This window comes from Pseudorca crassidens, unplaced genomic scaffold, assembly GCF_039906515.1.
Source record: "Pseudorca crassidens isolate mPseCra1 unplaced genomic scaffold, mPseCra1.hap1 Scaffold_48, whole genome shotgun sequence".
Classification (NCBI taxonomy): Eukaryota; Metazoa; Chordata; class Mammalia; order Artiodactyla; family Delphinidae; genus Pseudorca; species Pseudorca crassidens.
In genome coordinates, this window is record NW_027136300.1 from 7117558 (window position 1) to 7261736 (window position 144179).

Genomic DNA, 144179 nt, shown 5'->3' on the forward strand with positions numbered 1-144179 from the left:
GGAAACCGATTTCAGGAGGTAGACTGGAATTGCATTGAAAGCATAGGAAAAGAGGCAGAACGTCCACAATGATGCACTTGGCCAAAAAGGGCGTATGCGTTTTTTCCTGAATATATTCAGGAAAAAACTCATACGCCCTTTTTGGCCAACCAAGCAAGCTTGCAAAGGAAATCTGCACTACAATGAAGTCTCACTTCCCCCCGGTCAAAAGGGCCATCTGAAAAAAGTGTAAAATCCAGAAAGGCAGGACAGGCCATGGAGAACTGGGAGCCTTGTTATGCTGATGGGCGGGATGTAAATTGCCAACAGACACTCGGGAGAAGTGTATGGTGTTTCCTGAAACATCTAAAAAACAAAGCAACAGAGCCTAGGGCACTTCCACTTATGGTCCTATAGCTTAGGGAAATTAAAATCAAAAAGACACAGCCACCCCAAAGTTTGGGACACCTCTGTTTACAAGAACCTCGTTTACAGTACAAGTTCAACATCGCAGAAAGTGAAAAATGGATAAAGAAGTTGTGGTATTTACTTACAAAGCAATATCACTCAGCAATGAAATCTATGTCATCAGGCCCTTAGCAGCACAATGAGTGGATTCAGGTATGATGATTCTAACTGAAATAAGTCACACAGAAAAAGAAACATCATAAGATATCAGTAATACACGGAATGTAAACTTGGCTACACAGGAACTGAATTCCAAAACAGAACAGGGTCTCAAATTTAGAAAACCAACTTATGCTTGCTTAAGGGTAAAGGTGAGTTGGGGTGCTGCATAAAACCAGAGATTGAAATGAGCACAGATAAAGTTCCTTAAGCCAAATATGGAATAGACAAGAGCTACTCCTTGCTCAACGAAATGGACTCAACACTGCATATTAAAAGCCTAAGAATGTACCTGACTAGTAAGTATCTTAAAACCTATGGATTGCTATGTCTCCGAAAGAGAATCAAGCATGTGTACAGGGGCATAAACGCAGCAGTGATAGGATTGGAGAGGTTCGGTGAGCAAATGAAGACCCTTTGAAGTCATATTGCATGGTACCCATTCCACGGGTTTCAACTACCCAGGTTTAAGGTATTCTTCCTTCAGCTAAAACATGCATGTGGAACCTAGAGTATGATCAACCATGTGATCGGGAGACGTGTTCAAATATGTCTCAGTTTTCGTACCCTGGTACTCGGGTGCAACATTCCAGACGCTTTACTAACACCCTCCCGACTTGGAGAGTCAGTCCCTTTAACCTCCTGTTTGGCCCAGTTTGCAATTTCTGCGGAAGATGAACAGGAATAGCGAGAACCAATGAGAGACTAGCTGGAGGTGTCTGGACGGGAAAATTTTACTCTCATTTCCCACCAGGAAGAGGAATTAACCAAAGGCTCAGCGTGCCGTGCCGGAACAAGATTAGGGCCTGAAGCCATCCTGCAGTGTTGCGGCCAGCTCAAAAGAAAGCGAGTTGAAGAAAGGAGCTCAGGGGCACTGTAATTCACAAACCTGCAGAGTTATAAATGACAGCTATCGTCCAAAAATATACTGAAGTAAGGCTGCCAAGAGGACTTGAAAGCGGGGCAGAATTGCAGGAAACCGATTTCAGGAGGTAGACTGGAATTGCATTGAAAGCATAGGAAAAGAGGCAGAACGTCCACAATGATGCACTTGGCCAAAAAAGGCGTATGCGTTTTTTCCTGAATATATTCAGGAAAAAACGCATACGCCCTTTTTGGCCAACCAAGCAAGCTTGCAAAGGAAATCTGCACTACAATGAAGTCTCACTTCCCCCCGGTCAAAAGGGCCATCTGAAAAAAGTGTAAAATCCAGAAAGGCAGGACAGGCCATGGAGAACTGGGAGCCTTGTTATGCTGATGGGCGGGATGTAAATTGCCAACAGACACTTGGGAGAAGGGTATGGTGTTTCCTGAAACATCTAAAAAACAAAGCAACAGAGCCTAGGGCACTTCCACTTATGGTCCTATAGCTTAGGGAAATTAAAATCAAAAAGACACAGCCACCCCAAAGTTTGGGACGCCTCTGTTTACAAGAAGCTCGTTTACAGTACAAGTTCAACATTGCAGAAAGTGAAAAATGGATAAAGTAGTTGTGGTATTTACTTACAAAGCAATATCACTCAGCAATGAAATCTGTGTCATCAGGCCCTTAGCAGCACAATGAGTGGATTCAGGTATGATGATTCTAACTGAAATAAGGCACACAGAAAAAGAAACATCATAAGATATCAGTAATACACGGAATGTAAACTTGGCTACACAGGAACTGAATTACAGAACAGAACAGGGTCTCAAATTTAGAAAAGCAACTTATGCTTGCTTAAGGGTAAAGGTGAGTTGGGGTGCTGCATAAAACCAGAGATTGAAATGAGCACAGATAAAGTTCCTTAAGCCAAATATGGAATAGACAAGAGCTACTCCTTGCTCAACGAAATGGACTCAACACCCCATATTAAGCGCCTAAGAATGTACCTGACTAGTAAGTATCTTAAAACCTATGGATTGCTATGTCTCCGAAAGAGAATCAAGCATGTGTACAGGGGCATAAACGCAGCAGTGATAGGATTGGAGAGGTTCGGTGAGCAAATGAAGACCCTTTGAAGTCATATTGCATGGTACCCATTCCACGGGTTTCAACTACCCAGGTTTAAGGTATTCTTCCTTCAGCTAAAACATGCATGTGGAACCTAGAGTATGATCAACCATGTGATCGGTAAACGTGTTCAAATATGTCTCAGTTTTCGTACCCTGGTACTCGGGTGCAACATTCCAGACGCTTTACTAACACCCTCCCGACTTGGAGAGTCAGTCCCTTTAACCTCCTGTTTGGCCCAGTTTGCAATTTCTGCGGAAGATGAACAGGAATAGCGAGAACCAATGAGAGACTAGCTGGAGGTGTCTGGACGGGCAAATTTAACTCTCATTTCCCACCAGGAAGAGGAATTAACCAAAGGCTCAGCGTGCCGTGACGGAACCAGATTAGGGCCTGAAGCCATCCTGCGGTGTTGCGGCCAGCTCAAAAGAAAGCGAGTTGAAGAAAGGAGCTCAGGGGCACTGTAATTCACAAACTTGCAGAGTTATAAATGACAGCAATCGTCCAAAAATATACTGAAGTAAGGCTGCCAAGAGGACTTGAAAGCGGGGCAGAATTGCAGGAAACCGATTTCAGGAGGTAGACTGGAATTGCATTGAAAGCATAGGAAAAGAGGCAGAACGTCCACAATGATGCACTTGGCCAAAAAGGGCGTATGCGTTTTTTCCTGAATATATTCAGGAAAAAACGCATACGCCCTTTTTGGCCAACCAAGCAAGCTTGCAAAGGAAATCTGCACTACAATGAAGTCTCACTTCCCCCCGGTCAAAAGGGCCATCTGAAAAAAGTGTAAAATCCAGAAAGGCAGGACAGGCCATGGAGAACTGGGAGCCTTGTTATGCTGATGGGCGGGATGTAAATTGCCAACAGACACTCAGGAGAAGTGTATGGTGTTTCCTGAAACATCTAAAAAACAAAGCAACAGAGCCTAGGGCACTTCCACTTATGGTCCTATAGCTTAGGGAAATTAAAATCAAAAACACAGCCACCCCAAAGTTTGGAACGCCTCTGTTTACAAGAACCTCGTTTACAGTACAAGTTCAACATCGCAGAAAGTGAAAAATGGATAAAGAAGTTGTGGTATTTAATTACAAAGCAATATCACTCAGCAATGAAATCTATGTCATCAGGCCCTTAGCAGCACAAAGAGTGGATTCAGGTATGATGATTCTAACTGAAATATGTCACACAGAAAAAGAAACATCATAAGATATCAGTAATACACGGAATGTAAACTTGGCTACACAGGAACTGAATTACAGAACAGAACAGGGTCTCAAATTTAGAAAACCAACTTATGCTTGCTTAACGGTAAAGGTGAGTTGGGGTGCTGCATAAAACCAGAGATTGAAATGAGCACAGATAAAGTTCCTTAAGCCAAATATGGAATAGACAAGAGCTACTCCTTGCTCAACGAAATGGACTCAACACCCCATATTAAGCGCCTAAGAATGTACCTGACTAGTAAGTATCTTAAAACCTATGGATTGCTATGTCTCCGAAAGAGAATCAAGCATGTGTACAGGGGCATAAACGCAGCAGTGATAGGATTGGAGAGGTTCGGTGAGCAAATGAAGACCCTTTGAAGTCATATTGCATGGTACCCATTCCACGGGTTTCAACTACCCAGGTTTAAGGTATTCTTCCTTCAGCTAAAACATGCATGTGGAACCTAGAGTATGATCAACCATGTGATCGGGAGACGTGTTCAAATATGTCTCAGTTTTCGTACCCTGGTACTCGGGTGCAACATTCCAGACGCTTTACTAACACCCTCCCGACTTGGAGAGTCAGTCCCTTTAACCTCCTGTTTGGCCCAGTTTGCAATTTCTGCGGAAGATGAACAGGAATAGCGAGAACCAATGAGAGACTAGCTGGAGGTGTCTGGACGGGCAAATTTAACTCTCATTTCCCACGAGGAAGAGGAATTAACCAAAGGCTCAGCGTGCCGTGACGGAACCAGATTAGGGCCTGAAGCCATCCTGCGGTGTTGCGGCCAGCTCAAAAGAAAGCGAGTTGAAGAAAGGAGCTCAGGGGCACTGTAATTCACAAACCTGCAGAGTTATAAATGACAGCAATCGTCCAAAAATATACTGAAGTAAGGCTGCCAAGAGGACTTGAAAGCGGGGCAGAATTGCAGGAAACCGATTTCAGGAGGTAGACTGGAATTGCATTGAAAGCATAGGAAAAGAGGCAGAACGTCCACAATGATGCACTTGGCCAAAAAGGGCGTATGCGTTTTTTCCTGAATATATTCAGGAAAAAACGCATACGCCCTTTTTGGCCAACCAAGCAAGCTTGCAAAGGAAATCTGCACTACAATGAAGTCTCACTTCCCCCCGGTCAAAAGGGCCATCTGAAAAAAGTGTAAAATCCAGAAAGGCAGGACAGGCCATGGAGAACTGGGAGCCTTGTTATGCTGATGGGCGGGATGTAAATTGCCAAACAGACACTCGGGAGAAGGGTATGGTGTTTCCTGAAACATCTAAAAAACAAAGCAACAGAGCCTAGGGCACTTCCACTTATGGTCCTATAGCTTAGGGAAATTAAAATCAAAAAGACACAGCCACCCCAAAGTTTGGAACGCCTCTGTTTACAAGAACCTCGTTTACAGTACAAGTTCAACATCGCAGAAAGTGAAAAATGGATAAAGAAGTTGTGGTATTTACTTACAAAGCAATATCACTCAGCAATGAAATCTATGTCATCAGGCCCTTAGCAGAACAATGAGTGGATTCAGGTATGATGATTCTAACTGAAATAAGTCACACAGAAAAAGAAACATCATAAGATATCAGTAATACACGGAATGTAAACTTGGCTACACAGGAACTGAATTACAGAACAGAACAGGGTCTCAAATTTAGAAAACCAACTTATGCTTGCTTAAGGGTAAAGGTGAGTTGGGGTGCTGCATAAAACCAGAGATTGAAATGAGCACAGATAAAGTTCCTTAAGCCAAATATGGAATAGACAAGAGCTACTCCTTGCTCAACGAAATGGACTCAACACCGCATATTAAATGCCTAAGAATGTACCTGACTAGTAAGTATCTTAAAACCTATGGATTGCTATGTCTCCGAAAGAGAATCAAGCATGTGTACAGGGGCATAAACGCAGCAGTGATAGGATTGGAGAGGTTCGGTGAGCAAATGAAGACCCTTTGAAGTCATATTGCATGGTACCCATTCCACGGGTTTCAACTACCCAGGTTTAAGGTATTCTTCCTTCAGCTAAAACATGCATGTGGAACCTAGAGTATGATCAACCATGTGATCGGGAGACGTGTTCAAATATGTCTCAGTTTTCGTACCCTGGTACTCGGGTGCAACATTCCAGACGCTTTACTAACACTCTCCCGACTTGGAGAGTCAGTCCCTTTAACCTCCTGTTTGGCCCAGTTTGCAATTTCTGCGGAAGATGAACAGGAATAGCGAGAACCAATGAGAGACTAGCTGGAGGTGTCTGGACGGGCAAATTTAACTCTCATTTCCCACCAGGAAGAGGAATTAACCAAAGGCTCAGCTTACAGTGCCGGAACCAGATTAGGGCCTGAAGCCATACTGCAGTGTTGCGGACAGGTCACAAGAAAGCGAGTTGAAGAAAGGAGCTCAGGGGCACTGTAATTCACAAACCTGCAGAGTTATAAATGACAGCTATCGTCCAAAAATATACTGAAGTAAGGCTGCCAAGAGGACTTGAAAGCGGGGCAGAATTGCAGGAAACCGATTTCAGGAGGTAGACTGGAATTGCATTGAAAGCATAGGAAAAGAGGCAGAACGTCCACAATGATGCACTTGGCCAAAAAGGGCGTATGCGTTTTTTCCTGAATATATTCAGGAAAAAACGCATACGCCCTTTTTGGCCAACCAAGCAAGCTTGCAAAGGAAATCTGCACTACAATGAAGTCTCACTTCCCCCCGGTCAAAAGGGCCATCTGAAAAAAGTGTAAAATCCAGAAAGGCAGGACAGGCCATGGAGAACTGGGAGCCTTGTTATGCTGATGGGCGGGATGTAAATTGCCAACAGACACTCGGGAGAAGTGTATGGTGTTTCCTGAAACAACTAAAAAACTAAGCAACAGAGCCTAGGGCACTTCCACTTATGGTCCTATAGCTTAGGGAAATTAAAATCAAAAAGACACAGCCACCCCAAAGTTTGGGACGCCTCTGTTTACAAGAACCTCGTTTACCGTACAAGTTCAATATCACAGAAAGTGAAAAATTGATACAGAACTTGTGGTACTTACGTACAATGCAATATCACTCAGCAATTAAATCTATGTCATCAGGCCCATAGCAGCATAATGAGTGGATTCAGGTACGATGATTGTAACTGAAATAAGTCACACAGAAAAAGAAACATCATAAGATATCACTAATACACGGAATGTAAACTTGGCTACACAGGAACTGAATTACAGAACAGAACAGGGTCTCAAATTTAGAAAACCAACTTATGCTTGCTTAAGGGTAAAGGTGAGTTGGGGTGCTGCATAAAACCAGACATTGAAATGAGCACAGATAAAGTTCCTTAAGCCAAATATGGAATAGACAAGAGCTACTCCTTGCTCAACGAAATGGACTCAACACCCAATATTAAACGCCTAAGAATGTACCTGACTAGTAAGTATCTTAAAACCTATGGATTGCTATGTCTCCAAAAGAGAATCAAGCGTGTGTACAGGGGCATAAACGCAGCAGTGATAGGATTGGAGAGGTTCGGTGAGCAAATGAAGACCCTTTGAAGTCATATTGCATGGTACCCATTACACGGGTCTCAACTCTCCAGGTTTAAGGTATTCTTCCTTCAGCTAAAACATGCATGTGGAACCCAGAGTATGATCAACCGTGTGAACGGGAGACGTGTTCAAATATGTCTCAGTTTTCCTCCTCTGGTACTCGGGTGCAACATTCCAGATGCTTTACTAACACTCGCCCGACTTGGGGAGTCAATCCCTTTAACCTCCTGTTTGGCCCAGTTTGCAATTTCTGCGGAAGATGAACAGGAATAGCGAGAACCAATGAGAGACTAGCTGGAGGTGTCTGGACGGGCAAATTTAACTCTCATTTCCCACCAGGAAGAGGAAATAACCAAAGGCTCAGCGTGCCGTGCCGGAACCAGATTAGGGCCTGAAGCCATCCTGCGGTGTTGCGGCCAGCTCAAAAGAAAGCGAGTTGAAGAAAGGAGCTCAGGGGCACTGTAATTCACAAACCTGCAGACTTATAAATGACAGCTATCGTCCAAAAATATACTGAAGTAAGGCTGCCAAGAGGACTTGAAAGCGGGGCAGAATTGCAGGAAACCGATTTCAGGAGGTAGACTGGAATTGCATTGAAAGGATAGGAAAAGAGGCAGAACGTCCACAATGATGCACTTGGCCAAAAAGGGCGTAGGCGTTTTTTCCTGAACATATTCAGGAAAAAACGCATACGCCCTTTTTGGCCAACCAAGCAAGCTTGCAAAGGAAATCTGCACTACAATGAAGTCTCACTTCCCCCCGGTCAAAAGGGCCATCTGAAAAAAGTGTAAAATCCAGAAAGGCAGGACAGGCCATGGAGAACTGGGAGCCTTGTTATGCTGATGGGCGGGATGTAAATTGCCAACAGCCACTCGGGAGAAGTGTATGGTGTTTCCTGAAACATCTAAAAAACAAAGCAACAGAGCCTAGGGCACTTCCACTTATGGTCCTATAGCTTAGGGAAATTAAAATCAAAAAGACACAGCCACCCCAAAGTTTGGGACGCCTCTGTTTACAAGAACCTCGTTTAGCGTACAAGTTCAACATCGCAGAAAGTGAAAAATGGATAAAGAAGTTGTGGTACTTACGTACAATGCAATATCACTCAGCAATTAAATCTCTTTCTTCAGACACGTAGAAGCATAATGAGTGGATTCAGGTATGATGATTTTATCTGAAATAAGTCACACAGAAAAAGAAACATCATAAGATATCAGTAATACATGGAATGTAAACTTGGCTACACAGGAACTGAATTCCAAAACAGAACAGGGTCTCAAATTTAGAAAACCAACTTATGCTTGCTTAAGGGGAAAGGTGAGTTGGGGTGCTGCATAAAACCAGAGATTGAAATGAGCACAGATAAAGTTCCTTAATCAAATATGTAATAGACAAGAGCTACTCCTTGCTCAACGAAATGGACTCAACACCCCATATTAAACGCCTAAGAATGTACCTGACTAGCAAGTATCTTAAAATCTATGGATTGCTATGTCTCTGAAAGGGAATCAAGTGTGTGTAGAGGGGCATAAACGCAGCAGTGATAGGATTGGAGAGGTTCGGTGAGCAAATGAAGACCCTTTGAAGTCACATTGCATGGTACCCATTCCACGGGTCTCAACTCTCCAGGTTTAAGGGATTCTTCCTTCAGCTAAAACATGCATGTGGAACCCAGAGTATGATCAACTATGTGATCGGGAGACGTGTTCAAATATGTCTCAGTTTTCGTACCCTGGTACTCGGGTGCAACATTCCACACGCTTTACTAACACTCTCCCGACTTGGAGAGTCAGTATCTTTATTCTCCTGTTTGGCCCAGTTTGCAATTTCTGTGGAAGATGAACAGGAATAGGGAGAACCAATGAGAGACAAGCTGGAGGTTTCTGGACGGGCAAATTTAACTCTCATTTCCCACCAAGGACAGGAATTAACCAAAGGCTCAGCGTGCCGTGCTGGAACCAGATTAGGGCCTGAAGCAATCCTGCGGTGTTGCGGCCAGCTCACAAGAAAGCGAGATGAAGAACGGAGCTCAGGGGCACAGGAATTCACAAACCTGCAGAGTTATAAATGACAGCTATCGTCCAAAAATATACTGAAGGAAGGCTGCCAAGAGGACTTGAAAGCGGGGCAGAATTGCAGGAAACCGATTTCAGGAGGTAGACTGGAATTGCATTTTAAGCATAGGAAAAGAGGCAGAACGTCCACAATGATGCACTTGGCCAAAAAGTGCGTATGCGTTTTTTCCTGAATCAGGAAAAAACTCATACGCACTTTTTGGCCAACCAAGCAAGCTTGCAAAGGAAATCTGCACTACAATGAAGTCTCACTTCCCCCCGGTCAAAAGGGCCATCTGAGAAAAGTGTAAAATCCAGAAAGGCAGGACAGGCCATGGAGAACTGGGAGCCTTGTTATGCTGATGGGCGGGATGTAAATTGCCAACAGCCACTCGGGAGAAGTGTATGGTGTTTCCTGAAACATCTAAAAAACAAAGCAACAGAGCCTAGGGCACTTCCACTTATGGTCCTATAGCTTAGGGAAATTAAAATCAAAAAGACACAGCCACCCCACAGTTTGGGACAGCTCTGTTTACAAGAACCTCGTTTACGGTACAAGTTCAATATCGCAGAAAGTGAAAAATGGATAAAGAAGTTGTGGTACTTATGTACAATGCAAACTCACTCAGCCATGAAATCTATGTCATCAGGCCCGTAGCAGCATACTGAGTGGATTCAGGTATGATGATTCTAACTGAAATATGTCACACAGAAAAAGAAACATCATAAGATATCACTAATACACGGAATGTGAACTTGGCTACACATGAACTGAATTACAAAACAGAACAGGGTCTCAAGTTTAGAAAACCAACTTATGCTTCCTTAAGGGGGAAAGTGAGTTGGGGTGCTGCATAAAACCAGAGTTTGAAATTAGCACAGATACCATTCAATAAGCCAAATATGTAATAGACAAGACCTACCCCTTGCTCAACAAAATGGACTCAACAATGAGGTATCACCTCACACCTGATAGAATGGGCATCATGAGAAAATCTACAAACAAAAATGCTGGAAAGGGTGTGGAGAAAAGGAACCCTCTTCCACTATTGTTGGGAATATAAATTGATACAGTCACTACGGAGAACAATATGGAGTTTCTTAAGAAACTAACAATAGAATTACCATATGATACAGCAATCCCAGTACTGGACATATACCCAGACAAAACCATAAATCAAAACGAGACATTCACCGCAATGTTCATTGCATCACTATTTACAATATCGAGGTAATGGAAGCAACCTAAATGCCCACAGACAGACGAATGCATAAAGCTGTGGTACATATATAAAATGGAATATTACTAAGCCATGAAAAGGAATGAAATTGGGTCATTTGTAGAGACGTCGATGGATCTAGAGACTGTCATACAGAGTGAAGTAAGTCAGAAAGAGAAAAACAAATCTTGTATATTCATGCATATATGTGGAACCTAGAAAAACTGTACAGATTAACCATTTTGCAAGGCATAAATAGAGCAACAGATGTAGACAACAAATGTATGGACAACAAGGGGGGAAAGCTGTTGGGGGGGTGGTGGTGGGAGGAGTTGAGAGACTGGGATTGGCATGTATACATTTATATGTATAAAATAGATAACCAATAAGAACCTGCTGTATAAAAATATAAAATAAAATTCAAAATTAAAAAGAAATAAAATTTAAAAAATAAAACAGAAAAAACAATTATTCCCTTCACATACATGTATTTATATGAATAAATTATTTCCATGCTTATATCTGTAAATACAAAAAAGAGGAATAAAATCTACCTTGAACCAAAAACGAAAAAGAGAAAAAAAAAACACAGAACCCACCAGTTCCACAGAGGAAAACCGTATCAGGGCACTTGCTCCAGTTGTAAACAATTCTGAAGTTGGCCAGTGGTGGGGAATCGTCTCCCATTCAGCCAGCAGCCCCCACGCAACAAGCGTCCTCATTGCAAAGCTGGGGCACCGTGCCGAGGCATCTGTGAGTAAACGGGAGGTGAGCCCCAGGCCAGTTGCTGCTGAACTATTCCCACCCGTCCCAGGTAAAACACCTGAATATATACAAGGACTTGAAAGCCTAGAGGAAGGGCCATAGAGCCACACGAGTGACAGCATGCCGGCCGACTTGGTGCCTGCAGGCCAGCCAGGATGGTCCTGGCCCTGGGTGCTCTTCTGGAAGATTTCCATTTCCCTGACTGAGATACCCGTCCTGTCCCTGCCCCCACTGCTTTTTTCCTTCCTCACCTCTGCCCAGGGAGAAATTCCAGCAGCAGGTATGGGTGACACATCCTCTTCTTTAGCAGGTGGCAGCCTGGCAACTGCTGCAGAAAGTCCAGCAGAGCCCCACTCACACTGGGCCACCCACAAAGCCGTGGCCTCTCACTCCCTCCCACCAGCCCAGCCCCGAGACTGCTGACAGGGCAGAGAAAATGGCGTCAGGCACGGCTGCAGGGGCTCTTGCTGCCTGGAGTGGTATTTATATTGATCTCAACCCAGGCACACCTGGGGAGGGCTGGCCCGCACGGTAAGGCTGCCCAGGTCAGCCAATCATCACCCCTCAGGGGCTCACAGTTGCAGAAAATGGAACTTGCTGAACCGGCCAGGTCCAAGGAACAGGTGTGGGCTCCTGAGAGTCAGGATAGACAAGGGGCTGCAGCTTTGGCTTGTTTTCTAATCATTTTATCTGGCCCATGAGTGGGAGACAACTTCAAGAAAACCCTCTCCTTATGAGAGGAACCCAGGAGTCAGGGAGAGGAGGGGTGGGTGGTGGTTGGAGACAGAGGCCTGGTGCCCCGGGTGCAGTGGAAGTCTCTGGAAGACCAGGTGGAGGGAGGCCGCACAGAGTGACGCCCAGGGTCACAGACCTGTCGCAGCTGCTGTTTGTTAGTTCAAGTCCTGCTCTGAGGTGCTCTGTGCCAGCTCTGAGCGACAGGTGAGCTGGGGGTGCTCTGCAATGAGGGCTATGTGCACGGTTCCTGTGTGCCCAGCCCTGCCATGGTACCTGCAAGGGTAGCTCTGTATCCTGGGAAGGGCCTGACCACGAGAGCCCCGTGGGCTGGGGTGGGGGTGGGGTACCTGCCCAGGTGAGCTCCATATTCTGGGATTGGTCTGACCACGAGAGCCCCATGGGCTGCTGGGGACCTGGTAAAGGATGTCAGGACAGTCAGTGAAGCCACCGAGGATATACCTCCAGTTGCTCCTAATTCCTACACCCTGCTGGTCATTCTACCAACCACCAGGACATGGTATTCTGTATTAGTCTTCAATGATGCCTTCTTTTGTATTCCATTAGTCCCAGAGTCACAAGAAATTTTGGCTTGTGAGTGGCAGGACTCAACATACAACTAAAACAATACTTCCGGGCCGTCTTGCCCCAAGGGTGCAAAAATTCCCACACCATCTTTGGGGAAAGCTTAGCTAAAGACCTAAAAGTTCTACCTCTGGAAAAGGAAACCCTCCTTCAGTACGCAGACGACATTCTGATCGCCAGCCCTACTAAGGAGGCCTCTGAACTACCAAGCCAATAAAGGATAGAAGTTGTCCAAGAAAAAGCTCAAATATCACAGACTGCGGTGACCTGCCTGGGCTTCATTCTCACAGAAGGTCGGAGAAGCCCATCCCAGGAAAGGGAAGAAACCATTTGCAGCCTTACCCCTTTCTAAAACTAGAAGACAGCTTAGGGGTTCCTGGGGAGGCCAGGGTTTGCTGCTTCTGGATCCCTAACTACAGTCTACTAGCTGGGCCTCTATATGAAACACTGAAAGGAAAAGATGATGATCCTTTTGAATAGAATCCAGAAGTGGCCTTTCAAGAATGGAAAGAGCAGTCAATTCAGACCCTTGCCCTGGAACTCCCTAATTTAGCTAAACCCTTTGACCTTTACATTCCCGGTGAAAGGTGAATCGCCATTGGAGAATTAGTGCAAAAACTGGGACCACTTGAAATGGAACAATGCAAGAATGCCATCCAGGTAGGATAAACTACGGTCACCAAGGGGCTTGGCCCACTGCTGCATCTGGCCAAGATACTGGCGGTATCTAAAAACCTGGAAATCAGCAGCCCAAAAGGCCACCTCCTTCCTAAGGGAAAAGGACCCCACGTGGTGATCCTAACCACCAACGATGCCCTGAAGTTGCAGGGTTCGCTCCGTGGGCACACCGACCTCGAGTGAGGAGGCCCTCCAACTCCAACATCCAGAGAGATAACCGGGGGCAACAGGGCACCATGACGACTCGTGTGAACATCACTTGACCTGGAGTTTCTCTCATAAAACAATAAGAGTGTGTCCCAAAAGAGTAGACTACTGCTTGCAGGACTTACTGCACCCAGAGGGGAGCTAATAATCTTGGCGGGGGAACCGTATATCACACTGTCACCATAGAAAAGCCTACAGACACCGTGATGATGGTGGCCAATAAGACCGGCTGGACTCCTGTTTACTTCAAAAGGCTGTTGACTCAGTGGTCATCATGGTCCTTGATCACCACTGACCCTGGACTGTCTGGGAGTTGAGCGGGCAGGGCTCTGACACGTGGTGCTGTTTGTACGTTAATTCAGGGGCCTAATTGAAGAAAGCGCAGACTACTGGTCAGAGCATCTAGGCTGGCAGAAATGGTCAGCCTAAGGTGGCCGAACAAATGTGGGGCGGGGTGAAACCGGCCCCCACAGCGTCTCTGCACATCTCTTTCCTGGACCCTTAAAGGTCATTAGAATCTATAACACTTCCAATGCTGGTGCTCAGGTGGACGAGCAGGGAGGCAGGGGACCTGGGGACAATCAACGTCACCTGGAGGCTGCTGGGGAGAAGCTCTGACCCTCGCCCCCGGGTATTAGGGCTCCCAACTCAGCACTCAGCAGTTACAGAAGAAGTGTCTGCACCCTCAGCACTCCAAGAATGAGGAACGGGACAAAAGGCAGAGGAGGGGTTTGTCCCCAGCAAAGCCCATTAAAAATCCCTGGGAGATAAAAATAGAATCTGGGCAATAAAGTCAAGTCTAACCTTTTTTATCCTTTGTGCTTTGTCTAATTTCACGTGCTCCTAGGGTCCCGCATGCAGAGGTTCCACACCCGGCACTTCAGACCAGATTTCCTAGTGCAGAATGGCTGGGTCGACACCTCAGCTCCTGGGGCCCAGTGCAGACTCCGCGATATAGAGCCTGAGCTGCAGCCAACCTGGCCCTCGAGAGCTCCGCCCCCTCCCTCCCACTGACTCTGACAGGATCTCTACACAGCAGCCCAGCCCACAGCCCACGGGGTAGTGTATGCTCTCACCTCTCCATTCTCTGATCAAAATATAAAGTTTCCTTTGCTTGTGAACCAAACTCAGTCTCGATCTGTTGGCCCCAATGACACTGGGCAGGGGGACACTTGTTGGGGTCCACTCTGGAGGATCAGTAACAGAAATTGAGACTATTGTAACCTCAATGAACAGATGTGTGAGCCAAACTGTAGTTAACATAGAACAGTGTATAAGGCTCGGGTAAAATAAGATGTTTCTAACACTTCCATTTGATATTTCCATCACTTTATTATAAGCAAGTTCAGTGAAAAGGTTTGTCTTATTTGTCAGGTCAATATTAGAGAAACGAAGTGATTTCTTTCCAAGGATGTACATCTAATAATCTTGGTTAAAGCTTCAATCTTGTTTTAAATGCTTTTCCATTGAAAATGATACCTCTCTTTCAGCTCCCCCATTTCTGAGAAGTATAAAATCTTATAATTTATTATTACCAAAGGGGAAAGGTGGGAGGAGGGATAAATTAACAGTTTGGGATTAACACATACACACTGCTATGTATAAAATAGATCATCAACAAGGAACTACTGTATAGCACAGGGAACTACACTCAACATTTTGCAATAACCTATAAGGGGAAATAATCTGAAAAAGAATAGATATTTTTATTGACATCATCTATCAATGACAGTTAAAGTGTAACCTAAGGGAAGCTGGTGGTGAGTGCTTCTGACCCTGAAGACTTCAATCATCTAAAGTTTGGACTCTGCCTACTTCCCAAGGCCCTTAATGAACATATGTGTAGCCGTAGCTTAAAAAATTCCCCAGTTTGGGTTTCGGGGAGACACTGATTTTGAAAAAGCCCTGGTGTTCTCCTTACATGAATGGGACTCTTCCTACTGCTAAAACATGTCTGTCACACCCAGAGGATGGTATACCGTCTGATCGGGAAGAGTTTGGAAAAGGCATCTCATCTCCTCATCTCCTGGTGCTCGGGTTCACCCCTCCAGCGTCTTTACTAACAGTCTCCCCACTTGGAGATGTCAGCACTGTCAACATCCTGTTGCGTACAGTTTGGAATTTGTCCAGAGGATGAAGCGGAAGGATGAGGAACAATGAGAGACAAGTCCTAGGTGTTCAGACAGGCACATGTCACTCTAATTTCCAATCAGGAAGACGAATTGACCAAAGGCTAGGGTTGCCCATGGAAACAGTATAGGGCTTGAGGAAATCTCGCTGCTTTGTGGCCAGTTCCCATAAACACAAGTTGAACAATGGAACTCAGGGGCAGTAAAATTCACGAAACTGCAGAGTTGAAAATATCCATCACTGAAAAATGTCTTGAGGAAAGTCAGAGAAAAGGACTTGTAAGCAAGGGAGAATGGCAGGAAAGGGATTTGAGGAGGTAGAAAGGACTCGCCATTAAGCACAAGAAAAGGAGCTGAACATTGCCAACATTGCAGTTGGCCAAAAAGGGTGTATGCGTTTTTTTCTGTATATATTCAAGAAAAGGGCATACACTTTTTTAGCCAACCAAACAGGTGGGCACTGGAAGTCAATACTACAAAAGATATCACTTCGCATCAGTCAGAAGAGCCATCCTCATAAAGCGTAAACAACAGAAATGCAGGACAGGGCAAGGAGAAGAGGGAGCCCTGTGAGACTTATAGTGGAAATGTATATTGCCAACGGCCATTCTGGAGAAGTGTATTGTGTTTACTAAAGCATCTAAAAAATGAGCTACAGAGCATAGGGCACTTGCACTCATGGGCGTATATCTTGAGAAAAACAAAAATCGAGAGGACACAGGCACCCCAATGTTTACCCCCTCTCTGTTTAAAAGATCCTCAACTAGGATATAACTTAAATGTCTCTGGAGGGAAAAAATGGGTAGAGATGTGGTACTTAGGTAGAGTGTAATATTATTCAGCCTGGAAATCAATGAAATATGGCCAGTTGTAACAACTCCGGAGGAGTTACGTATGATCTTTCTAAGTGACAGAATTCAAAAAGAAAAGGACACATATCATAAGATATCACTTAAAGGTGGAATCCAAAATGGCTACACATGAAATAAATTACAAAACAAAAACATAGTCAAATATGTAGAAAACACGCATAAGGCTGCTAAACGGGAAAGGTGGGGAGGGGTGAGGCATCACCCAGGAGGTTGAAATTAGCAAAGATACCATTCCAAATACCAAACTGATAATCAACAAGGCCTACACGGTAGCTAAAAGAACTGCACTCAGCACACTCAAGTCACCGGAAAAGAATATATACAACTGGTAAGAATCTGAAAAAGAATTTACTGATGTCTCTCTGTACGTGAATCAAGTGGATGTACAGCAGCAAGAAACAGAGCTTTGAAAATCAGCTGTAACCAATATAGTAATAAATTGAAAAAAATAAACGACAGAGAGACAGAGAAAACCTCTTACAACTTTTCCTCAGGGCCGGTGATGCAACATGGATTGAACACATCTAGACCCACAGCAGGATGAGACATAAGGCTGGAAACTGTTTGCGCTAAGAGAAATGTGAGGTTGGGTGAGGAAATGCACACCCTTTAAAGTAATACTACCTGGTACCCATTCAATGGGTCCCAAATATGCAGGTTCAAGGGATCTTCCTACAGCTAAAACATGCATGGAAAACCCAGAGGACTGTACACCATGTGATCGGGAGATGTGTCTAAAATGCAGCTCATTTATCCTCTCCTGGTGCTCCTGTTCACCATTCCAGCCACGTTACTTAGAATCTCCCCACTTGGAGAATCAGCACATTTCAACTTCTGTTTCACACATTTTGCAAATTGTGAGGAGGATGAACGGGGAACCAATGAGAGAATAGTTGTAGGGGTTTGGACGGGCACATATCACTCTAATTTCCCATTAAGAATAAGAATTGAAAAAAGGCTCAGCCCGCCTCGCCCGAGCCAAAATAGGGCCTGAAGCAATCCTGCGGGTTTGAGGCCAGCTCACAAAAGAGCAACTTAAAAAATGGAGCTCAGGGTCACTGCAATTCACAAACCTGCAGAGTTATAAATGAAAACTAACGTCCAAAAATATGTTGAGGTAAGGCAAAGAAGAGGATCTGAATGCAAGACAGAATTGCAAGAAACAGATTTCAAGAGATAGATTGGACTCGTCTTTAAAGCACATGAAAAGCGGCAGAATTTCGACAATGATGCAGTTGGCCCAAAAGGGCGTATGCGTTTTTTCCTGATTATATCCAGGAAAAAACGCATACGCACTTTATGGGCAACGAAGCAAGCAAGCAATGCAAATGTGCACAACAAAGAAGTCTCATTTCCCACTGGTCAAAAGGGCCATCCTAAAAAATTGTAAAAACCAGAAATGCAGGACAGGCCATGGAGAACAGGGAGCCTTTATACGCTGATGGGCAGTGTGTGAACTGCCGAGAGCCACTCTGGAGAAGTGTATGGTGGTTCCTAAATCATCTAAAAAACAGAGCTACAGAGCATAGGACACTTCCAATCATGGGAGTATATCTAGGGAAATCTAAAAATTAACAAGACACAAGCACACCACAGTTTAGGGCTACTCTGTTTACAAGAACCTCAACTTCAGTATACCTTAAATATCCCAGGAAAGAGAACAATGGATAAAGAAGATGTGGTACTTATGTACAATGGAATATCTCTTCACCATGAAATCAATGTAATAAGGCTAGTAGAAGGATAAAGAGTGGATTTAGGTCCGATAATACTACTTGAAATAAGTCAAACAGAAAAAGAAACATATCATAAGATATCACTTATAGAGGGAGGGTAAATATGGCTGCACAAGAAATGAATTACAGAACAGAACAGTGTCTCACATTTAGAAAACACACTTATTTCAGCTTAAGGGGAAAGGAGAGGTGGGGTGATGCATAAAACCAGAGTTTGAAATTAGCACAGATACCGTTCAATAAACCAAATAGATATTAGACAAGATCTACACCTTGCTCAATGAACTGGCCTCAACACACCCTATACACCGCAGAGAAATATATCTGAGTAATAAGAATCTTAAAACCCATGTATTGATATATCTCCATAAGGGAATCAAGTGTGTGCAGAGTGGCACAAACACAGCAGTGAAAATGAGCTAAACCCCATTATAGAAATAAATTTTAAAAACAAAACGCAGAAACAATGAAAGAGAGAAAAATTCTTACAAAATTCGCTCAGGGGCTGTGATGCAACCTGGATTGACCACATATAAACCCACAGCTGGATAAGACATAAGGCTGGACACTTGGGGCTGAGAGGATTGATGAGCTTTGGTGAGCAACTGCCAAAAGTTTAATGCAATACTTCATGCTACTCATTCCAAGGGTCCCAACACTCCAGGTTGAAGGGAATCTTCCTACAGCTAAACCATGCTTGGGAAACCCAGCGACTGGTATACCATATGATCGGGAAAGGTTTCTAAAACGCACCTCATTTTTCCTCTCCTGGGGCTCCGGATCGACATTCCAGCCGCTTTACCAAAAATATCCCCACATGGAGAGTCAATGCCTTTAAGTTCTGGTATCGCACAGTCTGCAGTTAGTGCGGAGGATGAATGGGAATAGGGGGAACCAGTGAGAATCTAGCTGTAGCGGATTCAATGGGCACATGTCACTCTAAATTCACATCAGTAAGAAGAATAAACCAAAGGCACAGCAAGGTGCCCCAGAAGAAGAATAGGGCCTGAAGGAATCCTGTGGTTATGAGGCAAGATCACAAAAATAAGAGCTGAAAAATGGAGCTAAGGGCCACTGCAATTCAAAAACCTGCAGAGTTATAAAGGGCAACTATTTTCAAAAAATATATTGAGGTAAGGCTATGAAGAGGCATTGAAAGCAAGGCAGAATTGCAGGAAAACGATTTCAGGAGGTAGACTGGAATTGCATTTAAAGCATAGGAAAAGAGGCAGAACGTCCACAATGATTCACTTGGCCAAAAAGGGCGTATGCCTTTTTTCCTGAATTTATTCAGGAAAAAAGGCATACGCCCTTTTTGGCCAACCAAGCAAGCTTGCAAAGGAAATCTGCACTACAATGAAGTCTCACTTCCCCCCGGTCAAAAGGGCCATCTGAAAAAAGTGTAAAATCCAGAAAGGCAGGACAGGACATGGAGAACTGGGAGCCTTGTTATGCTGATGGGCGGGATGTGTATGGTGTTTCCTGAAACATCTAAAAAACAAAGCAACAGAGCCTAGGGCACTTCCACTTATGGTCCTATAGCTTAGGGAAATTAAAATCAAAAAGACACAGCCACCCCAAAATTTGGGACGCCTCTGTTTACAAGAACCTCATTAACCGTACAAGTTCAATATCACAGAAAGTGAAAAATGGATAAAGAACTTGTGGTACTTACGTACAATGCAGTATCACTCAGCAATGAAATCTATGTCATCAGGCCCGTAGCAGCATAATGAGTGGATTCAGGTACGATGATTCTAACTGAAATAAGACACACAGAAAAAGAAACATCATAAGATATCACTAATACACGGAATGTAAACTTGGCTACACAGGAACTGAATTACAGAACAGAACAGGGTCTCAAATTTAGAAAACCAACTTATGCTTGCTTAAGGGGAAAGGTGAGTTGGGGTGCTGCATAAAACCAGAGATTGAAATGAACACAGATAAAGTTCCTTAAGCCAAATATGGAATAGACAAGAGCTACTCCTTGCTCAACGAAATGGACTCAACACCCCATATTAAACGCCTAAGAATGTACCTGACTAGTAAGTATCTTAAAACCTATGGATTGCTATGTCTCCAAAAGAGAATCAAGCATGTGTACAGGGGCATAAACGCAGCAGTGATAGGATTGGAGAGGTTCAGTGAGCAAATGAAGACCCTTTGAAGTCATATTGCATGGTACCAATTCCACAGGCCTCAACTCTCCAGGTTTAAGGAATTCTTCCTTCAGCTAAAACATGCATGTGGAACCCAGAGTATGATCAACCGTGTGAACGGGAGACATGTTCAAATATGTCTCAGTTTTCCTCTCCTGGTACTCGGGTGCAACATTCCAGACGCTTTACTAACACTCTCCCCACTTGGAGAGTCAGCGCCTTTAACCTCCTGTTTGGCCCAGTTTGCAATTTCTGCGGAAGATGAACAGAAATAGGGAGAACCAATGAGAGACTAGCTGGAGGTGTCTGGACGGGCAAATTTAACTCTCATTTCCCACCAGGAAGAGGAAATAACCAAAGGCTCAGCATGCCGGGCCGGAACCAGATTAGGGCCTGAAGCCATCCTGCGGTGTTGCGGCCAGCTCACAAGAAAGCGAGTTGAAGAAAGGAGCTCAGGGGCACTGTAATTCACAAACCTGCAGAGTTATAAATGACAGCTATCGTCCAAAAATATACTGAAGTAAGGCTGCCAAGAGGACTTGAAAGCGGGGCAGAATTGCAGGAAACCGATTTCAGGAGGTAGACTGGAATTGCATTGAAAGCATAGGAAAAGAGGCAGAACGTCCACAATGATGCACTTGGCCAAAAAGGGCGTATGCGCTTTTTCCTGAATATATTCAGAAAAAACGCATACGCCCTTTTTGGCCAACCAAGCAAGCTTGCAAAGGAAATCTGCACTACAATGAAGTCTCACTTCCCCCCGGTCAAAAGGGCCATCTGAAAAAAGTGTAAAATCCAGAAAGGCAGGACAGGCCATGGAGAACTGGGAGCCTTGTTATGCTGATGGGCGGGATGTAAATTGCCAACAGACACTCGGGAGAAGTGTATGGTGTTTCCTGAAACATCTAAAAAACAAAGCAACAGAGCCTAGGGCACTTCCACTTATGGTCCTATAGCTTAGGGAAATTAAAATCAAAAAGACACAGCCACCCCAAAGTTTGGGACGCCTCTGTTTACAAGAACCTCGTTTACCGTACAAGTTCAACATCGCAGAAAGTGAAAAATGGATAAAGAAGTTGTGGTATTTACTTACAAAGCAATATCACTCAGCAATGAAATCTATGTCATCAGGCCCTTAGCAGCACAATGAGTGGATTCAGGTATGATGATTCTAACTGAAATAAGTCACACAGAAAAAGAAACATCATAAGATATCACTAATACACGGAATGTAAACTTGGCTACACAGGAACTGAATTACAAAACAGAACAGGGTCTCAAATTTAGAAAACCAACTTATGCTTGCTTAATGGGAAAGGTGAGTTGGGGTGCTGCATAAAACCAGAGATTGAAATGAGCACAGATAAAGTTGCTTAAGCCAAATATGGAATAGACAAGAGCTACTCCTAGCTCAACGAAATGGACTCAACACCCCATATTAAATGCCTAAGAATGTACCTGACTAGTAATTATCTTAAAACCTATGGATTGCTATGTCTCCGAAAGGGAATCAAGCGTGTGTACAGGGGCATAAATGCAGCAGTGATAGGATTGGAGAGGTTTGGTGAGCAAATGAAGACCCTTTGAAATCATATTGCATGGTACTCATTCCACGGGTCTCAACTCTCCAGGTTTCAGGGATTCTTCCTTCAGCTAAAACATGCATGTGGAACCCAGAGTATGATCAACCATGTGAATGGGAGACGTGTTCAAATATGTCTCAGTTTTCGTCCCCTGGTACTCGGGTGCAACATTCCAGACGCTTTACTAACACTCTCCCGACTTGGAGAGTCAGTGCCTTTAACCTCCTGTTTGGCCCTGTTTTCAATTTCAGTGGAAGATGAACAGGAATAGGGAGAACCAATGAGAGACAAGCTGGAGGTTTCTGGACGGGCAAATTTAACTCTCATTTCCCACCAAGGACAGGAATTAACCAAAGGCTCAGCGTGCCGTGCTGGAACCAGATTAGGGCCTGAAGCAATCCTGCGGTGTTGCGGCCAGCTCACAAGAAAGCGAGATGAAGAACGGAGCTCAGGGGCACAGGAATTCACAAACCTGCAGAGTTATAAATGACAGCAATCGTCCAAAAATATACTGAAGTAAGGCTGCCAAGAGGACTTGAAAGCGGGGCAGAATTGCAGGAAACCGATTTCAGGAGGTAGACTGGAATTGCATTTTAAGCATAGGAAAAGAGGCAGAACGTCCACAATGATGCACTTGGCCAAAAAGGGCGTATGCGTTTTTTCCTGAATCAGGAAAAAACGCATACGCACTTTTTGGCCAACCAAGCAAGCTTGCAAAGGAAATCTGCACTACAATGAAGTCTCACTTCCCCCCGGTCAGAAGGGCCATCTGAGAAAAGTGTAAAATCCAGAAAGGCAGGACAGGCCATGGAGAACTGGGAGCCTTGTTATGCTGATGGGCGGGATGTAAATTGCCAACAGCCACTCGGGAGAAGTGTATGGTGTTTCCTGAAACATCTAAAATACAAAGCAACAGAGCCTAGGGCACTTCCACTTATGGTCCTATAGCTTAGGGAAATTAAAATCAAAAAGACACAGCCACCCCACAGTTTGGGACAGCTCTGTTTACAAGAACCTCGTTTACGGTACAAGTTCAATATCGCAGAAAGTGAAAAATGGATAAAGAAGTTGTGGTACTTATGTACAATGCAAAATCACTCAGCCATGAAATCTATGTCATCAGGCCCGTAGCAGCATAATGAGTGGATTCAGGTATGATGATTCTAACTGAAATATGTCACACAGAAAAAGAAACATCATAAGATATCACTAATACATGGAATGTGAACTTGGCTACACATGAACTGAATTACAAAACAGAACAGGGTCTCAAGTTTAGAAAACCAACTTATGCTTCCTTAAGGGGGAAAGTGAGTTGGGGTGCTGCATAAAACCAGAGTTTGAAATTAGCACAGATACCATTCAATAAGCCAAATATGTAATAGACAAGACCTACCCCTTGCTCAACAAAATGGACTCAACAATGAGGTATCACCTCACACCTGATAGAATGGGCATCATGAGAAAATCTACAAACAAAAATGCTGGAAAGGGTGTGGAGAAAAGGAACCCCCTTCCACTATTGTTGGGAATATAAATTGATACAGTCACTACGGAGAACAATATGGAGTTTCTTAAGAAACTAACAATAGAATTACCATATGATACAGCAATCCCAGTACTGGACATATACCCAGACAAAACCATAAATCAAAACGAGACATTCACCGCAATGTTCATTGCATCACTATTTACAATATCGAGGTAATGGAAGCAACCTAAATGCCCACAGACAGACGAATGCATAAAGCTGTGGTACATATATAAAATGGAATATTACTAAGCCATGAAAAGGAATGAAATTGGGTCATTTGTAGAGACGTCGATGGATCTAGAGACTGTCATACAGAGTGAAGTAAGTCAGAAAGAGAAAAACAAATCTTGTATATTCATGCATATATGTGGAACCTAGAAAAACTGTACAGATTAACCATTTTGCAAGGCATAAATAGAGCAACAGATGTAGACAACAAATGTATGGACAACAAGGGGGGAAAGCTGTTGGGGGGGTGGTGGTGGGAGGAGTTGAGAGACTGGGATTGGCATGTATACATTTATATGTATAAAATAGATAACCAATAAGAACCTGCTGTATAAAAATATAAAATAAAATTCAAAATTAAAAAGAAATAAAATTTAAAAAATAAAACAGAAAAAACAATTATTCCCTTCACATACATGTATTTATATGAATAAATTATTTCCATGCTTATATCTGTAAATACAAAAAAGAGGAATAAAATCTACCTTGAACCAAAAACGAAAAAGAGAAAAAAAACACAGAACCCACCAGTTCCACAGAGGAAAACCGTATCAGGGCACTTGCTCCAGTTGTAAACAATTCTGAAGTTGGCCAGTGGTGGGGAATCGTCTCCCATTCAGCCAGCAGCCCCCACGCAACAAGCGTCCTCATTGCAAAGCTGGGGCACCGTGCCGAGGCATCTGTGAGTAAACGTGAGCTGAGCCCCAGGCCAGTTGCTGCTGAACTATTCCCACCCGTCCCAGGTAAAACACCTGAATATATACAAGGACTTGAAAGCCTAGAGGAAGGGCCATAGAGCCACACGAGTGACAGCATGCCGGCCGACTTGGTGCCTGCAGGCCAGCCAGGATGGTCCTGGCCCTGGGTGCTCTTCTGGAAGATTTCCATTTCCCTGACTGAGATACCCGTCCTGTCCCTGCCCCCACTGCTTTTTTCCTTCCTCACCTCTGCCCAGGGAGAAATTCCAGCAGCAGGTATGGGTGACACATCCTCTTCTTTAGCAGGTGGCAGCCTGGCAACTGCTGCAGAAAGTCCAGCAGAGCCCCACTCACACTGGGCCACCCACAAAGCCGTGGCCTCTCACTCCCTCCCACCAGCCCAGCCCCGAGACTGCTGACAGGGCAGAGAAAATGGCGTCAGGCACGGCTGCAGGGGCTCTTGCTGCCTGGAGTGGTATTTATATTGATCTCAACCCAGGCACACCTGGGGAGGGCTGGCCCGCACGGTAAGGCTGCCCAGGTCAGCCAATCATCACCCCTCAGGGGCTCACAGTTGCAGAAAATGGAACTTGCTGAACCGGCCAGGTCCAAGGAACAGGTGTGGGCTCCTGAGAGTCAGGATAGACAAGGGGCTGCAGCTTTGGCTTGTTTTCTAATCATTTTATCTGGCCCATGAGTGGGAGACAACTTCAAGAAAACCCTCTCCTTATGAGAGGAACCCAGGAGTCAGGGAGAGGAGGGGTGGGTGGTGGTTGGAGACAGAGGCCTGGTGCCCCGGGTGCAGTGGAAGTCTCTGGAAGACCAGGTGGAGGGAGGCCGCACAGAGTGACGCCCAGGGTCACAGACCTGTCGCAGCTGCTGTTTGTTAGTTCAAGTCCTGCTCTGAGGTGCTCTGTGCCAGCTCTGAGCGACAGGTGAGCTGGGGGTGCTCTGCAATGAGGGCTATGTGCACGGTTCCTGTGTGCCCAGCCCTGCCATGGTACCTGCAAGGGTAGCTCTGTATCCTGGGAAGGGCCTGACCACGAGAGCCCCGTGGGCTGGGGTGGGGGTGGGGTACCTGCCCAGGTGAGCTCCATATTCTGGGATTGGTCTGACCACGAGAGCCCCATGGGCTGCTGGGGACCTGGTAAAGGATGTCAGGACAGTCAGTGAAGCCACCGAGGATATACCTCCAGTTGCTCCTAATTCCTACACCCTGCTGGTCATTCTACCAACCACCAGGACATGGTATTCTGTATTAGTCTTCAATGATGCCTTCTTTTGTATTCCATTAGTCCCAGAGTCACAAGAAATTTTGGCTTGTGAGTGGCAGGACTCAACATACAACTAAAACAATACTTCCGGGCCGTCTTGCCCCAAGGGTGCAAAAATTCCCACACCATCTTTGGGGAAAGCTTAGCTAAAGACCTAAAAGTTCTACCTCTGGAAAAGGAAACCCTCCTTCAGTACGCAGACGACATTCTGATCGCCAGCCCTACTAAGGAGGCCTCTGAACTACCAAGCCAATAAAGGATAGAAGTTGTCCAAGAAAAAGCTCAAATATCACAGACTGCGGTGACCTGCCTGGGCTTCATTCTCACAGAAGGTCGGAGAAGCCCATCCCAGGAAAGGGAAGAAACCATTTGCAGCCTTACCCCTTTCTAAAACTAGAAGACAGCTTAGGGGTTCCTGGGGAGGCCAGGGTTTGCTGCTTCTGGATCCCTAACTACAGTCTACTAGCTGGGCCTCTATATGAAACACTGAAAGGAAAAGATGATGATCCTTTTGAATAGAATCCAGAAGTGGCCTTTCAAGAATGGAAAGAGCAGTCAATTCAGACCCTTGCCCTGGAACTCCCTAATTTAGCTAAACCCTTTGACCTTTACATTCCCGGTGAAAGGTGAATCGCCATTGGAGAATTAGTGCAAAAACTGGGACCACTTGAAATGGAACAATGCAAGAATGCCATCCAGGTAGGATAAACTACGGTCACCAAGGGGCTTGGCCCACTGCCGCATCTGGCCAAGATACTGGCGGTATCTAAAAACCTGGAAATCAGCAGCCCAAAAGGCCACCTCCTTCCTAAGGGAAAAGGACCCCACGTGGTGATCCTAACCACCAACGATGCCCTGAAGTTGCAGGGTTCGCTCCGTGGGCACACCGACCTCGAGTGAGGAGGCCCTCCAACTCCAACATCCAGAGAGATAACCGGGGGCAACAGGGCACCATGACGACTCGTGTGAACATCACTTGACCTGGAGTTTCTCTCATAAAACAATAAGAGTGTGTCCCAAAAGAGTAGACTACTGCTTGCAGGACTTACTGCACCCAGAGGGGAGCTAATAATCTTGGCGGGGGAACCGTATATCACACTGTCACCATAGAAAAGCCTACAGACACCGTGATGATGGTGGCCAATAAGACCGGCTGGACTCCTGTTTACTTCAAAAGGCTGTTGACTCAGTGGTCATCATGGTCCTTGATCACCACTGACCCTGGACTGTCTGGGAGTTGAGCGGGCAGGGCTCTGACACCTGGTGCTGTTTGTACGTTAATTCAGGGGCCTAATTGAAGAAAGCGCAGACTACTGGTCAGAGCATCTAGGCTGGCAGAAACGGTCAGCCTAAGGTGGCCGAACAAATGTGGGGCGGGGTGAAACCGGCCCCCACAGCGTCTCTGCACATCTCTTTCCTGGACCCTTAAAGGTCATTAGAATCTATAACACTTCCAATGCTGGTGCTCAGGTGGACGAGCAGGGAGGCAGGGGGCCTGGGGACAATCAACGTCACCTGGAGGTTGCTGGGGAGAAGCTCTGACCCTCGCCCCCGGGTATTAGGGCTCCCAACTCAGCACTCAGCAGTTACAGAAGAAGTGTCTGCACCCTCAGCACTCCAAGAATGAGGAACGGGACAAAAGACAGAGGAGGGGTTTGTCCCCAGCAAAGCCCATTAAAAATCCCTGGGAGATAAAAATAGAATCTGGGCAATAAAGTCAAGTCTAACCTTTTTTATCCTTTGTGCTTTGTCTAATTTCACGTGCTCCTAGGGTCCCGCATGCAGAGGTTCCACACCCGGCACTTCAGACCAGATTTCCTAGTGCAGAATGGCTGGGTCGACACCTCAGCTCCTGGGGCCCAGTGCAGACTCCGCGATATAGAGCCTGAGCTGCAGCCAACCTGGCCCTCGAGAGCTCCGCCCCCTCCCTCCCACTGACTCTGACAGGATCTCTACACAGCAGCCCAGCCCACAGCCCACGGGGTAGTGCATGCTCTCACCTCTCCATTCTCTGATCAAAATATAAAGTTTCCTTTGCTTGTGAACCAAACTCAGTCTCGATCTGTTGGCCCCAATGACACTGGGCAGGGGGACACTTGTTGGGGTCCACTCTGGAGGATCAGTAACAGAAATTGAGACTATTGTAACCTCAATGAACAGATGTGTGAGCCAAACTGTAGTTAACATAGAACAGTGTATAAGGCTCGGGTAAAATAAGATGTTTCTAACACTTCCATTTGATATTTCCATCACTTTATTATAAGCAAGTTCAGTGAAAAGGTTTGTCTTATTTGTCAGGTCAATATTAGAGAAACGAAGTGATTTCTTTCCAAGGATGTACATCTAATAATCTTGGTTAAAGCTTCAATCTTGTTTTAAATGCTTTTCCATTGAAAATGATACCTCTCTTTCAGCTCCCCCATTTCTGAGAAGTATAAAATCTTATAATTTATTATTACCAAAGGGGAAAGGTGGGAGGAGGGATAAATTAACAGTTTGGGATTAACACATACACACTGCTATGTATAAAATAGATCATCAACAAGGAACTACTGTATAGCACAGGGAACTACACTCAACATTTTGCAATAACCTATAAGGGGAAATAATCTGAAAAAGAATAGATATTTTTATTGACATCATCTATCAATGACAGTTAAAGTGTAACCTAAGGGAAGCTGGTGGTGAGTGCTTCTGACCCTGAAGACTTCAATCATCTAAAGTTTGGACTCTGCCTACTTCCCAAGGCCCTTAATGAACATATGTGTAGCCGTAGCTTAAAAAATTCCCCAGTTTGGGTTTCGGGGAGACACTGATTTTGAAAAAGCCCTGGTGTTCTCCTTACATGAATGGGACTCTTCCTACTGCTAAAACATGTCTGTCACACCCAGAGGATGGTATACCGTCTGATCGGGAAGAGTTTGGAAAAGGCATCTCCTCTCCTCATCTCCTGGTGCTCGGGTTCACCCCTCCAGCGTCTTTACTAACAGTCTCCCCACTTGGAGATGTCAGCACTGTCAACATCCTGTTGCGTACAGTTTGGAATTTGTCCAGAGGATGAAGCGGAAGGATGAGGAACAATGAGAGACAAGTCCTAGGTGTTCAGACAGGCACATGTCACTCTAATTTCCAATCAGGAAGACGAATTGACCAAAGGCTAGGGTTGCCCATGGAAACAGTATAGGGCTTGAGGAAATCCCGCTGCTTTGTGGCCAGTTCCCATAAACACAAGTTGAACAATGGAACTCAGGGGCAGTAAAATTCACAAAACTGCAGAGTTGAAAATATCCATCACTGAAAAATGTCTTGAGGAAAGTCAGAGAAAAGGACTTGTAAGCAAGGGAGAATGGCAGGAAAGGGATTTGAGGAGGTAGAAAGGACTCGCCATTAAGCACAAGAAAAGGAGCTGAACATTGCCAACATTGCAGTTGGCCAAAAAGGGTGTATGCGTTTTTTTCTGTATATATTCAAGAAAAGGGCATACACTTTTTTAGCCAACCAAACAGGTGGGCACTGGAAGTCAATACTACAAAAGATATCACTTCGCATCAGTCAGAAGAGCCATCCTCATAAAGCGTAAACAACAGAAATGCAGGACAGGGCAAGGAGAAGAGGGAGCCCTGTGAGACTTATAGTGGAAATGTATATTGCCAACGGCCATTCTGGAGAAGTGTATTGTGTTTACTAAAGCATCTAAAAAATGAGCTACAGAGCATAGGGCACTTGCACTCATGGGCGTATATCTTGAGAAAAACAAAAATCGAGAGGACACAGGCACCCCAATGTTTACCCCCTCTCTGTTTAAAAGATCCTCAACTAGGATATAACTTAAGTGTCCCTGGAGGGAAAAAATGGGTAGAGATGTGGTACTTAGGTAGAGTGGAATATTATTCAGCCTGGAAATCAATGAAATATGGCCAGTTGTAACAACTCCGGAGGAGTTACGTATGATCTTTCTAAGTGACAGAATTCAAAAAGAAAAGGACACATATCATAAGATATCACTTAAAGGTGGAATCCAAAATGGCTACACATGAAATAAATTACAAAACAAAAACATAGTCAAATATGTAGAAAACACGCATAAGGCTGCTAAACGGGAAAGGTGGGGAGGGGTGAGGCATCACCCAGGAGGTTGAAATTAGCAAAGATACCATTCCAAATACCAAACTGATAATCAACAAGGCCTACACGGTAGCTAAAAGAACTGCACTCAGCACACTCAAGTCACCAGAAAAGAATATATACGACTGGTAAGAATCTGAAAAAGAATTTACTGATGTCTCTCTGTACGTGAATCAAGTGGATGTACAGCAGCAAGAAACAGAGCTTTGAAAATCAGCTGTAACCAATATAGTAATAAATTGAAAAAAATAAACGACAGAGAGACAGAGAAAACCTCTTACAACTTTTCCTCAGGGCCGGTGATGCAACATGGATTGAACACATCTAGACCCACAGCAGGATGAGACATAAGGCTGGAAACTGTTTGCGCTAAGAGAAATGTGAGGTTGGGTGAGGAAATGCACACCCTTTAAAGTAATACTACCTGGTACCCATTCAATGGGTCCCAAATATGCAGGTTCAAGGGATCTTCCTACAGCTAAAACATGCATGGAAAACCCAGAGGACTGTACACCATGTGATCGGGAGATGTGTCTAAAATGCAGCTCATTTATCCTCTCCTGGTGCTCCTGTTCACCATTCCAGCCACGTTACTTAGAATCTCCCCACTTGGAGAATCAGCACATTTCAACTTCTGTTTCACACATTTTGCAAATTGTGAGGAGGATGAACGGGGAACCAATGAGAGAATAGTTGTAGGGGTTTGGACGGGCACATATCACTCTAATTTCCCATTAAGAATAAGAATTGAAAAAAGGCTCAGCCCGCCTCGCCCGAGCCAAAATAGGGCCTGAAGCAATCCTGCGGGTTTGAGGCCAGCTCACAAAAGAGCAACTTAAAAAATGGAGCTCAGGGTCACTGCAATTCACAAACCTGCAGAGTTATAAATGAAAACTAACGTCGAAAAATATGTTGAGGTAAGGCAAAGAAGAGGATCTGAATGCAAGACAGAATTGCAAGAAACAGATTTCAAGAGATAGATTGGACTCGTCTTTAAAGCACATGAAAAGCGGCAGAATTTCGACAATGATGCAGTTGGCCCAAAAGGGCGTATGCGTTTTTTCCTGATTATATCCAGGAAAAAACGCATACGCACTTTATGGGCAACGAAGCAAGCAAGCAATGCAAATGTGCACAACAAAGAAGTCTCATTTCCCACTGGTCAAAAGGGCCATCCTAAAAAATTGTAAAAACCAGAAATGCAGGACAGGCCATGGAGAACTGGGAGCCTTGTTATGCTGATGGGCGGGATGTAAATTGCCAACAGACACTCGGGAGAAGTGTATGGTGTTTCCTGAAACATCTAAAAAACAAAGCAACAGAGCCTAGGGCACTTCCACTTATGGTCCTATAGCTTAGGGAAATTAAAATCAAAAAGACACAGCCACCCCAAAGTTTGGGACGCCTCTGTTTACAAGAACCTCGTTTACAGTACAAGTTCAACATCGCAGAAAGTGAAAAATGGATAGAGAAGTTGTGGTATTTACTTACAAAGCAATATCACTCAGCAATGAAATCTATGTCATCAGGCCCTTAGCAGCACAATGAGTGGATTCAGGTATGATGATTCTAACTGAAATAAGTCACACAGAAGAAGAAACATCATAAGATATCAGTAATACACGGAATGTAAACTTGGCTACACAGGAACTGAATTACAGAACAGAACAGGGTCTCAAATTTAGAAAACCAACTTATGCTTGCTTAAGGGGAAAGGGGAGTTGGGGTGCTGCATAAAACCAGAGATTGAAATGAGCACAGATAAAGTTCCTTAAGCCAAATATGGAATAGACAAGAGCTACTCCTTGCTCAACGAAATGGACTCAACACCGCATATTAAACGCCTAAGAATGTACCTGACTAGTAAGTATCTTAAAACCTATGGATTGCTATGTCTCCGAAAGAGAATCAAGCGTGTGTACAGGGGCATAAACGCAGCAGTGATAGGATTGGAGAGGTTCGGTGAGCAAATGAAGACCCTTTGAAGTCATATTGCATGGTACCCATTCCACGGGTTTCAACTACCCAGGTTTAAGGTATTCTTCCTTCAGCTAAAACATGCATGTGGAACCTAGAGTATGATCAACCATGTGATCGGGAGACGTGTTCAAATATGTCTCAGTTTTCGTACCCTGGTACTCGGGTGCAACATTCCAGACGCTTTACTAACACCCTCCCGACTTGGAGAGTCAGTCCCTTTAACCTCCTGTTTGGCCCAGTTTGCAATTTCTGCGGAAGATGAACAGGAATAGCGAGAACCAATGAGAGACTAGCTGGAGGTGTCTGGACGGGCAAATTTAACTCTCATTTCCCACCAGGAAGAGGAATTAACCAAAGGCTCAGCGTGCCGTGCCGGAACCAGATTAGGGCCTGAAGCCATCCTGCGGTGTTGCGGCCAGCTCAAAAGAAAGCGAGTTGAAGAAAGGAGCTCAGGGGCACTGTAATTCACAAACCTGCAGAGTTATAAATGACAGCTATCGTCCAAAAATATACTGAAGTAAGGCTGCCAAGAGGACTTGAAAGCGGGGCAGAATTGCAGGAAACCGATTTCAGGAGGTAGACTGGAATTGCAGTGAAAGCATAGGAAAAGAGGCAGAACGTCCACAATGATGCACTTGGCCAAAAAGGGCGTATGCGTTTTTTCCTGAATATATTCAGGAAAAAACGCATACGCCCTTTTTGGCCAACCAAGCAAGCTTGCAAAGGAAATCTGCACTACAATGAAGTCTCACTTCCCCCCGGTCAAAAGGGCCATCTGAAAAAAGTGTAAAATCCAGAAAGGCAGGACAGGCCATGGAGAACTGGGAGCCTTGTTATGCTGATGGGCGGGATGTAAATTGCCAACAGACACTCGGGAGAAGTGTATGGTGTTTCCTGAAACATCTAAAAAACAAAGCAACAGAGCCTAGGGCACTTCCACTTATGGTCCTATAGCTTAGGGAAATTAAAATCAAAAAGACACAGCCACCCCAAAGTTTGGGATGCCTCTGTTTACAAGAACCTCGTTTAGCGTACAAGTTCAACATCGCAGAAAGTGAAAAATGGATAAAGAAGTTGTGGTATTTACTTACAAAGCAATATCACTCAGCAATGAAATCTATGTCATCAGGCCCTTAGCAGCACAATGAGTGGATTCAGGTATGATGATTCTAACTGAAATAAGTCACACAGAAAAAGAAACATCATAAGATATCAGTAATACACGGAATGTAAACTTGGCTACACAGGAACTGAATTACAGAACAGAACAGGGTCTCAAATTTAGAAAACCAACTTATGCTTGCTTAAGGGGAAAGGGGAGTTGGGGTGCTGCATAAAACCAGAGATTGAAATGAGCACAGATAAAGTTCCTTAAGCCAAATATGGAATAGACAAGAGCTACTCCTTGCTCAACGAAATGGACTCAACACCGCATATTAAACGCCTAAGAATGTACCTGACTAGTAAGTATCTTAAAACCTATGGATTGCTATGTCTCCGAAAGAGAATCAAGCATGTGTACAGGGGCATAAACGCAGCAGTGATAGGATTGGAGAGGTTCGGTGAGCAAATGAAGACCCTTTGAAGTCATATTGCATGGTACCCATTCCACGGGTTTCAACTACCCAGGTTTAAGGTATTCTTCCTTCAGCTAAAACATGCATGTGGAACCTAGAGTATGATCAACCATGTGATCGGGAGACGTGTTCAAATATGTCTCAGTTTTCGTACCCTGGTACTCGGGTGCAACATTCCAGACGCTTTACTAACACCCTCCCGACTTGGAGAGTCAGTCCCTTTAACCTCCTGTTTGGCCCAGTTTGCAATTTCTGCGGAAGATGAACAGGAATAGCGAGAACCAATGAGAGACTAGCTGGAGGTGTCTGGACGGGCAAATTTAACTCTCATTTCCCACCAGGAAGAGGAATTAACCAAAGGCTCAGCGTGCCGTGCCGGAACCAGATTAGGGCCTGAAGCCATCCTGCGGTGTTGCGGCCAGCTCAAAAGAAAGCGAGTTGAAGAAAGGAGCTCAGGGGCACTGTAATTCACAAACCTGCAGAGTTATAAATGACAGCTATCGTCCAAAAATATACTGAAGTAAGGCTGCCAAGAGGACTTGAAAGCGGGGCAGAATTGCAGGAAACCGATTTCAGGAGGCAGACTGGAATTGCATTGAAAGCATAGGAAAAGAGGCAGAACGTCCACAATGATGCACTTGGCCAAAAAGGGCGTATGCGTTTTTTCCTGAATATATTCAGGAAAAAACGCATACGCCCTTTTTGGCCAACCAAGCAAGCTTGCAAAGGAAATCTGCACTACAATGAAGTCTCACTTCCCCCCGGTCAAAAGGGCCATCTGAAAAAAGTGTAAAATCCAGAAAGGCAGGACAGGCCATGGAGAACTGGGAGCCTTGTTATGCTGATGGGCGGGATGTAAATTGCCAACAGACACTCGGGAGAAGTGTATGGTGTTTCCTGAAACATCTAAAAAACAAAGCAACAGAGCCTAGGGCACTTCCACTTATGGTCCTATAGCTTAGGGAAATTAAAATCAAAAAGACACAGCCACCCCAAAGTTTGGGACGCCTCTGTTTACAAGAACCTCGTTTAGCGTACAAGTTCAACATCGCAGAAAGTGAAAAATGGATAAAGAAGTTGTGGTATTTACTTACAAAGCAATATCACTCAGCAATGAAATCTATGTCATCAGGCCCTTAGCAGCACAATGAGTGGATTCAGGTATGATGATTCTAACTGAAATAAGTCACACAGAAAAAGAAACATCATAAGATATCAGTAATACACGGAATGTAAACTTGGCTACACAGGAACTGAATTACAGAACAGAACAGGGTCTCAAATTTAGAAAACCAACTTATGCTTGCTTAAGGGGAAAGGTGAGTTGGGGTGCTGCATAAAACCAGAGATTGAAATGAGCACAGATAAAGTTCCTTAAGCCAAATATGGAATAGACAAGAGCTACTCCTTGCTCAACGAGATGGACTCAACACCGCATATTAAACGCCTAAGAATGTACCTGACTAGTAAGTATCTTAAAACCTATGGATTGCTATGTCTCCGAAAGAGAATCAAGCATGTGTACAGGGGCATAAACGCAGCAGTGATAGGATTGGAGAGGTTCGGTGAGCAAATGAAGACCCTTTGAAGTCATATTGCATGGTACCCATTCCACGGGTTTCAACTACCCAGGTTTAAGGTATTCTTCCTTCAGCTAAAACATGCATGTGGAACCTAGAGTATGATCAACCATGTGATCGGGAGACGTGTTCAAATATGTCTCAGTTTTCGTACCCTGGTACTCGGGTGCAACATTCCAGACGCTTTACTAACACCCTCCCGACTTGGAGAGTCAGTCCCTTTAACCTCCTGTTTGGCCCAGTTTGCAATTTCTGCGGAAGATGAACAGGAATAGCGAGAACCAATGAGAGACTAGCTGGAGGTGTCTGGACGGGCAAATTTAACTCTCATTTCCCACCAGGAAGAGGAATTAACCAAAGGCTCAGCGTGCCGTGCCGGAACCAGATTAGGGCCTGAAGCCATCCTGCGGTGTTGCGGCCAGCTCAAAAGAAAGCGAGTTGAAGAAAGGAGCTCAGGGGCACTGTAATTCACAAACCTGCAGAGTTATAAATGACAGCTATCGTCCAAAAATATACTGAAGTAAGGCTGCCAAGAGGACTTGAAAGCGGGGCAGAATTGCAGGAAACCGATTTCAGGAGGTAGACTGGAATTGCATTGAAAGCATAGGAAAAGAGGCAGAACGTCCACAATGATGCACTTGGCCAAAAAGGGCGTATGCGTTTTTTCCTGAATATATTCAGGAAAAAACGCATACGCCCTTTTTGGCCAACCAAGCAAGCTTGCAAAGGAAATCTGCACTACAATGAAGTCTCACTTCCCCCCGGTCAAAAGGGCCATCTGAAAAAAGTGTAAAATCCAGAAAGGCAGGACAGGCCATGGAGAACTGGGAGCCTTGTTATGCTGATGGGCGGGATGTAAATTGCCAACAGACACTCGGGAGAAGTGTATGGTGTTTCCTGAAACATCTAAAAAACAAAGCAACAGAGCCTAGGGCACTTCCACTTATGGTCCTATAGCTTAGGGAAATTAAAATCAAAAAGACACAGCCACCCCAAAGTTTGGGACACCTCTGTTTACAAGAACCTCGTTTACAGTACAAGTTCAACATCGCAGAAAGTGAAAAATGGATAAAGAAGTTGTGGTATTTACTTACAAAGCAATATCACTCAGCAATGAAATCTATGTCATCAGGCCCTTAGCAGCACAATGAGTGGATTCAGGTATGATGATTCTAACTGAAATAAGTCACACAGAAAAAGAAACATCATAAGATATCAGTAATACACGGAATGTAAACTTGGCTACACAGGAACTGAATTACAGAACAGAACAGGGTCTCAAATTTAGAAAACCAACTTATGCTTGCTTAAGGGTAAAGGTGAGTTGGGGTCCTGCATAAAACCAGAGATTGAAATGAACACAGATAAAGTTCCTTAAGCCAAATATGGAATAGACAAGAGCTACTCCTTGCTCAACGAAATGGACTCAACACCGCATATTAAACGCCTAAGAATGTACCTGACTAGTAAGTATCTTAAAACCTATGGATTGCTATGTCTCCGAAAGAGAATCAAGCATGTGTACAGGGGCATAAACGCAGCAGTGATAGGATTGGAGAGGTTCGGTGAGCAAATGAAGACCCTTTGAAGTCATATTGCATGGTACCCATTCCACGGGTTTCAACTACCCAGGTTTAAGGTATTCTTCCTTCAGCTAAATCATGCATGTGGAACCTAGAGTATGATCAACCATGTGATCGGGAGACGTGTTCAAATATGTCTCAGTTTTCGTACCCTGGTACTCGGGTGCAACATTCCAGACGCTTTACTAACACCCTCCCGACTTGGAGAGTCAGTCCCTTTAACCTCCTGTTTGGCCCAGTTTGCAATTTCTGCGGAAGATGAACAGGAATAGCGAGAACCAATGAGAGACTAGCTGGAGGTGTCTGGACGGGCAAATTTAACTCTCATTTCCCACCAGGAAGAGGAATTAACCAAAGGCTCAGCGTGCCGTGCCGGAACCAGATTAGGGCCTGAAGCCATCCTGCGGTGTTGCGGCCAGCTCAAAAGAAAGCGAGTTGAAGAAAGGAGCTCAGGGGCACTGTAATTCACAAACCTGCAGAGTTATAAATGACAGCTATCGTCCAAAAATATACTGAAGTAAGGCTGCCAAGAGGACTTGAAAGCGGGGCAGAATTGCAGGAAACCGATTTCAGGAGGTAGACTGGAATTGCAGTGAAAGCATAGGAAAAGAGGCAGAACGTCCACAATGATGCACTTGGCCAAAAAGGGCGTATGCGTTTTTTCCTGAATATATTCAGGAAAAAACGCATACGCCCTTTTTGGCCAACCAAGCAAGCTTGCAAAGGAAATCTGCACTACAATGAAGTCTCACTTCCCCCCGGTCAAAAGGGCCATCTGAAAAAAGTGTAAAATCCAGAAAGGCAGGACAGGCCATGGAGAACTGGGAGCCTTGTTATGCTGATGGGCGGGATGTAAATTGCCAACAGACACTCGGGAGAAGTGTATGGTGTTTCCTGAAACATCTAAAAAACAAAGCAACAGAGCCTAGGGCACTTCCACTTATGGTCCTATAGCTTAGGGAAATTAAAATCAAAAAGACACAGCCACCCCAAAGTTTGGGATGCCTCTGTTTACAAGAACCTCGTTTAGCGTACAAGTTCAACATCGCAGAAAGTGAAAAATGGATAAAGAAGTTGTGGTATTTACTTACAAAGCAATATCACTCAGCAATGAAATCTATGTCATCAGGCCCTTAGCAGCACAATGAGTGGATTCAGGTATGATGATTCTAACTGAAATAAGTCACACAGAAAAAGAAACATCATAAGATATCAGTAATACACGGAATGTAAACTTGGCTACACAGGAACTGAATTACAGAACAGAACAGGGTCTCAAATTTAGAAAACCAACTTATGCTTGCTTAAGGGGAAAGGGGAGTTGGGGTGCTGCATAAAACCAGAGATTGAAATGAGCACAGATAAAGTTCCTTAAGCCAAATATGGAATAGACAAGAGCTACTCCTTGCTCAACGAAATGGACTCAACACCGCATATTAAACGCCTAAGAATGTACCTGACTAGTAAGTATCTTAAAACCTATGGATTGCTATGTCTCCGAAAGAGAATCAAGCATGTGTACAGGGGCATAAACGCAGCAGTGATAGGATTGGAGAGGTTCGGTGAGCAAATGAAGACCCTTTGAAGTCATATTGCATGGTACCCATTCCACGGGTTTCAACTACCCAGGTTTAAGGTATTCTTCCTTCAGCTAAAACATGCATGTGGAACCTAGAGTATGATCAACCATGTGATCGGGAGACGTGTTCAAATATGTCTCAGTTTTCGTACCCTGGTACTCGGGTGCAACATTCCAGACGCTTTACTAACACCCTCCCGACTTGGAGAGTCAGTCCCTTTAACCTCCTGTTTGGCCCAGTTTGCAATTTCTGCGGAAGATGAACAGGAATAGCGAGAACCAATGAGAGACTAGCTGGAGGTGTCTGGACGGGCAAATTTAACTCTCATTTCCCACCAGGAAGAGGAATTAACCAAAGGCTCAGCGTGCCGTGCCGGAACCAGATTAGGGCCTGAAGCCATCCTGCGGTGTTGCGGCCAGCTCAAAAGAAAGCGAGTTGAAGAAAGGAGCTCAGGGGCACTGTAATTCACAAACCTGCAGAGTTATAAATGACAGCTATCGTCCAAAAATATACTGAAGTAAGGCTGCCAAGAGGACTTGAAAGCGGGGCAGAATTGCAGGAAACCGATTTCAGGAGGCAGACTGGAATTGCATTGAAAGCATAGGAAAAGAGGCAGAACGTCCACAATGATGCACTTGGCCAAAAAGGGCGTATGCGTTTTTTCCTGAATATATTCAGGAAAAAACGCATACGCCCTTTTTGGCCAACCAAGCAAGCTTGCAAAGGAAATCTGCACTACAATGAAGTCTCACTTCCCCCCGGTCAAAAGGGCCATCTGAAAAAAGTGTAAAATCCAGAAAGGCAGGACAGGCCATGGAGAACTGGGAGCCTTGTTATGCTGATGGGCGGGATGTAAATTGCCAACAGACACTCGGGAGAAGTGTATGGTGTTTCCTGAAACATCTAAAAAACAAAGCAACAGAGCCTAGGGCACTTCCACTTATGGTCCTATAGCTTAGGGAAATTAAAATCAAAAAGACACAGCCACCCCAAAGTTTGGGACGCCTCTGTTTACAAGAACCTCGTTTAGCGTACAAGTTCAACATCGCAGAAAGTGAAAAATGGATAAAGAAGTTGTGGTATTTACTTACAAAGCAATATCACTCAGCAATGAAATCTATGTCATCAGGCCCTTAGCAGCACAATGAGTGGATTCAGGTATGATGATTCTAACTGAAATAAGTCACACAGAAAAAGAAACATCATAAGATATCAGTAATACACGGAATGTAAACTTGGCTACACAGGAACTGAATTACAGAACAGAACAGGGTCTCAAATTTAGAAAACCAACTTATGCTTGCTTAAGGGGAAAGGTGAGTTGGGGTGCTGCATAAAACCAGAGATTGAAATGAGCACAGATAAAGTTCCTTAAGCCAAATATGGAATAGACAAGAGCTACTCCTTGCTCAACGAGATGGACTCAACACCGCATATTAAACGCCTAAGAATGTACCTGACTAGTAAGTATCTTAAAACCTATGGATTGCTATGTCTCCGAAAGAGAATCAAGCATGTGTACAGGGGCATAAACGCAGCAGTGATAGGATTGGAGAGGTTCGGTGAGCAAATGAAGACCCTTTGAAGTCATATTGCATGGTACCCATTCCACGGGTTTCAACTACCCAGGTTTAAGGTATTCTTCCTTCAGCTAAAACATGCATGTGGAACCTAGAGTATGATCAACCATGTGATCGGGAGACGTGTTCAAATATGTCTCAGTTTTCGTACCCTGGTACTCGGGTGCAACATTCCAGACGCTTTACTAACACCCTCCCGACTTGGAGAGTCAGTCCCTTTAACCTCCTGTTTGGCCCAGTTTGCAATTTCTGCGGAAGATGAACAGGAATAGCGAGAACCAATGAGAGACTAGCTGGAGGTGTCTGGACGGGCAAATTTAACTCTCATTTCCCACCAGGAAGAGGAATTAACCAAAGGCTCAGCGTGCCGTGCCGGAACCAGATTAGGGCCTGAAGCCATCCTGCGGTGTTGCGGCCAGCTCAAAAGAAAGCGAGTTGAAGAAAGGAGCTCAGGGGCACTGTAATTCACAAACCTGCAGAGTTATAAATGACAGCTATCGTCCAAAAATATACTGAAGTAAGGCTGCCAAGAGGACTTGAAAGCGGGGCAGAATTGCAGGAAACCGATTTCAGGAGGTAGACTGGAATTGCATTGAAAGCATAGGAAAAGAGGCAGAACGTCCACAATGATGCACTTGGCCAAAAAGGGCGTATGCGTTTTTTCCTGAATATATTCAGGAAAAAACGCATACGCCCTTTTTGGCCAACCAAGCAAGCTTGCAAAGGAAATCTGCACTACAATGAAGTCTCACTTCCCCCCGGTCAAAAGGGCCATCTGAAAAAAGTGTAAAATCCAGAAAGGCAGGACAGGCCATGGAGAACTGGGAGCCTTGTTATGCTGATGGGCGGGATGTAAATTGCCAACAGACACTCGGGAGAAGTGTATGGTGTTTCCTGAAACATCTAAAAAACAAAGCAACAGAGCCTAGGGCACTTCCACTTATGGTCCTATAGCTTAGGGAAATTAAAATCAAAAAGACACAGCCACCCCAAAGTTTGGGACACCTCTGTTTACAAGAACCTCGTTTACAGTACAAGTTCAACATCGCAGAAAGTGAAAAATGGATAAAGAAGTTGTGGTATTTACTTACAAAGCAATATCACTCAGCAATGAAATCTATGTCATCAGGCCCTTAGCAGCACAATGAGTGGATTCAGGTATGATGATTCTAACTGAAATAAGTCACACAGAAAAAGAAACATCATAAGATATCAGTAATACACGGAATGTAAACTTGGCTACACAGGAACTGAATTACAGAACAGAACAGGGTCTCAAATTTAGAAAACCAACTTATGCTTGCTTAAGGGTAAAGGTGAGTTGGGGTCCTGCATAAAACCAGAGATTGAAATGAACACAGATAAAGTTCCTTAAGCCAAATATGGAATAGACAAGAGCTACTCCTTGCTCAACGAAATGGACTCAACACCGCATATTAAACGCCTAAGAATGTACCTGACTAGTAAGTATCTTAAAACCTATGGATTGCTATGTCTCCGAAAGAGAATCAAGCATGTGTACAGGGGCATAAACGCAGCAGTGATAGGATTGGAGAGGTTCGGTGAGCAAATGAAGACCCTTTGAAGTCATATTGCATGGTACCCATTCCACGGGTTTCAACTACCCAGGTTTAAGGTATTCTTCCTTCAGCTAAATCATGCATGTGGAACCTAGAGTATGATCAACCATGTGATCGGGAGACGTGTTCAAATATGTCTCAGTTTTCGTACCCTGGTACTCGGGTGCAACATTCCAGACGCTTTACTAACACCCTCCCGACTTGGAGAGTCAGTCCCTTTAACCTCCTGTTTGGCCCAGTTTGCAATTTCTGCGGAAGATGAACAGGAATAGCGAGAACCAATGAGAGACTAGCTGGAGGTGTCTGGACGGGCAAATTTAACTCTCATTTCCCACCAGGAAGAGGAATTAACCAAAGGCTCAGCGTGCCGTGCCGGAACCAGATTAGGGCCTGAAGCCATCCTGCGGTGTTGCGGCCAGCTCAAAAGAAAGCGAGTTGAAGAAAGGAGCTCAGGGGCACTGTAATTCACAAACCTGCAGAGTTATAAATGACAGCTATCGTCCAAAAATATACTGAAGTAAGGCTGCCAAGAGGACTTGAAAGCGGGGCAGAATTGCAGGAAACCGATTTCAGGAGGCAGACTGGAATTGCATTGAAAGCATAGGAAAAGAGGCAGAACGTCCACAATGATGCACTTGGCCAAAAAGGGCGTATGCGTTTTTTCCTGAATATATTCAGGAAAAAACGCATACGCCCTTTTTGGCCAACCAAGCAAGCTTGCAAAGGAAATCTGCACTACAATGAAGTCTCACTTCCCCCCGGTCAAAAGGGCCATCTGAAAAAAGTGTAAAATCCAGAAAGGCAGGACAGGCCATGGAGAACTGGGAGCCTTGTTATGCTGATGGGCGGGATGTAAATTGCCAACAGACACTCGGGAGAAGTGTATGGTGTTTCCTGAAACATCTAAAAAACAAAGCAACAGAGCCTAGGGCACTTCCACTTATGGTCCTATAGCTTAGGGAAATTAAAATCAAAAAGACACAGCCACCCCAAAGTTTGGGACGCCTCTGTTTACAAGAACCTCGTTTAGCGTACAAGTTCAACATCGCAGAAAGTGAAAAATGGATAAAGAAGTTGTGGTATTTACTTACAAAGCAATATCACTCAGCAATGAAATCTATGTCATCAGGCCCTTAGCAGCACAATGAGTGGATTCAGGTATGATGATTCTAACTGAAATAAGTCACACAGAAAAAGAAACATCATAAGATATCAGTAATACACGGAATGTAAACTTGGCTACACAGGAACTGAATTACAGAACAGAACAGGGTCTCAAATTTAGAAAACCAACTTATGCTTGCTTAAGGGGAAAGGTGAGTTGGGGTGCTGCATAAAACCAGAGATTGAAATGAGCACAGATAAAGTTCCTTAAGCCAAATATGGAATAGACAAGAGCTACTCCTTGCTCAACGAAATGGACTCAACACCGCATATTAAACGCCTAAGAATGTACCTGACTAGTAAGTATCTTAAAACCTATGGATTGCTATGTCTCCGAAAGAGAATCAAGCATGTGTACAGGGGCATAAACGCAGCAGTGATAGGATTGGAGAGGTTCGGTGAGCAAATGAAGACCCTTTGAAGTCATATTGCATGGTACCCATTCCACGGGTTTCAACTACCCAGGTTTAAGGTATTCTTCCTTCAGCTAAAACATGCATGTGGAACCTAGAGTATGATCAACCATGTGATCGGGAGACGTGTTCAAATATGTCTCAGTTTTCGTACCCTGGTACTCGGGTGCAACATTCCAGACGCTTTACTAACACCCTCCCGACTTGGAGAGTCAGTCCCTTTAACCTCCTGTTTGGCCCAGTTTGCAATTTCTGCGGAAGATGAACAGGAATAGCGAGAACCAATGAGAGACTAGCTGGAGGTGTCTGGACGGGCAAATTTAACTCTCATTTCCCACCAGGAAGAGGAATTAACCAAAGGCTCAGCGTGCCGTGCCGGAACCAGATTAGGGCCTGAAGCCATCCTGCGGTGTTGCGGCCAGCTCAAAAGAAAGCGAGTTGAAGAAAGGAGCTCAGGGGCACTGTAATTCACAAACCTGCAGAGTTATAAATGACAGCTATCGTCCAAAAATATACTGAAGTAAGGCTGCCAAGAGGACTTGAAAGCGGGGCAGAATTGCAGGAAACCGATTTCAGGAGGTAGACTGGAATTGCATTGAAAGCATAGGAAAAGAGGCAGAACGTCCACAATGATGCACTTGGCCAAAAAGGGCGTATGCGTTTTTTCCTGAATATATTCAGGAAAAAACGCATACGCCCTTTTTGGCCAACCAAGCAAGCTTGCAAAGGAAATCTGCACTACAATGAAGTCTCACTTCCCCCCGGTCAAAAGGGCCATCTGAAAAAAGTGTAAAATCCAGAAAGGCAGGACAGGCCATGGAGAACTGGGAGCCTTGTTATGCTGATGGGCGGGATGTAAATTGCCAACAGACACTCGGGAGAAGTGTATGGTGTTTCCTGAAACATCTAAAAAACAAAGCAACAGAGCCTAGGGCAATTCCACTTATGGTCCTATAGCTTAGGGAAATTAAAATCAAAAAGACACAGCCACCCCAAAGTTTGGGACACCTCTGTTTACAAGAACCTCGTTTACAGTACAAGTTCAACATCGCAGAAAGTGAAAAATGGATAAAGAAGTTGTGGTATTTACTTACAAAGCAATATCACTCAGCAATGAAATCTATGTCATCAGGCCCTTAGCAGCACAATGAGTGGATTCAGGTATGATGATTCTAACTGAAATAAGTCACACAGAAAAAGAAACATCATAAGATATCAGTAATACACGGAATGTAAACTTGGCTACACAGGAACTGAATTACAGAACAGAACAGGGTCTCAAATTTAGAAAACCAACTTATGCTTGCTTAAGGGTAAAGGTGAGTTGGGGTCCTGCATAAAACCAGAGATTGAAATGAACACAGATAAAGTTCCTTAAGCCAAATATGGAATAGACAAGAGCTACTCCTTGCTCAACAAAATGGACTCAACACCGCATATTAAATGCCTAAGAATGTACCTGACTAGTAAGTATCTTAAAACCTATGGATTGCTATGTCTCCGAAAGTGAATCAAGCATGTGTACAGGGGCATAAACGCAGCAGTGATAGGATTGGAGAGGTTCGGTGAGCAAATGAAGACCCTTTGAAGTCATATTGCATGGTACCCATTCCACGGGTTTCAACTACCCAGGTTTAAGGTATTCTTCCTTCAGCTAAAACATGCATGTGGAACCTAGAGTATGATCAACCATGTGATCGGGAGACGTGTTCAAATATGTCTCAGTTTTCGTACCCTGGTACTCGGTTGCAACATTCCAGACGCTTTACTAACACCCTCCCGACTTGGAGAGTCAGTCCCTTTAACCTCCTGTTTGGCCCAGTTTGCAATTTCTGCGGAAGATGAACAGGAATAGCGAGAACCAATGAGAGACTAGCTGGAGGTGTCTGGACGGGCAAATTTAACTCTCATTTCCCACCAGGAAGAGGAATTAACCAAAGGCTCAGCGTGCCGTGCCGGAACCAGATTAGGGCCTGAAGCCATCCTGCGGTGTTGCGGCCAGCTCAAAAGAAAGCGAGTTGAAGAAAGGAGCTCAGGGGCACTGTAATTCACAAACCTGCAGAGTTATAAATGACAGCTATCGTCCAAAAATATACTGAAGTAAGGCTGCCAAGAGGACTTGAAAGCGGGGCAGAATTGCAGGAAACCGATTTCAGGAGGCAGACTGGAATTGCATTGAAAGCATAGGAAAAGAGGCAGAACGTCCACAATGATGCACTTGGCCAAAAAGGGCGTATGCGTTTTTTCCTGAATATATTCAGGAAAAAACGCATACGCCCTTTTTGGCCAACCAAGCAAGCTTGCAAAGGAAATCTGCACTACAATGAAGTCTCACTTCCCCCCGGTCAAAAGGGCCATCTGAAAAAAGTGTAAAATCCAGAAAAGCAGGACAGGCCATGGAGAACTGGGAGCCTTGTTATGCTGATGGGTGGGATGTAAATTGCCAACAGACACTCGGGAGAAGTGTATGGTGTTTCCTGAAACATCTAAAAAACAAAGCAACAGAGCCTAGGGCACTTCCACTTATGGTCCTATAGCTTAGGGAAATTAAAATCAAAAAGACACAGCCACCCCAAAGTTTGGGACGCCTCTGTTTACAAGAACCTCGTTTACAGTACAAGTTCAACATCGCAGAAAGTGAAAAATGGATAAAGAAGTTGTGGTATTTACTTACAAAGCAATATCACTCAGCAATGAAATCTATGTCATCAGGCCCTTAGCAGCACAATGAGTGGATTCAGGTATGATGATTCTAACTGAAATAAGTCACACAGAAAAAGAAACATCATAAGATATCAGTAATACACGGAATGTAAACTTGGCTACACAGGAACTGAATTACAGAACAGAACAGGGTCTCAAATTTAGAAAACCAACTTATGCTTGCTTAAGGGTAAAGGTGAGTTGGGGTGCTGCATAAAACCAGAGATTGAAATGAGCACAGATAAAGTTCCTTAAGCCAAATATGGAATAGACAAGAGCTACTCCTTGCTCAACGAAATGGACTCAACACCGCATATTAAATGCCTAAGAATGTACCTGACTAGTAAGTATCTTAAAACCTATGGATTGCTATGTCTCCAAAAGAGAATCAAGCATGTGTACGGGGCATAAACGCAGCAGTGATAGGATTGGAGAGGTTCGGTGAGCAAATGAAGACCCTTTGAAGTCATATTGCATGGTACCCATTCCACGGGTTTCAACTACCCAGGTTTAAGGTATTCTTCCTTCAGCTAAATCATGCATGTGGAACCTAGAGTATGATCAACCATGTGATCGGGAGACGTGTTCAAATATGTCTCAGTTTTCGTACCCTGGTACTCGGGTGCAACATTCCAGACGCTTTACTAACACCCTCCCGACTTGGAGAGTCAGTCCCTTTAACCTCCTGTTTGGCCCAGTTTGCAATTTCTGCGGAAGATGAACAGGAATAGCGAGAACCAATGAGAGACTAGCTGGAGGTGTCTGGACGGGCAAATTTAACTCTCATTTCCCACCAGGAAGAGGAATTAACCAAAGGCTCAGCGTGCCGTGCCGGAACCAGATTAGGGCCTGAAGCCATCCTGCGGTGTTGCGGCCAGCTCAAAAGAAAGCGAGTTGAAGAAAGGAGCTCAGGGGCACTGTAATTCACAAACCTGCAGAGTTATAAATGACAGCTATCGTCCAAAAATTACTGAAGTAAGGCTGCCAAGAGGACTTGAAAGCGGGGCAGAATTGCAGGAAACCGATTTCAGGAGGCAGACTGGAATTGCATTGAAAGCATAGGAAAAGAGGCAGAACGTCCACAATGATGCACTTGGCCAAAAAGGGCGTATGCGTTTTTTCCTGAATATATTCAGGAAAAAACGCATACGCCCTTTTTGGCCAACCAAGCAAGCTTGCAAAGGAAATCTGCACTACAATGAAGTCTCACTTCCCCCCGGTCAAAAGGGCCATCTGAAAAAAGTGTAAAATCCAGAAAGGCAGGACAGGCCATGGAGAACTGGGAGCCTTGTTATGCTGATGGGCGGGATGTAAATTGCCAACAGACACTCGGGAGAAGTGTATGGTGTTTCCTGAAACATCTAAAAAACAAAGCAACAGAGCCTAGGGCACTTCCACTTATGGTCCTATAGCTTAGGGAAATTAAAATCTAAAAGACACAGCCACCCCAAAGTTTGGGACGCCTCTGTTTACAAGAACCTCGTTTAGCGTACAAGTTCAACATCGCAGAAAGTGAAAAATGGATAAAGAAGTTGTGGTATTTACTTACAAAGCAATATCACTCAGCAATGAAATCTATGTCATCAGGCCCTTAGCAGCACAATGAGTGGATTCAGGTATGATGATTCTAACTGAAATAAGTCACACAGAAAAAGAAACATCATAAGATATCAGTAATACACGGAATGTAAACTTGGCTACACAGGAACTGAATTACAGAACAGAACAGGGTCTCAAATTTAGAAAACCAACTTATGCTTGCTTAAGGGTAAAGGTGAGTTGGGGTGCTGCATAAAACCAGAGATTGAAATGAGCACAGATAAAGTTCCTTAAGCCAAATATGGAATAGACAAGAGCTACTCCTTGCTCAACGAAATGGACTCAACACCGCATATTAAACGCCTAAGAATGTACCTGACTAGTAAGTATCTTAAAACCTATGGATTACTATGTCTCCGAAAGAGAATCAAGCATGTGTACAGGGGCATAAACGCAGCAGTGATAGGATTGGAGAGGTTCGGTGAGCAAATGAAGACCCTTTGAAGTCATATTGCATGGTACCCATTCCACGGGTTTCAACTACCCAGGTTTAAGGTATTCTTCCTTCAGCTAAAACATGCATGTGGAACCTAGAGTATGATCAACCATGTGATCGGGAGACGTGTTCAAATATGTCTCAGTTTTCGTACCCTGGTACTCGGGTGCAACATTCCAGACGCTTTACTAACACCCTCCCGACTTGGAGAGTCAGTCCCTTTAACCTCCTGTTTGGCCCAGTTTGCAATTTCTGCGGAAGATGAACAGGAATAGCGAGAACCAATGAGAGACTAGCTGGAGGTGTCTGGACGGGCAAATTTAACTCTCATTTCCCACCAGGAAGAGGAATTAACCAAAGGCTCAGCGTGCCGTGCCGGAACCAGATTAGGGCCTGAAGCCATCCTGCGGTGTTGCGGCCAGCTCAAAAGAAAGCGAGTTGAAGAAAGGAGCTCAGGGGCACTGTAATTCACAAACCTGCAGAGTTATAAATGACAGCTATCGTCCAAAAATATACTGAAGTAAGGCTGCCAAGAGGACTTGAAAGCGGGGCAGAATTGCAGGAAACCGATTTCAGGAGGTAGACTGGAATTGCATTGAAAGCATAGGAAAAGAGGCAGAACGTCCACAATGATGCACTTGGCCAAAAAGGGCGTATGCGTTTTTTCCTGAATATATTCAGGAAAAAACGCATACGCCCTTTTTGGCCAACCAAGCAAGCTTGCAAAGGAAATCTGCACTACAATGAAGTCTCACTTCCCCCCGGTCAAAAGGGCCATCTGAAAAAAGTGTAAAATCCAGAAAGGCAGGACAGGCCATGGAGAACTGGGAGCCTTGTTATGCTGATGGGCGGGATGTAAATTGCCAACAGACACTCAGGAGAAGTGTATGGTGTTTCCTGAAACATCTAAAAAACAAAGCAACAGAGCCTAGGGCACTTCCACTTATGGTCCTATAGCTTAGGGAAATTAAAATCAAAAAGACACAGCCACCCCAAAGTTTGGGACGCCTCTGTTTACAAGAACCTCGTTTAGCGTACAAGTTCAACATCGCAGAAAGTGAAAAATGGATAAAGAAGTTGTGGTATTTACTTACAAAGCAATATCACTCAGCAATGAAATCTATGTCATCAGGCCCTTAGCAGCACAATGAGTGGATTCAGGTATGATGATTCTAACTGAAATAAGTCACACAGAAAAAGAAACATCATAAGATATCAGTAATACACGGAATGTAAACTTGGCTACACAGGAACTGAATTACAGAACAGAACAGGGTCTCAAATTTAGAAAACCAACTTATGCTTGCTTAAGGGTAAAGGTGAGTTGGGGTGCTGCATAAAACCAGAGATTGAAATGAGCACAGATAAAGTTCCTTAAGCCAAATATGGAATAGACAAGAGCTACTCCTTGCTCAACGAAATGGACTCAACACCGCATATTAAACGCCTAAGAATGTACCTGACTAGTAAGTATCTTAAAACCTATGGATTGCTATGTCTCCGAAAGAGAATCAAGCATGTGTACAGGGGCATAAACGCAGCAGTGATAGGATTGGAGAGGTTCGGTGAGCAAATGAAGACCCTTTGAAGTCATATTGCATGGTACCCATTCCACGGGTTTCAACTACCCAGGTTTAAGGTATTCTTCCTTCAGCTAAAACATGCATGTGGAACCTAGAGTATGATCAACCATGTGATCGGGAGACGTGTTCAAATATGTCTCAGTTTTCGTACCCTGGTACTCGGGTGCAACATTCCAGACGCTTTACTAACACCCTCCCGACTTGGAGAGTCAGTCCCTTTAACCTCCTGTTTGGCCCAGTTTGCAATTTCTGCGGAAGATGAACAGGAATAGCGAGAACCAATGAGAGACTAGCTGGAGGTGTCTGGACGGGCAAATTTAACTCTCATTTCCCACCAGGAAGAGGAATTAACCAAAGGCTCAGCGTGCCGTGCCGGAACCAGATTAGGGCCTGAAGCCATCCTGCGGTGTTGCGGCCAGCTCAAAAGAAAGCGAGTTGAAGAAAGGAGCTCAGGGGCACTGTAATTCACAAACCTGCAGAGTTATAAATGACAGCTATCGTCCAAAAATATACTGAAGTAAGGCTGCCAAGAGGACTTGAAAGCGGGGCAGAATTGCAGGAAACCGATTTCAGGAGGTAGACTGGAATTGCATTGAAAGCATAGGAAAAGAGGCAGAACGTCCACAATGATGCACTTGGCCAAAAAGGGCATATGCGTTTTCTCCTGAATATATTCAGGAAAAAACGCATACGCCCTTTTTGGCCAACCAAGCAAGCTTGCAAAGGAAATCTGCACTACAATGAAGTCTCACTTCCCCCCGGTCAAAAGGGCCATCTGAAAAAAGTGTAAAATCCAGAAAGGCAGGACAGGCCATGGAGAACTGGGAGCCTTGTTATGCTGATGGGCGGGATGTAAATTGCCAACAGACACTCGGGAGAAGTGTATGGTGTTTCCTGAAACATCTAAAAAACAAAGCAACAGAGCCTAGGGCACTTCCACTTATGGTCCTATAGCTTAGGGAAATTAAAATCAAAAAGACACAGCCACCCCAAAGTTTGGGACGCCTCTGTTTACAAGAACCTCGTTTAGCGTACAAGTTCAACATCGCAGAAAGTGAAAAATGGATAAAGAAGTTGTGGTATTTACTTACAAAGCAATATCACTCAGCAATGAAATCTATGTCATCAGGCCCTTAGCAGCACAATGAGTGGATTCAGGTATGATGATTCTAACTGAAATAAGTCACACAGAAAAAGAAACATCATAAGATATCAGTAATACACGGAATGTAAACTTGGCTACACAGGAACTGAATTACAGAACAGAACAGGGTCTCAAATTTAGAAAACCAACTTATGCTTGCTTAAGGGTAAAGGTGAGTTGGGGTGCTGCATAAAACCAGAGATTGAAATGAGCACAGATAAAGTTCCTTAAGCCAAATATGGAATAGACAAGAGCTACTCCTTGCTCAACGAAATGGACTCAACACCGCATATTAAACGCCTAAGAATGTACCTGACTAGTAAGTATCTTAAAACCTATGGATTGCTATGTCTCCGAAAGAGAATCAAGCATGTGTACAGGGGCATAAACGCAGCAGTGATAGGATTGGAGAGGTTCGGTGAGCAAATGAAGACCCTTTGAAGTCATATTGCATGGTACCCATTCCACGGGTTTCAACTACCCAGGTTTAAGGTATTCTTCCTTCAGCTAAAACATGCATGTGGAACCTAGAGTATGATCAACCATGTGATCGGGAGACGTGTTCAAATATGTCTCAGTTTTCGTACCCTGGTACTCGGGTGCAACATTCCAGACGCTTTACTAACACCCTCCCGACTTGGAGAGTCAGTCCCTTTAACCTCCTGTTTGGCCCAGTTTGCAATTTCTGCGGAAGATGAACAGGAATAGCGAGAACCAATGAGAGACTAGCTGGAGGTGTCTGCACGGGCAAATTTAACTCTCATTTCCCACCAGGAAGAGGAATTAACCAAAGGCTCAGCGTGCCGTGCCGGAACCAGATTAGGGCCTGAAGCCATCCTGCGGTGTTGCGGCCAGCTCAAAAGAAAGCGAGTTGAAGAAAGGAGCTCAGGGGCACTGTAATTCACAAACCTGCAGAGTTATAAATGACAGCTATCGTCCAAAAATATACTGAAGTAAGGCTGCCAAGAGGACTTGAAAGCGGGGCAGAATTGCAGGAAACCGATTTCAGGAGGTAGACTGGAATTGCATTGAAAGCATAGGAAAAGAGGCAGAACGTCCACAATGATGCACTTGGCCAAAAAGGGCGTATGCGTTTTTTCCTGAATATATTCAGGAAAAAACGCATACGCCCTTTTTGGCCAACCAAGCAAGCTTGCAAAGGAAATCTGCACTACAATGAAGTCTCACTTCCCCCCGGTCAAAAGGGCCATCTGAAAAAAGTGTAAAATCCAGAAAGGCAGGACAGGCCATGGAGAACTGGGAGCCTTGTTATGCTGATGGGCGGGATGTAAATTGCCAACAGACACTCGGGAGAAGTGTATGGTGTTTCCTGAAACATCTAAAAAACAAAGCAACAGAGCCTAGGGCACTTCCACTTATGGTCCTATAGCTTAGGGAAATTAAAATCAAAAAGACACAGCCACCCCAAAGTTTGGGACGCCTCTGTTTACAAGAACCTCGTTTACAGTACAAGTTCAACATCGCAGAAAGTGAAAAATGGATAAAGAAGTTGTGGTATTTACTTACAAAGCAATATCACTCAGCAATGAAATCTATGTCATCAGGCCCTTAGCAGCACAATGAGTGGATTCAGGTATGATGATTCTAACTGAAATAAGTCACACAGAAAAAGAAACATCATAAGATATCAGTAATACACGGAATGTAAACTTGGCTACACAGGAACTGAATTACAGAACAGAACAGGGTCTCAAATTTAGAAAACCAACTTATGCTTGCTTAAGGGTAAAGGTGAGTTGGGGTGCTGCATAAAACCAGAGATTGAAATGAGCACAGATAAAGTTCCTTAAGCCAAATATGGAATAGACAAGAGCTACTCCTTGCTCAACGAAATGGACTCAACACCGCATATTAAATGCCTAAGAATGTACCTGACTAGTAAGTATCTTAAAACCTATGGATTGCTATGTCTCCAAAAGAGAATCAAGCATGTGTACGGGGCATAAACGCAGCAGTGATAGGATTGGAGAGGTTCGGTGAGCAAATGAAGACCCTTTGAAGTCATATTGCATGGTACCCATTCCACGGGTTTCAACTACCCAGGTTTAAGGTATTCTTCCTTCAGCTAAATCATGCATGTGGAACCTAGAGTATGATCAACCATGTGATCGGGAGACGTGTTCAAATATGTCTCAGTTTTCGTACCCTGGTACTCGGGTGCAACATTCCAGACGCTTTACTAACACCCTCCCGACTTGGAGAGTCAGTCCCTTTAACCTCCTGTTTGGCCCAGTTTGCAATTTCTGCGGAAGATGAACAGGAATAGCGAGAACCAATGAGAGACTAGCTGGAGGTGTCTGGACGGGCAAATTTAACTCTCATTTCCCACCAGGAAGAGGAATTAACCAAAGGCTCAGCGTGCCGTGCCGGAACCAGATTAGGGCCTGAAGCCATCCTGCGGTGTTGCGGCCAGCTCAAAAGAAAGCGAGTTGAAGAAAGGAGCTCAGGGGCACTGTAATTCACAAACCTGCAGAGTTATAAATGACAGCTATCGTCCAAAAATTACTGAAGTAAGGCTGCCAAGAGGACTTGAAAGCGGGGCAGAATTGCAGGAAACCGATTTCAGGAGGCAGACTGGAATTGCATTGAAAGCATAGGAAAAGAGGCAGAACGTCCACAATGATGCACTTGGCCAAAAAGGGCGTATGCGTTTTTTCCTGAATATATTCAGGAAAAAACGCATACGCCCTTTTTGGCCAACCAAGCAAGCTTGCAAAGGAAATCTGCACTACAATGAAGTCTCACTTCCCCCCGGTCAAAAGGGCCATCTGAAAAAAGTGTAAAATCCAGAAAGGCAGGACAGGCCATGGAGAACTGGGAGCCTTGTTATGCTGATGGGCGGGATGTAAATTGCCAACAGACACTCGGGAGAAGTGTATGGTGTTTCCTGAAACATCTAAAAAACAAAGCAACAGAGCCTAGGGCACTTCCACTTATGGTCCTATAGCTTAGGGAAATTAAAATCAAAAAGACACAGCCACCCCAAAGTTTGGGACGCCTCTGTTTACAAGAACCTCGTTTAGCGTACAAGTTCAACATCGCAGAAAGTGAAAAATGGATAAAGAAGTTGTGGTATTTACTTACAAAGCAATATCACTCAGCAATGAAATCTATGTCATCAGGCCCTTAGCAGCACAATGAGTGGATTCAGGTATGATGATTCTAACTGAAATAAGTCACACAGAAAAAGAAACATCATAAGATATCAGTAATACACGGAATGTAAACTTGGCTACACAGGAACTGAATTACAGAACAGAACAGGGTCTCAAATTTAGAAAACCAACTTATGCTTGCTTAAGGGTAAAGGTGAGTTGGGGTGCTGCATAAAACCAGAGATTGAAATGAGCACAGATAAAGTTCCTTAAGCCAAATATGGAATAGACAAGAGCTACTCCTTGCTCAACGAAATGGACTCAACACCGCATATTAAACGCCTAAGAATGTACCTGACTAGTAAGTATCTTAAAACCTATGGATTACTATGTCTCCGAAAGAGAATCAAGCATGTGTACAGGGGCATAAACGCAGCAGTGATAGGATTGGAGAGGTTCGGTGAGCAAATGAAGACCCTTTGAAGTCATATTGCATGGTACCCATTCCACGGGTTTCAACTACCCAGGTTTAAGGTATTCTTCCTTCAGCTAAAACATGCATGTGGAACCTAGAGTATGATCAACCATGTGATCGGGAGACGTGTTCAAATATGTCTCAGTTTTCGTACCCTGGTACTCGGGTGCAACATTCCAGACGCTTTACTAACACCCTCCCGACTTGGAGAGTCAGTCCCTTTAACCTCCTGTTTGGCCCAGTTTGCAATTTCTGCGGAAGATGAACAGGAATAGCGAGAACCAATGAGAGACTAGCTGGAGGTGTCTGGACGGGCAAATTTAACTCTCATTTCCCACCAGGAAGAGGAATTAACCAAAGGCTCAGCGTGCCGTGCCGGAACCAGATTAGGGCCTGAAGCCATCCTGCGGTGTTGCGGCCAGCTCAAAAGAAAGCGAGTTGAAGAAAGGAGCTCAGGGGCACTGTAATTCACAAACCTGCAGAGTTATAAATGACAGCTATCGTCCAAAAATATACTGAAGTAAGGCTGCCAAGAGGACTTGAAAGCGGGGCAGAATTGCAGGAAACCGATTTCAGGAGGTAGACTGGAATTGCATTGAAAGCATAGGAAAAGAGGCAGAACGTCCACAATGATGCACTTGGCCAAAAAGGGCGTATGCGTTTTTTCCTGAATATATTCAGGAAAAAACGCATACGCCCTTTTTGGCCAACCAAGCAAGCTTGCAAAGGAAATCTGCACTACAATGAAGTCTCACTTCCCCCCGGTCAAAAGGGCCATCTGAAAAAAGTGTAAAATCCAGAAAGGCAGGACAGGCCATGGAGAACTGGGAGCCTTGTTATGCTGATGGGCGGGATGTAAATTGCCAACAGACACTCGGGAGAAGTGTATGGTGTTTCCTGAAACATCTAAAAAACAAAGCAACAGAGCCTAGGGCACTTCCACTTATGGTCCTATAGCTTAGGGAAATTAAAATCAAAAAGACACAGCCACCCCAAAGTTTGGGACGCCTCTGTTTACAAGAACCTCGTTTAGCGTACAAGTTCAACATCGCAGAAAGTGAAAAATGGATAAAGAAGTTGTGGTATTTACTTACAAAGCAATATCACTCAGCAATGAAATCTATGTCATCAGGCCCTTAGCAGCACAATGAGTGGATTCAGGTATGATGATTCTAACTGAAATAAGTCACACAGAAAAAGAAACATCATAAGATATCAGTAATACACGGAATGTAAACTTGGCTACACAGGAACTGAATTACAGAACAGAACAGGGTCTCAAATTTAGAAAACCAACTTATGCTTGCTTAAGGGTAAAGGTGAGTTGGGGTGCTGCATAAAACCAGAGATTGAAATGAGCACAGATAAAGTTCCTTAAGCCAAATATGGAATAGACAAGAGCTACTCCTTGCTCAACGAAATGGACTCAACACCGCATATTAAACGCCTAAGAATGTACCTGACTAGTAAGTATCTTAAAACCTATGGATTGCTATGTCTCCGAAAGAGAATCAAGCATGTGTACAGGGGCATAAACGCAGCAGTGATAGGATTGGAGAGGTTCGGTGAGCAAATGAAGACCCTTTGAAGTCATATTGCATGGTACCCATTCCACGGGTTTCAACTACCCAGGTTTAAGGTATTCTTCCTTCAGCTAAAACATGCATGTGGAACCTAGAGTATGATCAACCATGTGATCGGGAGACGTGTTCAAATATGTCTCAGTTTTCGTACCCTGGTACTCGGGTGCAACATTCCAGACGCTTTACTAACACCCTCCCGACTTGGAGAGTCAGTCCCTTTAACCTCCTGTTTGGCCCAGTTTGCAATTTCTGCGGAAGATGAACAGGAATAGCGAGAACCAATGAGAGACTAGCTGGAGGTGTCTGGACGGGCAAATTTAACTCTCATTTCCCACCAGGAAGAGGAATTAACCAAAGGCTCAGCGTGCCGTGCCGGAACCAGATTAGGGCCTGAAGCCATCCTGCGGTGTTGCGGCCAGCTCAAAAGAAAGCGAGTTGAAGAAAGGAGCTCAGGGGCACTGTAATTCACAAACCTGCAGAGTTATAAATGACAGCTATCGTCCAAAAATATACTGAAGTAAGGCTGCCAAGAGGACTTGAAAGCGGGGCAGAATTGCAGGAAACCGATTTCAGGAGGTAGACTGGAATTGCATTGAAAGCATAGGAAAAGAGGCAGAACGTCCACAATGATGCACTTGGCCAAAAAGGGCATATGCGTTTTCTCCTGAATATATTCAGGAAAAAACGCATACGCCCTTTTTGGCCAACCAAGCAAGCTTGCAAAGGAAATCTGCACTACAATGAAGTCTCACTTCCCCCCGGTCAAAAGGGCCATCTGAAAAAAGTGTAAAATCCAGAAAGGCAGGACAGGCCATGGAGAACTGGGAGCCTTGTTATGCTGATGGGCGGGATGTAAATTGCCAACAGACACTCGGGAGAAGTGTATGGTGTTTCCTGAAACATCTAAAAAACAAAGCAACAGAGCCTAGGGCACTTCCACTTATGGTCCTATAGCTTAGGGAAATTAAAATCAAAAAGACACAGCCACCCCAAAGTTTGGGACGCCTCTGTTTACAAGAACCTCGTTTAGCGTACAAGTTCAACATCGCAGAAAGTGAAAAATGGATAAAGAAGTTGTGGTATTTACTTACAAAGCAATATCACTCAGCAATGAAATCTATGTCATCAGGCCCTTAGCAGCACAATGAGTGGATTCAGGTATGATGATTCTAACTGAAATAAGTCACACAGAAAAAGAAACATCATAAGATATCAGTAATACACGGAATGTAAACTTGGCTACACAGGAACTGAATTACAGAACAGAACAGGGTCTCAAATTTAGAAAACCAACTTATGCTTGCTTAAGGGTAAAGGTGAGTTGGGGTGCTGCATAAAACCAGAGATTGAAATGAGCACAGATAAAGTTCCTTAAGCCAAATATGGAATAGACAAGAGCTACTCCTTGCTCAACGAAATGGACTCAACACCGCATATTAAACGCCTAAGAATGTACCTGACTAGTAAGTATCTTAAAACCTATGGATTGCTATGTCTCCGAAAGAGAATCAAGCATGTGTACAGGGGCATAAACGCAGCAGTGATAGGATTGGAGAGGTTCGGTGAGCAAATGAAGACCCTTTGAAGTCATATTGCATGGTACCCATTCCACGGGTTTCAACTACCCAGGTTTAAGGTATTCTTCCTTCAGCTAAAACATGCATGTGGAACCTAGAGTATGATCAACCATGTGATCGGGAGACGTGTTCAAATATGTCTCAGTTTTCGTACCCTGGTACTCGGGTGCAACATTCCAGACGCTTTACTAACACCCTCCCGACTTGGAGAGTCAGTCCCTTTAACCTCCTGTTTGGCCCAGTTTGCAATTTCTGCGGAAGATGAACAGGAATAGCGAGAACCAATGAGAGACTAGCTGGAGGTGTCTGGACGGGCAAATTTAACTCTCATTTCCCACCAGGAAGAGGAATTAACCAAAGGCTCAGCGTGCCGTGCCGGAACCAGATTAGGGCCTGAAGCCATCCTGCGGTGTTGCGGCCAGCTCAAAAGAAAGCGAGTTGAAGAAAGGAGCTCAGGGGCACTGTAATTCACAAACCTGCAGAGTTATAAATGACAGCTATCGTCCAAAAATATACTGAAGTAAGGCTGCCAAGAGGACTTGAAAGCGGGGCAGAATTGCAGGAAACCGATTTCAGGAGGTAGACTGGAATTGCATTGAAAGCATAGGAAAAGAGGCAGAACGTCCACAATGATGCACTTGGCCAAAAAGGGCGTATGCGTTTTTTCCTGAATATATTCAGGAAAAAACGCATACGCCCTTTTTGGCCAACCAAGCAAGCTTGCAAAGGAAATCTGCACTACAATGAAGTCTCACTTCCCCCCGGTCAAAAGGGCCATCTGAAAAAAGTGTAAAATCCAGAAAGGCAGGACAGGCCATGGAGAACTGGGAGCCTTGTTATGCTGATGGGCGGGATGTAAATTGCCAACAGACACTCGGGAGAAGTGTATGGTGTTTCCTGAAACATCTAAAAAACAAAGCAACAGAGCCTAGGGCACTTCCACTTATGGTCCTATAGCTTAGGGAAATTAAAATCAAAAAGACACAGCCACCCCAAAGTTTGGGACGCCTCTGTTTACAAGAACCTCGTTTAGCGTACAAGTTCAACATCGCAGAAAGTGAAAAATGGATAAAGAAGTTGTGGTATTTACTTACAAAGCAATATCACTCAGCAATGAAATCTATGTCATCAGGCCCTTAGCAGCACAATGAGTGGATTCAGGTATGATGATTCTAACTGAAATAAGTCACACAGAAAAAGAAACATCATAAGATATCAGTAATACACGGAATGTAAACTTGGCTACACAGGAACTGAATTACAGAACAGAACAGGGTCTCAAATTTAGAAAACCAACTTATGCTTGCTTAAGGGGAAAGGTGAGTTGGGGTGCTGCATAAAACCAGAGATTGAAATGAGCACAGATAAAGTTCCTTAAGCCAAATATGGAATAGACAAGAGCTACTCCTTGCTCAACGAAATGGACTCAACACCGCATATTAAACGCCTAAGAATGTACCTGACTAGTAAGTATCTTAAAACCTATGGATTGCTATGTCTCCGAAAGAGAATCAAGCATGTGTACAGGGGCATAAACGCAGCAGTGATAGGATTGGAGAGGTTCGGTGAGCAAATGAAGACCCTTTGAAGTCATATTGCATGGTACCCATTCCACGGGTTTCAACTACCCAGGTTTAAGGTATTCTTCCTTCAGCTAAAACATGCATGTGGAACCTAGAGTATGATCAACCATGTGATCGGGAGACGTGTTCAAATATGTCTCAGTTTTCGTACCCTGGTACTCGGGTGCAACATTCCAGACGCTTTACTAACACCCTCCCGACTTGGAGAGTCAGTCCCTTTAACCTCCTGTTTGGCCCAGTTTGCAATTTCTGCGGAAGATGAACAGGAATAGCGAGAACCAATGAGAGACTAGCTGGAGGTGTCTGGACGGGCAAATTTAACTCTCATTTCCCACCAGGAAGAGGAATTAACCAAAGGCTCAGCGTGCCGTGCCGGAACCAGATTAGGGCCTGAAGCCATCCTGCGGTGTTGCGGCCAGCTCAAAAGAAAGCGAGTTGAAGAAAGGAGCTCAGGGGCACTGTAATTCACAAACCTGCAGAGTTATAAATGACAGCTATCGTCCAAAAATATACTGAAGTAAGGCTGCCAAGAGGACTTGAAAGCGGGGCAGAATTGCAGGAAACCGATTTCAGGAGGTAGACTGGAATTGCATTGAAAGCATAGGAAAAGAGGCAGAACGTCCACAATGATGCACTTGGCCAAAAAGGGCGTATGCGATTTTTCCTGAATATATTCAGGAAAAAACGCATACGCCCTTTTTGGCCAACCAAGCAAGCTTGCAAAGGAAATCTGCACTACAATGAAGTCTCACTTCCCCCCGGTCAAAAGGGCCATCTGAAAAAAGTGTAAAATCCAGAAAGGCAGGACAGGCCATGGAGAACTGGGAGCCTTGTTATGCTGATGGGCGGGATATAAATTGCCAACAGACACTCGGGAGAAGTGTATGGTGTTTCCTGAAACATCTAAAAAACAAAGCAACAGAGCCTAGGGCACTTCCACTTATGGTCCTATAGCTTAGGGAAATTAAAATCAAAAAGACACAGCCACCCCAAACATTGGGACGCCTCTGTTTACAAGAACCTCGTTTACAGTACAAGTTCAACATCGCAGAAAGTGAAAAATGGATAAAGAAGTTGTGGTATTTACTTACAAAGCAATATCACTCAGCAATGAAATCTATGTCATCAGGCCCTTAGCAGCACAATGAGTGGATTCAGGTATGATGATTCTAACTGAAATAAGTCACACAGAAAAAGAAACATCATAAGATATCAGTAATACACGGAATGTAAACTTGGCTACACAGGAACTGAATTACAGAACAGAACAGGGTCTCAAATTTAGAAAACCAACTTATGCTTGCTTAAGGGTAAAGGTGAGTTGGGGTCCTGCATAAAACCAGAGATTGAAATGAACACAGATAAAGTTCCTTAAGCCAAATATGGAATAGACAAGAGCTACTCCTTGCTCAACAAAATGGACTCAACACCGCATATTAAATGCCTAAGAATGTACCTGACTAGTAAGTATCTTAAAACCTATGGATTGCTATGTCTCCGAAAGTGAATCAAGCATGTGTACAGGGGCATAAACGCAGCAGTGATAGGATTGGAGAGGTTCGGTGAGCAAATGAAGACCCTTTGAAGTCATATTGCATGGTACCCATTCCACGGGTTTCAACTACCCAGGTTTAAGGTATTCTTCCTTCAGCTAAAACATGCATGTGGAACCTAGAGTATGATCAACCATGTGATCGGGAGACGTGTTCAAATATGTCTCAGTTTTCGTACCCTGGTACTCGGGTGCAACATTCCAGACGCTTTACTAACACCCTCCCGACTTGGAGAGTCAGTCCCTTTAACCTCCTGTTTGGCCCAGCTTGCAATTTCTGCGGAAGATGAACAGGAATAGCGAGAACCAATGAGAGACTAGCTGGAGGTGTCTGGACGGGCAAATTTAACTCTCATTTCCCACCAGGAAGAGGAATTAACCAAAGGCTCAGCGTGCCGTGCCGGAACCAGATTAGGGCCTGAAGCCATCCTGCGGTGTTGCGGCCAGCTCAAAAGAAAGCGAGTTGAAGAAAGGAGCTCAGGGGCACTGTAATTCACAAACCTGCAGAGTTATAAATGACAGCTATCGTCCAAAAATATACTGAAGTAAGGCTGCCAAGAGGACTTGAAAGCGGGGCAGAATTGCAGGAAACCGATTTCAGGAGGCAGACTGGAATTGCATTGAAAGCATAGGAAAAGAGGCAGAACGTCCACAATGATGCACTTGGCCAAAAAGGGCGTATGCGTTTTTTCCTGAATATATTCAGGAAAAAACGCATACGCCCTTTTTGGCCAACCAAGCAAGCTTGCAAAGGAAATCTGCACTACAATGAAGTCTCACTTCCCCCCGGTCAAAAGGGCCATCTGAAAAAAGTGTAAAATCCAGAAAGGCAGGACAGGCCATGGAGAACTGGGAGCCTTGTTATGCTGATGGGCGGGATGTAAATTGCCAACAGACACTCGGGAGAAGTGTATGGTGTTTCCTGAAACATCTAAAAAACAAAGCAACAGAGCCTAGGGCACTTCCACTTATGGTCCTATAGCTTAGGGAAATTAAAATCAAAAAGACACAGCCACCCCAAAGTTTGGGACGCCTCTGTTTACAAGAACCTCGTTTACAGTACAAGTTCAACATCGCAGAAAGTGAAAAATGGATAAAGAAGTTGTGGTATTTACTTACAAAGCAATATCACTCAGCAATGAAATCTATGTCATCAGGCCCTTAGCAGCACAATGAGTGGATTCAGGTATGATGATTCTAACTGAAATAAGTCACACAGAAAAAGAAACATCATAAGATATCAGTAATACACGGAATGTAAACTTGGCTACACAGGAACTGAATTACAGAACAGAACAGGGTCTCAAATTTAGAAAACCAACTTATGCTTGCTTAAGGGGAAAGGTGAGTTGGGGTGCTGCATAAAACCAGAGATTGAAATGAGCACAGATAAAGTTCCTTAAGCCAAATATGGAATAGACAAGAGCTACTCCTTGCTCAACGAAATGGACTCAACACCGCATATTAAATGCCTAAGAATGTACCTGACTAGTAAGTATCTTAAAACCTATGGATTGCTATGTCTCCGAAAGAGAATCAAGCATGTGTACAGGGGCATAAACGCAGCAGTGATAGGATTGGAGAGGTTCGGTGAGCAAATGAAGACCCTTTGAAGTCATATTGCATGGTACCCATTCCACGGGTTTCAACTACCCAGGTTTAAGGTATTCTTCCTTCAGCTAAAACATGCATGTGGAACCTAGAGTATGATCAACCATGTGATCGGGAGACGTGTTCAAATATGTCTCAGTTTTCGTACCCTGGTACTCGGGTGCAACATTCCAGATGCTTTACTAACACCCTCCCGACTTGGAGAGTCAGTCACTTTAACCTCCTGTTTGGCCCAGTTTGCAGTTTCTGCGGAAGATGAACAGGAATAGCGAGAACCAATGAGAGACTAGCTGGAGGTGTCTGGACGGGCAAATTTAACTCTCATTTCCCACCAGGAAGAGGAATTAACCAAAGGCTCAGCGTGCCGTGCCGGAACCAGATTAGGGCCTGAAGCCATCCTGCGGTGTTGCGGCCAGCTCAAAAGAAAGCGAGTTGAAGAAAGGAGCTCAGGGGCACTGTAATTCACAAACCTGCAGAGTTATAAATGACAGCTATCGTCCAAAAATATACTGAAGTAAGGCTGCCAAGAGGACTTGAAAGCGGGGCAGAATTGCAGGAAACCGATTTCAGGAGGCAGACTGGAATTGCATTGAAAGCATAGGAAAAGAGGCAGAACGTCCACAATGATGCACTTGGCCAAAAAGGGCGTATGCGCTTTTTCCTGAATATATTCAGGAAAAAACGCATACGCCCTTTTTGGCCAACCAAGCAAGCTTGCAAAGGAAATCTGCACTACAATGAAGTCTCACTTCCCCCCGGTCAAAAGGGCCATCTGAAAAAAGTGTAAAATCCAGAAAGGCAGGACAGGCCATGGAGAACTGGGAGCCTTGTTATGCTGATGGGCGGGATGTAAATTGCCAACAGACACTCGGGAGAAGTGTATGGTGTTTCCTGAAACATCTAAAAAACAAAGCAACAGAGCCTAGGGCACTTCCACTTATGGTCCTATAGTTTAGGGAAATTAAAATCAAAAAGACAAAGCCACCCCAAAGTTTGGGACGCCTCTGTTTACAAGAACCTCGTTTACAGTACAAGTTCAACATCGCAGAAAGTGAAAAATGGATAAAGAAGTTGTGGTATTTACTTACAAAACAATATCTCTCAGCAATGAAATCTATGTCATCAGGCCCTTAGCAGCACAATGAGTGGATTCAGGTATGATGATTCTAACTGAAATAAGTCACACAGAAAAAGAAACATCATAAGATATCAGTAATACACGGAATGTAAACTTGGCTACACAGGAACTGAATTACAGAACAGAACAGGGTCTCAAATTTAGAAAACCAACTTATGCTTGCTTAAGGGGAAAGGTGAGTTGGGGTGCTGCATAAAACCAGAGATTGAAATGAGCACAGATAAAGTTCCTTAAGCCAAATATGGAATAGACAAGAGCTACTCCTTGCTCAACGAAATGGACTCAACACCGCATATTAAATGCCTAAGAATGTACCTGACTAGTAAGTATCTTAAAACCTATGGATTGCTATGTCTCCGAAAGAGAATCAAGCATGTGTACAGGGGCATAAACGCAGCAGTGATAGGATTGGAGAGGTTCGGTGAGCAAATGAAGACCCTTTGAAGTCATATTGCATGGTACCCATTCCACGGGTTTCAACTACCCAGGTTTAAGGTATTCTTCCTTCAGCTAAAACATGCATGTGGAACCTAGAGTATGATCAACCATGTGATCGGGAGACGTGTTCAAATATGTCTCAGTTTTCGTACCCTGGTACTCGGGTGCAACATTCCAGACGCTTTACTAACACCCTCCCGACTTGGAGAGTCAGTCCCTTTAACCTCTTGTTTGGCCCAGTTTGCAATTTCTGCGGAAGATGAACAGGAATAGCGAGAACCAATGGGAGACTAGCTGGAGGTGTCTGGACGGGCAAATTTAACTCTCATTTCCCACGAGGAAGAGGAATTAACCAAAGGCTCAGCGTGCCGTGCCGGAACCAGATTAGGGCCTGAAGCCATCCTGCGGTGTTGCGGCCAGCTCAAAAGAAAGCGAGTTGAAGAAAGGAGCTCAGGGGCACTGTAATTCACAAACCTGCAGAGTTATAAATGACAGCTATCGTCCAAAAATATACTGAAGTAAGGCTGCCAAGAGGACTTGAAAGCGGGGCAGAATTGCAGGAAACCGATTTCAGGAGGCAGACTGGAATTGCATTGAAAGCATAGGAAAAGAGGCAGAACGTCCACAATGATGCACTTGGCCAAAAAGGGCGTATGCGTTTTTTCCTGAATATATTCAGGAAAAAACGCATACGCCCTTTTTGGCCAACCAAGCAAGCTTGCAAAGGAAATCTGCACTACAATGAAGTCTCACTTCCCCCCGGTCAAAAGGGCTATCTGAAAAAAGTGTAAAATCCAGAAAGGGAGGACAGGCCATGGAGAACTGGGAGCCTTGTTATGCTGATGGGCGGGATGTAAATTGCCAACAGCCACTCGGGAGAAGTGTATGGTGTTTCCTGAAACATCTAAAAAACAAAGCAACAGAGCCTAGGGCACTTCCACTTATGGTCCTATAGCTTAGGGAAATTAAAATCAAAAAGACACAGCCACCCCAAAGTTTGGGACGCCTCTGTTTACAAGAACCTCGTTTACAGTACAAGTTCAACATCGCAGAAAGTGAAAAATGGATAAAGAAGTTGTGGTATTTACTTACAAAGCAATATCACTCAGCAATGAAATCTATGTCATCAGGCCCTTAGCAGCACAATGAGTGGATTCAGGTATGATGATTCTAACTGAAATAAGTCACACAGAAAAAGAAACATCATAAGATATCAGTAATACACGGAATGTAAACTTGGCTACACAGGAACTGAATTACAGAACAGAACAGGGTCTCAAATTTAGAAAACCAACTTATGCTTGCTTAAGGGGAAAGGTGAGTTGGGGTGCTGCATAAAACCAGAGATTGAAATGAGCACAGATAAAGTTCCTTAAGCCAAATATGGAATAGACAAGAGCTACTCCTTGCTCAACGAAATGGACTCAACACCGCATATTAAATGCCTAAGAATGTACCTGACTAGTAAGTATCTTAAAACCTATGGATTGCTATGTCTCTGAAAGAGAATCAAGCATGTGTACAGGGGCATAAACGCAGCAGTGATAGGATTGGAGAGGTTCAGTGAGCAAATGAAGACCCTTTGAAGTCATATTGCATGGTACCCATTCCACGGGTTTCAACTACCCAGGTTTAAGGTATTCTTCCTTCAGCTAAAACATGCATGTGGAACCTAGAGTATGATCAACCATGTGATCGGGAGACGTGTTCAAATATGTCTCAGTTTTCGTACCCTGGTACTCGGGTGCAACATTCCAGACGCTTTACTAACACCCTCCCGACTTGGAGAGTCAGTCCCTTTAACCTCCTGTTTGGCCCAGTTTGCAATTTCTGCGGAAGATGAACAGGAATAGCGAGAACCAATGAGAGACTAGCTGGAGGTGTCTGGACGGGCAAATTTAACTCTCATTTCCCACCAGGAAGAGGAATTAACCAAAGGCTCAGCGTGCCGTGCCGGAACCAGATTAGGGCCTGAAGCCATCCTGCGGTGTTGCGGCCAGCTCAAAAGAAAGCGAGTTGAAGAAAGGAGCTCAGGGGCACTGTAATTCACAAACCTGCAGAGTTATAAATGACAGCTATCGTCCAAAAATATACTGAAGTAAGGCTGCCAAGAGGACTTGAAAGCGGGGCAGAATTGCAGGAAACCGATTTCAGGAGGTAGACTGGAATTGCATTGAAAGCATAGGAAAAGAGGCAGAACGTCCACAATGATGCACTTGGCCAAAAAGGGCGTATGCGTTTTTTCCTGAATATATTCAGGAAAAAACGCATACGCCCTTTTTGGCCAACCAAGCAAGCTTGCAAAGGAAATCTGCACTACAATGAAGTCTCACTTCCCCCCGGTCAAAAGGGCCATCTGAAAAAAGTGTAAAATCCAGAAAGACAGGACAGGCCATGGAGAACTGGGAGCCTTGTTATGCTGATGGGCGGGATGTAAATTGCCAACAGACACTCTGGAGAAGTGTATGGTGTTTCCTGAAACATCTAAAAAACAAAGCAACAGAGCCTAGGGCACTTCCACTTATGGTCCTATAGCTTAGGGAAATTAAAATCAAAAAGACACAGCCACCCCAAAGTTTGGGACGCCTCTGTTTACAAGAACCTCGTTTAGCGTACAAGTTCAACATCGCAGAAAGTGAAAAATGGATAAAGAAGTTGTGGTATTTACTTACAAAGCAATATCACTCAGCAATGAAATCTATGTCATCAGGCCCTTAGCAGCACAATGAGTGGATTCAGGTATGATGATTCTAACTGAAATAAGTCACACAGAAAAAGAAACATCATAAGATATCAGTAATACACGGAATGTAAACTTGGCTACACAGGAACTGAATTACAGAACAGAACAGGGTCTCAAATTTAGAAAACCAACTTATGCTTGCTTAAGGGGAAAGGTGAGTTGGGGTGCTGCATAAAACCAGAGATTGAAATGAGCACAGATAAAGTTCCTTAAGCCAAATATGGAATAGACAAGAGCTACTCCTTGCTCAACGAAATGGACTCAACACCGCATATTAAATGCCTAAGAATGTACCTGACTAGTAAGTATCTTAAAACCTATGGATTGCTATGTCTCCGAAAGAGAATCAAGCATGTGTACAGGGGCATAAACGCAGCAGTGATAGGATTGGAGAGGTTCGGTGAGCAAATGAAGACCCTTTGAAGTCATATTGCATGGTACCCATTCCACGGGTTTCAACTACCCAGGTTTAAGGTATTCTTCCTTCAGCTAAAACATGCATGTGGAACCTAGAGTATGATCAACCATGTGATCGGGAGACGTGTTCAAATATGTCTCAGTTTTCGTACCCTGGTACTCGGGTGCAACATTCCAGACGCTTTACTAACACCCTCCCGACTTGGAGAGTCAGTCCCTTTAACCTCCTGTTTGGCCCAGTTTGCAATTTCTGCGGAAGATGAACAGGAATAGCGAGAACCAATGAGAGACTAGCTGGAGGTGTCTGGACGGGCAAATTTAACTCTCATTTCCCACCAGGAAGAGGAATTAACCAAAGGCTCAGCGTGCCGTGCCAGAACCAGATTAGGGCCTGAAGCCATCCTGCGGTGTTGCGGCCAGCTCAAAAGAAAGCGAGTTGAAGAAAGGAGCTCAGGGGCACTGTAATTCACAAACCTGCAGAGTTATAAATGACAGCTATCGTCCAAAAATATACTGAAGTAAGGCTGCCAAGAGGACTTGAAAGCAGGGCAGAATTGCAGGAAACCGATTTCAGGAGGCAGACTGGAATGGCATTGAAAGCATAGGAAAAGAGGCAGAACGTCCACAATGATGCACTTGGCCAAAAAGGGCGTATGCGTTTTTTCCTGAATATATTCAGGAAAAAACGCATACGCCCTTTTTGGCCAACCAAGCAAGCTTGCAAAGGAAATCTGCACTACAATGAAGTCTCACTTCCCCCCGGTCAAAAGGGCCATCTGAAAAAAGTGTAAAATCCAGAAAGGCAGGACAGGCCATGGAGAACTGGGAGCCTTGTTATGCTGATGGGCGGGATGTAAATTGCCAACAGACACTCGGGAGAAGTGTATGGTGTTTCCTGAAACATCTAAAAAACAAAGCAACAGAGCCTAGGGCACTTCCACTTATGGTCCTATAGCTTAGGGAAATTAAAATCAAAAAGACACAGCCACCCCAAAGTTTGGGACGCCTCTGTTTACAAGAACCTCGTTTAGCGTACAAGTTCAACATCGCAGAAAGTGAAAAATGGATAAAGAAGTTGTGGTATTTACTTACAAAGCAATATCACTCAGCAATGAAATCTATGTCATCAGGCCCTTAGCAGCACAATGAGTGGATTCAGGTATGATGATTCTAACTGAAATAAGTCACACAGAAAAAGAAACATCATAAGATATCAGTAATACACGGAATGTAAACTTGGCTACACAGGAACTGAATTACAGAACAGAACAGGGTCTCAAATTTAGAAAACCAACTTATGCTTGCTTAAGGGGAAAGGTGAGTTGGGGTGCTGCATAAAACCAGAGATTGAAATGAGCACAGATAAAGTTCCTTAAGCCAAATATGGAATAGACAAGAGCTACTCCTTGCTCAACGAAATGGACTCAACACCGCATATTAAATGCCTAAGAATGTACCTGACTAGTAAGTATCTTAAAACCTATGGATTGCTATGTCTCCGAAAGAGAATCAAGCATGTGTACAGGGGCATAAACACAGCAGTGATAGGATTGGAGAGGTTCGGTGAGCAAATGAAGACCCTTTGAAGTCATATTGCATGGTACCCATTCCACGGGTTTCAACTACCCAGGTTTAAGGTATTCTTCCTTCAGCTAAAACATGCATGTGGAACCTAGAGTATGATCAACCATGTGATCGGGAGACGTGTTCAAATATGTCTCAGTTTTCGTACCCTGGTACTCGGGTGCAACATTCCAGACGCTTTACTAACACCCTCCCGTCTTGGAGAGTCAGTCCCTTTAACCTCCTGTTTGGCCCAGTTTGCAATTTCTGCGGAAGATGAACAGGAATAGCGAGAACCAATGAGAGACTAGCTGGAGGTGTCTGGACAGGCAAATTTAACTCTCATTTCCCACCAGGAAGAGGAATTAACCAAAGGCTCAGCGTGCCGTGCCGGAACCAGATTAGGGCCTGAAGCCATCCTGCGGTGTTGCGGCCAGCTCAAAAGAAAGCGAGTTGAAGAAAGGAGCTCAGGGGCACTGTAATTCACAAACCTGCAGAGTTATAAATGACAGCTATCGTCCAAAAATATACTGAAGTAAGGCTGCCAAGAGGACTTGAAAGCGGGGCAGAATTGCAGGAAACCGATTTCAGGAGGTAGACAGGAATTGCATTGAAAGCATAGGAAAAGAGGCAGAACGTCCACAATGATGCACTTGGCCAAAAAGGGCGTATGCGTTTTTTCCTGAATATATTCAGGAAAAAACGCATACGCCCTTTTTGGCCAACCAAGCAAGCTTGCAAAGGAAATCTGCACTACAATGAAGTCTCACTTCCCCCCGGTCAAAAGGGCCATCTGAAAAAAGTGTAAAATCCAGAAAGACAGGACAGGCCATGGAGAACTGGGAGCCTTGTTATGCTGATGGGCGGGATGTAAATTGCCAACAGACACTCTGGAGAAGTGTATGGTGTTTCCTGAAACATCTAAAAAACAAAGCAACAGAGCCTAGGGCACTTCCACTTATGGTCCTATAGCTTAGGGAAATTAAAATCAAAAAGACACAGCCACCCCAAAGTTTGGGACACCTCTGTTTACAAGAACCTCGTTTAGCGTACAAGTTCAACATCGCAGAAAGTGAAAAATGGATAAAGAAGTTGTGGTATTTACTTACAAAGCAATATCACTCAGCAATGAAATCTATGTCATCAGGCCCTTAGCAGCACAATGAGTGGATTCAGGTATGATGATTCTAACTGAAATAAGTCACACAGAAAAAGAAACATCATAAGATATCAGTAATACACGGAATGTAAACTTGGCTACACAGGAACTGAATTACAGAACAGAACAGGGTCTCAAATTTAGAAAACCAACTTATGCTTGCTTAAGGGTAAAGGTGAGTTGGGGTGCTGCATAAAACCAGAGATTGAAATGAACACAGATAAAGTTCCTTAAGCCAAATATGGAATAGACAAGAGCTACTCCTTGCTCAACGAAATGGACTCAACACCGCATATTAAATGCCTAAGAATGTACCTGACTAGTAAGTATCTTAAAACCTATGGATTGCTATGTCTCCGAAAGAGAATCAAGCATGTGTACAGGGGCATAAATGCAGCAGTGATAGGATTGGAGAGGTTCGGTGAGCAAATGAAGACCCTTTGAAGTCATATTGCATGGTACCCATTCCACGGGTTTCAACTACCCAGGTTTAAGGTATTCTTCCTTCAGCTAAAACATGCATGTGGAACCTAGAGTATGATCAACCATGTGATCGGGAGACGTGTTCAAATATGTCTCAGTTTTCGTACCCTGGTACTCGGGTGCAACATTCCAGACGCTTTACTAACACCCTCCCGACTTGGAGAGTCAGTCCCTTTAACCTCCTGTTTGGCCCAGTTTGCAATTTCTGCGGAAGATGAACAGGAATAGCGAGAACCAATGAGAGACTAGCTGGAGGTGTCTGGACGGGCAAATTTAACTCTCATTTCCCACCAGGAAGAGGAATTAACCAAAGGCTCAGCGTGCCGTGCCGGAACCAGATTAGGGCCTGAAGCCATCCTGCGGTGTTGCGGCCAGCTCAAAAGAAAGCGAGTTGAAGAAAGGAGCTCAGGGGCACTGTAATTCACAAACCTGCAGAGTTATAAATGACAGCTATCGTCCAAAAATATACTGAAGTAAGGCTGCCAAGAGGACTTGAAAGCAGGGCAGAATTGCAGGAAACCGATTTCAGGAGGCAGACTGGAATTGCATTGAAAGCATAGGAAAAGAGGCAGAACGTCCACAATGATGCACTTGGCCAAAAAGGGCGTATGCGTTTTTTCCTGAATATATTCAGGAAAAAACGCATACGCCCTTTTTGGCCAACCAAGCAAGCTTGCAAAGGAAATCTGCACTACAATGAAGTCTCACTTCCCCCCGGTCAAAAGGGCCATCTGAAAAAAGTGTAAAATCCAGAAAGGCAGGACAGGCCATGGAGAACTGGGAGCCTTGTTATGCTGATGGGCGGGATGTAAATTGCCAACAGACACTCGGGAGAAGTGTATGGTGTTTCCTGAAACATCTAAAAAACAAAGCAACAGAGCCTAGGGCACTTCCACTTATGGTCCTATAGCTTAGGGAAATTAAAATCAAAAAGACACAGCCACCCCAAAGTTTGGGACACCTCTGTTTACAAGAACCTCGTTTACAGTACAAGTTCAACATCGCAGAAAGTGAAAAATGGATAAAGAAGTTGTGGTATTTACTTACAAAGCAATATCACTCAGCAATGAAATCTATGTCATCAGGCCCTTAGCAGCACAATGAGTGGATTCAGGTATGATGATTCTAACTGAAATAAGTCACACAGAAAAAGAAACATCATAAGATATCAGTAATACACGGAATGTAAACTTGGCTACACAGGAACTGAATTACAGAACAGAACAGGGTCTCAAATTTAGAAAACCAACTTATGCTTGCTTAAGGGGAAAGGTGAGTTGGGGTGCTGCATAAAACCAGAGATTGAAATGAACACAGATAAAGTTCCTTAAGCCAAATATGGAATAGACAAGAGCTACTCCTTGCTCAACGAAATGGACTCAACACCGCATATTAAATGCCTAAGAATGTACCTGACTAGTAAGTATCTTAAAACCTATGGATTGCTATGTCTCCGAAAGAGAATCAAGCATGTGTACAGGGGCATAAACGCAGCAGTGATAGGATTGGAGAGGTTCGGTGAGCAAATGAAGACCCTTTGAAGTCATATTGCATGGTACCCATTCCACGGGTTTCAACTACCCAGGTTTAAGGTATTCTTCCTTCAGCTAAAACATGCATGTGGAACCTAGAGTATGATCAACCATGTGATCGGGAGACGTGTTCAAATATGTCTCAGTTTTCATACCCTGGTACTCGGGTGCAACATTCCAGACGCTTTACTAACACCCTCCCGACTTGGAGAGTCAGTCCCTTTAACCTCCTGTTTGGCCCAGTTTGCAATTTCTGCGGAAGATGAACAGGAATAGCGAGAACCAATGAGAGACTAGCTGGAGGTGTCTGGACGGGCAAATTTAACTCTCATTTCCCACGAGGAAGAGGAATTAACCAAAGGCTCAGCGTGCCGTGCCGGAACCAGATTAGGGCCTGAAGCCATCCTGCGGTGTTGCGGCCAGCTCAAAAGAAAGCGAGTTGAAGAAAGGAGCTCAGGGGCACTGTAATTCACAAACCTGCAGAGTTATAAATGACAGCTATCGTCCAAAAATATACTGAAGTAAGGCTGCCAAGAGGACTTGAAAGCGGGGCAGAATTGCAGGAAACCGATTTCAGGAGGTAGACTGGAATTGCATTGAAAGCATAGGAAAAGAGGCAGAACGTCCACAATGATGCACTTGGCCAAAAAGGGCGTATGCGTTTTTTCCTGAATATATTCAGGAAAAAACGCATACGCCCTTTTTGGCCAACCAAGCAAGCTTGCAAAGGAAATCTGCACTACAATGAAGTCTCACTTCCCCCCGGTCAAAAGGGCCATCTGAAAAAAGTGTAAAATCCAGAAAGACAGGACAGGCCATGGAGAACTGGGAGCCTTGTTATGCTGATGGGCGGGATGTAAATTGCCAACAGACACTCCGGAGAAGTGTATGGTGTTTCCTGAAACATCTAAAAAACAAAGCAACAGAGCCTAGGGCACTTCCACTTATGGTCCTATAGCTTAGGGAAATTAAAATCAAAAAGACACAGCCACCCCAAAGTTTGGGACACCTCTGTTTACAAGAACCTCGTTTACAGTACAAGTTCAACATTGCAGAAAGTGAAAAATGGATAAAGAAGTTGTGGTATTTACTTACAAAGCAATATCACTCAGCAATGAAATCTATGTCATCAGGCCCTTAGCAGCACAATGAGTGGATTCAGGTATGATGATTCTAACTGAAATAAGTCACACAGAAAAAGAAACATCATAAGATATCAGTAATACACGGAATGTAAACTTGGCTACACAGGAACTGAATTACAGAACAGAACAGGGTCTCAAATTTAGAAAACCAACTTATGCTTGCTTAAGGGTAAAGGTGAGTTGGGGTGCTGCATAAAACCAGAGATTGAAATGAACACAGATAAAGTTCCTTAAGCCAAATATGGAATAGACAAGAGCTACTCCTTGCTCAACGAAATGGACTCAACACCGCATATTAAATGCCTAAGAATGTACCTGACTAGTAAGTATCTTAAAACCTATGGATTGCTATGTCTCCGAAAGAGAATCAAGCATGTGTACAGGGGCATAAATGCAGCAGTGATAGGATTGGAGAGGTTCGGTGAGCAAATGAAGACCCTTTGAAGTCATATTGCATGGTACCCATTCCACGGGTTTCAACTACCCAGGTTTAAGGTATTCTTCCTTCAGCTAAAACATGCATGTGGAACCTAGAGTATGATCAACCATGTGATCGGGAGACGTGTTCAAATATGTCTCAGTTTTCGTACCCTGGTACTCGGGTGCAACATTCCAGACGCTTTACTAACACCCTCCCGACTTGGAGAGTCAGTCCCTTTAACCTCCTGTTTGGCCCAGTTTGCAATTTCTGCGGAAGATGAACAGGAATAGCGAGAACCAATGAGAGACTAGCTGGAGGTGTCTGGACGGGCAAATTTAACTCTCATTTCCCACCAGGAAGAGGAATTAACCAAAGGCTCAGCGTGCCGTGCCGGAACCAGATTAGGGCCTGAAGCCATCCTGCGGTGTTGCGGCCAGCTCAAAAGAAAGCGAGTTGAAGAAAGGAGCTCAGGGGCACTGTAATTCACAAACCTGCAGAGTTATAAATGACAGCTATCGTCCAAAAATATACTGAAGTAAGGCTGCCAAGAGGACTTGAAAGCGGGGCAGAATTGCAGGAAACCAATTTCAGGAGGTAGACTGGAATTGCATTGAAAGCATAGGAAAAGAGGCAGAACGTCCACAATGATGCACTTGGCCAAAAAGGGCGTATGCGTTTTTTCCTGAATATATTCAGGAAAAAACGCATACGCCCTTTTTGGCCAACCAAGCAAGCTTGCAAAGGAAATCTGCACTACAATGAAGTCTCACTTCCCCCCGGTCAAAAGGGCCATCTGAAAAAAGTGTAAAATCCAGAAAGACAGGACAGGCCATGGAGAACTGGGAGCCTTGTTATGCTGATGGGCGGGATGTAAATTGCCAACAGACACTCGGGAGAAGTGTATGGTGTTTCCTGAAACATCTAAAAAACAAAGCAACAGAGCCTAGGGCACTTCCACTTATGGTCCTATAGCTTAGGGAAATTAAAATCAAAAAGACACAGCCACCCCAAAGTTTGGGACGCCTCTGTTTACAAGAACCTCGTTTAGCGTACAAGTTCAACATCGCAGAAAGTGAAAAATGGATAAAGAAGTTGTGGTATTTACTTACAAAGCAATATCACTCAGCAATGAAATCTATGTCATCAGGCCCTTAGCAGCACAATGAGTGGATTCAGGTATGATGATTCTAACTGAAATAAGTCACACAGAAAAAGAAACATCATAAGATATCAGTAATACACGGAATGTAAACTTGGCTACACAGGAACTGAATTACAGAACAGAACAGGGTCTCAAATTTAGAAAACCAACTTATGCTTGCTTAAGGGGAAAGGTGAGTTGGGGTGCTGCATAAAACCAGAGATTGAAATGAGCACAGATAAAGTTCCTTAAGCCAAATATGGAATAGACAAGAGCTACTCCTTGCTCAACGAAATGGACTCAACACCGCATATTAAACGCCTAAGAATGTACCTGACTAGTAAGTATCTTAAAACCTATGGATTGCTATGTCTCCGAAAGAGAATCAAGCATGTGTACAGGGGCATAAACGCAGCAGTGATAGGATTGGAGAGGTTCGGTGAGCAAATGAAGACCCTTTGAAGTCATATTGCATGGTACCCATTCCACGGGTTTCAACTACCCAGGTTTAAGGTATTCTTCCTTCAGCTAAAACATGCATGTGGAACCTAGAGTATGATCAACCATGTGATCGGGAGACGTGTTCAAATATGTCTCAGTTTTCGTACCCTGGTACTCGGGTGCAACATTCCAGACGCTTTACTAACACCCTCCCGACTTGGAGAGTCAGTCCCTTTAACCTCCTGTTTGGCCCAGTTTGCAATTTCTGCGGAAGATGAACAGGAATAGTGAGAACCAATGAGAGACTAGCTGGAGGTGTCTGGACGGGCAAATTTAACTCTCATTTCCCACCAGGAAGAGGAATTAACCAAAGGCTCAGCGTGCCGTGCCGGAACCAGATTAGGGCCTGAAGCCATCCTGCGGTGTTGCGGCCAGCTCAAAAGAAAGCGAGTTGAAGAAAGGAGCTCAGGGGCACTGTAATTCACAAACCTGCAGAGTTATAAATGACAGCTATCGTCCAAAAATATACTGAAGTAAGGCTGCCAAGAGGACTTGAAAGCAGGGCAGAATTGCAGGAAACCGATTTCAGGAGGCAGACTGGAATTGCATTGAAAGCATAGGAAAAGAGGCAGAACGTCCACAATGATGCACTTGGCCAAAAAGGGCGTATGCGTTTTTTCCTGAATATATTCAGGAAAAAACGCATACGCCCTTTTTGGCCAACCAAGCAAGCTTGCAAAGGAAATCTGCACTACAATGAAGTCTCACTTCCCCCCGGTCAAAAGGGCCATCTGAAAAAAGTGTAAAATCCAGAAAGACAGGACAGGCCATGGAGAACTGGGAGCCTTGTTATGCTGATGGGCGGGATGTAAATTGCCAACAGACACTCGGGAGAAGTGTATGGTGTTTCCTGAAACATCTAAAAAACAAAGCAACAGAGCCTAGGGCACTTCCACTTATGGTCCTATAGCTTAGGGAAATTAAAATCAAAAAGACACAGCCACCCCAAAGTTTGGGACGCCTCTGTTTACAAGAACCTCGTTTAGCGTACAAGTTCAACATCGCAGAAAGTGAAAAATGGATAAAGAAGTTGTGGTATTTACTTACAAAGCAATATCACTCAGCAATGAAATCTATGTCATCAGGCCCTTAGCAGCACAATGAGTGGATTCAGGTATGATGATTCTAACTGAAATAAGTCACACAGAAAAAGAAACATCATAAGATATCAGTAATACACGGAATGTAAACTTGGCTACACAGGAACTGAATTACAGAACAGAACAGGGTCTCAAATTTAGAAAACCAACTTATGCTTGCTTAAGGGGAAAGGTGAGTTGGGGTGCTGCATAAAACCAGAGATTGAAATGAGCACAGATAAAGTTCCTTAAGCCAAATATGGAATAGACAAGAGCTACTCCTTGCTCAACGAAATGGACTCAACACCGCATATTAAATGCCTAAGAATGTACCTGACTAGTAAGTATCTTAAAACCTATGGATTGCTATGTCTCCGAAAGAGAATCAAGCATGTGTACAGGGGCATAAACGCAGCAGTGATAGGATTGGAGAGGTTCGGTGAGCAAATGAAGACCCTTTGAAGTCATATTGCATGGTACCCATTCCACGGGTTTCAACTACCCAGGTTTAAGGTATTCTTCCTTCAGCTAAAACATGCATGTGGAACCTAGAGTATGATCAACCATGTGATCGGGAGACGTGTTCAAATATGTCTCAGTTTTCGTACCCTGGTACTCGGGTGCAACATTCCAGACGCTTTACTAACACCCTCCCGACTTGGAGAGTCAGTCCCTTTAACCTCCTGTTTGGCCCAGTTTGCAGTTTCTGCGGAAGATGAACAGGAATAGCGAGAACCAATGAGAGACTAGCTGGAGGTGTCTGGACGGGCAAATTTAACTCTCATTTCCCACCAGGAAGAGGAATTAACCAAAGGCTCAGCGTGCCGTGCCGGAACCAGATTAGGGCCTGAAGCCATCCTGCGGTGTTGCGGCCAGCTCAAAAGAAAGCGAGTTGAAGAAAGGAGCTCAGGGGCACTGTAATTCACAAACCTGCAGAGTTATAAATGACAGCTATCGTCCAAAAATATACTGAAGTAAGGCTGCCAAGAGGACTTGAAAGCGGGGCAGAATTGCAGGAAACCGATTTCAGGAGGTAGACTGGAATTGCATTGAAAGCATAGGAAAAGAGGCAGAAGGTCCACAATGATGCACTTGGCCAAAAAGGGCGTATGCGTTTTTTCCTGAATATATTCAGGAAAAAACGCATACGCCCTTTTTGGCCAACCAAGCAAGCTTGCAAAGGAAATCTGCACTACAATGAAGTCTCACTTCCCCCCGGTCAAAAGGGCCATCTGAAAAAAGTGTAAAATCCAGAAAGGCAGGACAGGCCATGGAGAACTGGGAGCCTTGTTATGCTGATGGGCGGGATGTAAATTGCCAACAGACACTCGGGAGAAGTGTATGGTGTTTCCTGAAACATCTAAAAAACAAAGCAACAGAGCCTAGGGCACTTCCACTTATGGTCCTATAGCTTAGGGAAATTAAAATCAAAAAGACACAGCCACCCCAAAGTTTGGGACGCCTCTGTTTACAAGAACCTCGTTTACAGTACAAGTTCAACATCGCAGAAAGTGAAAAATGGATAAAGAAGTTGTGGTATTTACTTACAAAGCAATATCACTCAGCAATGAAATCTATGTCATCAGGCCCTTAGCAGCACAATGAGTGGATTCAGGTATGATGATTCTAACTGAAATAAGTCACACAGAAAAAGAAACATCATAAGATATCAGTAATACACGGAATGTAAACTTGGCTACACAGGAACTGAATTACAGAACAGAACAGGGTCTCAAATTTAGAAAACCAACTTATGCTTGCTTAAGGGGAAAGGTGAGTTGGGGTGCTGCATAAAACCAGAGATTGAAATGAGCACAGATAAAGTTCCTTAAGCCAAATATGGAATAGACAAGAGCTACTCCTTGCTCAACGAAATGGACTCAACACCGCATATTAAATGCCTAAGAATGTACCTGACTAGTAAGTATCTTAAAACCTATGGATTGCTATGTCTCCGAAAGAGAATCAAGCATGTGTACAGGGGCATAAACGCAGCAGTGATAGGATTGGAGAGGTTCGGTGAGCAAATGAAGACCCTTTGAAGTCATATTGCATGGTACCCATTCCACGGGTTTCAACTACCCAGGTTTAAGGTATTCTTCCTTCAGCTAAAACATGCATGTGGAACCTAGAGTATGATCAACCATGTGATCGGGAGACGTGTTCAAATATGTCTCAGTTTTCGTACCCTGGTACTCGGGTGCAACATTCCAGACGCTTTACTAACACCCTCCCGACTTGGAGAGTCAGTCCCTTTAACCTCCTGTTTGGCCCAGTTTGCAATTTCTGCGGAAGATGAACAGGAATAGCGAGAACCAATGAGAGACTAGCTGGAGGTGTCTGGACGGGCAAATTTAACTCTCATTTCCCACCAGGAAGAGGAATTAACCAAAGGCTCAGCATGCCGTGCCGGAACCAGATTAGGGCCTGAAGCCATCCTGCGGTGTTGCGGCCAGCTCAAAAGAAAGCGAGTTGAAGAAAGGAGCTCAGGGGTACTGTAATTCACAAACCTGCAGAGTTATAAATGACAGCTATCGTCCAAAAATATACTGAAGTAAGGCTGCCAAGAGGACTTGAAAGCGGGGCAGAATTGCAGGAAACCGATTTCAGGAGGCAGACTGGAATTGCATTGAAAGCATAGGAAAAGAGGCAGAACGTCCACAATGATGCACTTGGCCAAAAAGGGCGTATGCGTTTTTTCCTGAATATATTCAGGAAAAAACGCATACGCCCTTTTTGGCCAACCAAGCAAGCTTGCAAAGGAAATCTGCACTACAATGAAGTCTCACTTCCCCCCGGTCAAAAGGGCCATCTGAAAAAAGTGTAAAATCCAGAAAGGCAGGACAGGCCATGGAGAACTGGGAGCCTTGTTATGCTGATGGGCGGGATGTAAATTGCCAACAGACACTCGGGAGAAGTGTATGGTGTTTCCTGAAACATCTAAAAAACAAAGCAACAGAGCCTAGGGCACTTCCACTTATGGTCCTATAGTTTAGGGAAATTAAAATCAAAAAGACACAGCCACCCCAAAGTTTGGGACGCCTCTGTTTACAAGAACCTCGTTTACAGTACAAGTTCAACATCGCAGAAAGTGAAAAATGGATAAAGATGTTGTGGTATTTACTTACAAAACAATATCTCTCAGCAATGAAATCTATGTCATCAGGCCCTTAGCAGCACAATGAGTGGATTCAGGTATGATGATTCTAACTGAAATAAGTCACACAGAAAAAGAAACATCATAAGATATCAGTAATACACGGAATGTAAACTTGGCTACACAGGAACTGAATTACAGAACAGAACAGGGTCTCAAATTTAGAAAACCAACTTATGCTTGCTTAAGGGGAAAGGTGAGTTGGGGTGCTGCATAAAACCAGAGATTGAAATGAGCACAGATAAAGTTCCTTAAGCCAAATATGGAATAGACAAGAGCTACTCCTTGCTCAACGAAATGGACTCAACACCGCATATTAAATGCCTAAGAATGTACCTGACTAGTAAGTATCTTAAAACCTATGGATTGCTATGTCTCCGAAAGAGAATCAAGCATGTGTACAGGGGCATAAACGCAGCAGTGATAGGATTGGAGAGGTTCGGTGAGCAAATGAAGACCCTTTGAAGTCATATTGCATGGTACCCATTCCACGGGTTTCAACTACCCAGGTTTAAGGTATTCTTCCTTCAGCTAAAACATGCATGTGGAACCTAGAGTATGATCAACCATGTGATCGGGAGACGTGTTCAAATATGTCTCAGTTTTCGTACCCTGGTACTCGGGTGCAACATTCCAGACGCTTTACTAACACCCTCCCGACTTGGAGAGTCAGTCCCTTTAACCTCCTGTTTGGCCCAGTTTGCAATTTCTGCGGAAGATGAACAGGAATAGCGAGAACCAATGAGAGACTAGCTGGAGGTGTCTGGACGGGCAAATTTAACTCTCATTTCCCACCAGGAAGAGGAATTAACCAAAGGCTCAGCGTGCCGTGCCGGAACCAGATTAGGGCCTGAAGCCATCCTGCGGTGTTGCGGCCAGCTCAAAAGAAAGCGAGTTGAAGAAAGGAGCTCAGGGACACTGTAATTCACAAACCTGCAGAGTTATAAATGACAGCTATCGTCCAAAAATATACTGAAGTAAGGCTGCCAAGAGGACTTGAAAGCGGGGCAGAATTGCAGGAAACCGATTTCAGGAGGCAGACTGGAATTGCATTGAAAGCATAGGAAAAGAGGCAGAACGTCCACAATGATGCACTTGGCCAAAAAGGGCGTATGCGTTTTTTCCTGAATATATTCAGGAAAAAACGCATACGCCCTTTTTGGCCAACCAAGCAAGCTTGCAAAGGAAATCTGCACTACAATGAAGTCTCACTTCCCCCCGGTCAAAAGGGCCATCTGAAAAAAGTGTAAAATCCAGAAAGGCAGGACAGGCCATGGAGAACTGGGAGCCTTGTTATGCTGATGGGCGGGATGTAAATTGCCAACAGACACTCGGGAGAAGTGTATGGTGTTTCCTGAAACATCTAAAAAACAAAGCAACAGAGCCTAGGGCACTTCCACTTATGGTCCTATAGCTTAGGGAAATTAAAATCAAAAAGACACAGCCACCCCAAAGTTTGGGACGCCTCTGTTTACAAGAACCTCGTTTAGCGTACAAGTTCAACATCGCAGAAAGTGAAAAATGGATAAAGAAGTTGTGGTATTTACTTACAAAGCAATATCACTCAGCAATGAAATCTATGTCATCAGGCCCTTAGCAGCACAATGAGTGGATTCAGGTATGATGATTCTAACTGAAATAAGTCACACAGAAAAAGAAACATCATAAGATATCAGTAATACACGGAATGTAAACTTGGCTACACAGGAACTGAATTACAGAACAGAACAGGGTCTCAAATTTAGAAAACCAACTTATGCTTGCTTAAGGGGAAAGGTGAGTTGGGGTGCTGCATAAAACCAGAGATTGAAATGAGCACAGATAAAGTTCCTTAAGCCAAATATGGAATAGACAAGAGCTACTCCTTGCTCAACGAAATGGACTCAACACCGCATATTAAATGCCTAAGAATGTACCTGACTAGTAAGTATCTTAAAACCTATGGATTGCTATGTCTCCGAAAGAGAATCAAGCATGTGTACAGGGGCATAAACGCAGCAGTGATAGGATTGGAGAGGTTCGGTGAGCAAATGAAGACCCTTTGAAGTCATATTGCATGGTACCCATTCCACGGGTTTCAACTACCCAGGTTTAAGGTATTCTTCCTTCAGCTAAAACATGCATGTGGAACCTAGAGTATGATCAACCATGTGATCGGGAGACGTGTTCAAATATGTCTCAGTTTTCGTACCCTGGTACTCGGGTGCAACATTCCAGACGCTTTACTAACACCCTCCCGACTTGGAGAGTCAGTCCCTTTAACCTCCTGTTTGGCCCAGTTTGCAATTTCTGCGGAAGATGAACAGGAATAGCGAGAACCAATGAGAGACTAGCTGGAGGTGTCTGGACGGGCAAATTTAACTCTCATTTCCCACCAGGAAGAGGAATTAACCAAAGGCTCAGCATGCCGTGCCGGAACCAGATTAGGGCCTGAAGCCATCCTGCGGTGTTGCGGCCAGCTCAAAAGAAAGCGAGTTGAAGAAAGGAGCTCAGGGGTACTGTAATTCACAAACCTGCAGAGTTATAAATGACAGCTATCGTCCAAAAATATACTGAAGTAAGGCTGCCAAGAGGACTTGAAAGCGGGGCAGAATTGCAGGAAACCGATTTCAGGAGGCAGACTGGAATTGCATTGAAAGCATAGGAAAAGAGGCAGAACGTCCACAATGATGCACTTGGCCAAAAAGGGCATATGCGTTTTTTCCTGAATATATTCAGGAAAAAACGCATACGCCCTTTTTGGCCAACCAAGCAAGCTTGCAAAGGAAATCTGCACTACAATGAAGTCTCACTTCCCCCCGGTCAAAAGGGCCATCTGAAAAAAGTGTAAAATCCAGAAAGGCAGGACAGGCCATGGAGAACTGGGAGCCTTGTTATGCTGATGGGCGGGATGTAAATTGCCAACAGACACTCGGGAGAAGTGTATGGTGTTTCCTGAAACATCTAAAAAACAAAGCAACAGAGCCTAGGGCACTTCCACTTATGGTCCTATAGTTTAGGGAAATTAAAATCAAAAAGACACAGCCACCCCAAAGTTTGGGACGCCTCTGTTTACAAGAACCTCGTTTACAGTACAAGTTCAACATCGCAGAAAGTGAAAAATGGATAAAGATGTTGTGGTATTTACTTACAAAGCAATATCACTCAGCAATGAAATCTATGTCATCAGGCCCTTAGCAGCACAATGAGTGGATTCAGGTATGATGATTCTAACTGAAATAAGTCACACAGAAAAAGAAACATCATAAGATATCAGTAATACACGGAATGTAAACTTGGCTACACAGGAACTGAATTACAGAACAGAACAGGGTCTCAAATTTAGAAAACCAACTTATGCTTGCTTAAGGGGAAAGGTGAGTTGGGGTGCTGCATAAAACCAGAGATTGAAATGAGCACAGATAAAGTTCCTTAAGCCAAATATGGAATAGACAAGAGCTACTCCTTGCTCAACGAAATGGACTCAACACCGCATATTAAATGCCTAAGAATGTACCTGACTAGTAAGTATCTTAAAACCTATGGATTGCTATGTCTCCGAAAGAGAATCAAGCATGTGTACAGGGGCATAAACGCAGCAGTGATAGGATTGGAGAGGTTCGGTGAGCAAATGAAGACCCTTTGAAGTCATATTGCATGGTACCCATTCCACGGGTTTCAACTACCCAGGTTTAAGGTATTCTTCCTTCAGCTAAAACATGCATGTGGAACCTAGAGTATGATCAACCATGTGATCGGGAGACGTGTTCAAATATGTCTCAGTTTTCGTACCCTGGTACTCGGGTGCAACATTCCAGACGCTTTACTAACACCCTCCCGACTTGGAGAGTCAGTCCCTTTAACCTCCTGTTTGGCCCAGTTTGCAATTTCTGCGGAAGATGAACAGGAATAGCGAGAACCAATGAGAGACTAGCTGGAGGTGTCTGGACGGGCAAATTTAACTCTCATTTCCCACCAGGAAGAGGAATTAACCAAAGGCTCAGCGTGCCGTGCCGGAACCAGATTAGGGCCTGAAGCCATCCTGCGGTGTTGCGGCCAGCTCAAAAGAAAGCGAGTTGAAGAAAGGAGCTCAGGGACACTGTAATTCACAAACCTGCAGAGTTATAAATGACAGCTATCGTCCAAAAATATACTGAAGTAAGGCTGCCAAGAGGACTTGAAAGCGGGGCAGAATTGCAGGAAACCGATTTCAGGAGGCAGACTGGAATTGCATTGAAAGCATAGGAAAAGAGGCAGAACGTCCACAATGATGCACTTGGCCAAAAAGGGCGTATGCGTTTTTTCCTGAATATATTCAGGAAAAAACGCATACGCCCTTTTTGGCCAACCAAGCAAGCTTGCAAAGGAAATCTGCACTACAATGAAGTCTCACTTCCCCCCGGTCAAAAGGGCCATCTGAAAAAAGTGTAAAATCCAGAAAGGCAGGACAGGCCATGGAGAACTGGGAGCCTTGTTATGCTGATGGGCGGGATGTAAATTGCCAACAGACACTCGGGAGAAGTGTATGGTGTTTCCTGAAACATCTAAAAAACAAAGCAACAGAGCCTAGGGCACTTCCACTTATGGTCCTATAGCTTAGGGAAATTAAAATCAAAAAGACACAGCCACCCCAAAGTTTGGGACGCCTCTGTTTACAAGAACCTCGTTTAGCGTACAAGTTCAACATCGCAGAAAGTGAAAAATGGATAAAGAAGTTGTGGTATTTACTTACAAAGCAATATCACTCAGCAATGAAATCTATGTCATCAGGCCCTTAGCAGCACAATGAGTGGATTCAGGTATGATGATTCTAACTGAAATAAGTCACACAGAAAAAGAAACATCATAAGATATCAGTAATACACGGAATGTAAACTTGGCTACACAGGAACTGAATTACAGAACAGAACAGGGTCTCAAATTTAGAAAACCAACTTATGCTTGCTTAAGGGGAAAGGTGAGTTGGGGTGCTGCATAAAACCAGAGATTGAAATGAGCACAGATAAAGTTCCTTAAGCCAAATATGGAATAGACAAGAGCTACTCCTTGCTCAACGAAATGGACTCAACACCGCATATTAAATGCCTAAGAATGTACCTGACTAGTAAGTATCTTAAAACCTATGGATTGCTATGTCTCCGAAAGAGAATCAAGCATGTGTACAGGGGCATAAACGCAGCAGTGATAGGATTGGAGAGGTTCGGTGAGCAAATGAAGACCCTTTGAAGTCATATTGCATGGTACCCATTCCACGGGTTTCAACTACCCAGGTTTAAGGTATTCTTCCTTCAGCTAAAACATGCATGTGGAACCTAGAGTATGATCAACCATGTGATCGGGAGACGTGTTCAAATATGTCTCAGTTTTCGTACCCTGGTACTCGGGTGCAACATTCCAGACGCTTTACTAACACCCTCCCGACTTGGAGAGTCAGTCCCTTTAACCTCCTGTTTGGCCCAGTTTGCAATTTCTGCGGAAGATGAACAGGAATAGCGAGAACCAATGAGAGACTAGCTGGAGGTGTCTGGACGGGCAAATTTAACTCTCATTTCCCACCAGGAAGAGGAATTAACCAAAGGCTCAGCGTGCCGTGCCGGAACCAGATTAGGGCCTGAAGCCATCCTGCGGTGTTGCGGCCAGCTCAAAAGAAAGCGAGTTGAAGAAAGGAGCTCAGGGGCACTGTAATTCACAAACCTGCAGAGTTATAAATGACAGCTATCGTCCAAAAATATACTGAAGTAAGGCTGCCAAGAGGACTTGAAAGCGGGGCAGAATTGCAGGAAACCGATTTCAGGAGGCAGACTGGAATTGCATTGAAAGCATAGGAAAAGAGGCAGAACGTCCACAATGATGCACTTGGCCAAAAAGGGCGTATGCGTTTTTTCCTGAATATATTCAGGACAAAACGCATACGCCCTTTTTGGCCAACCAAGCAAGCTTGCAAAGGAAATCTGCACTACAATGAAGTCTCACTTCCCCCCGGTCAAAAGGGCCATCTGAAAAAAGTGTAAAATCCAGAAAGGCAGGACAGGCCATGGAGAACTGGGAGCCTTGTTATGCTGATGGGCGGGATGTAAATTGCCAACAGACACTCGGGAGAAGTGTATGGTGTTTCCTGAAACATCTAAAAAACAAAGCAACAGAGCCTAGGGCACTTCCACTTATGGTCCTATAGCTTAGGGAAATTAAAATCAAAAAGACACAGCCACCCCAAAGTTTGGGACACCTCTGTTTACAAGAACCTCGTTTAGCGTACAAGTTCAACATCGCAGAAAGTGAAAAATGGATAAAGAAGTTGTGGTATTTACTTACAAAGCAATATCACTCAGCAATGAAATCTATGTCATCAGGCCCTTAGCAGCACAATGAGTGGATTCAGGTATGATGATTCTAACTGAAATAAGTCACACAGAAAAAGAAACATCATAAGATATCAGTAATACACGGAATGTAAACTTGGCTACACAGGAACTGAATTACAGAACAGAACAGGGTCTCAAATTTAGAAAACCAACTTATGCTTGCTTAAGGGTAAAGGTGAGTTGGGGTGCTGCATAAAACCAGAGATTGAAATGAACACAGATAAAGTTCCTTAAGCCAAATATGGAATAGACAAGAGCTACTCCTTGCTCAACGAAATGGACTCAACACCGCATATTAAATGCCTAAGAATGTACCTGACTAGTAAGTATCTTAAAACCTATGGATTGCTATGTCTCCGAAAGAGAATCAAGCATGTGTACAGGGGCATAAACGCAGCAGTGATAGGATTGGAGAGGTTCGGTGAGCAAATGAAGACCCTTTGAAGTCATATTGCATGGTACCCATTCCACGGGTTTCAACTACCCAGGTTTAAGGTATTCTTCCTTCAGCTAAAACATGCATGTGGAACCTAGAGTATGATCAACCATGTGATCGGGAGACGTGTTCAAATATGTCTCAGTTTTCGTACCCTGGTACTCGGGTGCAACATTCCAGACGCTTTACTAACACCCTCCCGACTTGGAGAGTCAGTCCCTTTAACCTCCTGTTTGGCCCAGTTTGCAATTTCTGCGGAAGATGAACAGGAATAGCGAGAACCAATGAGAGACTAGCTGGAGGTGTCTGGACGGGCAAATTTAACTCTCATTTCCCACCAGGAAGAGGAATTAACCAAAGGCTCAGCGTGCCGTGCCGGAACCAGATTAGGGCCTGAAGCCATCCTGCGGTGTTGCGGCCAGCTCAAAAGAAAGCGAGTTGAAGAAAGGAGCTCAGGGGCACTGTAATTCACAAACCTGCAGAGTTATAAATGACAGCTATCGTCCAAAAATATACTGAAGTAAGGCTGCCAAGAGGACTTGAAAGCGGGGCAGAATTGCAGGAAACCGATTTCAGGAGGTAGACTGGAATTGCATTGAAAGCATAGGAAAAGAGGCAGAAGGTCCACAATGATGCACTTGGCCAAAAAGGGCGTATGCGTTTTTTCCTGAATATATTCAGGAAAAAACGCATACGCCCTTTTTGGCCAACCAAGCAAGCTTGCAAAGGAAATCTGCACTACAATGAAGTCTCACTTCCCCCCGGTCAAAAGGGCCATCTGAAAAAAGTGTAAAATCCAGAAAGGCAGGACAGGCCATGGAGAACTGGGAGCCTTGTTATGCTGATGGGCGGGATGTAAATTGCCAACAGACACTCGGGAGAAGTGTATGGTGTTTCCTGAAACATCTAAAAAACAAAGCAACAGAGCCTAGGGCACTTCCACTTATGGTCCTATAGCTTAGGGAAATTAAAATCAAAAAGACACAGCCACCCCAAAGTTTGGGACGCCTCTGTTTACAAGAACCTCGTTTACAGTACAAGTTCAACATCGCAGAAAGTGAAAAATGGATAAAGAAGTTGTGGTATTTACTTACAAAGCAATATCACTCAGCAATGAAATCTATGTCATCAGGCCCTTAGCAGCACAATGAGTGGATTCAGGTATGATGATTCTAACTGAAATAAGTCACACAGAAAAAGAAACATCATAAGATATCAGTAATACACGGAATGTAAACTTGGCTACACAGGAACTGAATTACAGAACAGAACAGGGTCTCAAATTTAGAAAACCAACTTATGCTTGCTTAAGGGGAAAGGTGAGTTGGGGTGCTGCATAAAACCAGAGATTGAAATGAACACAGATAAAGTTCCTTAAGCCAAATATGGAATAGACAAGAGCTACTCCTTGCTCAACGAAATGGACTCAACACCGCATATTAAATGCCTAAGAATGTACCTGACTAGTAAGTATCTTAAAACCTATGGATTGCTATGTCTCCGAAAGAGAATCAAGCATGTGTACAGGGGCATAAACGCAGCAGTGATAGGATTGGAGAGGTTCGGTGAGCAAATGAAGACCCTTTGAAGTCATATTGCATGGTACCCATTCCACGGGTTTCAACTACCCAGGTTTAAGGTATTCTTCCTTCAGCTAAAACATGCATGTGGAACCTAGAGTATGATCAACCATGTGATCGGGAGACGTGTTCAAATATGTCTCAGTTTTCATACCCTGGTACTCGGGTGCAACATTCCAGACGCTTTACTAACACCCTCCCGACTTGGAGAGTCAGTCCCTTTAACCTCCTGTTTGGCCCAGTTTGCAATTTCTGCGGAAGATGAACAGGAATAGCGAGAACCAATGAGAGACTAGCTGGAGGTGTCTGGACGGGCAAATTTAACTCTCATTTCCCACGAGGAAGAGGAATTAACCAAAGGCTCAGCGTGCCGTGCCGGAACCAGATTAGGGCCTGAAGCCATCCTGCGGTGTTGCGGCCAGCTCAAAAGAAAGCGAGTTGAAGAAAGGAGCTCAGGGGCACTGTAATTCACAAACCTGCAGAGTTATAAATGACAGCTATCGTCCAAAAATATACTGAAGTAAGGCTGCCAAGAGGACTTGAAAGCGGGGCAGAATTGCAGGAAACCGATTTCAGGAGGTAGACTGGAATTGCATTGAAAGCATAGGAAAAGAGGCAGAACGTCCACAATGATGCACTTGGCCAAAAAGGGCGTATGCGTTTTTTCCTGAATATATTCAGGAAAAAACGCATACGCCCTTTTTGGCCAACCAAGCAAGCTTGCAAAGGAAATCTGCACTACAATGAAGTCTCACTTCCCCCCGGTCAAAAGGGCCATCTGAAAAAAGTGTAAAATCCAGAAAGACAGGACAGGCCATGGAGAACTGGGAGCCTTGTTATGCTGATGGGCGGGATGTAAATTGCCAACAGACACTCCGGAGAAGTGTATGGTGTTTCCTGAAACATCTAAAAAACAAAGCAACAGAGCCTAGGGCACTTCCACTTATGGTCCTATAGCTTAGGGAAATTAAAATCAAAAAGACACAGCCACCCCAAAGTTTGGGACACCTCTGTTTACAAGAACCTCGTTTACAGTACAAGTTCAACATCGCAGAAAGTGAAAAATGGATAAAGAAGTTGTGGTATTTACTTACAAAGCAATATCACTCAGCAATGAAATCTATGTCATCAGGCCCTTAGCAGCACAATGAGTGGATTCAGGTATGATGATTCTAACTGAAATAAGTCACACAGAAAAAGAAACATCATAAGATATCAGTAATACACGGAATGTAAACTTGGCTACACAGGAACTGAATTACAGAACAGAACAGGGTCTCAAATTTAGAAAACCAACTTATGCTTGCTTAAGGGTAAAGGTGAGTTGGGGTGCTGCATAAAACCAGAGATTGAAATGAACACAGATAAAGTTCCTTAAGCCAAATATGGAATAGACAAGAGCTACTCCTTGCTCAACGAAATGGACTCAACACCGCATATTAAATGCCTAAGAATGTACCTGACTAGTAAGTATCTTAAAACCTATGGATTGCTATGTCTCCGAAAGAGAATCAAGCATGTGTACAGGGGCATAAATGCAGCAGTGATAGGATTGGAGAGGTTCGGTGAGCAAATGAAGACCCTTTGAAGTCATATTGCATGGTACCCATTCCACGGGTTTCAACTACCCAGGTTTAAGGTATTCTTCCTTCAGCTAAAACATGCATGTGGAACCTAGAGTATGATCAACCATGTGATCGGGAGACGTGTTCAAATATGTCTCAGTTTTCGTACCCTGGTACTCGGGTGCAACATTCCAGACGCTTTACTAACACCCTCCCGACTTGGAGAGTCAGTCCCTTTAACCTCCTGTTTGGCCCAGTTTGCAATTTCTGCGGAAGATGAACAGGAATAGCGAGAACCAATGAGAGACTAGCTGGAGGTGTCTGGACGGGCAAATTTAACTCTCATTTCCCACCAGGAAGAGGAATTAACCAAAGGCTCAGCGTGCCGTGCCGGAACCAGATTAGGGCCTGAAGCCATCCTGCGGTGTTGCGGCCAGCTCAAAAGAAAGCGAGTTGAAGAAAGGAGCTCAGGGGCACTGTAATTCACAAACCTGCAGAGTTATAAATGACAGCTATCGTCCAAAAATATACTGAAGTAAGGCTGCCAAGAGGACTTGAAAGCGGGGCAGAATTGCAGGAAACCGATTTCAGGAGGCAGACTGGAATTGCATTGAAAGCATAGGAAAAGAGGCAGAACGTCCACAATGATGCACTTGGCCAAAAAGGGCGTATGCGTTTTTTCCTGAATATATTCAGGAAAAAACGCATACGCCCTTTTTGGCCAACCAAGCAAGCTTGCAAAGGAAATCTGCACTACAATGAAGTCTCACTTCCCCCCGGTCAAAAGGGCCATCTGAAAAAAGTGTAAAATCCAGAAAGGCAGGACAGGCCATGGAGAACTGGGAGCCTTGTTATGCTGATGGGCGGGATGTAAATTGCCAACAGACACTCGGGAGAAGTGTATGGTGTTTCCTGAAACATCTAAAAAACAAAGCAACAGAGCCTAGGGCACTTCCACTTATGGTCCTATAGCTTAGGGAAATTAAAATCAAAAAGACACAGCCACCCCAAAGTTTGGGACGCCTCTGTTTACAAGAACCTCGTTTACAGTACAAGTTCAACATCGCAGAAAGTGAAAAATGGATAAAGAAGTTGTGGTATTTACTTACAAAGCAATATCACTCAGCAATGAAATCTATGTCATCAGGCCCTTAGCAGCACAATGAGTGGATTCAGGTATGATGATTCTAACTGAAATAAGTCACACAGAAAAAGAAACATCATAAGATATCAGTAATACACGGAATGTAAACTTGGCTACACAGGAACTGAATTACAGAACAGAACAGGGTCTCAAATTTAGAAAACCAACTTATGCTTGCTTAAGGGGAAAGGTGAGTTGGGGTGCTGCATAAAACCAGAGATTGAAATGAACACAGATAAAGTTCCTTAAGCCAAATATGGAATAGACAAGAGCTACTCCTTGCTCAACGAAATGGACTCAACACCGCATATTAAATGCCTAAGAATGTACCTGACTAGTAAGTATCTTAAAACCTATGGATTGCTATGTCTCCGAAAGAGAATCAAGCATGTGTACAGGGGCATAAACGCAGCAGTGATAGGATTGGAGAGGTTCGGTGAGCAAATGAAGACCCTTTGAAGTCATATTGCATGGTACCCATTCCACGGGTTTCAACTACCCAGGTTTAAGGTATTCTTCCTTCAGCTAAAACATGCATGTGGAACCTAGAGTATGATCAACCATGTGATCGGGAGACGTGTTCAAATATGTCTCAGTTTTCGTACCCTGGTACTCGGGTGCAACATTCCAGACGCTTTACTAACACCCTCCCGACTTGGAGAGTCAGTCCCTTTAACCTCCTGTTTGGCCCAGTTTGCAATTTCTGCGGAAGATGAACAGGAATAGCGAGAACCAATGAGAGACTAGCTGGAGGTGTCTGGACGGGCAAATTTAACTCTCATTTCCCACCAGGAAGAGGAATTAACCAAAGGCTCAGCGTGCCGTGCCGGAACCAGATTAGGGCCTGAAGCCATCCTGCGGTGTTGCGGCCAGCTCAAAAGAAAGCGAGTTGAAGAAAGGAGCTCAGGGGCACTGTAATTCACAAACCTGCAGAGTTATAAATGACAGCTATCGTCCAAAAATATACTGAAGTAAGGCTGCCAAGAGGACTTGAAAGCGGGGCAGAATTGCAGGAAACCGATTTCAGGAGGTAGACTGGAATTGCATTGAAAGCATAGGAAAAGAGGCAGAACGTCCACAATGATGCACTTGGCCAAAAAGGGCGTATGCGTTTTTTCCTGAATATATTCAGGAAAAAACGCATACGCCCTTTTTGGCCAACCAAGCAAGCTTGCAAAGGAAATCTGCACTACAATGAAGTCTCACTTCCCCCCGGTCAAAAGGGCCATCTGAAAAAAGTGTAAAATCCAGAAAGACAGGACAGGCCATGGAGAACTGGGAGCCTTGTTATGCTGATGGGCGGGATGTAAATTGCCAACAGACACTCGGGAGAAGTGTATGGTGTTTCCTGAAACATCTAAAAAACAAAGCAACAGAGCCTAGGGCACTTCCACTTATGGTCCTATAGCTTAGGGAAATTAAAATCAAAAAGACACAGCCACCCCAAAGTTTGGGACGCCTCTGTTTACAAGAACCTCGTTTAGCGTACAAGTTCAACATCGCAGAAAGTGAAAAATGGATAAAGAAGTTGTGGTATTTACTTACAAAGCAATATCACTCAGCAATGAAATCTATGTCATCAGGCCCTTAGCAGCACAATGAGTGGATTCAGGTATGATGATTCTAACTGAAATAAGTCACACAGAAAAAGAAACATCATAAGATATCAGTAATACACGGAATGTAAACTTGGCTACACAGGAACTGAATTACAGAACAGAACAGGGTCTCAAATTTAGAAAACCAACTTATGCTTGCTTAAGGGGAAAGGTGAGTTGGGGTGCTGCATAAAACCAGAGATTGAAATGAGCACAGATAAAGTTCCTTAAGCCAAATATGGAATAGACAAGAGCTACTCCTTGCTCAACGAAATGGACTCAACACCGCATATTAAACGCCTAAGAATGTACCTGACTAGTAAGTATCTTAAAACCTATGGATTGCTATGTCTCCGAAAGAGAATCAAGCATGTGTACAGGGGCATAAACGCAGCAGTGATAGGATTGGAGAGGTTCGGTGAGCAAATGAAGACCCTTTGAAGTCATATTGCATGGTACCCATTCCACGGGTTTCAACTACCCAGGTTTAAGGTATTCTTCCTTCAGCTAAAACATGCATGTGGAACCTAGAGTATGATCAACCATGTGATCGGGAGACGTGTTCAAATATGTCTCAGTTTTCGTACCCTGGTACTCGGGTGCAACATTCCAGACGCTTTACTAACACCCTCCCGACTTGGAGAGTCAGTCCCTTTAACCTCCTGTTTGGCCCAGTTTGCAATTTCTGCGGAAGATGAACAGGAATAGCGAGAACCAATGAGAGACTAGCTGGAGGTGTCTGGACGGGCAAATTTAACTCTCATTTCCCACCAGGAAGAGGAATTAACCAAAGGCTCAGCGTGCCGTGCCGGAACCAGATTAGGGCCTGAAGCCATCCTGCGGTGTTGCGGCCAGCTCAAAAGAAAGCGAGTTGAAGAAAGGAGCTCAGGGGCACTGTAATTCACAAACCTGCAGAGTTATAAATGACAGCTATCGTCCAAAAATATACTGAAGTAAGGCTGCCAAGAGGACTTGAAAGCGGGGCAGAATTGCAGGAAACCGATTTCAGGAGGCAGACTGGAATTGCATTGAAAGCATAGGAAAAGAGGCAGAACGTCCACAATGATGCACTTGGCCAAAAAGGGCGTATGCGTTTTTTCCTGAATATATTCAGGAAAAAACGCATACGCCCTTTTTGGCCAACCAAGCAAGCTTGCAAAGGAAATCTGCACTACAATGAAGTCTCACTTCCCCCCGGTCAAAAGGGCCATCTGAAAAAAGTGTAAAATCCAGAAAGACAGGACAGGCCATGGAGAACTGGGAGCCTTGTTATGCTGATGGGCGGGATGTAAATTGCCAACAGACACTCGGGAGAAGTGTATGGTGTTTCCTGAAACATCTAAAAAACAAAGCAACAGAGCCTAGGGCACTTCCACTTATGGTCCTATAGCTTAGGGAAATTAAAATCAAAAAGACACAGCCACCCCAAAGTTTGGGACGCCTCTGTTTACAAGAACCTCGTTTAGCGTACAAGTTCAACATCGCAGAAAGTGAAAAATGGATAAAGAAGTTGTGGTATTTACTTACAAAGCAATATCACTCAGCAATGAAATCTATGTCATCAGGCCCTTAGCAGCACAATGAGTGGATTCAGGTATGATGATTCTAACTGAAATAAGTCACACAGAAAAAGAACCATCATAAGATATCAGTAATACACGGAATGTAAACTTGGCTACACAGGAACTGAATTACAGAACAGAACAGGGTCTCAAATTTAGAAAACCAACTTATGCTTGCTTAAGCGGAAAGGTGAGTTGGGGTGCTGCATAAAACCAGAGATTGAAATGAGCACAGATAAAGTTCCTTAAGCCAAATATGGAATAGACAAGAGCTACTCCTTGCTCAACGAAATGGACTCAACACCGCATATTAAATGCCTAAGAATGTACCTGACTAGTAAGTATCTTAAAACCTATGGATTGCTATGTCTCCGAAAGAGAATCAAGCATGTGTACAGGGGCATAAACGCAGCAGTGATAGGATTGGAGAGGTTCGGTGAGCAAATGAAGACCCTTTGAAGTCATATTGCATGGTACCCATTCCACGGGTTTCAACTACCCAGGTTTAAGGTATTCTTCCTTCAGCTAAAACATGCATGTGGAACCTAGAGTATGATCAACCATGTGATCGGGAGACGTGTTCAAATATGTCTCAGTTTTCGTACCCTGGTACTCGGGTGCAACATTCCAGACGCTTTACTAACACCCTCCTGACTTGGAGAGTCAGTCCCTTTAACCTCCTGTTTGGCCCAGTTTGCAGTTTCTGCGGAAGATGAACAGGAATAGCGAGAACCAATGAGAGACTAGCTGGAGGTGTCTGGACGGGCAAATTTAACTCTCATTTCCCACCAGGAAGAGGAATTAACCAAAGGCTCAGCGTGCCGTGCCGGAACCAGATTAGGGCCTGAAGCCATCCTGCGGTGTTGCGGCCAGCTCAAAAGAAAGCGAGTTGAAGAAAGGAGCTCAGGGGCACTGTAATTCACAAACCTGCAGAGTTATAAATGACAGCTATCGTCCAAAAATATACTGAAGTAAGGCTGCCAAGAGGACTTGAAAGCAGGGCAGAATTGCAGGAAACCGATTTCAGGAGGCAGACTGGAATTGCATTGAAAGCATAGGAAAAGAGGCAGAACGTCCACAATGATGCACTTGGCCAAAAAGGGCGTATGCGTTTTTTCCTGAATATATTCAGGAAAAAACGCATACGCCCTTTTTGGCCAACCAAGCAAGCTTGCAAAGGAAATCTGCACTACAATGAAGTCTCACTTCCCCCCGGTCAAAAGGGCCATCTGAAAAAAGTGTAAAATCCAGAAAGACAGGACAGGCCATGGAGAACTGGGAGCCTTGTTATGCTGATGGGCGGGATGTAAATTGCCAACAGACACTCGGGAGAAGTGTATGGTGTTTCCTGAAACATCTAAAAAACAAAGCAACAGAGCCTAGGGCACTTCCACTTATGGTCCTATAGCTTAGGGAAATTAAAATCAAAAAGACACAGCCACCCCAAAGTTTGGGACGCCTCTGTTTACAAGAACCTCGTTTAGCGTACAAGTTCAACATCGCAGCAAGTGAAAAATGGATAAAGAAGTTGTGGTATTTACTTACAAAGCAATATCACTCAGCAATGAAATCTATGTCATCAGGCCCTTAGCAGCACAATGAGTGGATTCAGGTATGATGATTCTAACTGAAATAAGTCACACAGAAAAAGAAACATCATAAGATATCAGTAATACACGGAATGTAAACTTGGCTACACAGGAACTGAATTACAGAACAGAACAGGGTCTCAAATTTAGAAAACCAACTTATGCTTGCTTAAGGGGAAAGGTGAGTTGGGGTGCTGCATAAAACCAGAGATTGAAATGAGCACAGATAAAGTTCCTTAAGCCAAATATGGAATAGACAAGAGCTACTCCTTGCTCAACGAAATGGACTCAACACCGCATATTAAATGCCTAAGAATGTACCTGACTAGTAAGTATCTTAAAACCTATGGATTGCTATGTCTCCGAAAGAGAATCAAGCATGTGTACAGGGGCATAAACGCAGCAGTGATAGGATTGGAGAGGTTCGGTGAGCAAATGAAGACCCTTTGAAGTCATATTGCATGGTACCCATTCCACGGGTTTCAACTACCCAGGTTTAAGGTATTCTTCCTTCAGCTAAAACATGCATGTGGAACCTAGAGTATGATCAACCATGTGATCGGGAGACGTGTTCAAATATGTCTCAGTTTTCGTACCCTGGTACTCGGGTGCAACATTCCAGACGCTTTACTAACACCCTCCCGACTTGGAGAGTCAGTCCCTTTAACCTCCTGTTTGGCCCAGTTTGCAATTTCTGTGGAAGATGAACAGGAATAGCGAGAACCAATGAGAGACTAGCTGGAGGTGTCTGGACGGGCAAATTTAACTCTCATTTCCCACCAGGAAGAGGAATTAACCAAAGGCTCAGCGTGCCGTGCCGGAACCAGATTAGGGCCTGAAGCCATCCTGCGGTGTTGCGGCCAGCTCAAAAGAAAGCGAGTTGAAGAAAGGAGCTCAGGGGCACTGTAATTCACAAACCTGCAGAGTTATAAATGACAGCTATCGTCCAAAAATATACTGAAGTAAGGCTGCCAAGAGGACTTGAAAGCGGGGCAGAATTGCAGGAAACCGATTTCAGGAGGCAGACTGGAATTGCATTGAAAGCATAGGAAAAGAGGCAGAACGTCCACAATGATGCACTTGGCCAAAAAGGGCGTATGCGTTTTTTCCTGAATATATTCAGGAAAAAACGCATATGCACTTTTTGGCCAACCAAGCAAGCTTGCAAAGGAAATCTGCACTACAATGAAGTCTCACTTCCCCCCGGTCAAAAGGGCCATCTGAAAAAAGTGTAAAATCCAGAAAGGCAGGACAGGCCATGGAGAACTGGGAGCCTTGTTATGCTGATGGGCGGGATGTAAATTGCCAACAGACACTCGGGAGAAGTGTATGGTGTTTCCTGAAACATCTAAAAAACAAAGCAACAGAGCCTAGGGCACTTCCACTTATGGTCCTATAGCTTAGGGAAATTAAAATCAAAAAGACACAGCCACCCCAAAGTTTGGGACGCCTCTGTTTACAAGAACCTCGTTTAGCGTACAAGTTCAACATCGCAGAAAGTGAAAAATGGATAAAGAAGTTGTGGTATTTACTTACAAAGCAATATCACTCAGCAATGAAATCTATGTCATCAGGCCCTTAGCAGCACAATGAGTGGATTCAGGTATGATGATTCTAACTGAAATAAGTCACACAGAAAAAGAAACATCATAAGATATCAGTAATACACGGAATGTAAACTTGGCTACACAGGAACTGAATTACAGAACAGAACAGGGTCTCAAATTTAGAAAACCAACTTATGCTTGCTTAAGGGGAAAGGTGAGTTGGGGTGCTGCATAAAACCAGAGATTGAAATGAGCACAGATAAAGTTCCTTAAGCCAAATATGGAATAGACAAGAGCTACTCCTTGCTCAACGAAATGGACTCAACACCGCATATTAAATGCCTAAGAATGTACCTGACTAGTAAGTATCTTAAAACCTATGGATTGCTATGTCTCCGAAAGAGAATCAAGCATGTGTACAGGGGCATAAACGCAGCAGTGATAGGATTGGAGAGGTTCGGTGAGCAAATGAAGACCCTTTGAAGTCATATTGCATGGTACCCATTCCACGGGTTTCAACTACCCAGGTTTAAGGTATTCTTCCTTCAGCTAAAACATGCATGTGGAACCTAGAGTATGATCAACCATGTGATCGGGAGACGTGTTCAAATATGTCTCAGTTTTCGTACCCTGGTACTCGGGTGCAACATTCCAGACGCTTTACTAACACCCTCCCGACTTGGAGAGTCAGTCCCTTTAACCTCCTGTTTGGCCCAGTTTGCAATTTCTGCGGAAGATGAACAGGAATAGCGAGAACCAATGAGAGACTAGCTGGAGGTGTCTGGACGGGCAAATTTAACTCTCATTTCCCACCAGGAAGAGGAATTAACCAAAGGCTCAGCGTGCCGTGCCGGAACCAGATTAGGGCCTGAAGCCATCCTGCGGTGTTGCGGCCAGCTCAAAAGAAAGCGAGTTGAAGAAAGGAGCTCAGGGGCACTGTAATTCACAAACCTGCAGAGTTATAAATGACAGCTATCGTCCAAAAATATACTGAAGTAAGGCTGCCAAGAGGACTTGAAAGCGGGGCAGAATTGCAGGAAACCGATTTCAGGAGGCAGACTGGAATTGCATTGAAAGCATAGGAAAAGAGGCAGAACGTCCACAATGATGCACTTGGCCAAAAAGGGCGTATGCGTTTTTTCCTGAATATATTCAGGAAAAAACGCATACGCCCTTTTTGGCCAACCAAGCAAGCTTGCAAAGGAAATCTGCACTACAATGAAGTCTCACTTCCCCCCGGTCAAAAGGGCCATCTGAAAAAAGTGTAAAATCCAGAAAGGCAGGACAGGCCATGGAGAACTGGGAGCCTTGTTATGCTGATGGGCGGGATGTAAATTGCCAACAGACACTCGGGAGAAGTGTATGGTGTTTCCTGAAACATCTAAAAAACAAAGCAACAGAGCCTAGGGCACTTCCACTTATGGTCCTATAGCTTAGGGAAATTAAAATCAAAAAGACACAGCCACCCCAAAGTTTGGGACGCCTCTGTTTACAAGAACCTCGTTTACAGTACAAGTTCAACATCGCAGAAAGTGAAAAATGGATAAAGAAGTTGTGGTATTTACTTACAAAGCAATATCACTCAGCAATGAAATCTATGTCATCAGGCCCTTAGCAGCACAATGAGTGGATTCAGGTATGATGATTCTAACTGAAATAAGTCACACAGAAAAAGAAACATCATAAGATATCAGTAATACACGGAATGTAAACTTGGCTACACAGGAACTGAATTACAGAACAGAACAGGGTCTCAAATTTAGAAAACCAACTTATGCTTGCTTAAGGGGAAAGGTGAGTTGGGGTGCTGCATAAAACCAGAGATTGAAATGAGCACAGATAAAGTTCCTTAAGCCAAATATGGAATAGACAAGAGCTACTCCTTGCTCAACGAAATGGACTCAACACCGCATATTAAATGCCTAAGAATGTACCTGACTAGTAAGTATCTTAAAACCTATGGATTGCTATGTCTCCGAAAGAGAATCAAGCATGTGTACAGGGGCATAAACGCAGCAGTGATAGGATTGGAGAGGTTCGGTGAGCAAATGAAGACCCTTTGAAGTCATATTGCATGGTACCCATTCCACGGGTTTCAACTACCCAGGTTTAAGGTATTCTTCCTTCAGCTAAAACATGCATGTGGAAACTAGAGTATGATCAACCATGTGATCGGGAGACGTGTTCAAATATGTCTCAGTTTTCGTACCCTGGTACTCGGGTGCAACATTCCAGACGCTTTACTAACACCCTCCCGACTTGGAGAGTCAGTCCCTTTAACCTCCTGTTTGGCCCAGTTTGCAATTTCTGCGGAAGATGAACAGGAATAGCGAGAACCAATGAGAGACTAGCTGGAGGTGTCTGGACGGGCAAATTTAACTCTCATTTCCCACCAGGAAGAGGAATTAACCAAAGGCTCAGCGTGCCGTGCCGGAACCAGATTAGGGCCTGAAGCCATCCTGCGGTGTTGCGGCCAGCTCAAAAGAAAGCGAGTTGAAGAAAGGAGCTCAGGGGCACTGTAATTCACAAACCTGCAGAGTTATAAATGACAGCTATCGTCCAAAAATATACTGAAGTAAGGCTGCCAAGAGGACTTGAAAGCGGGGCAGAATTGCAGGAAACCGATTTCAGGAGGTAGACTGGAATTGCATTGAAAGCATAGGAAAAGAGGCAGAACGTCCACAATGATGCACTTGGCCAAAAAGGGCGTATGCGTTTTTTCCTGAATATATTCAGGAAAAAACGCATACGCACTTTTTGGCCAACCAAGCAAGTTTGCAAAGGAAATCTGCACTACAATGAAGTCTCACTTCCCCCCGGTCAAAAGGGCCATCTGAAAAAAGTGTAAAATCCAGAAAGGCAGGACAGGCCATGGAGAACTGGGAGCCTTGTTATGCTGATGGGCGGGATGTAAATTGCCAACAGACACTCGGGAGAAGTGTATGGTGTTTCCTGAAACATCTAAAAAACAAAGCAACAGAGCCTAGGGCACTTCCACTTATGGTCCTATAGCTTAGGGAAATTAAAATCAAAAAGACACAGCCACCCCAAAGTTTGGGACGCCTCTGTTTACAAGAACCTCGTTTACAGTACAAGTTCAACATCGCAGAAAGTGAAAAATGGATAAAGAAGTTGTGGTATTTACTTACAAAGCAATATCACTCAGCAATGAAATCTATGTCATCAGGCCCTTAGCAGCACAATGAGTGGATTCAGGTATGATGATTCTAACTGAAATAAGTCACACAGAAAAAGAAACATCATAAGATATCAGTAATACACGGAATGTAAACTTGGCTACACAGGAACTGAATTACAGAACAGAACAGGGTCTCAAATTTAGAAAACCAACTTATGCTTGCTTAAGGGGAAAGGTGAGTTGGGGTGCTGCATAAAACCAGAGATTGAAATGAGCACAGATAAAGTTCCTTAAGCCAAATATGGAATAGACAAGAGCTACTCCTTGCTCAACGAAATGGACTCAACACCGCATATTAAATGCCTAAGAATGTACCTGACTAGTAAGTATCTTAAAACCTATGGATTGCTATGTCTCCGAAAGAGAATCAAGCATGTGTACAGGGGCATAAACGCAGCAGTGATAGGATTGGAGAGGTTCGGTGAGCAAATGAAGACCCTTTGAAGTCATATTGCATGGTACCCATTCCACGGGTTTCAACTACCCAGGTTTAAGGTATTCTTCCTTCAGCTAAAACATGCATGTGGAACCTAGAGTATGATCAACCATGTGATCGGGAGACGTGTTCAAATATGTCTCAGTTTTCGTACCCTGGTACTCGGGTGCAACATTCCAGACGCTTTACTAACACCCTCCCGACTTGGAGAGTCAGTCCCTTTAACCTCCTGTTTGGCCCAGTTTGCAGTTTCTGCGGAAGATGAACAGGAATAGCGAGAACCAATGAGAGACTAGCTGGAGGTGTCTGGACGGGCAAATTTAACTCTCATTTCCCACCAGGAAGAGGAATTAACCAAAGGCTCAGCGTGCCGTGCCGGAACCAGATTAGGGCCTGAAGCCATCCTGCGGTGTTGCGGCCAGCTCAAAAGAAAGCGAGTTGAAGAAAGGAGCTCAGGGGCACTGTAATTCACAAACCTGCAGAGTTATAAATGACAGCTATCGTCCAAAAATATACTGAAGTAAGGCTGCCAAGAGGACTTGAAAGCGGGGCAGAATTGCAGGAAACCGATTTCAGGAGGTAGACTGGAATTGCATTGAAAGCATAGGAAAAGAGGCAGAAGGTCCACAATGATGCACTTGGCCAAAAAGGGCGTATGCGTTTTTTCCTGAATATATTCAGGAAAAAACGCATACGCCCTTTTTGGCCAACCAAGCAAGCTTGCAAAGGAAATCTGCACTACAATGAAGTCTCACTTCCCCCCGGTCAAAAGGGCCATCTGAAAAAAGTGTAAAATCCAGAAAGGCAGGACAGGCCATGGAGAACTGGGAGCCTTGTTATGCTGATGGGCGGGATGTAAATTGCCAACAGACACTCGGGAGAAGTGTATGGTGTTTCCTGAAACATCTAAAAAACAAAGCAACAGAGCCTAGGGCACTTCCACTTATGGTCCTATAGCTTAGGGAAATTAAAATCAAAAAGACACAGCCACCCCAAAGTTTGGGACGCCTCTGTTTACAAGAACCTCGTTTACAGTACAAGTTCAACATCGCAGAAAGTGAAAAATGGATAAAGAAGTTGTGGTATTTACTTACAAAGCAATATCACTCAGCAATGAAATCTATGTCATCAGGCCCTTAGCAGCACAATGAGTGGATTCAGGTATGATGATTCTAACTGAAATAAGTCACACAGAAAAAGAAACATCATAAGATATCAGTAATACACGGAATGTAAACTTGGCTACACAGGAACTGAATTACAGAACAGAACAGGGTCTCAAATTTAGAAAACCAACTTATGCTTGCTTAAGGGGAAAGGTGAGTTGGGGTGCTGCATAAAACCAGAGATTGAAATGAGCACAGATAAAGTTCCTTAAGCCAAATATGGAATAGACAAGAGCTACTCCTTGCTCAACGAAATGGACTCAACACCGCATATTAAATGCCTAAGAATGTACCTGACTAGTAAGTATCTTAAAACCTATGGATTGCTATGTCTCCGAAAGAGAATCAAGCATGTGTACAGGGGCATAAATGCAGCAGTGATAGGATTGGAGAGGTTCGGTGAGCAAATGAAGACCCTTTGAAGTCATATTGCATGGTACCCATTCCACGGGTTTCAACTACCCAGGTTTAAGGTATTCTTCCTTCAGCTAAAACATGCATGTGGAACCTAGAGTATGATCAACCATGTGATCGGGAGACGTGTTCAAATATGTCTCAGTTTTCGTACCCTGGTACTCGGGTGCAACATTCCAGACGCTTTACTAACACCCTCCCGACTTGGAGAGTCAGTCCCTTTAACCTCCTGTTTGGCCCAGTTTGCAATTTCTGCGGAAGATGAACAGGAATAGCGAGAACCAATGAGAGACTAGCTGGAGGTGTCTGGACGGGCAAATTTAACTCTCATTTCCCACCAGGAAGAGGAATTAACCAAAGGCTCAGCGTGCCGTGCCGGAACCAGATTAGGGCCTGAAGCCATCCTGCGGTGTTGCGGCCAGCTCAAAAGAAAGCGAGTTGAAGAAAGGAGCTCAGGGGCACTGTAATTCACAAACCTGCAGAGTTATAAATGACAGCTATCGTCCAAAAATATACTGAAGTAAGGCTGCCAAGAGGACTTGAAAGCGGGGCAGAATTGCAGGAAACCGATTTCAGGAGGTAGACTGGAATTGCATTGAAAGCATAGGAAAAGAGGCAGAACGTCCACAATGATGCACTTGGCCAAAAAGGGCGTATGCGTTTTTTCCTGAATATATTCAGGAAAAAACGCATACGCCCTTTTTGGCCAACCAAGCAAGCTTGCAAAGGAAATCTGCACTACAATGAAGTCTCACTTCCCCCCGGTCAAAAGGGCCATCTGAAAAAAGTGTAAAATCCAGAAAGGCAGGACAGGCCATGGAGAACTGGGAGCCTTGTTATGCTGATGGGCGGGATGTAAATTGCCAACAGACACTCGGGAGAAGTGTATGGTGTTTCCTGAAACATCTAAAAAACAAAGCAACAGAGCCTAGGGCACTTCCACTTATGGTCCTATAGCTTAGGGAAATTAAAATCAAAAAGACACAGCCACCCCAAAGTTTGGGACGCCTCTGTTTACAAGAACCTCGTTTACAGTACAAGTTCAACATCGCAGAAAGTGAAAAATGGATAAAGAAGTTGTGGTATTTACTTACAAAGCAATATCACTCAGCAATGAAATCTATGTCATCAGGCCCTTAGCAGCACAATGAGTGGATTCAGGTATGATGATTCTAACTGAAATAAGTCACACAGAAAAAGAAACATCATAAGATATCAGTAATACACGGAATGTAAACTTGGCTACACAGGAACTGAATTACAGAACAGAACAGGGTCTCAAATTTAGAAAACCAACTTATGCTTGCTTAAGGGTAAAGGTGAGTTGGGGTGCTGCATAAAACCAGAGATTGAAATGAGCACAGATAAAGTTCCTTAAGCCAAATATGGAATAGACAAGAGCTACTCCTTGCTCAACGAAATGGACTCAACACCGCATATTAAATGCCTAAGAATGTACCTGACTAGTAAGTATCTTAAAACCTATGGATTGCTATGTCTCCGAAAGAGAATCAAGCATGTGTACAGGGGCATAAACGCAGCAGTGATAGGATTGGAGAGGTTCGGTGAGCAAATGAAGACCCTTTGAAGTCATATTGCATGGTACCCATTCCACGGGTTTCAACTACCCAGGTTTAAGGTATTCTTCCTTCAGCTAAAACATGCATGTGGAACCTAGAGTATGATCAACCATGTGATCGGGAGACGTGTTCAAATATGTCTCAGTTTTCGTACCCTGGTACTCGGGTGCAACATTCCAGACGCTTTACTAACACCCTCCCGACTTGGAGAGTCAGTCCCTTTAACCTCCTGTTTGGCCCAGTTTGCAATTTCTGCGGAAGATGAACAGGAATAGCGAGAACCAATGAGAGACTAGCTGGAGGTGTCTGGACGGGCAAATTTAACTCTCATTTCCCACCAGGAAGAGGAATTAACCAAAGGCTCAGCGTGCCGTGCCGGAACCAGATTAGGGCCTGAAGCCATCCTGCGGTGTTGCGGCCAGCTCAAAAGAAAGCGAGTTGAAGAAAGGAGCTCAGGGGCACTGTAATTCACAAACCTGCAGAGTTATAAATGACAGCTATCGTCCAAAAATATACTGAAGTAAGGCTGCCAAGAGGACTTGAAAGCGGGGCAGAATTGCAGGAAACCGATTTCAGGAGGCAGACTGGAATTGCATTGAAAGCATAGGAAAAGAGGCAGAACGTCCACAATGATGCACTTGGCCAAAAAGGGCGTATGCGTTTTTTCCTGAATATATTCAGGAAAAAACGCATACGCCCTTTTTGGCCAACCAAGCAAGCTTGCAAAGGAAATCTGCACTACAATGAAGTCTCACTTCCCCCCGGTCAAAAGGGCCATCTGAAAAAAGTGTAAAATCCAGAAAGGCAGGACAGGCCATGGAGAACTGGGAGCCTTGTTATGCTGATGGGCGGGATGTAAATTGCCAACAGACACTCTGGAGAAGTGTATGGTGTTTCCTGAAACATCTAAAAAACAAAGCAACAGAGCCTAGGGCACTTCCACTTATGGTCCTATAGCTTAGGGAAATTAAAATGAAAAGGCCACAGCCACCCCAAAGTTTGGGACGCCTCTGTTTACAAGAACCTCGTTTACAGTACAAGTTCAACATCGCAGAAAGTGAAAAATGGATAAAGAAGTTGTGGTATTTACTTACAAAGCAATATCACTCAGCAATGAAATCTATGTCATCAGGCCCTTAGCAGCACAATGAGTGGATTCAGGTATGATGATTCTAACTGAAATAAGTCACACAGAAAAAGAAACATCATAAGATATCAGTAATACACGGAATGTAAACTTGGCTACACAGGAACTGAATTACAGAACAGAACAGGGTCTCAAATTTAGAAAACCAACTTATGCTTGCTTAAGGGGAAAGGTGAGTTGGGGTGCTGCATAAAACCAGAGATTGAAATGAGCACAGATAAAGTTCCTTAAGCCAAATATGGAATAGACAAGAGCTACTCCTTGCTCAACGAAATGGACTCAACACCGCATATTAAATGCCTAAGAATGTACCTGACTAGTAAGTATCTTAAAACCTATGGATTGCTATGTCTCCGAAAGAGAATCAAGCATGTGTACAGGGGCATAAACGCAGCAGTGATAGGATTGGAGAGGTTCGGTGAGCAAATGAAGACCCTTTGAAGTCATATTGCATGGTACCCATTCCACGGGTTTCAACTACCCAGGTTTAAGGTATTCTTCCTTCAGCTAAAACATGCATGTGGAACCTAGAGTATGATCAACCATGTGATCGGGAGACGTGTTCAAATATGTCTCAGTTTTCGTACCCTGGTACTCGGGTGCAACATTCCAGACGCTTTACTAACACCCTCCCGACTTGGAGAGTCAGTCCCTTTAACCTCCTGTTTGGCCCAGTTTGCAATTTCTGCGGAAGATGAACAGGAATAGCGAGAACCAATGAGAGACTAGCTGGAGGTGTCTGGACGGGCAAATTTAACTCTCATTTCCCACCAGGAAGAGGAATTAACCAAAGGCTCAGCATGCCGTGCCGGAACCAGATTAGGGCCTGAAGCCATCCTGCGGTGTTGCGGCCAGCTCAAAAGAAAGCGAGTTGAAGAAAGGAGCTCAGGGGTACTGTAATTCACAAACCTGCAGAGTTATAAATGACAGCTATCGTCCAAAAATATACTGAAGTAAGGCTGCCAAGAGGACTTGAAAGCGGGGCAGAATTGCAGGAAACCGATTTCAGGAGGCAGACTGGAATTGCATTGAAAGCATAGGAAAAGAGGCAGAACGTCCACAATGATGCACTTGGCCAAAAAGGGCGTATGCGTTTTTTCCTGAATATATTCAGGAAAAAACGCATACGCCCTTTTTGGCCAACCAAGCAAGCTTGCAAAGGAAATCTGCACTACAATGAAGTCTCACTTCCCCCCGGTCAAAAGGGCCATCTGAAAAAAGTGTAAAATCCAGAAAGGCAGGACAGGCCATGGAGAACTGGGAGCCTTGTTATGCTGATGGGCGGGATGTAAATTGCCAACAGACACTCGGGAGAAGTGTATGGTGTTTCCTGAAACATCTAAAAAACAAAGCAACAGAGCCTAGGGCACTTCCACTTATGGTCCTATAGCTTAGGGAAATTAAAATCAAAAAGACACAGCCACCCCAAAGTTTGGGACGCCTCTGTTTACAAGAACCTCGTTTAGCGTACAAGTTCAACATCGCAGAAAGTGAAAAATGGATAAAGAAGTTGTGGTATTTACTTACAAAGCAATATCACTCAGCAATGAAATCTATGTCATCAGGCCCTTAGCAGCACAATGAGTGGATTCAGGTATGATGATTCTAACTGAAATAAGTCACACAGAAAAAGAACCATCATAAGATATCAGTAATACACGGAATGTAAACTTGGCTACACAGGAACTGAATTACAGAACAGAACAGGGTCTCAAATTTAGAAAACCAACTTATGCTTGCTTAAGGGGAAAGGTGAGTTGGGGTGCTGCATAAAACCAGAGATTGAAATGAGCACAGATAAAGTTCCTTAAGCCAAATATGGAATAGACAAGAGCTACTCCTTGCTCAACGAAATGGACTCAACACCGCATATTAAATGCCTAAGAATGTACCTGACTAGTAAGTATCTTAAAACCTATGGATTGCTATGTCTCCGAAAGAGAATCAAGCATGTGTACAGGGGCATAAACGCAGCAGTGATAGGATTGGAGAGGTTCGGTGAGCAAATGAAGACCCTTTGAAGTCATATTGCATGGTACCCATTCCACGGGTTTCAACTACCCAGGTTTAAGGTATTCTTCCTTCAGCTAAAACATGCATGTGGAACCTAGAGTATGATCAACCATGTGATCGGGAGACGTGTTCAAATATGTCTCAGTTTTCGTACCCTGGTACTCGGTTGCAACATTCCAGACGCTTTACTAACACCCTCCCGACTTGGAGAGTCAGTCCCTTTAACCTCCTGTTTGGCCCAGTTTGCAATTTCTGCGGAAGATGAACAGGAATAGCGAGAACCAATGAGAGACTAGCTGGAGGTGTCTGGACGGGCAAATTTAACTCTCATTTCCCACCAGGAAGAGGAATTAACCAAAGGCTCAGCGTGCCGTGCCGGAACCAGATTAGGGCCTGAAGCCATCCTGCGGTGTTGCGGCCAGCTCAAAAGAAAGCGAGTTGAAGAAAGGAGCTCAGGGGCACTGTAATTCACAAACCTGCAGAGTTATAAATGACAGCTATCGTCCAAAAATATACTGAAGTAAGGCTGCCAAGAGGACTTGAAAGCAGGGCAGAATTGCAGGAAACCGATTTCAGGAGGCAGACTGGAATTGCATTGAAAGCATAGGAAAAGAGGCAGAACGTCCACAATGATGCACTTGGCCAAAAAGGGCGTATGCGTTTTTTCCTGAATATATTCAGGAAAAAACGCATACGCCCTTTTTGGCCAACCAAGCAAGCTTGCAAAGGAAATCTGCACTACAATGAAGTCTCACTTCCCCCCGGTCAAAAGGGCCATCTGAAAAAAGTGTAAAATCCAGAAAGACAGGACAGGCCATGGAGAACTGGGAGCCTTGTTATGCTGATGGGCGGGATGTAAATTGCCAACAGACACTCGGGAGAAGTGTATGGTGTTTCCTGAAACATCTAAAAAACAAAGCAACAGAGCCTAGGGCACTTCCACTTATGGTCCTATAGCTTAGGGAAATTAAAATCAAAAAGACACAGCCACCCCAAAGTTTGGGACGCCTCTGTTTACAAGAACCTCGTTTAGCGTACAAGTTCAACATCGCAGAAAGTGAAAAATGGATAAAGAAGTTGTGGTATTTACTTACAAAGCAATATCACTCAGCAATGAAATCTATGTCATCAGGCCCTTAGCAGCACAATGAGTGGATTCAGGTATGATGATTCTAACTGAAATAAGTCACACAGAAAAAGAACCATCATAAGATATCAGTAATACACGGAATGTAAACTTGGCTACACAGGAACTGAATTACAGAACAGAACAGGGTCTCAAATTTAGAAAACCAACTTATGCTTGCTTAAGGGGAAAGGTGAGTTGGGGTGCTGCATAAAACCAGAGATTGAAATGAGCACAGATAAAGTTCCTTAAGCCAAATATGGAATAGACAAGAGCTACTCCTTGCTCAACGAAATGGACTCAACACCGCATATTAAATGCCTAAGAATGTACCTGACTAGTAAGTATCTTAAAACCTATGGATTGCTATGTCTCCGAAAGAGAATCAAGCATGTGTACAGGGGCATAAACGCAGCAGTGATAGGATTGGAGAGGTTCGGTGAGCAAATGAAGACCCTTTGAAGTCATATTGCATGGTACCCATTCCACGGGTTTCAACTACCCAGGTTTAAGGTATTCTTCCTTCAGCTAAAACATGCATGTGGAACCTAGAGTATGATCAACCATGTGATCGGGAGACGTGTTCAAATATGTCTCAGTTTTCGTACCCTGGTACTCGGGTGCAACATTCCAGACGCTTTACTAACACCCTCCCGACTTGGAGAGTCAGTCCCTTTAACCTCCTGTTTGGCCCAGTTTGCAATTTCTGTGGAAGATGAACAGGAATAGCGAGAACCAATGAGAGACTAGCTGGAGGTGTCTGGACGGGCAAATTTAACTCTCATTTCCCACCAGGAAGAGGAATTAACCAAAGGCTCAGCGTGCCGTGCCGGAACCAGATTAGGGCCTGAAGCCATCCTGCGGTGTTGCGGCCAGCTCAAAAGAAAGCGAGTTGAAGAAAGGAGCTCAGGGGCACTGTAATTCACAAACCTGCAGAGTTATAAATGACAGCTATCGTCCAAAAATATACTGAAGTAAGGCTGCCAAGAGGACTTGAAAGCGGGGCAGAATTGCAGGAAACCGATTTCAGGAGGCAGACTGGAATTGCATTGAAAGCATAGGAAAAGAGGCAGAACGTCCACAATGATGCACTTGGCCAAAAAGGGCGTATGCGTTTTTTCCTGAATATATTCAGGAAAAAACGCATACGCACTTTTTGGCCAACCAAGCAAGCTTGCAAAGGAAATCTGCACTACAATGAAGTCTCACTTCCCCCCGGTCAAAAGGGCCATCTGAAAAAAGTGTAAAATCCAGAAAGGCAGGACAGGCCATGGAGAACTGGGAGCCTTGTTATGCTGATGGGCGGGATGTAAATTGCCAACAGACACTCGGGAGAAGTGTATGGTGTTTCCTGAAACATCTAAAAAACAAAGCAACAGAGCCTAGGGCACTTCCACTTATGGTCCTATAGCTTAGGGAAATTAAAATCAAAAAGACACAGCCACCCCAAAGTTTGGGACGCCTCTGTTTACAAGAACCTCGTTTAGCGTACAAGTTCAACATCGCAGAAAGTGAAAAATGGATAAAGAAGTTGTGGTATTTACTTACAAAGCAATATCACTCAGCAATGAAATCTATGTCATCAGGCCCTTAGCAGCACAATGAGTGGATTCAGGTATGATGATTCTAACTGAAATAAGTCACACAGAAAAAGAAACATCATAAGATATCAGTAATACACGGAATGTAAACTTGGCTACACAGGAACTGAATTACAGAACAGAACAGGGTCTCAAATTTAGAAAACCAACTTATGCTTGCTTAAGGGGAAAGGTGAGTTGGGGTGCTGCATAAAACCAGAGATTGAAATGAGCACAGATAAAGTTCCTTAAGCCAAATATGGAATAGACAAGAGCTACTCCTTGCTCAACGAAATGGACTCAACACCGCATATTAAATGCCTAAGAATGTACCTGACTAGTAAGTATCTTAAAACCTATGGATTGCTATGTCTCCGAAAGAGAATCAAGCATGTGTACAGGGGCATAAACGCAGCAGTGATAGGATTGGAGAGGTTCGGTGAGCAAATGAAGACCCTTTGAAGTCATATTGCATGGTACCCATTCCACGGGTTTCAACTACCCAGGTTTAAGGTATTCTTCCTTCAGCTAAAACATGCATGTGGAACCTAGAGTATGATCAACCATGTGATCGGGAGACGTGTTCAAATATGTCTCAGTTTTCGTACCCTGGTACTCGGGTGCAACATTCCAGACGCTTTACTAACACCCTCCCGACTTGGAGAGTCAGTCCCTTTAACCTCCTGTTTGGCCCAGTTTGCAATTTCTGCGGAAGATGAACAGGAATAGCGAGAACCAATGAGAGACTAGCTGGAGGTGTCTGGACGGGCAAATTTAACTCTCATTTCCCACCAGGAAGAGGAATTAACCAAAGGCTCAGCGTGCCGTGCCGGAACCAGATTAGGGCCTGAAGCCATCCTGCGGTGTTGCGGCCAGCTCAAAAGAAAGCGAGTTGAAGAAAGGAGCTCAGGGGCACTGTAATTCACAAACCTGCAGAGTTATAAATGACAGCTATCGTCCAAAAATATACTGAAGTAAGGCTGCCAAGAGGACTTGAAAGCGGGGCAGAATTGCAGGAAACCGATTTCAGGAGGCAGACTGGAATTGCATTGAAAGCATAGGAAAAGAGGCAGAACGTCCACAATGATGCACTTGGCCAAAAAGGGCGTATGCGTTTTTTCCTGAATATATTCAGGAAAAAACGCATACGCCCTTTTTGGCCAACCAAGCAAGCTTGCAAAGGAAATCTGCACTACAATGAAGTCTCACTTCCCCCCGGTCAAAAGGGCCATCTGAAAAAAGTGTAAAATCCAGAAAGGCAGGACAGGCCATGGAGAACTGGGAGCCTTGTTATGCTGATGGGCGGGATGTAAATTGCCAACAGACACTCGGGAGAAGTGTATGGTGTTTCCTGAAACATCTAAAAAACAAAGCAACAGAGCCTAGGGCACTTCCACTTATGGTCCTATAGCTTAGGGAAATTAAAATCAAAAAGACACAGCCACCCCAAAGTTTGGGACGCCTCTGTTTACAAGAACCTCGTTTACAGTACAAGTTCAACATCGCAGAAAGTGAAAAATGGATAAAGAAGTTGTGGTATTTACTTACAAAGCAATATCACTCAGCAATGAAATCTATGTCATCAGGCCCTTAGCAGCACAATGAGTGGATTCAGGTATGATGATTCTAACTGAAATAAGTCACACAGAAAAAGAAACATCATAAGATATCAGTAATACACGGAATGTAAACTTGGCTACACAGGAACTGAATTACAGAACAGAACAGGGTCTCAAATTTAGAAAACCAACTTATGCTTGCTTAAGGGGAAAGGTGAGTTGGGGTGCTGCATAAAACCAGAGATTGAAATGAGCACAGATAAAGTTCCTTAAGCCAAATATGGAATAGACAAGAGCTACTCCTTGCTCAACGAAATGGACTCAACACCGCATATTAAATGCCTAAGAATGTACCTGACTAGTAAGTATCTTAAAACCTATGGATTGCTATGTCTCCGAAAGAGAATCAAGCATGTGTACAGGGGCATAAACGCAGCAGTGATAGGATTGGAGAGGTTCGGTGAGCAAATGAAGACCCTTTGAAGTCATATTGCATGGTACCCATTCCACGGGTTTCAACTACCCAGGTTTAAGGTATTCTTCCTTCAGCTAAAACATGCATGTGGAAACTAGAGTATGATCAACCATGTGATCGGGAGACGTGTTCAAATATGTCTCAGTTTTCGTACCCTGGTACTCGGGTGCAACATTCCAGACGCTTTACTAACACCCTCCCGACTTGGAGAGTCAGTCCCTTTAACCTCCTGTTTGGCCCAGTTTGCAATTTCTGCGGAAGATGAACAGGAATAGCGAGAACCAATGAGAGACTAGCTGGAGGTGTCTGGACGGGCAAATTTAACTCTCATTTCCCACCAGGAAGAGGAATTAACCAAAGGCTCAGCGTGCCGTGCCGGAACCAGATTAGGGCCTGAAGCCATCCTGCGGTGTTGCGGCCAGCTCAAAAGAAAGCGAGTTGAAGAAAGGAGCTCAGGGGCACTGTAATTCACAAACCTGCAGAGTTATAAATGACAGCTATCGTCCAAAAATATACTGAAGTAAGGCTGCCAAGAGGACTTGAAAGCGGGGCAGAATTGCAGGAAACCGATTTCAGGAGGCAGACTGGAATTGCATTGAAAGCATAGGAAAAGAGGCAGAACGTCCACAATGATGCACTTGGCCAAAAAGGGCGTATGCGTTTTTTCCTGAATATATTCAGGAAAAAACGCATACGCACTTTTTGGCCAACCAAGCAAGTTTGCAAAGGAAATCTGCACTACAATGAAGTCTCACTTCCCCCCGGTCAAAAGGGCCATCTGAAAAAAGTGTAAAATCCAGAAAGGCAGGACAGGCCATGGAGAACTGGGAGCCTTGTTATGCTGATGGGCGGGATGTAAATTGCCAACAGACACTCGGGAGAAGTGTATGGTGTTTCCTGAAACATCTAAAAAACAAAGCAACAGAGCCTAGGGCACTTCCACTTATGGTCCTATAGCTTAGGGAAATTAAAATCAAAAAGACACAGCCACCCCAAAGTTTGGGACGCCTCTGTTTACAAGAACCTCGTTTACAGTACAAGTTCAACATCGCAGAAAGTGAAAAATGGATAAAGAAGTTGTGGTATTTACTTACAAAGCAATATCACTCAGCAATGAAATCTATGTCATCAGGCCCTTAGCAGCACAATGAGTGGATTCAGGTATGATGATTCTAACTGAAATAAGTCACACAGAAAAAGAAACATCATAAGATATCAGTAATACACGGAATGTAAACTTGGCTACACAGGAACTGAATTACAGAACAGAACAGGGTCTCAAATTTAGAAAACCAACTTATGCTTGCTTAAGGGGAAAGGTGAGTTGGGGTGCTGCATAAAACCAGAGATTGAAATGAGCACAGATAAAGTTCCTTAAGCCAAATATGGAATAGACAAGAGCTACTCCTTGCTCAACGAAATGGACTCAACACCGCATATTAAATGCCTAAGAATGTACCTGACTAGTAAGTATCTTAAAACCTATGGATTGCTATGTCTCCGAAAGAGAATCAAGCATGTGTACAGGGGCATAAACGCAGCAGTGATAGGATTGGAGAGGTTCGGTGAGCAAATGAAGACCCTTTGAAGTCATATTGCATGGTACCCATTCCACGGGTTTCAACTACCCAGGTTTAAGGTATTCTTCCTTCAGCTAAAACATGCATGTGGAACCTAGAGTATGATCAACCATGTGATCGGGAGACGTGTTCAAATATGTCTCAGTTTTCGTACCCTGGTACTCGGGTGCAACATTCCAGACGCTTTACTAACACCCTCCCGACTTGGAGAGTCAGTCCCTTTAACCTCCTGTTTGGCCCAGTTTGCAGTTTCTGCGGAAGATGAACAGGAATAGCGAGAACCAATGAGAGACTAGCTGGAGGTGTCTGGACGGGCAAATTTAACTCTCATTTCCCACCAGGAAGAGGAATTAACCAAAGGCTCAGCGTGCCGTGCCGGAACCAGATTAGGGCCTGAAGCCATCCTGCGGTGTTGCGGCCAGCTCAAAAGAAAGCGAGTTGAAGAAAGGAGCTCAGGGGCACTGTAATTCACAAACCTGCAGAGTTATAAATGACAGCTATCGTCCAAAAATATACTGAAGTAAGGCTGCCAAGAGGACTTGAAAGCGGGGCAGAATTGCAGGAAACCGATTTCAGGAGGTAGACTGGAATTGCATTGAAAGCATAGGAAAAGAGGCAGAAGGTCCACAATGATGCACTTGGCCAAAAAGGGCGTATGCGTTTTTTCCTGAATATATTCAGGAAAAAACGCATACGCCCTTTTTGGCCAACCAAGCAAGCTTGCAAAGGAAATCTGCACTACAATGAAGTCTCACTTCCCCCCGGTCAAAAGGGCCATCTGAAAAAAGTGTAAAATCCAGAAAGGCAGGACAGGCCATGGAGAACTGGGAGCCTTGTTATGCTGATGGGCGGGATGTAAATTGCCAACAGACACTCGGGAGAAGTGTATGGTGTTTCCTGAAACATCTAAAAAACAAAGCAACAGAGCCTAGGGCACTTCCACTTATGGTCCTATAGCTTAGGGAAATTAAAATCAAAAAGACACAGCCACCCCAAAGTTTGGGACGCCTCTGTTTACAAGAACCTCGTTTACAGTACAAGTTCAACATCGCAGAAAGTGAAAAATGGATAAAGAAGTTGTGGTATTTACTTACAAAGCAATATCACTCAGCAATGAAATCTATGTCATCAGGCCCTTAGCAGCACAATGAGTGGATTCAGGTATGATGATTCTAACTGAAATAAGTCACACAGAAAAAGAAACATCATAAGATATCAGTAATACACGGAATGTAAACTTGGCTACACAGGAACTGAATTACAGAACAGAACAGGGTCTCAAATTTAGAAAACCAACTTATGCTTGCTTAAGGGGAAAGGTGAGTTGGGGTGCTGCATAAAACCAGAGATTGAAATGAGCACAGATAAAGTTCCTTAAGCCAAATATGGAATAGACAAGAGCTACTCCTTGCTCAACGAAATGGACTCAACACCGCATATTAAATGCCTAAGAATGTACCTGACTAGTAAGTATCTTAAAACCTATGGATTGCTATGTCTCCGAAAGAGAATCAAGCATGTGTACAGGGGCATAAACGCAGCAGTGATAGGATTGGAGAGGTTCGGTGAGCAAATGAAGACCCTTTGAAGTCATATTGCATGGTACCCATTCCACGGGTTTCAACTACCCAGGTTTAAGGTATTCTTCCTTCAGCTAAAACATGCATGTGGAACCTAGAGTATGATCAACCATGTGATCGGGAGACGTGTTCAAATATGTCTCAGTTTTCGTACCCTGGTACTCGGGTGCAACATTCCAGACGCTTTACTAACACCCTCCCGACTTGGAGAGTCAGTCCCTTTAACCTCCTGTTTGGCCCAGTTTGCAATTTCTGCGGAAGATGAACAGGAATAGCGAGAACCAATGAGAGACTAGCTGGAGGTGTCTGGACGGGCAAATTTAACTCTCATTTCCCACCAGGAAGAGGAATTAACCAAAGGCTCAGCGTGCCGTGCCGGAACCAGATTAGGGCCTGAAGCCATCCTGCGGTGTTGCGGCCAGCTCAAAAGAAAGCGAGTTGAAGAAAGGAGCTCAGGGGCACTGTAATTCACAAACCTGCAGAGTTATAAATGACAGCTATCGTCCAAAAATATACTGAAGTAAGGCTGCCAAGAGGACTTGAAAGCGGGGCAGAATTGCAGGAAACCGATTTCAGGAGGCAGACTGGAATTGCATTGAAAGCATAGGAAAAGAGGCAGAACGTCCACAATGATGCACTTGGCCAAAAAGGGCGTATGCGTTTTTTCCTGAATATATTCAGGAAAAAACGCATACGCCCTTTTTGGCCAACCAAGCAAGCTTGCAAAGGAAATCTGCACTACAATGAAGTCTCACTTCCCCCCGGTCAAAAGGGCCATCTGAAAAAAGTGTAAAATCCAGAAAGGCAGGACAGGCCATGGAGAACTGGGAGCCTTGTTATGCTGATGGGCGGGATGTAAATTGCCAACAGACACTCTGGAGAAGTGTATGGTGTTTCCTGAAACATCTAAAAAACAAAGCAACAGAGCCTAGGGCACTTCCACTTATGGTCCTATAGCTTAGGGAAATTAAAATGAAAAGGCCACAGCCACCCCAAAGTTTGGGACGCCTCTGTTTACAAGAACCTCGTTTACAGTACAAGTTCAACATCGCAGAAAGTGAAAAATGGATAAAGAAGTTGTGGTATTTACTTACAAAGCAATATCACTCAGCAATGAAATCTATGTCATCAGGCCCTTAGCAGCACAATGAGTGGATTCAGGTATGATGATTCTAACTGAAATAAGTCACACAGAAAAAGAAACATCATAAGATATCAGTAATACACGGAATGTAAACTTGGCTACACAGGAACTGAATTACAGAACAGAACAGGGTCTCAAATTTAGAAAACCAACTTATGCTTGCTTAAGGGGAAAGGTGAGTTGGGGTGCTGCATAAAACCAGAGATTGAAATGAGCACAGATAAAGTTCCTTAAGCCAAATATGGAATAGACAAGAGCTACTCCTTGCTCAACGAAATGGACTCAACACCGCATATTAAATGCCTAAGAATGTACCTGACTAGTAAGTATCTTAAAACCTATGGATTGCTATGTCTCCGAAAGAGAATCAAGCATGTGTACAGGGGCATAAACGCAGCAGTGATAGGATTGGAGAGGTTCGGTGAGCAAATGAAGACCCTTTGAAGTCATATTGCATGGTACCCATTCCACGGGTTTCAACTACCCAGGTTTAAGGTATTCTTCCTTCAGCTAAAACATGCATGTGGAACCTAGAGTATGATCAACCATGTGATCGGGAGACGTGTTCAAATATGTCTCAGTTTTCGTACCCTGGTACTCGGGTGCAACATTCCAGACGCTTTACTAACACCCTCCCGACTTGGAGAGTCAGTCCCTTTAACCTCCTGTTTGGCCCAGTTTGCAATTTCTGCGGAAGATGAACAGGAATAGCGAGAACCAATGAGAGACTAGCTGGAGGTGTCTGGACGGGCAAATTTAACTCTCATTTCCCACCAGGAAGAGGAATTAACCAAAGGCTCAGCATGCCGTGCCGGAACCAGATTAGGGCCTGAAGCCATCCTGCGGTGTTGCGGCCAGCTCAAAAGAAAGCGAGTTGAAGAAAGGAGCTCAGGGGTACTGTAATTCACAAACCTGCAGAGTTATAAATGACAGCTATCGTCCAAAAATATACTGAAGTAAGGCTGCCAAGAGGACTTGAAAGCGGGGCAGAATTGCAGGAAACCGATTTCAGGAGGCAGACTGGAATTGCATTGAAAGCATAGGAAAAGAGGCAGAACGTCCACAATGATGCACTTGGCCAAAAAGGGCGTATGCGTTTTTTCCTGAATATATTCAGGAAAAAACGCATACGCCCTTTTTGGCCAACCAAGCAAGCTTGCAAAGGAAATCTGCACTACAATGAAGTCTCACTTCCCCCCGGTCAAAAGGGCCATCTGAAAAAAGTGTAAAATCCAGAAAGGCAGGACAGGCCATGGAGACCTGGGAGCCTTGTTATGCTGATGGGCGGGATGTAAATTGCCAACAGACACTCGGGAGAAGTGTATGGTGTTTCCTGAAACATCTAAAAAACAAAGCAACAGAGCCTAGGGCACTTCCACTTATGGTCCTATAGTTTAGGGAAATTAAAATCAAAAAGACACAGCCACCCCAAAGTTTGGGACGCCTCTGTTTACAAGAACCTCGTTTACAGTACAAGTTCAACATCGCAGAAAGTGAAAAATGGATAAAGATGTTGTGGTATTTACTTACAAAACAATATCTCTCAGCAATGAAATCTATGTCATCAGGCCCTTAGCAGCACAATGAGTGGATTCAGGTATGATGATTCTAACTGAAATAAGTCACACAGAAAAAGAAACATCATAAGATATCAGTAATACACGGAATGTAAACTTGGCTACACAGGAACTGAATTACAGAACAGAACAGGGTCTCAAATTTAGAAAACCAACTTATGCTTGCTTAAGGGGAAAGGTGAGTTGGGGTGCTGCATAAAACCAGAGATTGAAATGAGCACAGATAAAGTTCCTTAAGCCAAATATGGAATAGACAAGAGCTACTCCTTGCTCAACGAAATGGACTCAACACCGCATATTAAATGCCTAAGAATGTACCTGACTAGTAAGTATCTTAAAACCTATGGATTGCTATGTCTCCGAAAGAGAATCAAGCATGTGTACAGGGGCATAAACGCAGCAGTGATAGGATTGGAGAGGTTCGGTGAGCAAATGAAGACCCTTTGAAGTCATATTGCATGGTACCCATTCCACGGGTTTCAACTACCCAGGTTTAAGGTATTCTTCCTTCAGCTAAAACATGCATGTGGAACCTAGAGTATGATCAACCATGTGATCGGGAGACGTGTTCAAATATGTCTCAGTTTTCGTACCCTGGTACTCGGGTGCAACATTCCAGACGCTTTACTAACACCCTCCCGACTTGGAGAGTCAGTCCCTTTAACCTCCTGTTTGGCCCAGTTTGCAATTTCTGCGGAAGATGAACAGGAATAGCGAGAACCAATGAGAGACTAGCTGGAGGTGTCTGGACGGGCAAATTTAACTCTCATTTCCCACCAGGAAGAGGAATTAACCAAAGGCTCAGCGTGCCGTGCCGGAACCAGATTAGGGCCTGAAGCCATCCTGCGGTGTTGCGGCCAGCTCAAAAGAAAGCGAGTTGAAGAAAGGAGCTCAGGGACACTGTAATTCACAAACCTGCAGAGTTATAAATGACAGCTATCGTCCAAAAATATACTGAAGTAAGGCTGCCAAGAGGACTTGAAAGCGGGGCAGAATTGCAGGAAACCGATTTCAGGAGGCAGACTGGAATTGCATTGAAAGCATAGGAAAAGAGGCAGAACGTCCACAATGATGCACTTGGCCAAAAAGGGCGTATGCGTTTTTTCCTGAATATATTCAGGAAAAAACGCATACGCCCTTTTTGGCCAACCAAGCAAGCTTGCAAAGGAAATCTGCACTACAATGAAGTCTCACTTCCCCCCGGTCAAAAGGGCCATCTGAAAAAAGTGTAAAATCCAGAAAGGCAGGACAGGCCATGGAGAACTGGGAGCCTTGTTATGCTGATGGGCGGGATGTAAATTGCCAACAGACACTCGGGAGAAGTGTATGGTGTTTCCTGAAACATCTAAAAAACAAAGCAACAGAGCCTAGGGCACTTCCACTTATGGTCCTATAGCTTAGGGAAATTAAAATCAAAAAGACACAGCCACCCCAAAGTTTGGGACGCCTCTGTTTACAAGAACCTCGTTTACAGTACAAGTTCAACATCGCAGAAAGTGAAAAATGGATAAAGAAGTTGTGGTATTTACTTACAAAGCAATATCACTCAGCAATGAAATCTATGTCATCAGGCCCTTAGCAGCACAATGAGTGGATTCAGGTATGATGATTCTAACTGAAATAAGTCACACAGAAAAAGAAACATCATAAGATATCAGTAATACACGGAATGTAAACTTGGCTACACAGGAACTGAATTACAGAACAGAACAGGGTCTCAAATTTAGAAAACCAACTTATGCTTGCTTAAGGGGAAAGGTGAGTTGGGGTGCTGCATAAAACCAGAGATTGAAATGAGCACAGATAAAGTTCCTTAAGCCAAATATGGAATAGACAAGAGCTACTCCTTGCTCAACGAAATGGACTCAACACCGCATATTAAATGCCTAAGAATGTACCTGACTAGTAAGTATCTTAAAACCTATGGATTGCTATGTCTCCGAAAGAGAATCAAGCATGTGTACAGGGGCATAAACGCAGCAGTGATAGGATTGGAGAGGTTCGGTGAGCAAATGAAGACCCTTTGAAGTCATATTGCATGGTACCCATTCCACGGGTTTCAACTACCCAGGTTTAAGGTATTCTTCCTTCAGCTAAAACATGCATGTGGAACCTAGAGTATGATCAACCATGTGATCGGGAGACGTGTTCAAATATGTCTCAGTTTTCGTACCCTGGTACTCGGGTGCAACATTCCAGACGCTTTACTAACACCCTCCCGACTTGGAGAGTCAGTCCCTTTAACCTCCTGTTTGGCCCAGTTTGCAATTTCTGCGGAAGATGAACAGGAATAGCGAGAACCAATGAGAGACTAGCTGGAGGTGTCTGGACGGGCAAATTTAACTCTCATTTCCCACCAGGAAGAGGAATTAACCAAAGGCTCAGCGTGCCGTGCCGGAACCAGATTAGGGCCTGAAGCCATCCTGCGGTGTTGCGGCCAGCTCAAAAGAAAGCGAGTTGAAGAAAGGAGCTCAGGGGCACTGTAATTCACAAACCTGCAGAGTTATAAATGACAGCTATCGTCCAAAAATATACTGAAGTAAGGCTGCCAAGAGGACTTGAAAGCGGGGCAGAATTGCAGGAAACCGATTTCAGGAGGCAGACTGGAATTGCATTGAAAGCATAGGAAAAGAGGCAGAACGTCCACAATGATGCACTTGGCCAAAAAGGGCGTATGCGTTTTTTCCTGAATATATTCAGGAAAAAACGCATACGCCCTTTTTGGCCAACCAAGCAAGCTTGCAAAGGAAATCTGCACTACAATGAAGTCTCACTTCCCCCCGGTCAAAAGGGCCATCTGAAAAAAGTGTAAAATCCAGAAAGGCAGGACAGGCCATGGAGAACTGGGAGCCTTGTTATGCTGATGGGCGGGATGTAAATTGCCAACAGACACTCGGGAGAAGTGTATGGTGTTTCCTGAAACATCTAAAAAACAAAGCAACAGAGCCTAGGGCACTTCCACTTATGGTCCTATAGCTTAGGGAAATTAAAATCAAAAAGACACAGCCACCCCAAAGTTTGGGACGCCTCTGTTTACAAGAACCTCGTTTACAGTACAAGTTCAACATCGCAGAAAGTGAAAAATGGATAAAGAAGTTGTGGTATTTACTTACAAAGCAATATCACTCAGCAATGAAATCTATGTCATCAGGCCCTTAGCAGCACAATGAGTGGATTCAGGTATGATGATTCTAACTGAAATAAGTCACACAGAAAAAGAAACATCATAAGATATCAGTAATACACGGAATGTAAACTTGGCTACACAGGAACTGAATTACAGAACAGAACAGGGTCTCAAATTTAGAAAACCAACTTATGCTTGCTTAAGGGGAAAGGTGAGTTGGGGTGCTGCATAAAACCAGAGATTGAAATGAGCACAGATAAAGTTCCTTAAGCCAAATATGGAATAGACAAGAGCTACTCCTTGCTCAACGAAATGGACTCAACACCGCATATTAAATGCCTAAGAATGTACCTGACTAGTAAGTATCTTAAAACCTATGGATTGCTATGTCTCCGAAAGAGAATCAAGCATGTGTACAGGGGCATAAACGCAGCAGTGATAGGATTGGAGAGGTTCGGTGAGCAAATGAAGACCCTTTGAAGTCATATTGCATGGTACCCATTCCACGGGTTTCAACTACCCAGGTTTAAGGTATTCTTCCTTCAGCTAAAACATGCATGTGGAACCTAGAGTATGATCAACCATGTGATCGGGAGACGTGTTCAAATATGTCTCAGTTTTCGTACCCTGGTACTCGGGTGCAACATTCCAGACGCTTTACTAACACCCTCCCGACTTGGAGAGTCAGTCCCTTTAACCTCCTGTTTGGCCCAGTTTGCAATTTCTGCGGAAGATGAACAGGAATAGCGAGAACCAATGAGAGACTAGCTGGAGGTGTCTGGACGGGCAAATTTAACTCTCATTTCCCACCAGGAAGAGGAATTAACCAAAGGCTCAGCGTGCCGTGCCGGAACCAGATTAGGGCCTGAAGCCATCCTGCGGTGTTGCGGCCAGCTCAAAAGAAAGCGAGTTGAAGAAAGGAGCTCAGGGGCACTGTAATTCACAAACCTGCAGAGTTATAAATGACAGCTATCGTCCAAAAATATACTGAAGTAAGGCTGCCAAGAGGACTTGAAAGCGGGGCAGAATTGCAGGAAACCGATTTCAGGAGGCAGACTGGAATTGCATTGAAAGCATAGGAAAAGAGGCAGAACGTCCACAATGATGCACTTGGCCAAAAAGGGCGTATGCGTTTTTTCCTGAATATATTCAGGACAAAACGCATACGCCCTTTTTGGCCAACCAAGCAAGCTTGCAAAGGAAATCTGCACTACAATGAAGTCTCACTTCCCCCCGGTCAAAAGGGCCATCTGAAAAAAGTGTAAAATCCAGAAAGGCAGGACAGGCCATGGAGAACTGGGAGCCTTGTTATGCTGATGGGCGGGATGTAAATTGCCAACAGACACTCGGGAGAAGTGTATGGTGTTTCCTGAAACATCTAAAAAACAAAGCAACAGAGCCTAGGGCACTTCCACTTATGGTCCTATAGCTTAGGGAAATTAAAATCAAAAAGACACAGCCACCCCAAACATTGGGACGCCTCTGTTTACAAGAACCTCGTTTACAGTACAAGTTCAACATCGCAGAAAGTGAAAAATGGATAAAGAAGTTGTGGTATTTACTTACAAAGCAATATCACTCAGCAATGAAATCTATGTCATCAGGCCCTTAGCAGCACAATGAGTGGATTCAGGTATGATGATTCTAACTGAAATAAGTCACACAGAAAAAGAAACATCATAAGATATCAGTAATACACGGAATGTAAACTTGGCTACACAGGAACTGAATTACAGAACAGAACAGGGTCTCAAATTTAGAAAACCAACTTATGCTTGCTTAAGGGGAAAGGTGAGTTGGGGTGCTGCATAAAACCAGAGATTGAAATGAGCACAGATAAAGTTCCTTAAGCCAAATATGGAATAGACAAGAGCTACTCCTTGCTCAACGAAATGGACTCAACACCGCATATTAAATGCCTAAGAATGTACCTGACTAGTAAGTATCTTAAAACCTATGGATTGCTATGTCTCCGAAAGAGAATCAAGCATGTGTACAGGGGCATAAACGCAGCAGTGATAGGATTGGAGAGGTTCGGTGAGCAAATGAAGACCCTTTGAAGTCATATTGCATGGTACCCATTCCACGGGTTTCAACTACCCAGGTTTAAGGTATTCTTCCTTCAGCTAAAACATGCATGTGGAACCTAGAGTATGATCAACCATGTGATCGGGAGACGTGTTCAAATATGTCTCAGTTTTCGTACCCTGGTACTCGGGTGCAACATTCCAGACGCTTTACTAACACCCTCCCGACTTGGAGAGTCAGTCCCTTTAACCTCCTGTTTGGCCCAGTTTGCAATTTCTGCGGAAGATGAACAGGAATAGCGAGAACCAATGAGAGACTAGCTGGAGGTGTCTGCACGGGCAAATTTAACTCTCATTTCCCACCAGGAAGAGGAATTAACCAAAGGCTCAGCGTGCCGTGCCGGAACCAGATTAGGGCCTGAAGCCATCCTGCGGTGTTGCGGCCAGCTCAAAAGAAAGCGAGTTGAAGAAAGGAGCTCAGGGGCACTGTAATTCACAAACCTGCAGAGTTATAAATGACAGCTATCGTCCAAAAATATACTGAAGTAAGGCTGCCAAGAGGACTTGAAAGCGGGGCAGAATTGCAGGAAACCGATTTCAGGAGGCAGACTGGAATTGCATTGAAAGCATAGGAAAAGAGGCAGAACGTCCACAATGATGCACTTGGCCAAAAAGGGCGTATGCGTTTTTTCCTGAATATATTCAGGAAAAAACGCATACGCCCTTTTTGGCCAACCAAGCAAGCTTGCAAAGGAAATCTGCACTACAATGAAGTCTCACTTCCCCCCGGTCAAAAGGGCCATCTGAAAAAAGTGTAAAATCCAGAAAGGCAGGACAGGCCATGGAGAACTGGGAGCCTTGTTATGCTGATGGGCGGGATGTAAATTGCCAACAGACACTCGGGAGAAGTGTATGGTGTTTCCTGAAACATCTAAAAAACAAAGCAACAGAGCCTAGGGCACTTCCACTTATGGTCCTATAGCTTAGGGAAATTAAAATCAAAAAGACACAGCCACCCCAAACATTGGGACGCCTCTGTTTACAAGAACCTCGTTTACAGTACAAGTTCAACATCGCAGAAAGTGAAAAATGGATAAAGAAGTTGTGGTATTTACTTACAAAGCAATATCACTCAGCAATGAAATCTATGTCATCAGGCCCTTAGCAGCACAATGAGTGGATTCAGGTATGATGATTCTAACTGAAATAAGTCACACAGAAAAAGAAACATCATAAGATATCAGTAATACACGGAATGTAAACTTGGCTACACAGGAACTGAATTACAGAACAGAACAGGGTCTCAAATTTAGAAAACCAACTTATGCTTGCTTAAGGGGAAAGGTGAGTTGGGGTGCTGCATAAAACCAGAGATTGAAATGAGCACAGATAAAGTTCCTTAAGCCAAATATGGAATAGACAAGAGCTACTCCTTGCTCAACGAAATGGACTCAACACCGCATATTAAATGCCTAAGAATGTACCTGACTAGTAAGTATCTTAAAACCTATGGATTGCTATGTCTCCGAAAGAGAATCAAGCATGTGTACAGGGGCATAAACGCAGCAGTGATAGGATTGGAGAGGTTCGGTGAGCAAATGAAGACCCTTTGAAGTCATATTGCATGGTACCCATTCCACGGGTTTCAACTACCCAGGTTTAAGGTATTCTTCCTTCAGCTAAAACATGCATGTGGAACCTAGAGTATGATCAACCATGTGATCGGGAGACGTGTTCAAATATGTCTCAGTTTTCGTACCCTGGTACTCGGGTGCAACATTCCAGACGCTTTACTAACACCCTCCCGACTTGGAGAGTCAGTCCCTTTAACCTCCTGTTTGGCCCAGTTTGCAATTTCTGCGGAAGATGAACAGGAATAGCGAGAACCAATGAGAGACTAGCTGGAGGTGTCTGGACGGGCAAATTTAACTCTCATTTCCCACCAGGAAGAGGAATTAACCAAAGGCTCAGCATGCCGTGCCGGAACCAGATTAGGGCCTGAAGCCATCCTGCGGTGTTGCGGCCAGCTCAAAAGAAAGCGAGTTGAAGAAAGGAGCTCAGGGGCACTGTAATTCACAAACCTGCAGAGTTATAAATGACAGCTATCGTCCAAAAATATACTGAAGTAAGGCTGCCAAGAGGACTTGAAAGCGGGGCAGAATTGCAGGAAACCGATTTCAGGAGGTAGACTGGAATTGCATTGAAAGCATAGGAAAAGAGGCAGAACGTCCACAATGATGAACTTGGCCAAAAAGGGCGTATGCGTTTTTTCCTGAATATATTCAGGAAAAAACGCATACGCCCTTTTTGGCCAACCAAGCAAGCTTGCAAAGGAAATCTGCACTACAATGTAGTCTCACTTCCCCCCGGTCAAAAGGGCCATCTGAAAAAAGTGTAAAATCCAGAAAGGCAGGACAGGCCATGGAGAACTGGGAGCCTTGTTATGCTGATGGGCGGGATGTAAATTGCCAACAGACACTCGGGAGAAGTGTATGGTGTTTCCTGAAACATCTAAAAAACAAAGCAACAGAGCCTAGGGCACTTCCACTTATGGTCCTATAGCTTAGGGAAATTAAAATCAAAAAGACACAGCCACCCCAAAGTTTGGGACGCCTCTGTTTACAAGAACCTCGTTTACAGTACAAGTTCAACATCGCAGAAAGTGAAAAATGGATAAAGAAGTTGTGGTATTTACTTACAAAACAATATCTCTCAGCAATGAAATCTATGTCATCAGGCCCTTAGCAGCACAATGAGTGGATTCAGGTATGATGATTCTAACTGAAATAAGTCACACAGAAAAAGAAACATCATAAGATATCAGTAATACACGGAATGTAAACTTGGCTACACAGGAACTGAATTACAGAACAGAACAGGGTCTCAAATTTAGAAAACCAACTTATGCTTGCTTAAGGGTAAAGGTGAGTTGGGGTGCTGCATAAAACCAGAGATTGAAATGAGCACAGATAAAGTTCCTTAAGCCAAATATGGAATAGACAAGAGCTACTCCTTGCTCAACGAAATGGACTCAACACCGCATATTAAATGCCTAAGAATGTACCTGACTAGTAAGTATCTTAAAACCTATGGATTGCTATGTCTCCGAAAGAGAATCAAGCATGTGTACAGGGGCATAAACGCAGCAGTGATAGGATTGGAGAGGTTCGGTGAGCAAATGAAGACCCTTTGAAGTCATATTGCATGGTACCCATTCCACGGGTTTCAACTACCCAGGTTTAAGGTATTCTTCCTTCAGCTAAAACATGCATGTGGAACCTAGAGTATGATCAACCATGTGATCGGGAGACGTGTTCAAATATGTCTCAGTTTTCGTACCCTGGTACTCGGGTGCAACATTCCAGACGCTTTACTAACACCCTCCCGACTTGGAGAGTCAGTCCCTTTAACCTCCTGTTTGGCCCAGTTTGCAATTTCTGCGGAAGATGAACAGGAATAGCGAGAACCAATGAGAGACTAGCTGGAGGTGTCTGGACGGGCAAATTTAACTCTCATTTCCCACCAGGAAGAGGAATTAACCAAAGGCTCAGCATGCCGTGCCGGAACCAGATTAGGGCCTGAAGCCATCCTGCGGTGTTGCGGCCAGCTCAAAAGAAAGCGAGTTGAAGAAAGGAGCTCAGGGGCACTGTAATTCACAAACCTGCAGAGTTATAAATGACAGCTATCGTCCAAAAATATACTGAAGTAAGGCTGCCAAGAGGACTTGAAAGCGGGGCAGAATTGCAGGAAACCGATTTCAGGAGGCAGACTGGAATTGCATTGAAAGCATAGGAAAAGAGGCAGAACGTCCACAATGATGCACTTGGCCAAAAAGGGCGTATGCGTTTTTTCCTGAATATATTCAGGAAAAAACGCATACGCCCTTTTTGGCCAACCAAGCAAGCTTGCAAAGGAAATCTGCACTACAATGAAGTCTCACTTCCCCCCGGTCAAAAGGGCTATCTGAAAAAAGTGTAAAATCCAGAAAGGGAGGACAGGCCATGGAGAACTGGGAGCCTTGTTATGCTGATGGGCGGGATGTAAATTGCCAACAGACACTCGGGAGAAGTGTATGGTGTTTCCTGAAACATCTAAAAAACAAAGCAACAGAGCCTAGGGCACTTCCACTTATGGTCCTATAGCTTAGGGAAATTAAAAACAAAAAGACACAGCCACCCCAAAGTTTGGGACGCCTCTGTTTACAAGAACCTCGTTTACAGTACAAGTTCAACATCGCAGAAAGTGAAAAATGGATAAAGAAGTTGTGGTATTTACTTACAAAGCAATATCACTCAGCAATGAAATCTATGTCATCAGGCCCTTAGCAGCACAATGAGTGGATTCAGGTATGATGATTCTAACTGAAATAAGTCACACAGAAAAAGAAACATCATAAGATATCAGTAATACACGGAATGTAAACTTGGCTACACAGGAACTGAATTACAGAACAGAACAGGGTCTCAAATTTAGAAAACCAACTTATGCTTGCTTAAGGGTAAAGGTGAGTTGGGGTGCTGCATAAAACCAGAGATTGAAATGAGCACAGATAAAGTTCCTTAAGCCAAATATGGAATAGACAAGAGCTACTCCTTGCTCAACGAAATGGACTCAACACCGCATATTAAATGCCTAAGAATGTACCTGACTAGTAAGTATCTTAAAACCTATGGATTGCTATGTCTCCGAAAGAGAATCAAGCATGTGTACAGGGGCATAAACGCAGCAGTGATAGGATTGGAGAGGTTCGGTGAGCAAATGAAGACCCTTTGAAGTCATATTGCATGGTACCCATTCCACGGGTTTCAACTACCCAGGTTTAAGGTATTCTTCCTTCAGCTAAAACATGCATGTGGAACCTAGAGTATGATCAACCATGTGATCGGGAGACGTGTTCAAATATGTCTCAGTTTTCGTACCCTGGTACTCGGGTGCAACATTCCAGACGCTTTACTAACACCCTCCCGACTTGGAGAGTCAGTCCCTTTAACCTCCTGTTTGGCCCAGTTTGCAATTTCTGCGGAAGATGAACAGGAATAGCGAGAACCAATGAGAGACTAGCTGGAGGTGTCTGCACGGGCAAATTTAACTCTCATTTCCCACCAGGAAGAGGAATTAACCAAAGGCTCAGCGTGCCGTGCCGGAACCAGATTAGGGCCTGAAGCCATCCTGCGGTGTTGCGGCCAGCTCAAAAGAAAGCGAGTTGAAGAAAGGAGCTCAGGGGCACTGTAATTCACAAACCTGCAGAGTTATAAATGACAGCTATCGTCCAAAAATATACTGAAGTAAGGCTGCCAAGAGGACTTGAAAGCGGGGCAGAATTGCAGGAAACCGATTTCAGGAGGCAGACTGGAATTGCATTGAAAGCATAGGAAAAGAGGCAGAACGTCCACAATGATGCACTTGGCCAAAAAGGGCGTATGCGTTTTTTCCTGAATATATTCAGGAAAAAACGCATACGCCCTTTTTGGCCAACCAAGCAAGCTTGCAAAGGAAATCTGCACTACAATGAAGTCTCACTTCCCCCCGGTCAAAAGGGCCATCTGAAAAAAGTGTAAAATCCAGAAAGGCAGGACAGGCCATGGAGAACTGGGAGCCTTGTTATGCTGATGGGCGGGATGTAAATTGCCAACAGACACTCGGGAGAAGTGTATGGTGTTTCCTGAAACATCTAAAAAACAAAGCAACAGAGCCTAGGGCACTTCCACTTATGGTCCTATAGCTTAGGGAAATTAAAATCAAAAAGACACAGCCACCCCAAAGTTTGGGACGCCTCTGTTTACAAGAACCTCGTTTACAGTACAAGTTCAACATCGCAGAAAGTGAAAAATGGATAAAGAAGTTGTGGTATTTACTTACAAAGCAATATCACTCAGCAATGAAATCTATGTCATCAGGCCCTTAGCAGCACAATGAGTGGATTCAGGTATGATGATTCTAACTGAAATAAGTCACACAGAAAAAGAAACATCATAAGATATCAGTAATACACGGAATGTAAACTTGGCTACACAGGAACTGAATTACAGAACAGAACAGGGTCTCAAATTTAGAAAACCAACTTATGCTTGCTTAAGGGGAAAGGTGAGTTGGGGTGCTGCATAAAACCAGAGATTGAAATGAGCACAGATAAAGTTCCTTAAGCCAAATATGGAATAGACAAGAGCTACTCCTTGCTCAACGAAATGGACTCAACACCGCATATTAAATGCCTAAGAATGTACCTGACTAGTAAGTATCTTAAAACCTATAGATTGCTATGTCTCCGAAAGAGAATCAAACATGTGTACAGGGGCATAAACGCAGCAGTGATAGGATTGGAGAGGTTCGGTGAGCAAATGAAGACCCTTTGAAGTCATATTGCATGGTACCCATTCCACGGGTTTCAACTACCCAGGTTTAAGGTATTCTTCCTTCAGCTAAAACATGCATGTGGAACCTAGAGTATGATCAACCATGTGATCGGGAGACGTGTTCAAATATGTCTCAGTTTTCGTACCCTGGTACTCGGGTGCAACATTCCAGACGCTTTACTAACACCCTCCCGACTTGGAGAGTCAGTCCCTTTAACCTCCTGTTTGGCCCAGTTTGCAATTTCTGCGGAAGATGAACAGGAATAGCGAGAACCAATGAGAGACTAGCTGGAGGTGTCTGGACGGGCAAATTTAACTCTCATTTCCCACCAGGAAGAGGAATTAACCAAAGGCTCAGCGTGCCGTGCCGGAACCAGATTAGGGCCTGAAGCCATCCTGCGGTGTTGCGGCCAGCTCAAAAGAAAGTGAGTTGAAGAAAGGAGCTCAGGGGCACTGTAATTCACAAACCTGCAGAGTTATAAATGACAGCTATCGTCCAAAAATATACTGAAGTAAGGCTGCCAAGAGGACTTGAAAGCGGGGCAGAATTGCAGGAAACCGATTTCAGGAGGCAGACTGGAATTGCATTGAAAGCATAGGAAAAGAGGCAGAACGTCCACAATGATGCACTTGGCCAAAAAGGGCGTATGCGTTTTTTCCTGAATATATTCAGGAAAAAACGCATACGCCCTTTTTGGCCAACCAAGCAAGCTTGCAAAGGAAATCTGCACTACAATGAAGTCTCACTTCCCCCCGGTCAAAAGGGCCATCTGAAAAAAGTGTAAAATCCAGAAAGGCAGGACAGGCCATGGAGAACTGGGAGCCTTGTTATGCTGATGGGCGGGATGTAAATTGCCAACAGACACTCGGGAGAAGTGTATGGTGTTTCCTGAAACATCTAAAAAACAAAGCAACAGAGCCTAGGGCACTTCCACTTATGGTCCTATAGCTTAGGGAAATTAAAATCAAAAAGACACAGCCACCCCAAAGTTTGGGACGCCTCTGTTTACAAGAACCTCATTTACAGTACAAGTTCAACATCGCAGAAAGTGAAAAATGGATAAAGAAGTTGTGGTATTTACTTACAAAGCAATATCACTCAGCAATGAAATCTATGTCATCAGGCCCTTAGCAGCACAATGAGTGGATTCAGGTATGATGATTCTAACTGAAATAAGTCACACAGAAAAAGAAACATCATAAGATATCAGTAATACACGGAATGTAAACTTGGCTACACAGGAACTGAATTACAGAACAGAACAGGGTCTCAAATTTAGAAAACCAATTTATGCTTGCTTAAGGGGAAAGGTGAGTTGGGGTGCTGCATAAAACCAGAGATTGAAATGAGCACAGATAAAGTTCCTTAAGCCAAATATGGAATAGACAAGAGCTACTCTTTGCTCAACGAAATGGACTCAACACCGCATATTAAATGCCTAAGAATGTACCTGACTAGTAAGTATCTTAAAACCTATGGATTGCTATGTCTCTGAAAGAGAATCAAGCATGTGTACAGGGGCATAAACGCAGCAGTGATAGGATTGGAGAGGTTCGGTGAGCAAATGAAGACCCTTTGAAGTCATATTGCATGGTACCCATTCCACGGGTTTCAACTACCCAGGTTTAAGGTATTCTTCCTTCAGCTAAAACATGCATGTGGAACCTAGAGTATGATCAACCATGTGATCGGGAGACGTGTTCAAATATGTCTCAGTTTTCGTACCCTGGTACTCGGGTGCAACATTCCAGACGCTTTACTAACACCCTCCCGACTTGGAGAGTCAGTCCCTTTAACCTCCTGTTTGGCCCAGTTTGCAATTTCTGCGGAAGATGAACAGGAATAGCGAGAACCAATGAGAGACTAGCTGGAGGTGTCTGGACGGGCAAATTTAACTCTCATTTCCCACCAGGAAGAGGAATTAACCAAAGGCTCAGCGTGCCGTGCCGGAACCAGATTAGGGCCTGAAGCCATCCTGCGGTGTTGCGGCCAGGTCACAAGAAAGCGAGTTGAAGAAAGGAGCTCAGGGGCACTGTAATTCACAAACCTGCAGAGTTATAAATGACAGCTATCGTCCAAAAATATACTGAAGTAAGGCTGCCAAGAGGACTTGAAAGCGGGGCAGAATTGCAGGAAACCGATTTCAGGAGGCAGACTGGAATTGCATTGAAAGCATAGGAAAAGAGGCAGAACGTCCACAATGATGCACTTGGCCAAAAAGGGCGTATGCGTTTTTTCCTGAATATATTCAGGAAAAAACGCATACGCCCTTTTTGGCCAACCAAGCAAGCTTGCAAAGGAAATCTGCACTACAATGAAGTCTCACTTCCCCCCGGTCAAAAGGGCTATCTGAAAAAAGTGTAAAATCCAGAAAGGGAGGATAGGCCATGGAGAACTGGGAGCCTTGTTATGCTGATGGGCGGGATGTAAATTGCCAACAGACACTCGGGAGAAGTGTATGGTGTTTCCTGAAACATCTAAAAAACAAAGCAACAGAGCCTAGGGCACTTCCACTTATGGTCCTATAGCTTAGGGAAATTAAAATCAAAAAGACACAGCCACCCCAAAGTTTGGGACGCCTCTGTTTACAAGAACCTCATTTACAGTACAAGTTCAACATCGCAGAAAGTGAAAAATGGATAAAGAAGTTGTGGTATTTACTTACAAAGCAATATCACTCAGCAATGAAATCTATGTCATCAGGCCCTTAGCAGCACAATGAGTGGATTCAGGTATGATGATTCTAACTGAAATAAGTCACACAGAAAAAGAAACATCATAAGATATCAGTAATACACGGAATGTAAACTTGGCTACACAGGAACTGAATTACAGAACAGAACAGGGTCTCAAATTTAGAAAACCAACTTATGCTTGCTTAAGGGTAAAGGTGAGTTGGGGTGCTGCATAAAACCAGAGATTGAAATGAACACAGATAAAGTTCCTTAAGCCAAATATGGAATAGACAAGAGCTACTCCTTGCTCAACGAAATGGACTCAACACCGCATATTAAATGCCTAAGAATGTACCTGACTAGTAAGTATCTTAAAACCTATGGATTGCTATGTCTCCGAAAGAGAATCAAGCATGTGTACAGGGGCATAAATGCAGCAGTGATAGGATTGGAGAGGTTCGGTGAGCAAATGAAGACCCTTTCAAATCATATTGCATGGTACCCATTCCACGGGTTTCAACTACCCAGGTTTAAGGTATTCTTCCTTCAGCTAAAACATGCATGTGGAACCTAGAGTATGATCAACCATGTGATCGGGAGACGTGTTCAAATATGTCTCAGTTTTCGTACCCTGGTACTCGGGTGCAACATTCCAGACGCTTTACTAACACCCTCCCGACTTGGAGAGTCAGTCCCTTTAACCTCCTGTTTGGCCCAGTTTGCAATTTCTGCGGAAGATGAACAGGAATAGCGAGAACCAATGAGAGACTAGCTGGAGGTGTCTGGACGGGCAAATTTAACTCTCATTTCCCACCAGGAAGAGGAATTAACCAAAGGCTCAGCGTGCCGTGCCGGAACCAGATTAGGGCCTGAAGCCATCCTGCGGTGTTGCGGCCAGCTCAAAAGAAAGCGAGTTGAAGAAAGGAGCTCAGGGGCACTGTAATTCACAAACCTGCAGAGTTATAAATGACAGCTATCGTCCAAAAATATACTGAAGTAAGGCTGCCAAGAGGACTTCAAAGCGGGGCAGAATTGCAGGAAACCGATTTCAGGAGGCAGACTGGAATTGCATTGAAAGCATAGGAAAAGAGGCAGAACGTCCACAATGATGCACTTGGCCAAAAAGGGCGTATGCGTTTTTTCCTGAATATATTCAGGAAAAAACGCATACGCCCTTTTTGGCCAACCAAGCAAGCTTGCAAAGGAAATCTGCACTACAATGAAGTCTCACTTCCCCCCGGTCAAAAGGGCCATCTGAAAAAAGTGTAAAATCCAGAAAGACAGGACAGGCCATGGAGAACTGGGAGCCTTGTTATGCTGATGGGCGGGATGTAAATTGCCAACAGACACTCGGGAGAAGTGTATGGTGTTTCCTGAAACATCTAAAAAACAAAGCAACAGAGCCTAGGGCACTTCCACTTATGGTCCTATAGCTTAGGGAAATTAAAATCAAAAAGACACAGCCACCCCAAAATTTGGGACGCCTCTGTTTACAAGAACCTCGTTTACAGTACAAGTTCAACATCGCAGAAAGTGAAAAATGGATAAAGAAGTTGTGGTATTTACTTACAAAGCAATATCACTCAGCAATGAAATCTATGTCATCAGGCCCTTAGCAGCACAATGAGTGGATTCAGGTATGATGATTCTAACTGAAATAAGTCACACAGAAAAAGAAACATCATAAGATATCAGTAATACACGGAATGTAAACTTGGCTACACAGGAACTGAATTACAGAACAGAACAGGGTCTCAAATTTAGAAAACCAACTTATGCTTGCTTAAGGGGAAAGGTGAGTTGGGGTGCTGCATAAAACCAGAGATTGAAATGAGCACAGATAAAGTTCCTTAAGCCAAATATGGAATAGACAAGAGCTACTCCTTGCTCAACGAAATGGACTCAACACCGCATATTAAATGCCTAAGAATGTACCTGACTAGTAAGTATCTTAAAACCTATGGATTGCTATGTCTCCGAAAGAGAATCAAGCATGTGTACAGGGGCATAAACGCAGCAGTGATAGGATTGGAGAGGTTCGGTGAGCAAATGAAGACCCTTTGAAGTCATATTGCATGGTACCCATTCCACGGGTTTCAACTACCCAGGTTTAAGGTATTCTTCCTTCAGCTAAAACATGCATGTGGAACCTAGAGTATGATCAACCATGTGATCGGGAGACGTGTTCAAATATGTCTCAGTTTTCGTACCCTGGTACTCGGGTGCAACATTCCAGACGCTTTACTAACACCCTCCCGACTTGGAGAGTCAGTCCCTTTAACCTCCTGTTTGGCCCAGTTTGCAATTTCTGCGGAAGATGAACAGGAATAGCGAGAACCAATGAGAGACTAGCTGGAGGTGTCTGGACGGGCAAATTTAACTCTCATTTCCCACCAGGAAGAGGAATTAACCAAAGGCTCAGCGTGCCGTGCCGGAACCAGATTAGGGCCTGAAGCCATCCTGCGGTGTTGCGGCCAGCTCAAAAGAAAGCGAGTTGAAGAAAGGAGCTCAGGGGCACTGTAATTCACAAACCTGCAGAGTTATAAATGACAGCTATCGTCCAAAAATATACTGAAGTAAGGCTGCCAAGAGGACTTGAAAGCGGGGCAGAATTGCAGGAAACCGATTTCAGGAGGCAGACTGGAATTGCATTGAAAGCATAGGAAAAGAGGCAGAACGTCCACAATGATGCACTTGGCCAAAAAGGGCGTATGCGTTTTTTCCTGAATATATTCAGGAAAAAACGCATATGCCCTTTTTGGCCAACCAAGCAAGCTTGCAAAGGAAATCTGCACTACAATGAAGTCTCACTTCCCCCCGGTCAAAAGGGCCATCTGAAAAAAGTGTAAAATCCAGAAAGGCAGGACAGGCCATGGAGAACTGGGAGCCTTGTTATGCTGATGGGCGGGATGTAAATTGCCAACAGACACTCGGGAGAAGTGTATGGTGTTTCCTGAAACATCTAAAAAACAAAGCAACAGAGCCTAGGGCACTTCCACTTATGGTCCTATAGCTTAGGGAAATTAAAATCAAAAAGACACAGCCACCCCAAAGTTTGGGACGCCTCTGTTTACAAGAACCTCGTTTAGCGTACAAGTTCAACATCGCAGAAAGTGAAAAATGGATAAAGAAGTTGTGGTATTTACTTACAAAGCAATATCACTCAGCAATGAAATCTATGTCATCAGGCCCTTAGCAGCACAATGAGTGGATTCAGGTATGATGATTCTAACTGAAATAAGTCACACAGAAAAAGAAACATCATAAGATATCAGTAATACACGGAATGTAAACTTGGCTACACAGGAACTGAATTACAGAACAGAACAGGGTCTCAAATTTAGAAAACCAACTTATGCTTGCTTAAGGGGAAAGGTGAGTTGGGGTGCTGCATAAAACCAGAGATTGAAATGAGCACAGATAAAGTTCCTTAAGCCAAATATGGAATAGACAAGAGCTACTCCTTGCTCAACGAAATGGACTCAACACCGCATATTAAATGCCTAAGAATGTACCTGACTAGTAAGTATCTTAAAACCTATGGATTGCTATGTCTCCGAAAGAGAATCAAGCATGTGTACAGGGGCATAAACGCAGCAGTGATAGGATTGGAGAGGTTCGGTGAGCAAATGAAGACCCTTTGAAGTCATATTGCATGGTACCCATTCCACGGGTTTCAACTACCCAGGTTTAAGGTATTCTTCCTTCAGCTAAAACATGCATGTGGAACCTAGAGTATGATCAACCATGTGATCGGGAGACGTGTTCAAATATGTCTCAGTTTTCGTACCCTGGTACTCGGGTGCAACATTCCAGACGCTTTACTAACACCCTCCCGACTTGGAGAGTCAGTCCCTTTAACCTCCTGTTTGGCCCAGTTTGCAATTTCTGCGGAAGATGAACAGGAATAGCGAGAACCAATGAGAGACTAGCTGGAGGTGTCTGGACGGGCAAATTTAACTCTCATTTCCCACCAGGAAGAGGAATTAACCAAAGGCTCAGCGTGCCGTGCCGGAACCAGATTAGGGCCTGAAGCCATCCTGCGGTGTTGCGGCCAGCTCAAAAGAAAGCGAGTTGAAGAAAGGAGCTCAGGGGCACTGTAATTCACAAACCTGCAGAGTTATAAATGACAGCTATCGTCCAAAAATATACTGAAGTAAGGCTGCCAAGAGGACTTGAAAGCGGGGCAGAATTGCAGGAAACCGATTTCAGGAGGTAGACTGGAATTGCATTGAAAGCATAGGAAAAGAGGCAGAACGTCCACAATGATGTACTTGGCCAAAAAGGGCGTATGCGTTTTTTCCTGAATATATTCAGGAAAAAACGCATACGCCCTTTTTGGCCAACCAAGCAAGCTTGCAAAGGAAATCTGCACTACAATGAAGTCTCACTTCCCCCCGGTCAAAAGGGCCATCTGAAAAAAGTGTAAAATCCAGAAAGACAGGACAGGCCATGGAGAACTGGGAGCCTTGTTATGCTGATGGGCGGGATGTAAATTGCCAACAGACACTCCGGAGAAGTGTATGGTGTTTCCTGAAACATCTAAAAAACAAAGCAACAGAGCCTAGGGCACTTCCACTTATGGTCCTATAGCTTAGGGAAATTAAAATCAAAAAGACACAGCCACCCCAAAGTTTGGGACGCCTCTGTTTACAAGAACCTCATTTACAGTACAAGTTCAACATCGCAGAAAGTGAAAAATGGATAAAGAAGTTGTGGTATTTACTTACAAAGCAATATCACTCAGCAATGAAATCTATGTCATCAGGCCCTTAGCAGCACAATGAGTGGATTCAGGTATGATGATTCTAACTGAAATAAGTCACACAGAAAAAGAAACATCATAAGATATCAGTAATACACGGAATGTAAACTTGGCTACACAGGAACTGAATTACAGAACAGAACAGGGTCTCAAATTTAGAAAACCAACTTATGCTTGCTTAAGGGGAAAGGTGAGTTGGGGTGCTGCATAAAACCAGAGATTGAAATGAGCACAGATAAAGTTCCTTAAGCCAAATATGGAATAGACAAGAGCTACTCCTTGCTCAACGAAATGGACTCAACACCGCATATTAAATGCCTAAGAATGTACCTGACTAGTAAGTATCTTAAAACCTATGGATTGCTATGTCTCCGAAAGAGAATCAAGCATGTGTACAGGGGCATAAACGCAGCAGTGATAGGATTGGAGAGGTTCGGTGAGCAAATGAAGACCCTTTGAAGTCATATTGCATGGTACCCATTCCACGGGTTTCAACTACCCAGGTTTAAGGTATTCTTCCTTCAGCTAAAACATGCATGTGGAACCTAGAGTATGATCAACCATGTGATCGGGAGACGTGTTCAAATATGTCTCAGTTTTCGTACCCTGGTACTCGGGTGCAACATTCCAGACGCTTTACTAACACCCTCCCGACTTGGAGAGTCAGTCCCTTTAACCTCCTGTTTGGCCCAGTTTGCAATTTCTGCGGAAGATGAACAGGAATAGCGAGAACCAATGAGAGACCAGCTGGAGGTGTCTGGACGGGCAAATTTAACTCTCATTTCCCACCAGGAAGAGGAATTAACCAAAGGCTCAGCGTGCCGTGCCGGAACCAGATTAGGGCCTGAAGCCATCCTGCAGTGTTGCGGCCAGCTCAAAAGAAAGCGAGTTGAAGAAAGGAGCTCAGGGGCACTGTAATTCACAAACCTGCAGAGTTATAAATGACAGCTATCGTCCAAAAATATACTGAAGTAAGGCTGCCAAGAGGACTTGAAAGCGGGACAGAATTGCAGGAAACCGATTTCAGGAGGCAGACTGGAATTGCATTGAAAGCATAGGAAAAGAGGCAGAACGTCCACAATGATGCACTTGGCCAAAAAGGGCGTATGCGTTTTTTCCTGAATATATTCAGGAAAAAACGCATACGCCCTTTTTGGCCAACCAAGCAAGCTTGCAAAGGAAATCTGCACTACAATGAAGTCTCACTTCCCCCTGGTCAAAAGGGCCATCTGAAAAAAGTGTAAAATCCAGAAAGACAGGACAGGCCATGGAGAACTGGGAGCCTTGTTATGCTGATGGGCGGGATGTAAATTGCCAACAGACACTCGGGAGAAGTGTATGGTGTTTCCTGAAACATCTAAAAAACAAAGCAACAGAGCCTAGGGCACTTCCACTTATGGTCCTATAGCTTAGGGAAATTAAAATCAAAAAGACACAGCCACCCCAAAGTTTGGGACGCCTCTGTTTACAAGAACCTCGTTTAGCGTACAAGTTCAACATCGCAGAAAGTGAAAAATGGATAAAGAAGTTGTGGTATTTACTTACAAAGCAATATCACTCAGCAATGAAATCTATGTCATCAGGCCCTTAGCAGCACAATGAGTGGATTCAGGTATGATGATTCTAACTGAAATAAGTCACACAGAAAAAGAAACATCATAAGATATCAGTAATACACGGAATGTAAACTTGGCTACACAGGAACTGAATTACAGAACAGAACAGGGTCTCAAATTTAGAAAACCAACTTATGCTTGCTTAAGGGGAAAGGTGAGTTGGGGTGCTGCATAAAACCAGAGATTGAAATGAGCACAGATAAAGTTCCTTAAGCCAAATATGGAATAGACAAGAGCTACTCCTTGCTCAACGAAATGGACTCAACACCGCATATTAAATGCCTAAGAATGTACCTGACTAGTAAGTATCTTAAAACCTATGGATTGCTATGTCTCCGAAAGAGAATCAAGCATGTGTACAGGGGCATAAACACAGCAGTGATAGGATTGGAGAGGTTCGGTGAGCAAATGAAGACCCTTTGAAGTCATATTGCATGGTACCCATTCCACGGGTTTCAACTACCCAGGTTTAAGGTATTCTTCCTTCAGCTAAAACATGCATGTGGAACCTAGAGTATGATCAACCATGTGATCGGGAGACGTGTTCAAATATGTCTCAGTTTTCGTACCCTGGTACTCGGGTGCAACATTCCAGACGCTTTACTAACACCCTCCCGACTTGGAGAGTCAGTCCCTTTAACCTCCTGTTTGGCCCAGTTTGCAATTTCTGCGGAAGATGAACAGGAATAGCGAGAACCAATGAGAGACTAGCTGGAGGTGTCTGGACGGGCAAATTTAACTCTCATTTCCCACCAGGAAGAGGAATTAACCAAAGGCTCAGCGTGCCGTGCCGGAACCAGATTAGGGCCTGAAGCCATCCTGCGGTGTTGTGGCCAGCTCAAAAGAAAGCGAGTTGAAGAAAGGAGCTCAGGGGCACTGTAATTCACAAACCTGCAGAGTTATAAATGACAGCTATCGTCCAAAAATATACTGAAGTAAGGCTGCCAAGAGGACTTGAAAGCGGGGCAGAATTGCAGGAAACCGATTTCAGGAGGTAGACTGGAATTGCATTGAAAGCATAGGAAAAGAGGCAGAACGTCCACAATGATGCACTTGGCCAAAAAGGGCGTATGCGTTTTTTCCTGAATATATTCAGGAAAAAACGCACACGCCCTTTTTGGCCAACCAAGCAAGCTTGCAAAGGAAATCTGCACTACAATGAAGTCTCACTTCCCCCCGGTCAAAAGGGCCATCTGAAAAAAGTGTAAAATCCAGAAAGGCAGGACAGGCCATGGAGAACTGGGAGCCTTGTTATGCTGATGGGTGGGATGTAAATTGCCAACAGACACTCGGGAGAAGTGTATGGTGTTTCCTGAAACATCTAAAAAACAAAGCAACAGAGCCTAGGGCACTTCCACTTATGGTCCTATAGCTTAGGGAAATTAAAATCAAAAAGACACAGCCACCCCAAAGTTTGGGACGCCTCTGTTTACAAGAACCTCGTTTACAGTACAAGTTCAACATCGCAGAAAGTGAAAAATGGATAAAGAAGTTGTGGTATTTACTTACAAAGCAATATCACTCAGCAATGAAATCTATGTCATCAGGCCCTTAGCAGCACAATGAGTGGATTCAGGTATGATGATTCTAACTGAAATAAGTCACACAGAAAAAGAAACATCATAAGATATCAGTAATACACGGAATGTAAACTTGGCTACACAGGAACTGAATTACAGAACAGAACAGGGTCTCAAATTTAGAAAACCAACTTATGCTTGCTTAAGGGGAAAGGTGAGTTGGGGTGCTGCATAAAACCAGAGATTGAAATGAGCACAGATAAAGTTCCTTAAGCCAAATATGGAATAGACAAGAGCTACTCCTTGCTCAACGAAATGGACTCAACACCGCATATTAAATGCCTAAGAATGTACCTGACTAGTAAGTATCTTAAAACCTATGGATTGCTATGTCTCCGAAAGAGAATCAAGCATGTGTACAGGGGCATAAACGCAGCAGTGATAGGATTGGAGAGGTTCGGTGAGCAAATGAAGACCCTTTGAAGTCATATTGCATGGTACCCATTCCACGGGTTTCAACTACCCAGGTTTAAGGTATTCTTCCTTCAGCTAAAACATGCATGTGGAACCTAGAGTATGATCAACCATGTGATCGGGAGACGTGTTCAAATATGTCTCAGTTTTCGTACCCTGGTACTCGGGTGCAACATTCCAGACGCTTTACTAACACCCTCCCGACTTGGAGAGTCAGTCCCTTTAACCTCCTGTTTGGCCCAGTTTGCAATTTCTGCGGAAGATGAACAGGAATAGCGAGAACCAATGAGAGACTAGCTGGAGGTGTCTGGACGGGCAAATTTAACTCTCATTTCCCACCAGGAAGAGGAATTAACCAAAGGCTCAGCGTGCCGTGCCGGAACCAGATTAGGGCCTGAAGCCATCCTGCGGTGTTGTGGCCAGCTCAAAAGAAAGCGAGTTGAAGAAAGGAGCTCAGGGGCACTGTAATTCACAAACCTGCAGAGTTATAAATGACAGCTATCGTCCAAAAATATACTGAAGTAAGGCTGCCAAGAGGACTTGAAAGCGGGGCAGAATTGCAGGAAACCGATTTCAGGAGGTAGACTGGAATTGCATTGAAAGCATAGGAAAAGAGGCAGAACGTCCACAATGATGCACTTGGCCAAAAAGGGCGTATGCGTTTTTTCCTGAATATATTCAGGAAAAAACGCACACGCCCTTTTTGGCCAACCAAGCAAGCTTGCAAAGGAAATCTGCACTACAATGAAGTCTCACTTCCCCCCGGTCAAAAGGGCCATCTGAAAAAAGTGTAAAATCCAGAAAGGCAGGACAGGCCATGGAGAACTGGGAGCCTTGTTATGCTGATGGGCGGGATGTAAATTGCCAACAGACACTCGGGAGAAGTGTATGGTGTTTCCTGAAACATCTAGAAAACAAAGCAACAGAGCCTAGGGCACTTCCACTTATGGTCCTATAGCTTAGGGAAATTAAAATCAAAAAGACACAGCCACCCCAAAGTTTGGGACGCCTCTGTTTACAAGAACCTCGTTTACAGTACAAGTTCAACATCGCAGAAAGTGAAAAATGGATAAAGAAGTTGTGGTATTTACTTACAAAGCAATATCACTCAGCAATGAAATCTATGTCATCAGGCCCTTAGCAGCACAATGAGTGGATTCAGGTATGATGATTCTAACTGAAATAAGTCACACAGAAAAAGAAACATCATAAGATATCAGTAATACACGGAATGTAAACTTGGCTACACAGGAACTGAATTACAGAACAGAACAGGGTCTCAAATTTAGAAAACCAACTTATGCTTGCTTAAGGGGAAAGGTGAGTTGGGGTGCTGCATAAAACCAGAGATTGAAATGAGCACAGATAAAGTTCCTTAAGCCAAATATGGAATAGACAAGAGCTACTCCTTGCTCAACGAAATGGACTCAACACCGCATATTAAATGCCTAAGAATGTACCTGACTAGTAAGTATCTTAAAACCTATGGATTGCTATGTCTCCGAAAGAGAATCAAGCATGTGTACAGGGGCATAAACGCAGCAGTGATAGGATTGGAGAGGTTCGGTGAGCAAATGAAGACCCTTTGAAGTCATATTGCATGGTACCCATTCCACGGGTTTCAACTACCCAGGTTTAAGGTATTCTTCCTTCAGCTAAAACATGCATGTGGAACCTAGAGTATGATCAACCATGTGATCGGGAGACGTGTTCAAATATGTCTCAGTTTTCGTACCCTGGTACTCGGGTGCAACATTCCAGACGCTTTACTAACACCCTCCCGACTTGGAGAGTCAGTCCCTTTAACCTCCTGTTTGGCCCAGTTTGCAATTTCTGCGGAAGATGAACAGGAATAGCGAGAACCAATGAGAGACTAGCTGGAGGTGTCTGGACGGGCAAATTTAACTCTCATTTCCCACCAGGAAGAGGAATTAACCAAAGGCTCAGCGTGCCGTGCCGGAACCAGATTAGGGCCTGAAGCCATCCTGCGGTGTTGTGGCCAGCTCAAAAGAAAGCGAGTTGAAGAAAGGAGCTCAGGGGCACTGTAATTCACAAACCTGCAGAGTTATAAATGACAGCTATCGTCCAAAAATATACTGAAGTAAGGCTGCCAAGAGGACTTGAAAGCGGGGCAGAATTGCAGGAAACCGATTTCAGGAGGCAGACTGGAATTGCATTGAAAGCATAGGAAAAGAGGCAGAACGTCCACAATGATGCACTTGGCCAAAAAGGGCGTATGCGTTTTTTCCTGAATATATTCAGGAAAAAACGCACACGCCCTTTTTGGCCAACCAAGCAAGCTTGCAAAGGAAATCTGCACTACAATGAAGTCTCACTTCCCCCCGGTCAAAAGGGCCATCTGAAAAAAGTGTAAAATCCAGAAAGGCAGGACAGGCCATGGAGAACTGGGAGCCTTGTTATGCTGATGGGTGGGATGTAAATTGCCAACAGACACTCGGGAGAAGTGTATGGTGTTTCCTGAAACATCTAAAAAACAAAGCAACAGAGCCTAGGGCACTTCCACTTATGGTCCTATAGCTTAGGGAAATTAAAATCAAAAAGACACAGCCACCCCAAAGTTTGGGACGCCTCTGTTTACAAGAACCTCGTTTACAGTACAAGTTCAACATCGCAGAAAGTGAAAAATGGATAAAGAAGTTGTGGTATTTACTTACAAAGCAATATCACTCAGCAATGAAATCTATGTCATCAGGCCCTTAGCAGCACAATGAGTGGATTCAGGTATGATGATTCTAACTGAAATAAGTCACACAGAAAAAGAAACATCATAAGATATCAGTAATACACGGAATGTAAACTTGGCTACACAGGAACTGAATTACAGAACAGAACAGGGTCTCAAATTTAGAAAACCAACTTATGCTTGCTTAAGGGGAAAGGTGAGTTGGGGTGCTGCATAAAACCAGAGATTGAAATGAGCACAGATAAAGTTCCTTAAGCCAAATATGGAATAGACAAGAGCTACTCCTTGCTCAACGAAATGGACTCAACACCGCATATTAAATGCCTAAGAATGTACCTGACTAGTAAGTATCTTAAAACCTATGGATTGCTATGTCTCCGAAAGAGAATCAAGCATGTGTACAGGGGCATAAACGCAGCAGTGATAGGATTGGAGAGGTTCGGTGAGCAAATGAAGACCCTTTGAAGTCATATTGCATGGTACCCATTCCACGGGTTTCAACTACCCAGGTTTAAGGTATTCTTCCTTCAGCTAAAACATGCATGTGGAACCTAGAGTATGATCAACCATGTGATCGGGAGACGTGTTCAAATATGTCTCAGTTTTCGTACCCTGGTACTCGGGTGCAACATTCCAGACGCTTTACTAACACCCTCCCGACTTGGAGAGTCAGTCCCTTTAACCTCCTGTTTGGCCCAGTTTGCAATTTCTGCGGAAGATGAACAGGAATAGCGAGAACCAATGAGAGACTAGCTGGAGGTGTCTGGACGGGCAAATTTAACTCTCATTTCCCACCAGGAAGAGGAATTAACCAAAGGCTCAGCGTGCCGTGCCGGAACCAGATTAGGGCCTGAAGCCATCCTGCGGTGTTGCGGCCAGCTCAAAAGAAAGCGAGTTGAAGAAAGGAGCTCAGGGGCACTGTAATTCACAAACCTGCAGAGTTATAAATGACAGCTATCGTCCAAAAATATACTGAAGTAAGGCTGCCAAGAGGACTTGAAAGCGGGGCAGAATTGCAGGAAACCGATTTCAGGAGGTAGACTGGAATTGCATTGAAAGCATAGGAAAAGAGGCAGAACGTCCACAATGATGCACTTGGCCAAAAAGGGCGTATGCATTTTTTCCTGAATATATTCAGGAAAAAACGCATACGCCCTTTTTGGCCAACCAAGCAAGCTTGCAAAGGAAATCTGCACTACAATGAAGTCTCACTTCCCCCCGGTCAAAAGGGCCATCTGAAAAAAGTGTAAAATCCAGAAAGGCAGGACAGGCCATGGAGAACTGGGAGCCTTGTTATGCTGATGGGCGGGATGTAAATTGCCAACAGACACTCGGGAGAAGTGTATGGTGTTTCCTGAAACATCTAAAAAACAAAGCAACAGAGCCTAGGGCACTTCCACTTATGGTCCTATAGCTTAGGGAAATTAAAATCAAAAAGACACAGCCACCCCAAAGTTTGGGACGCCTCTGTTTACAAGAACCTCGTTTACAGTACAAGTTCAACATTGCAGAAAGTGAAAAATGGATAAAGAAGTTGTGGTATTTACTTACAAAGCAATATCACTCAGCAATGAAATCTATGTCATCAGGCCCTTAGCAGCACAATGAGTGGATTCAGGTATGATGATTCTAACTGAAATAAGTCACACAGAAAAAGAAACATCATAAGATATCAGTAATACACGGAATGTAAACTTGGCTACACAGGAACTGAATTACAGAACAGAACAGGGTCTCAAATTTAGAAAACCAACTTATGCTTGCTTAAGGGGAAAGGTGAGTTGGGGTGCTGCATAAAACCAGAGATTGAAATGAGCACAGATAAAGTTCCTTAAGCCAAATATGGAATAGACAAGAGCTACTCCTTGCTCAACGAAATGGACTCAACACCGCATATTAAATGCCTAAGAATGTACCTGACTAGTAAGTATCTTAAAACCTATGGATTGCTATGTCTCCGAAAGAGAATCAAGCATGTGTACAGGGGCATAAACGCAGCAGTGATAGGATTGGAGAGGTTCGGTGAGCAAATGAAGACCCTTTGAAGTCATATTGCATGGTACCCATTCCACGGGTTTCAACTACCCAGGTTTAAGGTATTCTTCCTTCAGCTAAAACATGCATGTGGAACCTAGAGT